This window comes from Mesocricetus auratus, unplaced genomic scaffold, assembly GCF_017639785.1.
Source record: "Mesocricetus auratus isolate SY011 unplaced genomic scaffold, BCM_Maur_2.0 Super-Scaffold_100004, whole genome shotgun sequence".
NCBI lineage: Eukaryota > Metazoa > Chordata > Mammalia > Rodentia > Cricetidae > Mesocricetus > Mesocricetus auratus.
Genome location: NW_024429189.1, coordinates 95,830,445 through 95,974,623, shown reverse-complemented (window position 1 = coordinate 95,974,623; position 144,179 = coordinate 95,830,445). Strand labels below are relative to the sequence as shown.

At 43.6% G+C, this 144,179-nt stretch overlaps 4 protein-coding genes and 1 long non-coding RNA gene across 8 annotated transcripts; 3 read left to right on the top strand and 2 right to left on the bottom strand.

Annotated features, from left to right (window-relative positions):
- Positions 1 to 28,705: 28,705 nt before the first annotated feature.
- LOC121140516 (obg-like ATPase 1) lies at positions 28,706 to 30,372 on the bottom strand. Its single transcript, XM_040746276.1, has one exon. The coding sequence runs from the start codon at positions 30,318 to 30,320 to the stop codon at positions 29,703 to 29,705; it is 618 nt and encodes a 205-aa protein (XP_040602210.1). The 5' UTR covers positions 30,321 to 30,372; the 3' UTR covers positions 28,706 to 29,702.
- Positions 30,373 to 39,602: 9,230 nt separating this feature from the next.
- Positions 39,603 to 45,846, top strand: Il1b (interleukin 1 beta). Its single transcript, XM_005068610.4, has 7 exons — positions 39,603 to 39,686; positions 40,261 to 40,322; positions 40,859 to 40,907; positions 42,432 to 42,633; positions 43,157 to 43,321; positions 44,356 to 44,486; positions 45,265 to 45,846. The coding sequence occupies exons 2-7, from the start codon at positions 40,276 to 40,278 to the stop codon at positions 45,472 to 45,474; spliced, it is 804 nt and encodes a 267-aa protein (XP_005068667.1). The 5' UTR covers positions 39,603 to 39,686; positions 40,261 to 40,275; the 3' UTR covers positions 45,475 to 45,846.
- LOC121140517 lies at positions 40,755 to 100,250 on the bottom strand. Of its 4 annotated transcripts, XR_005877400.1 has the most exons (4): positions 99,333 to 100,178; positions 96,357 to 96,441; positions 94,638 to 94,793; positions 40,755 to 41,288 (listed from the first exon to the last, which is right to left on the bottom strand). It is a non-coding gene; the product is annotated as an uncharacterized LOC121140517 (long non-coding RNA). The 4 variants fall into 4 exon arrangements; XR_005877402.1 differs by lacking the exons at positions 96,357 to 96,441; positions 99,333 to 100,178 and adding an exon at positions 100,185 to 100,250; XR_005877401.1 differs by lacking the exon at positions 96,357 to 96,441.
- On the top strand, positions 88,935 to 98,450 carry Il1a (interleukin 1 alpha). The gene is made up of 7 exons (XM_005068609.4): positions 88,935 to 89,014; positions 89,667 to 89,721; positions 91,013 to 91,061; positions 92,214 to 92,442; positions 94,132 to 94,305; positions 95,145 to 95,266; positions 97,129 to 98,450. The coding sequence occupies exons 2-7, from the start codon at positions 89,675 to 89,677 to the stop codon at positions 97,315 to 97,317; spliced, it is 810 nt and encodes a 269-aa protein (XP_005068666.1). The 5' UTR covers positions 88,935 to 89,014; positions 89,667 to 89,674; the 3' UTR covers positions 97,318 to 98,450.
- Positions 100,251 to 100,347: 97 nt separating the features above from the next.
- Ckap2l (cytoskeleton associated protein 2 like) lies at positions 100,348 to 123,221 on the top strand. The gene is made up of 9 exons (XM_040746275.1): positions 100,348 to 100,476; positions 101,173 to 101,239; positions 103,004 to 103,055; positions 106,839 to 108,076; positions 111,149 to 111,365; positions 115,686 to 115,841; positions 120,154 to 120,214; positions 121,729 to 121,915; positions 122,410 to 123,221. Exons 1-9 carry the CDS (start codon positions 100,440 to 100,442, stop codon positions 122,633 to 122,635), a joined length of 2,241 nt encoding a protein of 746 aa, XP_040602209.1. The 5' UTR covers positions 100,348 to 100,439; the 3' UTR covers positions 122,636 to 123,221.
- Positions 123,222 to 144,179: the final 20,958 nt, after the last annotated feature.

Sequence of the window (144,179 nt, the reverse complement as noted above, 5' to 3'; positions counted from 1 at the left end):
AAGGAGGTATAAAAGGGGGATTGGTTTTTTCCCTACAGATTGTAAGATTGTGGATTTTAGGAAAAAAGAACTTAGATGGAAGAAGTCGAGGAAGAAGCCGGACCTTCAATGAAGAGGAAGAGTGCTGGAGAGAGGACTTTCAAGTCCATGCTTTTTAATTCTAGACCACATCCCATGGGAGCTGAAAAGGACGCTCTTTGTTCCCTGCTGACCCTTATAACAGCACAGAAAATATGTCCAAATACAAGAGTATAAACCATCACATAGTTTGTGCTTTCATTTGTAAGTACAGAGTTGTGATCCTTTTAACACCAACCTCTCAGAAAGTGGAGGAGAGCTCTTGCCCACTCCTCTCCTGTGGCTTCCGAATAGCAGACCAATCCAGTTTTCAGCACACTGAGCCAAAGACACAACTCAGCTTTCTGGTCCCACAATACATTTTTATGCATTATCAAACCCTACATCTTACTCCCTAAAATATGAATCATCCCAAGCTTTATATCAGCCATCTTTTTATAGTCGCAGATAGGGCACATTTAAAAATATGTGTTTCTCTTTTAGAATACTGACTAGCACATACAGGCACTATTTGAGGAAGCAATGGATTGGTGTGGAACTGGAACGCAAATGCCACATTTTTCTTATAACATCTGTTTCCCCCATCTTTATTTAGGTTGGTTTTGCATTGTTAAGTGCCTCAGCTGATTAACTCAGCAGGGCAAGCTCGCTTGAACTGTGGGCATGCTGCCACTAGGTGGAGGACCTGCCCCCTCCAGTCTGAGGTCAATTCCTGGCCCTGACTGCCTGTGTCATTGGCAAGGGAGTTTTCTGAATGACAGTCCGGTAAACATGGGATCTGTTTGCTAACACTGGTAGAACTTGACTATCTAATGACAACAGGAAACCCTTGACTGGAAACAGTTTTAGAGAGATTTCCAACCCAGGACTCTGAATGTGGAGCTTCTCAGAATTCACTATTAGTGCCAGGGAGCCTGACTTTGCTTGCTATCTCGAACCAATCCAGACGGTTGTGATGGCACACACTGGTAGGGTTTGCTTAAACAAATCCAACCAAAAAAACACCTACTGCAATACAAAAGATTGACCTCTTTTGCCTCCAATTTGCTCATTTCTCCATGGCAGAAGTCCATAACCCAGGTCTGGAGCTATGTGTAGGGTACTGGCGGCATGCAGAATTTGAAAATGCAACCAAGCATTCCTGCGTACATGCCCTTACTTACCCATTGCCCACTGAGCCAACATGGACCCACTTATTTTCTTCTGGCATTTCAGACTATTACTCCCTCTCCATATCCAGCCGCCAAAAACTGCTCCAGGAAAAACTGGCCGGTGGACCCAAAAGGAACCAAACAGCAGTGTCAGAGTGCAAAGGGCAAAGGTTTTAGCAGGGGTCCCGATCCCTGTCCGAGTCGTTGTGCTTCTTGATAAAATCAAGCTTCAGCAAGAATTCTGCTCAGCCGAGCTATCTGCTCATCTGATGTCTAATCAGGTTCCTCACCCTGCTTCACCACCCAGGCGAGGTGCAGTGTCCCACCATGTCATCAGCAAGCATCCTGGCAGGTGAGTGTGTCCAGAGCCTTCCTGACTCCCGATATTTCCTGTCAGTCCTGTTCCATCCTCTGCCCCCCCCCATGCTCCCCAGCGGTAGATTCTTCTTTACCCATGCAGCATCCTGAACTCAGCCCAGGTCTACACTGCATCCTCTTTCCCATGTTGCAACAGTCCTAAATGAATCTGCTTTTGCCTCTGTAACAACGCTTCAGCTCTGGTTGTCCTTTAATGTGGGATAATTTTTATCCCATAGGTAATTTTTCTCAGAGAAACTTTCCTTTATTGTGACATTTCCTGACTTTAACCTGTGCTTTTCAGAACTATGGCTTTATGTAAAAGAGTTTGACACGCCTCACCAGTGCCATGAATGGGATGCTCAAACAGGAGGGAGGACACCTGAGGAAGGAATCTGGGAAGAGCTCTGGTGCCCGCTTCTCCTCCTGCTCTGGGATGAGTTCTGGGATAGGAATACATCTAAAACCCAAAGGCATTTAGACACCTGAGGCTCCACTTAGAGCCAGGGAAGCTACAAGCCGTAGAGAGATAGACATGAGGGAAATCCTAGCAAGAAAGTGCTGAATTCTGAGAAAACAGACACACACAGTTTCCTGTGGTCTCAGAGAAGTTCAGAGGACCATCTAACGGTTTCTCTTATTCCACATCGCAACACAGAGGTGACCGCAGACCTGGAAGCTTGGGATTAGGGTGAGGACATATGCTGTCTTTTAGTGGGAATCACAGAGCTCAAGCCTAATGATCTAAGGTCACATAATAGCATTTTCCAGAACCACCGCAGGCCAGTGCCGTTCCACACAACTCTGTGCTACACAGACTCCCTAATTGAAGGCTGGATTGAGTTTCTGCCACAGCACTAGAGGAGAACTGCACCTGATATTAGGTAAATTACATAAAAATGAAGAAATTTCTACTTTTTTCTTAAGACTTATTTAATTTTTATTTATGTATAGAGGGGGCAGTAATGTACCGTGAGTGCAGTACCCTCAGAGGCCAGAAGAGGGTGTCAGATCCCCTAGATCTGGAGCCACAGGACTTGAGAGCCTCCTGGGGCATGTGGTAGGAACTGAACCTGAGTCATCTGGAGGAGCCCTTAATTGCTGTCCTGTCTCTCCAGCCCCAAGGACAGTTCTACCAGAATGAGCATGTGGCCTGTGGAATGGGTTCCTGGCAAGGGAAATGAGAACCTGAGATTTTAACTACATGACTCGGGTGTTGCCTGCTTCTGAAGCTACGCAAAGCTCAGGAGCCGGAGCATCTTGGGGCAGAACCTGAAAAGCCTGGAAGGGAAGAACTCTGTGTTTGCATTTTAATACGTGCACATCTGTGAGACACACACCGAGATCCCCATCCTCTCCAAAGCCGTTTGGCTGATGGGAAGCGAAACCCACATTTTGGGGTCCAGCAATTCTGCACCTAGAGCCAGCTCTCTTTTTATTATACCTCATTTTGGACATATTGGGTTACTGCTTTCATATTTTAAATGCCTAACTTTCTTCAATAGAAAAATGATAATGTAGGCATAACACTATCTCAACTCCTTAAGCACTGACCATAGCTCTGCCACCCAGCAGTCATCCCTCCCGAATACCTTTCCATTTCCATTTGTAGACCTGTATTATTCAGTGTGGCAGGCATTATCACATGTCCTGAGAACTTGAAATGTAACCCTCTGAAGTAGAAAGCACAAAACACACACCAGACTTCATGTGTAAAGCAGAATAGAGGATCTAGGTAGTCTTGTTGATAACTTTTACACTTTTATGTGATTATATATTTAAATGATATTTCAGATATATCAGATTAGATAAAATATATTAAAATTTATTTTACCAAGATCTTTTCATTTCTTTACTTTTAATCTTCCCCATTCTTTCTTCCTTTCTTTCTTTCTTTCCTTCTTTCTTTCTTTCCTTCCTTCTTTCTTTCTTTCTTTCTTTCATTCTTTGAGACAGGATCATTTATAAAGACCTGGTGGGCCTAGAACTCAGTATGTAGATCAGACTGGTCAGGAACTTGCAGAGATCACCCAGCTCTGCCTCGTGAGTTCCGGGGCTACCAGCAAGAGCCTCCTCACTGAGGTTTCTTCTTATTTTTTAATATAGAAGCTAGAAAATATTAAATTACATCTTGGGTTCACATCTGCATTTTATAATTAATTTCTATTAGTCCTGCTCTGCAAAATTAACTTGATTTCTACTTTTATGAAACCCTGTACTGGGTCTTTTTCAAGGCTAGTGACTCCATAGTCCCCAACACCCAGGTTGAGTGTGGAGTCCTCTGCTTATGGGCCTTTTGCTCATGATTCTTTGTCGATGCGTTGTTGCAACTGTTAGTGACAGATGTCCAGTTGGGACATGGCACTTGTTTGATTCTGGCTTCATTCCTTCTAGTACTTCCTATTTGTAGTAACCTTAGCAACCCTACAAAGAAGAGATAATAATAAGATCTGCTATTTCATGGTGCTGTGACGGTGAGATAATAATAAGATCTGCTATTTCATGGTGCTGTGACGGTAAAATGAAATAATACACGTATAGTGGCTGGGTAGCATTCTGGCCACACTAAAGTGCCCGGTCTACACTGGTTGCCGCTATCTGATTACTTTAGAGGTCATGATTAAGGAAGACCCTTATTGTGTGTGTGTGTGTGTGTGTGTGTGTGTGTGTGTGTGTGTGTGTGTGTGGCAGGGGGTGGGGGTGGGAACATGTTCATTAATGTCAGACATAAGTCAAGTGAATGTTAGATGTGTCTGAATAGAATAGAGTGCATATAATATTTCGAAGAGGACTTGCTACACGTTACCCACAGCTGCTATATGCATAGATTGATAAGATCGGGTGTATGAGAGAATTGCTGATGGGAAAGCAATGTGAAAAGTGAGGGGCAGTTGTCAGTAGCAAGTTAGACCCTGTCCCTGACAGTGGTTCCGGGCAAGTCAGTCATCTCTCAGATGCCTTTTCTCATCTGTGGGGATCAGTCTTTGGGGACCTCTAACACTTCACTGTTATTCCCACTATTTTAGAAAGTGCTACATAAAAATGTAAATCAACAAATCAATAATCTTTGGGGCTGGAGAGATGGCTCAGTGGTTAAGAGCACTGGCGGCTCTTCCAGAGGAGCAGGATTCAATTCCCAGCACCCACATGGTAGCTCACAACTGTGTAACTCCAGCTCCAATGGATCTAGCATCCCATGCAGACAAACATGCAGGCAAAACAGTAATGTGCATAAAAATAAAAATAAATAGAAAGCACTACATTTAGGTAAATTAAAACTATGATAATTCTTTTTCCCAATATACAAAGCCAGCTATAAAATTAATTATAGGGATACCTAAATAAAAACTCAATCAATAAACGTTATTGTGGGCTGGTGAGCTAGCCTGGAGGGTAAAGGAGCTTGTCACAAGCCTGATGACTTGAGTTTTCTAATCAGGATCTACATGATTAGAGGAGAGAATGGACCCCCGAAGATTGACCTCTGACTTCAACACACATACATGGAACACATACATGTGTACACACATGTGTACGTGTCAAAGTGTGTTGTAAGTGCTTTGATTGTTGAAACTTCTATCTTAGCCAGGGTAAAGAGGCAAGAGCGAACCAGGCCTTTATTTTTGTGAGGGTGAACAGCTGGGCACCTGGACTGCGCTATGAATGATTTCCAGCTTCTCACAGTGGTTGCTCATGTGGGCCACTCCCGAAAGGTAGGCACCTGCTGAGTGTTCACACTGCCACTTAAATTAGAAAGCAAAACCTAAATACACCTGGACCCCAGTAAACATTAGCAGCAAAGGCTACAATCCTAAGACCCGCACACCAGCAGAGCCAGACAGCCCAGCGCAAAAGTCTCTCCCAGGGACAAAACAGGGGACAACAGGTGCTGGCTTCATTTTTAGTCAGAAAACCTGGTGCTGTGCCTTGACTCGCGTTTCACACAAGCACAGCCCTTCCTAGAGCCCCGGCACCCACGGTCCCTGTGTGCGCCCCTTCCATCCTTTTTAATAGTTCCGGGAAAGGCCCCTGGTGTGTAGCATTAAGTGGTCTGTGTTTGACAAGTCCTGGTGTGTGGTGAGTGTTGGCAAGAATTCTCTCCTCAACAGGCCACAAGCTCCCAAAATAGACAGCCTTCCTCCACCCCCTTTCCCATGTCTTCCCAGTGTAACCATCCTGGCAGGAATGGAGAGATCTAAAGAGACGTGGGTTACCCTCCTTTTGGTACCAGACTATTGAAACAGTGGTCTCTAGAAACCCACAGAAGCAGCTCACCTGAACAAGGTGGAGCTCATGGACCCCAGACTGGTGACTGAGAGGCCAGCATGGGACTGATCCAGACCCCCTGAATGTGGGTGTCAATGGAGAGGCCTCAGCAATCTGTGGGGTCTTGGATAGTGGGTCAGTATTTATTCCTGGTGCACAAATGGATTTTGGGAGCCCATTCTACATGGAGGGATGCTCTCTCAGCCTGGACACATGAGGGAGGGCCTAGGCCTTGCCCGGGAGGATATGATAGACTTTGAAGATCCCCCATGGAAGGTCTTACCCTCTCTAGGGAGCAGAGAGGGGAAGGGGGACTAGGAGGGCTGGTGGGGGTGGGGGAGGAGGGGAGGGAGGAGGAGCTGGGATTGACATGTGAAGCAAGCTTGTTTCTAATTTAAATAAAAAATGTGAGGTAAAAAATAGAAGTGAGAACTGGAAGAGAGAGAGAGAGAGAGAGAGAGAGAGAGAGAGAGAGAGAGAGAGAGAGAGAGAAGAAAGAGAGAAGGAAAGAAGAAAGGCATCCTTTTCACTGTTATGTGTTTTTAAATTGACTTACTGAGATGGGTGCCTTAGCTAGCTAGTGCTGGCCAGAGCCCAGGTTCTAAACCTTCAACTCCAGTAGCATCAACAGTACCGAGCCCACTGGAGCAGTGAGTCCAGACTGACAATGGAGAACTCTCTCTGCCAGAGAAAGGAGGCCTCTACCCTTCCCTGCGGGGAGAAGTCCCAGCTCTTGCATCTGCCTGGTGAGCAAGCACTTCTTGCCTCTTGGGTCCCCTTTGTATAACTGGCGAGCCCTGGGGTCCTGCTGCTTAAGGAGGATCTTCCAAGATTACCCAGAAATGATACGGCTTCCACTGCCCTAGGACCCAGAGGGTCTGTGAGCACGCAGGGGTGACCTGGCATGGGTAACTTGGAATAGAATCCCGGGCAGGGTGAGTACAAGGGAAGGAACTGAAATGATACAACAGTTAATGGACAGGGTCCAGAGAACTCTCTCGGTAGCAGTAGCATGACCTCTCCACCCACACGCCTTAATTAGCACTGCTTTTGTTGGTATTGCTACAACCATCTTAACCCTCAGTTTGAAAAGTTAACCTGGATCTGGACCCTGTCAATTCTCCTTCTATCCTCTCTTTGATCCTGACTTATCCAGGGCCAGACTGACCTCCAAGGACACTGAGACATCTTTGTCAGCACCATTCAGATCTGTTTTATAGTGTTTTAAGAGGATGGTAGACTTGCTGGTTGGCTTGTTTGTCTTAAAACAGACAATTATATCTCATTATTTTCATAGAGGACGTTACCTCACTTGCAATAACAGTTGTCATCCATTAACCAGCAAGTGATGTCTTCAGCGGCAATGGCATCTGTCATGTGAGGGAGCCAGCTATGGGTCTTATCTGATCAAAGGATGCCATTTCCTGGTTCACAGAAAAAGTCTCAGTTCCACAACAAGTGCACAGAGAGCTTTGCCAAGGTGTGCTGCTGTGTTCTGGATGAGCACCACCTCAGGAAGTTTACTGTTGTGGAATATTAGTTTAAGATGTGCTACATTCATTTATGCTGTGGAATATTTAATGATGCAAAAAATGGATTGCATTCTTTTATGTTGCATTTGTTTAACTTTGTGAAGCTGTGTTACTGTGCCTGTCTAAAATACCGGATTGGTCTAATAAAGAGCTGAACGGCCAACAACTAGGTAGGAGAGAGAAATAGGTGGTGCTGGTAGGTAGAGAGAATAAATAGGAGGAGAAATCTAAGGAAGAAAGGAAGAGCAAGAAAAGGAGGAGAGGAGGACACCAGGGACCAGTCACCCAGTCACACAGCCAGCCAAGGGTAAGAAGGAAAGAAAGATATGCAGAATAAAGGGGTTAAAAGCTCAGAGGCAAAAACATAAAGAGAGTCAGAATAATTTGAGTTAGAAAAGCTGTCTAGAAACAAACCAAGCTAAGGCTGGGCATTTATAAGAAAAAGCCTTTGTGTATTTGGGAGTTGGATGTGGACCCCCATGAATAAAAATAAACAACTAGAGGTTACAGCATCAAGAAGCCTCCTCTGTAGGTCTCAGACGAGCCTTCTACCTCAGCAGGGGCAGCTAGAGGCATGCAGAGCTGTGGCTCTAGATTGGCTAGGTAGTTTGTCTTGTCCTGATTTAGCTCAGAGAGGACTAGAGAAAATGCCTCAGCCTTCTCAAGGAATGAACACATCTCTTCTTACCCCCTGATGTGCGACCCAGATATAGATCCTATACTCTGGCCCATGCCTATGACCTTGGAAGATTGCCCCCTTGGAGAAGTGCACCCCAAGAGCAGTGCACCTGAAGAGGAAGGTGTCATGTGGGACTTCCTCATGGAGACCTGTGTCTGAGGAGAAAGGCTATTCTGCCCTGCAAGACACAAGGAGGACCAAAAGGAAACAGGTGAAGGGTGCTGCCCTGGGCTTCTACAGAACCTGGGAGATGAGCCAGGTCCCAGATTACTGCCTCTGACTGGTCACACACTCAGAGAGAGAACCCACCATCAGGCCAACATGTTTAATCTCTATTCCTTGGACCTTTAGGACTACTAGAGTTAATGAGTTGCCTCACAGAGTTGCCTCCAGACATCCTTGTGATCACTTGCAGTAATCTCACTGCAAAGTAGAGGTTCACACAGATTAGTCCACTTCATCCCTACCATAGGCAAAGAGGCATATTTTGTCATGGCTGCCATATGATTTGTCAGCTGGGGATGAGGAAACAATTTCCTGAGGTCACAAAGTGTCAATCACTAATCCTAGATTTGACCTCAGAGTTTTGTTCTTGTGGTCTGAGCCCTAAACTAAACATGCAAAGCCTTGACTTATAGCTCAAGTCAGATGTGCAAATATTACATGTTCCACCTCTTTGACCACTGTAGACTTAATCAAAATGCCTTCTTGCATGACTCCTGTGGATTCCATCGGGTCACAGGTTCGCTAGGCACTGTCTGTCTCGAGGGAGAAGGCATGGCAGCAGGAAAGTGAGGCAGATGTAGTCAGGAAGAGGAGCTGACCACTTATTTTTAATTTGAGTTCCCAGGATTCCTCCAATGGGAATAAATTATATTTACCAAGCACTTACAAGTGAGGCCCTGTATGAGTATCTTAAGTATTTTCCCCATTTATTCCTATCAATGTGTTCCACAAGACCAAGGCTTCTATCCTGATCGCACGGAGAAGACTCACTCTTACTATGGAAAACCACATTCCAAGTATATCCATCCAGTCAAACTCGATGTTTCCTTACTGATGTGCATTTGTGTTGTCTATCAGTTACTGGAAAACACACAACTTCACTTTCTGCCTACTGCTCTCCTATAATCTCACAGGCTTGTCAATTCTCATACTCAAACACAAATTCATTAATTGTTCATATGTTTTACCCTCATCCTGCTCCAAAACAAACTAACAAAGCTAACCCCTGCTTATTTTTCTGGTGTGTTGAATAATGCTACTTCAGTGAGTCAACTGCCCTAACTTGCATAGCTTTGGGATTGACCCAACTGGGAAGACAAGGAAGAAAACAAGAGGCATGGATATTAAAAAGCTGGGATTGGATGGGCTGTGCTCTCTGATGGAATTGCTGCAGAAGCCGCCCAGAAGCCCAGAACATTTATTATATTCAGCAAGAATGAGGAGGAGGCAGGTGAGCTAATCTTGGCAGAGAGTCATTGTAGGGGAGCATTCTTAGGATAGGGGAGCAATCTCAGAATGGGGGCAGTCTCAGGATGGGGGCAGTCTCAGGATGGAGGGGTAGTCTCAGGATGGGGGGCAGTCTCAGGATGGGGGGTCAGTCTCAGGCTTCAGTTGTCTGGAAGGAAGAAGCTATAGATCTTTCTGCATGCACCATTAACATCCATGCGTGTGCTACTGGACAGCCATTCTTCTGAGCCTGACCCAGGGAAGATCTTGTCATCTTGGGTTTAGGGTGCTGGGATCCTTGACAGGGCCATGCTCATGTCAATATACATTCACTCAGAACTTCATCTGCTCCCCACACTCAGCTTTCCTTCCTTGACTCCCTCCTTACCCACATCCAATTAGTTATAGACTGCATTCTGATTCTGCATAAAAATACCACAGTCCCATCCCTTCTATATTCTTCCCATCTGTACTGCCTTATGTCAAGGCCTTGGGCTTTCCCTCTGGACTAGCTCACGGACCTTAGCCTTGACAATTCCAGTATTTTCTCTACTACTGTGAGAAGAAAAGGAACGTATTGCAATTGCAAATCTGACTGTACCATTCAGATTGCCCAATATGCAATGTCCTTCCTTCTCTGGCCACTTCCCCAGTCTACCCTCATCATTTCCTGCAGATACCTGACCTGAAGTACCTTATTTCTGATACTTTGCAAGCCCCCTTGTATACTGCTTTTCCTTTAAGATTTTTTTATAAGCAGGAACTTCTCCCTAATGCACCAAAACACAATTACCTGGCCTTCCTTCCTCTTAGTCCCTCATGTGCACTGCCATTATATTATATGTACAATTCTATGACAGTTGTTACTTTTGTCAATCATTGCAAAAAACTTTTAGGCCTATTGAGACAAGAGACCATGTCTTTTGTTTGTTTTTGGTTTTTTTGTTTTGGTTTTTTGAGACAGGGTTTCTCTGTGGCTTTGGAGCCTGTCCTGGAACTAGCTCTTGTAGGTAGACCAGGCTGATCTCAAACTCACAGACATTTGCCTGCCTCCGCCTTCCAAGTGCTGAAACTAAAGGTGTGTGCCACCACCGCTCGGCTTAAGAGACCATGCTTACTCCACTTTACATTTCCAGTGTTCCAGTCAGTACCCTTTGTGTAGGGGGACCAAAACAAATTTGCATACCTCTTCCAGAAGATCAGTAGTCTGTAGCTCCCCATGCTGTAGATAAGCCAGATTATCTAGCTCAGCTTCATTCTAGAATCTAACCTCCTGTCTCCCTTCTTATGTCTGAACTGACAGGAGAGGGATGAATGTCGGTATTGCCCATCTCCAAATCTGGTCAATTGATCTCTCGGACCCATATCTTTCAGGTAGTGTAAATGGGCTGATATTTCTCACAACTCAACTTTCTTGAATAATTCAGACTATGTTTGCAACCAAATCAAATCTAGCTTTGAAATAAATCAAACCACCAATAGCAACAGCTGGCTGCCCTCAAATTACAGTACTTTCAATCTGTTCAACTAATCTTACCTTGATTGGTAAATTTATATAGTTGACCCTTATTTCACTTTGTCCTCGTGAGTTGGGGTCAGTTGGGAAAGTCTCCTAATAGATGTGTGATTTCTAACAAAGTGAAACAATAACAGTTTTGTTCATCTTTTTATAAATGGCTAATTAATTGCCTAATTTAACTTGGGAGACAAACTAAGTTTATATCCTACTGTTGAAAACAAAAGGATAATTATTTTCCTACACATAGATTTACTATGACAATTCAGCACAGGACTTAATTAACAATAAATGATCATTATATCATTTGCTAGAAATAGCAGCTCCAGAATAACTTTTCTAACGCAACATCACCACTTACAAAGATATCCCAAACATTTGTTCTGCCAGCAGCTAAACTACCTACTAAGATAAATATTAGTCAAAGAAATACAAAACAGAATTCTTCAAAAACTGCATAATGAAAGTTCCCCAAGTAGTGACCTCATTACCAAGAGTTTCCATCAACAAAGTCACCCACCCCAATTGCTTAAGTGGGAAGCAAACTGTCTTTGGGTAAACAACCAGAAATCCCCAACAATTACTTCATGAATGTTCTACATGACGCCAGTCACATTTGTAAATGATGCCCAAAGCAGGTCCTTGTTTATCACAATCTCCTGATTTTTGCCAACACAAAGAAGTTTTCATATGATTCTACTCCCCATTTGATATGGTTCTTGAGTCCCTGGATACACTAGAGATAATATAATATCCCACAGGCCAATTCAACATGGAATATACTCATTTAAATGATGTACAATCTGAATCAATAATCATTTTAGAGTACTCACTGTGCTCTGGGGAACAAACAAAACAAAAAGAAATAATCTAAATCTTCAGGGGCTCTTATGGTCTAGCAAAGAGAAAGGTGAAAGTGATTGCCACCCAAGCCTGATGGTTCAAGTTCAATCCCTGCAACCTATGTCAAGGAGGAAGGAGAGAGCAAGCTCCACAAAGCTGTCCTCTGACTTCTGCACACATAGCACATGCACACTTATAAACAAATATCATATACTACTACTAATGATGATGTAAATAGAATAAATGATCTCAGAAAGTGGAGATAATAAACTAGACATTGTCTCTGAGTATACGAAGTCTTGAGATACGATTTAGCAGGAAAACATATACCAAGGATGGATCTAAGATGAGAATGTAGAATTCATATGAAGAACAGTAAGTATCACAGTATATGTAGCAAAGTATGGTGGGAGATTACTCTAGAAAGTAGAGAAAGGCATGGGAACTTTGAATTTCTCACCCAGGGCTTTCATTGTGTACTACAGCAATTCTAGGCATCTGGTCAACCTTTGTAAGCAGTCCATGTAAACTTGAAATTTGTAGATATTCTATTGTGTTTCTGTATGTATTCGACATATGTTCATTAAATCACATTCATTTAGAGCATATTTAAATTTCAAAATATTTTCTGGTTTGATCTATGTCTAATTGAAATAAATCAGTTGAAACCTTTATACATGGAATTGTATTTGAAACATTTCATGTGTCTTCTCAGTTTTGTCTTATTGTGTTTCTCTGGTAAATTAAGCTTTCATCATTACACACTTAATTCACAATACTGCTTCCTATCTTAGATCCCACCCTAAGACTATTATAGTAGTTATAGTTATTAGTATTCATCTTTGGCTTTTAGTAGTGAGTTTGGTATATTAGTGATATTTCTAAACTTGTTTCTACCCTTTTTCTTCCTTCCCATTTTCTGTCCTTTTTTTCTATGCTGTGAATTTCTTTTCCAAGCATCTTCTTTTCCATTTTATTTTATTATTTTTGTGGTGATGCTGAGATGGAACTCAAGTCCTTGCACTTGCTAACTAAGTGTCCTACCTCTGGTCTCTACCTCTCAAGTGCTGGCATTGCAGACATGTGACACCATACCTGTCTTGTGTTGTTATGGGTATTCAATCCAGGACCTCCTGAATGTCAGGCAGCACTCTGCTAATTGAAGTACATACCAAGCTTTATTTTTTTAGATTGCTTGCAACGTATTTTCATTAGTGTACTTATTCCATATTTTTCCTTGACTATTTCAGAAGCTATTCCCCCTAGGTCTACTATTTTTATGGTTACATCTTATACCTAATAGAGTAAAATAATAACAACAATAATTATATCCTTATTCCTCAAGCAAGAATTTTACAAATTTAGCTTCCAAGGAACTTCTGAATATCTTTCATACTGTGGTTCACTAATGCTTTAATTCTGAACTTTCCTCAATTCTACCATATATTTATTAATGACATCATTGTTGTCATTGTTATTATTAGCTAATTCATTCAGATAATAGGTTTTTAAATTTATCTATAATCATAACAATTTCTTTGCCCATAATTACTTTTTACACCTTAGGCTTTCTTTACTAAATCATCATCCTAGGACACAGAGAAATCAACTAGGACTGACAAGAAGCTCTTCCTCTGCTAGAAGAGGTTATGCAGGCTGCTGGGAGAGAAAAGGCATCAGAGATCTTACCCAGTGCTAGACACTGCATGCTAAAACTCCAGCCTACCAGGAAAGGTGTACTCATAGTACAATAGTGGTGAGACTGTTTATGGAGGTAACAAACCACACTCTTGACTGAATTTGAGATCTGCTCCATGGGAGGGAATTTCATGGCTGATACTGTAAGCATGTGACTAGTAAAGTCATAGGTCCACAAAATGAAAATTTGGTGTTATTTAGTTAGTAGTATTGTCAAAAAGCCTTCTAAAGTCAGGTGGTGGTAATGCACACCTTTAATCCCAGCACTCAAGAGGCAGATGCAGGTACATCTTTGTGAGTTTGAGGACATTCTGATCTACAAAGTGAGTTCCAAGACAGCCATGGATACACAGAGAAACTCTGTCTCAAAAACTAAAAGAAAAAGAGCCTTCTAAATGTTTTTATCTATAGATTTGTGTTAATCTCAATGTTGGGTAGAGAAAGTTCTTGTTACAGTGGGTAGTGGCGAATAACGAGACATACTTTTTTTTTAAATAATAAGTAACCATGAATGCTCACCAATAGAACATCTATATTAACTCCTACACCTAAGATTCGGGGGACATCATAGAAGACAAGCAGAAAGAACAGAAGAATTGGAGGACTGGGAAGAATTGCTGTGAAATGCTATCCTCTGGACCTGGCATGGCTCATAACTGGTAATCTTCACAAAATCAAGCCAATTATATATTCCAGCTTGGAGGTGGGAGGAGCTCCCCAGTGCCCACTTCCAGCTGAGGAGCTATTAATTCTTGATAGCTGCGGAGGGAGAGAGGCCTATTTTCCATTAAGCTGGTGACAGGTTGCCCATACCCCTGTCCATAATCCTACAGCTATGTGCACATGGGCAGCACAAGATTGGACTTGTGGGTTTTTAAAAAGAAACAAAAGTCAGGCTTGAAACTGGAAGGGAGATACATTGGGAATAGAAAGGCAGAGAATGGGGATGTGTATAATCAAGATACATTGTACACATCTATGAAATTTTCAAAAAATAGAAATGTTTAAAAGAGGAAAAACTCAAGTAAAATAAAATTCCCTTCAGCAATGCCTATCAGCAGTATATTCTTCCACCTTGATTCTCTGCATTTTGAAGATTCTATCCCAATGAATGTGGTTTCCATTGTTGCTGTTGGGAAGTTGGGCGCTGCAATTTCTTTCAAACAGTCCTATTCTTTGTCCTCTGACTTAAGATCTTCTCTTAAGAAAGAGGAGGAGAGAGACTACCTAGTTTTACAGTTTCACTACAACTTATTTGTAGGGTATTTGTATATCCTCCCTAGTATACACTCTACTTACTCTATTTATTTCTGGATAATTCTCAGCCATAACTTTAAACATTGCTTTCCCCCATTCTCTTTATTTTCTTGTCCAAACCTCCAATTAGGTCAATGTCAGTTTGCTTTACCATCCTCCCTGTCATTTAACTCTAATTACTTTTGCGAAACTCCAGCTTACTTCCACTTCTGCTGAACTCTTCAGCTGTCCTCTACCATTAATCCTTTATTCAGTTATTCAACCCAGCCATTAAGTTATGCAGCTTAGCAATCCTATTTATTTCACTTTTAGGATGTCATATCACTTTTTTCACCCTGCCTGGCTTTATTTTTCTCTTCTCCATTTATATCTCCACACATTTTCTCCATAGTTCCATGCTGGAGTAACAGATCTCCTAACTAAGTATATGACTTTAGACAAATTATAGCATGTTGCTCCTCTGGACCCTCGTCTGTTAAATGGAGATAGTAACTGTATTTTCTTCATAGACATGTAGGTATTAAATGGATGGATGCGTATACCACAATGAATGGAGATAATAATTGTATCTTCCTCACAGTCATGTAGGTATTAAATGGAAGGATGTATTTATCACAATGTCTCTGTCAGGGCATAGAAATCAGCCTGGATTTTTCCAGTCAGAGAGGAAGTTATTATATACAAGAAACTCAGTAACAAAAACCATTAAAAGAGTACACAAAGCAAGAGGATGCTAGTGTGACGAGAAAGTCAGGGAGTATGGAAAGCTGACGCTGTACGAAGACTCCTCTGAGACCCCTGTGCTCCCAACGGCCAGTCTCTGGTCCAATCAGCTGGCTCCTGTCCCTTCAGCAAGGCATCCCTTGACCCCGTACCTTCAACCCTCACCGCTGGGAGGTCACTGCAAGAAGAGTCATGTAGCTGCGGCATCCACTACTACTGTCATTCCGCTGGTGTGGTCAGACGCAGAGCCAAGAGCAGAAGAGCTGCCACCATCCACTCAGGTGCAAAGTAGAAGGTCACGGTGGGAGAGGGAGGAGGGCGAGTGTGGGGCTTGGTCAGTATTAGGCGAGATATGTAGAGTGTTTATGTAGTAGGAACAAGACAGGTGCCCGCTCCTGTGGTGGTTGCAGTCTAGAATAAGAACACATCCAGTAATTCACTAACAGGTGGACTCCTAAAATGTCCCAACTGCTGTGTGTTCATTCTGATGACTCATACATGTCACCTAGAGTTTGTGGCTCTGGGTGTTTGGTGGCATTCAATAATGAGCTTAGGCACAGCTGGTTTCAACCTTTGGGGACTGTCTTCTCTGGATAAATTGGGAGTCTTGCCTCCAGAAAGTATTTGCTTTGCTTCCTTGCTGGGAAGGCAGCTAATGCCAACACCCTAAAACTTATTTTACAGGTTCCAAAGGGCTCATATTAGCTCCTCCCATGGGGCTCACTGCCCCATACCATTGTCCCATAGTTCAAGGGCTCCATCACTTGCAATGCAGATGTGTTTTCTCTCAGGAAAGAGGCCTGCCTCAAGAGCGTATCTGCCTACAAATCACCACTACTCCATTCAATGTTCTGAGGGAACATTGAGGTAATAGATGCAAAAATAAGCTCAGATGTTTCCTTTCCCTTCTGGGTGTCCAGAAAAGTATTATTTCAAAAATCTATTTTATCTAAGATCAACTTGATTTGAGTCTAAAGGACCCTGCAGAGTCTGTTTCAGTCAAAAGCTGAAATATGTATTTTATTCCATAGAGAGTAGGTGAACTATTTATTAATGGATGCTGGAAATGATGGGACCCAATCTAGGTCTCAGGATGAGAACAGGCAGTAAAACAGTCTGGCTTTTAATTTCCCATTTATCTTAATATTGGAATGGGAACATCTGCAAAGGTATACCAATGGTAATTACATATTCAGATTTAACAGGAAATTTAAATTTTAAGTAGTTAACCTTATGACTATCACACACAGATTTGACAGAACTCAAATTCTAACTTGAACTTGATCCGGTATAATCATTGTAACTGTGGCCTTCATTGTAAGTCTAACACATTTGCAGTCTGGTCTATGTGTGTGAATGGCAGTCTAATAAAAACAAGGAACATCTAGGCCAGTGATACTGTGGTCAAGTGTTCAAATCATGGTGGCTTTATCAAAGGAACAGTCCCCACTATGGTCAGAAAAACTCTGAGAATAACTTAGAGGCCTGCTGGAGTCTCTCTGAGACTGATTCCATGAGTTCTGTTTCATGGGCAGGCTCCAAATTTCTGCCTGTTCTAGAAAAAGCAAGCCCTGTGAAGAAGAACTTCTACATGCAATGATGAAAGCAACTGACGCAGGTGAACAGAACTTAGGCCTGGGGCTTGAGGTGTCTCTTAGCAGCCAAATGGAGAAAAGTGATTTTCTCAACCTAAAACAGTAACGGTTGGAAGGAAGAAAGCTCTGAAAGCTGTGACCCCACCCAACTATATAGACTACACATTTCCTGGTTGTGTTTGTGCACGCGCTTGACTAGACAGGTAGCATGGTGAAGATAATGAGTGAGAGTGTGCTGGGAAGGAAGGAGGGTGGAGCCCTTGTGGGGAAGCTGAAATGAGACTGAGCAGAAAGACAAGGTCCATCTCAGGACCAGTCCAAACACACTGGTAAACAGGGTGGCGATGAGGGGAAAGGGAGGGATCCAGGCCAAGCACTTGGCTTTGCACTTGAGCAACTGGGTAATTAGAGAAACATTTAGTCAGAACCAGGGAACTGGGAGAAGGACAGCCTGGGCAGCAGTATCAGGAGTTCTACTGGGAGCACATTGACCTGAAGATGTTTGTGGGAGAGCCAGACGACTGTGTGAGGTGTGCAGCTGAAGATACGAGCATAGAGCCTAGAGGGCTCTGAGGGGCCTAGAGCATAACTGAGGGGCCTCCTGAACTGACACGGAACTTCCAGGCTGTTCATAACTGAGTTTGCCCAAGTAGTTTGAAACTGCTACAATGACCAATGAATTCGAACAGCAGATTCAGCTTCCCCCAGCACACACACACACACACACACACACACACACACACACACACACACACACACACACACACAGAGTGCAATGTTAAAAGGTTTAGCACTTCAGGAAGTCAGCTAGCCTTGGTCCTCGCATTACCCTCTACCCTGTGTTTTAAAGATTTACTTTTGTGTATGTGGCAGCTGGGTGCAGGTGAGTGCAGTGCCCTTGCAGGCCAGAAGAGGAAGTCAGATCCCTTGGAGGTGGAGTTACAAGTGGTTGTAAGCTGCTCAACATGGGTGCAAGCTGCTCAACAGGGGTGCTGTATGCTGAACACCAGTCCTATGCTCGAGCTGTACATCCTTTTAACCCTGAGCTGTCTCTCCAGCCCTGTCCACTCCATTTTTCTCAGGCAGGACCACACAGCCATCCAAATTCCCTAGAAAGCCTTTGTAATCTTCCTCTCTGTAATCTCTCTCTCTCTCTCTCTCTCTCTCTCTCTCTCTCTCTCTCTCTCTCTCTCTCTCTCTCTCTCTCCTGGTGTGGATGAGCATCAATTCTCAATTCTGCTCTCTCCACCCTCAACTCTCTGCCTGATCTTCCTCCTAATCCTAAGAACTTTTCTAGAGAGAGAAAGAGAAAGGGAGAGAGAGACAGACAGAAAGAGAGAGACAGACAGAAAGAGAGAGAGAGAGAGAGGAGTCTAGAAGACCCCTGCTGAGCAGCTGAAAGGATGGCAGTGTCCCTGAAAACCCTCAAGAAGCCACACCTTTTTCATCCCGGCCACTCATTCATCTTCTGGGAGACTCCTCCCACATGTCCTGATTTGCCACCAGCACTAACTGGTGCATCCTTCTCACGACATACCCTCCCAGCCCCAGCCCCTTTAGTCCTTATATTCTACCCCCTCTCACCAGTCCATCTCTCCCAGTCAACATAGGTATGTGTAACACCATCAAAGTCAGCCTCACGTGAGACCTAGCCTTGAAAATGAGGAAAATAACTTAAAGCACACTTCATTCTAGAAGCTACTTATCTCTCTGACCGTTGCAAGCAGGGTGGATGGATTTTTATCATCCACATTGTTAAGAACACAGGCTCAAGAGGAAATGTAGTGACAAAGCTGAAACTCAAACCCAAATCTGTCAACATCTATGTTCTCAAACATTTCATTTTACCTCAAAACCCACTGCTATCATCCTAACCTCCATTGCTGCCTGCACCACACCTCAGATCAGAGACAGAGAATGTCCTGGATGAAGCCCTCCACAGCACACCTAAGGAGTCTCCGAGTGATCCTAATATGGGGCCAGGACTGGGGACCACTGTCTACTCAATCTCTTCCTTTACCACTGCAAAAACATCTCTTCATAACCCTGAGCTCTCACACAACTTTGCTTCTACCTCCAGCCATTTTGTTTGTTCAGTCATTGGGTCAGCCATTCAGCAGTTCCTCTTTGATCCCCGACGGTGGCTCTAGCTGCGTGAGAAACACTGGGCATCACCACAAATCAAGACAAAAACCAATCCACCATGGAAGAATGCATGCATTTTATCTGAGAGTAGATGCTACAGATGGCTAGTCAACATTTAAGAAGATGATTTACCTCACTAACAATATGAAATATGGAAATTTAGCTACAATAAGATACCATTTTACACCAAATAGACCTTTAATTGAAAGTCTGGCTACATCAGGTATTGCCAAGAGTGTGGTGTGGCTGGGGCTGCTTTGAAACGGCCAGTGGGTAAGTACGTGAGAGATGGACCAGCAGATGACATAGAAACATGTAGAAGGTGGAGCAGGAAAGACTTCCTGAAAGCTGAATCTACAGCAAGGAGGGGTGTTCCAGGCAGAGGGAGGATGGGTGTGAGCTATTCAGTGCCAAAGAGAAGAGAGTCCAAAGGCCATATCAAAGAACTTAACAATCTAAGAACCAGGGTTTGAAATGTAACATTCACTCACTCATTCATTTATTCAGTGTGTGTGTGTTAGAAGCATGTGTGGGTACACTTGCCCATTCAGGTGCATTTAGAAACCAGAGGTTAACTTCAGGTGTCTTTGTTGACCAGTCTCTATATTATTTGTTAAGACAGAGTCTCTAGCTGAATCTGAACTTGCTTTTTCTGCTACAAAGCAAGCCCCCAAGATCTCCTTGTCTCCACCCCCCCCAGTACAGGGATTGAGCACACTGCCACACCTGGCTTACCTGTGGGTGCTGGAGAGCTGAACTCAGGTTCTCATGGCTACCCAGTGAGAACTTTGCACACTGGGCAATCTCACTCACTCATTTAGCAAAAAATCCTCTGCTACCTGCCATGGACCAGACCCAATCTAAGTTTAAGCTCTACATAAGTGAATCTGTTGAGGAATACCACTCTGGCTGTGGGGTTAAGAACAGGTTGAAGAGTCTTACAGCTAGCAGCAGACAGATCATCTGTGAGGTGAACCCAGGGCTGTTTCTCAAGGCAGAGGACATAGATGCAGAGACAGGAAGGGGGTGGTGCAGAAGGAGTCAGATGTGATGATTGATTAGATGTGAAGTTAGAGAGATGAGAGAGAAGACTGGAGGAGCCACAGTCGGATATCCAGGTGGGCGATAAGACATTCAAGGGCATTTTTGCCCCAATTTGTTATAAGACACATGAGACAACCTATCTTATAAAGGAAAGACATTTATTTAACTCACAGTTCTGGCAATTTAATGACAGGGCCAGCATCTACCCAGCTTTGGCAAGAACATCATAACAAATGACATTGTGATGGTAAGGACACATGGAGATGACATTACCAGACAGGACACCAAAACCAACTCAGGACTCAGGCTCAGGCTACATCAAAACATGCTTCCTTCAAAAAACAACTCAAGGGTTCCCAAAGAACAACCTGAAACCCATGTGAGAGCCTGCTTTCAGTGGCCTAAGGACTTTCCCAGCAGACCTCACTGCTTAGCAGCACCACACTAACAGACTGGCTCCTGAGGTGCCTGCCACTGAGATAAAGGGGAAGCACACACTCAAACTAAATCCAAACCAAAGCAGTGAGCTAGGAATTAAAGAGGCGAGCAAGCAAGGCTTGTGCAGTTCAGAACCCTTATAGGGTCAGCAGACGATACTACAGGAGACCAGGAAAGGAATGGCCCACAGAGGAGCAGGGAGGCATTGTAGAGACGGGAGCAGGTGCCGCGCCCGCTGCGCAACCTGTATCCAAGAATGTGCTGAGGGTGTCGGGATTGATGACACAGAGACCAGTCGGTGGTGCAAACTTTAAGCAGGCCCCAAGAAGGCTCAAGAAAACTCCCCAAGAAAGGCTTCCCTCAAGAAAAGCTTCTGCTCCCTTCCTTACCCCTGGCTGGTTCTGCCCCTAAGACCAGAGACAGCGGTGGGTGGGTCAGGAAGAGGTGGTTAGTCTTTGGACTAACCGTGGACGAGCCCTTTTCAGGAACTTATTGCTCTGGTAAACATTTCTTATGGACACCCTATTGTTTTCAGTAAACATGTTTTTAGTAAACATTGTCTTACAGCTGCCTGCTCCCAGGCTGATGGGGAAGTGGGCCTCCGCCAAGGTCTTTTGTTCCCACAGGCAGGAAAGGTTGTGCTATAATCAGAAATGAAAATAGTCGATATGAAACACTGCTGAGGGGTCTGATCTTAAAGCATGCTGAGCATGGAGTGTGGGAACAAGACAGTCATCAGAAGGCTTAGATTAAGTAGTGGCGGGAGCAAAGACATTGAGGGCTGAGACAAGAAAGGAAAAACCAGTGAAGGAATCCTTCCAGACAAACAGCAGTACATGGAAAGGAGGCATTGCCTTCCTGGTGTTTGTTTTGGTTTTGTTTTGTGTAAGTGTGACGTAAATGGGCGTGGTGAGAAAGTGCATGCCAGTAAAGTACAAAGTTAAAATAGAGTAAGAACCAGAAGCAATAAAGACCTTGAGCAGCAATGTTCTGTTTCAGGCCCTGTTGATGTACAGCAATCCAGTTCTGCCATTCAGCCTCCCATAGTTACAATAGGGCAAGCCCCACAAGTAATAAATTGCTGAGTAAGACTCAGAATTCAGGAAGCCTTATGCCTGTCACAAAACTCTTACAAAGGACGCAAATCAGAAGGGCTAGCCCAGTAGCCAGATACAAGAAGAAAGCTCAAGAATAAGCTTCTGTGCTTGCTCATTGCGGATGACAGAGTCCTCACAAAAGTTGTCCCCATCCAAGAAGCACCTGCAGGCTCCAGTGACCTCTGTAAACAGGACAGATGTTGTCTCTGGTCAATGAATGAATGAATTTAGTCTTCTCTGAAGATCTAATGATTACCTGATGTCTGTGGCTCAAGACCACAACCCCACAATCATGTATTTTTTATGGTGTCTTGGCCCCATTTTGAAGCTACCTAGATATCGGAATGTGAAAAAGCTTCCTAGGTAGCGAGTGCAATGACATGTACTTTTTAATGTAATATTTTTATTGATCTTTTTAGAATTTCATACATACACATGTATTTTCATCATAATTGATCGCATTCACTCTGTAATTCACCCCACCTCCTCTCTGTCGGGAGCCATCCTTGTTATTTAGAACGTCTTGTAAATGTTGCCAGCCTTTTTAAAGAATAGTCCATGTGTTAAAAGAATAGCTACCTTCAGTCCCATTCAACCCTCTTCCCCCTCCCCAGCTTCCTAATGAATAGAACTTGGGCTCACAGAAATAGCTGATGGCAAAAAGGGAAATATTCCACAAACAACCCCTCCCTCTGTGACCCTTTCACCTTGCTCACCTTTAGTGGCCTGGTTACTAGGCAACAACCCCTCCCTCACTATCCTGCATTCCTCTGCCCCATCCCCCTACCTCACTTCCCCTATATTAGCCTGTGTGAAATTCTCGTTAAATGCAGCTTGATCAGCCATGTTGTCTTGCTGTCCACTTCTCTTGTCTCCTGTTCCCCTCATTCCAGGTTCCTGTAGGCTAGACCTTTGTTCTACTCTTCTGTCCCTACACCTTCCAAACTTCAGGATCCTCCCTTATTTTTTTTATATAGCTCACTAATTCTAATTTGTGCTACTCTATGCTCATGAGTGTGGGGCCTTCCACTGGAGAATGGTCAACCTAACAGAGACCATATCCTTAAAGAACACTGACTCTCCTTCCCCAAGAAGCTGTCACTCAACTAGGAGTGGGCTTGTAAGCCCCTCCCCGGTTCATGCTGGAGTGCTAAGTGACTTGATCTTGCGTAGGTCTTGTGCAGGCAACCATAGCTTCAAGTTCATGAGTGCAGCAGTCCTGTCATATCCAGAAAACACTGTTTTGGTCCAGTCCTCATAACTTCTGGCTCTTACACTTTTTCCAGCTCTTCTTCTAAGATGGTCGATGATCAGTTGTGAGTTCCTTTGTTAATTGCTGTCCATTGGAGAGTTTTGCTCTTTATCTGACCTCTCTCTGTATGTCTGGTCATTGGGATAGCCCAGAGCAAATTAATTCTCATGTTATCAAAGATACTCCTGGTACTTAGAAAATCCCAAGGGTTTTACAAGTACACATCAGCAACCTAGGACAAAGACCAAATCAATTCTGTATTAGATAGTCATTGAAGATTCAAGACCTGTGTAAGAGGCAGATAGGATACAGAGCTTCTGCCGCTTCAGCAGTAAGACAACAGATGCATGATGGGAAATGCCAAGGGTGACCCTTTTCACTGGTCAGTATAAAAGACAGTGATAATGTCATGATTGCAGGGCAGTAGTGGGTAAAATGACGGCTGTGGACAGGAAGTCCTGCAGGACTAATGAGCAGAGGGAGAGCGGAGGGAGTGGCACCCATTGCTGAGGAGAAGCAGCTTCTTCCAACAGGCCGCAGCAGCCCCGGAGGGGACACAGTGGAGGCAGATCAAACACATATACAACCCAGCCTTGGATTTTGCAGAATGAGTACAATAGGATAAAAATCAAAGGGCTGCTCCTGAGAGTCATACAACTGACGAGGCAGAGCATGGAAATTAAGCTGTGGAGTAAGGAGGGAGAAGCAGGAGGGCAGATAGGGGACGTGGATGTAGATGGCTTGGAGGTTCTAATAAGAGCAAGTGGATGTATTGAGACTGCAGGGTGTGAACTTGGGAAGGCTGGGGACTGTGGTCACAGACGGGAACGTGTGCACATGATTACAAAACTGGGACTGTTCCCAGAGGCTCTGAGGGCAGTAAAAGGGAAAGCCTGTGTGTGGTACCTCATTTTGCTTTTTATACTGAAGATAGTAAGCTCACTAAAGGATACCGTGTGTTTGACTCATCTGCCTTTGCTCTACAGTACAAAATAACGAACTTTGAAGAATAGATGGTGCTCAGCTGCCAGGAAAACCCAGGACACCTCTGAGCAGTGAACCCAAGGAGAGCGCCATTGTCCTCTTGGACAAAAACCCCAGGGACACTGAGGCATCTGCAAATACTCCCCATCCCCACAGCAGCCACAGATGACACTCACTAGTCACACACAGGGTCACACATAATCATGGTACCTGTGGGAGTGCCAGAGATCCAATGGCAATGGTGGAAGCAAGACCATATCCATCAGTGGGGGAGGAATGAGGCAAGGGGGAGGTGACAAAGTACTTCCCCATGTCCACAATCGTTCATCTCTCATAGGTGTTTTCCCTTGTGGGACTTTGTTTATCGTTATAACAGCAAGAATTAGCCTTTCTGTCCATATTGCAAATAAGGACAGCTGGGAAGGAAGTGCTACATCTAATCGCCCCCATTTTCTTTTCAACTTACCAACCAACCATATGTGGTCTAGACAACTTCGCCCCCTGCTTTGAGTGTGTACTACAAGCATGGTGTCACTCAGGAGATGGGCACTTTTGTCTCTGCCCTCTATAGACAGCAGAGAGGGTTAAGTGTGTTCCAGACCTCTCATATCCAAAGCAACTTCTTTTTTTGGATATCAATATAGTTTTTATTGAATTGTAACATCTCAAATGTAAAGTTACTGTGAAAAAATATTATTCTAAATGTCTTGGTGTAGATTCGGGTAACCCAAAGCAACTTCTTGATAACTAATGAGAAGCCTTGTTGCCTGGGGAAGCCTTGTGAAGGTTCCTCATCTGTATATGGAGATAATGGACCATTTTCTTGTTCACAGGATAGTTATAACTTAAAAGAAATAGGAGTAAATGTTGCTGTCCTGGGACAAAGTAAACCCAAAGTAAATCCTATTGAATTATTGATACTTTAAAATAGCATCACCTGTAAAGCCAGCCTCTGGAAGAAGGGATATAAGAAACTGGACTGACTGAAACCCAGTGGCCTAAGGGCAACACTGTTAAAACTATTTGATGACACTTCTTTTCCTTTTTTTAAATTTAAATTAGAAACAAACTTGTTTTACATCTCAGTTTCAGTTCCCTCCCCCTCCCCTGCCCCCCACTGACCCTCTGTCCCATCCCTTTCTTCTCCCCAGGAGGGATGAGGCCTTCCACGGGGGATCTTTACGGTCTGTTATATCATTTGGAGCAGGGCCTAGGCCCTCCCCATGTGTCTAGGCTGAGAGAGTATCCCTCTATGTGGAGTGGGCTCCCAAAGTCCTTTGGTGTACTAGGGATGAATACTGATCCACTACCAGAGGCCCCATAGATTAACCAGACCTCCAAACAGACATCCACATTCAGGGGATCTGGATCAGTCCTATGCTGGTTTCCCAACTATCAGTCTGGAGTCCATGAGCTCCCCCTTGTTCAGGTCAGCTGATTCTGTGGGTTTCCCCAGCCTGGTCTTGACTCCTTTGCTTTGATAACACTTTTTAACATATGGTGAATAAAATGTATTCAAAACCATCATATCAGGTATAGGGACAGCTCCAATGAGATTATGTAAGAGGAGAGAGAGACCAGACATGACTCCAAATGTTACATGAGAAAATGGGAAGCCATGGAGGAGACTGTTAGGATCAAAGCACATGTATACATATATGAAAGTGTCATAATGAGATCCATTGCTGATGGCGTGAATGTTTAATGTTCACGGCCTCATGCTCTGGGCAGCTGATTCCCAGCTGATGATTTGCTTTGTCATGTAGCCTTTCAGGGATGGTTCATGGGAGTCCACCCTTAACTCTTGCCTGTTTTCTGATTCCTGGTTCAAGTAGTTGTAGAAGCCCTTGCTGCACACTCCACCACCACGGAGCTTCACCGCTCTCTCCCTGCCATGACGGACTGTGTCCTAAATAAATCTGTGCACTCTTGCACTTCTTTTGTTAGAAATTTTGTCAGTGATGAGAAAATAACTCTACCACTTTATAAATGTCAGGTAATCAGAACTAAAGAAAAAGGGACGTTCCATGGGCAAAGAACTGAGTGGGGAAGTAAATGAATAAAAAATGAGTAAGCAGAAATGCCAGAAGTCAGTGGGTTCTGGCTCTGCTCAGCAACAGGATCTTTGCTAAACACAGGTCAGGTGGCAGGACAATACCTGAGTAACGGGGCAAAAGGAAGAACCACACTAGATATCAGGACCGATCCGTTGTTGATGGCAGGACATTCTCGCTAAACTAAATGTGATTCTTCTAAAACTAGCTTTCACAGGCCTGGGCCGAGACTCAGGGAACTGCCTAAAACTCTGCCAGTGTAAGACCTAAGTGCTCTGACACACATACTGGAGTAAGCATGACTCCAGAAAGAAGGGGCTACTCTTTTCCATTCCATCTCCATGCATTCCTTTGTCCGTGCTGCCATTTGTAAGATGGGAAAGGGACCAGCTCCTAGTAGTTAAGCAAATTCTGCTGAGATTTGCACCCAGGGTGAACTGTGATTTCAGAGTCCTGGGTTGTGGCAAGAGCAGGGTATAGCACCATGCCTTCCTCTCCCTTTGAATGCCCAATGTGGGCAAGAAGAAATGGAGCTGGGAGTCAGGCAACTGTCCTAGCAAGTCTCATCCGTTGACTATCAGCTGATGTTGGGAGTTTGGTCAGAGGGACAAACAGGTCCTCAGGTGCCTTTAAGCTGCTGTGGAGTAGCACTCTGTTGGAAAATGTCAAAGTCTTAACAAGCAAGCAGTTTCAGAAGGAACTCCCATGTGGAAGTAAGGGAAGGCAGAAAAATGGGCAGTCAGCTAGAGTCACACTGTCTACCAGGCTGGACACAGGGTCTGATCCTCACACTCAGGGACACAGTAATCTCTAGGCTTACATTCTCCAGAGTACAGGAAATAAAACTCAAGACAGGAGTCACCAAGGCCACTAACTGAGGACTTGTATGGAGAATGTTCCTTTTTAAAGTCTCTGTGCAATATTTTAATCACTCACTTCTTTCTCCGGACATAATGAGTAAGTTGGAAGAAGCTTTCTGGGAGAGTACTCTCCGACTCTTCTGCCAAGCCATGCTCCCCACAAGCATGAATGGAAGAAAGAGCAGATGGCCTCTCCCTGAGAGTTGGTCAGGTATACATGTCTTATATAATATGGGTCCTCTTCCCTTATGAATACACACACACATATGCACATATGTGCATGCCTGTGCACATACACATACACACATCAAAAAGTGCTTGGGTGGATGGATGGATGAATGGATGGATGGATGGATGGATGGATGGATGGATGGATGGATGGATGGGTGGGTGGATGGATGACATCATTCCCTTATATTTCATTTACTTGGCATGCCATCAACACCTTGACTTCTAGCTTCCTGATCTTCTCAAAAGTATTTAGAAATTTCCCAAAAGAACTTTGTAAAAGACCCAGCTTTCTCAGTTAAGTAGATGAACACTGCTCCGACTCAAGCTAGGGAAGCAAGATGGTCTCCAATACACCTTTCTTCTCTTTTTGTTCAAGGGGATAAGACTGTTTATCAGAATCAGAGCCACTACTCCACTCTGGGAGTCCCTGGGGTCTGCTCACTACATCCACATCAAGAAACTCTTCGGGATTATATATATATTGAGTTAGACATAGTGTCCCTATGAGTTTCTACTTTTGACTCAAAGGTATTTTTCCCCCTAAGGAAATTCTTGTTTGTCAAGAAACTAGTCCCCCATGAAAGTCAGGAGTGGTGGTAGCAAGATTGCACCTGGTTTTTCTTTATTTGGTCAGTCAACATTCATGAAACATTATCTTGTTCCAGTCATGGTTACAAGCAAGGAAACCCCATCTGGTGTAGTACATGCACAAATAAAGCTTCATGACAGGTTTACTGAGGAACACAGATGGAGAGCATCTGGCTTGATATGGAGAGACAAAACATGAGACGAATCTGGAAGGACCCAAATGACAAGGAAGAGAAAGTTTTAAACAGGGTCATGGGTTGTGCAGAAGCACAGAAGCCAGAAAGAATGTGCATTTATGGAGCTACAAGCGGCTGGGAAAGGCTGAAACATAGGAGAGGAGAGGAGGACCTGGGAGCCCACTGTAGGCTTTGTACACCATGTACATGTTTAGAGCTGATCACACGAGAGATGGGAAACCGAGGTGGATTTTAAGCAAGAGATTAGTGGCCTTGAATCTGCTTGTTTGATATAGCTCTAAGGCTGTGTGGAGAGTAGATGAGGTTTCCATAGCAACCAAGGGATTCAAGTAGCATATGATTTAAATAGCTATGGTGCAAAGGGAGACAACCTTGTAATACAATGCAGTAGTAAGTAGGCATGGGAAGAAGTCTACCTGCACAAAAGAACAGCTTAATCCATGGATGGTAGGTTTGGGATGGATGGGTAAATCCTGGGGGTGGCAGTGATTTGGAGAACAAATTTTCTGGTTGAAATAAGTTTTCCAGTGAAAGAGGATGTGAGGCATGGAGAATGGAGATCTTCCACTTTTTATTCTTAGCATATAAGCTATACTTTCATAGCTACTTAACACTTTTCTATTTTAAATGAAAATGACTGTATATAAACAAAAGCTTAATAAGGGTCATTTTTTTTGGTTTTGTCCAATGTTTTATTGAGTGTAGACATCTGGAGCACTGTAAAACATGCATTATCTGTAGATTCAAAAAGGAGCAAGCCACATTGTCTTCACTGTCAAATGTGAAGGCTTGGCATACATGATGGAGATTAATGAAGTATCATGAGAGCAATATGGTTCTTGAAAAGCTTCTACAATTTCAAGTAGGGTCTTAATCACGTGAAAAGCAAAGCTGTTCACGTTTAGTAACTTGCATTTCATTGAAGGTACACAGTATTTTATAATTTAAAAACAAATAAAAATAATTTGTAGAAGATTCCCACTCCTAACTTTGTCTCTTTAGACTTCAGAAACTTTAATTTAAAAAATGAAACCCCAAAACCCAATAGATACATTTTAGAAGTTGTACATTTATCTGAGAGATAACTAAAATTTATTTCTTTTTTGGTTGCTGAGGTGTATTAAATTTGAAGAAGATAATATCTCCATCTTCAACAATATAATTTCTGCCTTGTTGTCTGTATTTCCCAGCAGCCTTGACTGCATTTTCCGAGCCCTCCTCTTTAAAATCCTCATATTTCATTATTTCAGCCATAATGAATCCCTTTTCAAAGTCTGTGTGAATCTTTCCTGCAGCCTGAGGAGCCTTCGTTCCTTTCCTGATGGTCCACGCACGCACTTCATCTGGGCCTGCAGTGAAAAAGTATTCTAGTTGGAGTGCTGCAAACCCAGCCTTAATGATCTTTGGCAAAGCACTTTGTGTCATGTTCGCTTCCAGATACTTCTGTCTCTCCTCGGCACTCAATTCTTGCAACTTGAGTTCCAAGGCCCCACTAAAAGGAATGACCAAGGCACCTGGGTCATACTTGTCCACCCACTCTTTAATTTTTATCAACTATTTGTTTTTCTTTCTTATATAGTCTTTTTCAGAAAGATTAACCAAGTACACCATTGGTTTTGAAGTCAAAAATAAGTGTTTATTCAACACTTCAATCTCTTTGTCATTCTAATCGTGATAGAAGCGTACAGGTTTCTTCTGATCTATAACCCAGGATTTGACTTTGCACATTATATCATATTCAGGCTTTAGTTTCTTATCTCCTCCTCTCACAGCCACCTTCTCTAGCTTATCTATAATGGGTCCAATCATTTCCTCATCCTTTAGCTGAAGCTCTTCATGAATTATTTCTATATCTCGAATAGGGTCTACACTTCCTTCAACATGCGTGATATCATCATCTTCAAAAGCCCGTGTTAGATGAAAAATCCCATCACAGGCACTAATATGAGATAAAAAGGCATTCCCCAAGCCCTGCCCATTGTGAGCTCCTTTCACAAGACCAGCAATATCCACTACATTTAGGAAAGCAGGAATCTTGCTTGCTGGCTTGTGACACTGGCAAAGGAAGTCAAACCTCTCATCTGGCACAGGCACTCTACTCTCATTAGGGTCGATAGTGCAGAATGGGAAGTTCTCTGCCGAAGCCTGACTATTGGTTAATACATTGAAGAAGGTAGACTTCCCAACATTTGGCAATCCTACAATACCAATCTTCAGTGAGGTTCCAAATCTTCCAATGATTGGGGGTGGTTTAATTCCATCTCCTCCCTTTTTGGGGGGCATCGTGCAAAGGGTCGACGATCGCACCGGGTACAGGGCTGCAAACGCTCAATAAGGGTCATTTTTAATCACTACTAATGTTGATATTTCTTTCCTGGACCATTATGCCAAGCATTACAACATATGAAAAAAGTATGTTTTTAAGAATGGGCCCTAAGAATGGGCCCTGGGTGACTATCTCACTGATGTCCATGAGATATTGGTAGATTGTCTAAACCTCTAATGTTGGGTAAAGAAAAGAACTCCAGTTAAGGGCCTGTTGAATTCTAGGCTCTCTATCCATAATCTTAGAGTCTTGTCTCCACCGGAAGGATTAGCACCTGCCCACCACCAGACTCCTTTATTCCATACTGCTCAGTCATTAGGGACATCAGCCACCCAAAATCTAGTCTTCAACTTCATCAAGACACCTACAAATTCTATGTGTCCTTGATGAAAACTTTCTCTCCTTCGAGCTAGAAAACTCTGTTCCAGCCAAGGAGGAAGGAACTGGAGAAGTGAAATTAACAGTGTCCTGGAGTAAAATGGCCAAATCACTTCCCATGATGTAATAACCAGAGAGATGAAAATAAATAAACCAGATACATTAGAAATATTTTATCACACATGTGAGGGCTGCAGGTCCATACAAAATATTATTCCGAAGACAAAAACTCTAAAGAGATTTTTTAACACAGAAGAGGAAAAACAAAAAGACAAAGGAAATCCATAAACAAGGTTGCCAATCACAGGTAAGGAAGTGAAGCGGAATAAGGAAGAAACTCAGAAAAGGGAAGGAAGACAACTGACAACTAGTTTGGAAAGTCCCAGTGTTGCCCCGAGAGACAAATAAAGAAATGTGAATTCACACAGCATATCATCCACTAAAAGGCAAGGGGGAAAGGCATGGACTGGAGTCCACCCCAGTGTTAAAAACACTATGTAGAAATATGTATACGGAATTTCTGAGCTGTATATATCTACCCAATAATGCTGTTTGGAATATAATTAGATCTTTGAGAAAGGAGTTCAGAGATGGGCCTGTGTAGACAGGAGGAAGGGGCAGTAAGTGAACAGAGCAATTAACAGTGCAGTAGAGCGGTCCTAGACAATATTTAGAAGTCATTATGGAGACTGAGATGATGCAGGCAGAAATGTCTGATACCCTAGGTGCTTCATAAGAGACATTTAAAAAAACCTGTTGTTTTCAGTTTGCATTCAAGAAAAAATGCTACAATATAATAGTATAGACAGAGACTGCAACCTAAAATAAGCAGACAAATCCACTGAAATCCAAGGGGGGCTGCAGGTATCCAGGCAGAGGCGCAAACCACAAAGAGGTGAGAATGAAAATTCAGTTCAGATTGACTTCATCAACCTGGACCAGACTCTGAAGTCTGATGCCAAGTGGTTCATTGCCAGATGTTTAAAACAGTACAATCTGGGGGGAAAGTTTCCTATAATATAATCCCCACTGCACAAGGAGGCATAATTACATCAAAACTCAACTCAGGGTAAATGTCATTTCTTCCAAGAAGGTGGCTTCTAGAGATAGGTTACCTGTACTAGCTTAAGGGCCTAAGGAAGCGCCTGGCCTGATCTTGGTCATACAGATAGCACAGAGGTCATTTGGGCTATTAGCCACCTCTGGGCCTGGCTGTGGGAGCCTCTGGCTATACAGATAATATACAGATCATTAGAAGATTAGGTATGGCCAGTCCTGGTTGTGGGAGCTTGGGGAGCCTCTGGCTACAAGGGTCTTTTAGATTACTAGCCACCTCTGGTTCTGGTAGTAGGGCCTTCATGTGGCATGGCCCAACAGATAACACAGATCACCAGGCTGATAATCACCTCCAATCCCCATGTTTCTGAATGGAAGAAAAGGTTTTACATTCATTCCTTTGAGGAGACAATCCTGTGTGCTTAACATTCCTGGTTTCCCTGGAGATCTGGGGGTTTAAGGAACCTTTGTGCTGTGCTCCCCACAGAAGCCCATTAAATTATGTATAACTTCTGACTGCTTTTCTGAAGCAATAGCAGAACTGAGCCATTGTACCCAAAACAAAACCTATCTGCTCTTTTAGAAAACATTAGCAGGTCCCAGATAGGTGACTGCTCTTGCAGAGGACCCAGATTCATTTCCAGAGCTCACATGGTGGCTCATAACTGTCTGCAACTCCACTCAAAAATCTGATGTTCTCTTCTGACCTACAGAGGTACCAGGAATGTAAGTGGTGTGCATGCATACATGCAGGCAAAACATTCACACACATTGAAAATAAATAAATCTTTTTGTAACAGGTATTTCAGGAACCCTCGAACAAGAAGTAGCATATCCCCTTGTTCATGGCATTTCTCGCCCATAGTAAAAAAGGAAATTGAGCAGAAAGTCATGCATTTACCTACCTAGAGCTCTTTCTGCTAGATATAAAGCGAAACCAAGCTTCCAATGGGCTCTCATAGGTATAATAACAGCTCATTCATCAAGAGAAAGATGTCGGGGACCATATATTACAAGGCTCATGTATTAGCTCCTTTATTTACGTTCTAGATAAGGAGGAAAAGAGCATCTTCACTGGAACCTGTATGCATCTTTTCTGAGATGTTGGGTCCAAAACAGGGAGTAGGCTAACTGGAGAAGATGTCCTGAGAGGAAGGCAGAGGCCTTGAAACTGAAGATCATGGATGGACATGGTGACGCATACCCATAATCCAAGCACTCAAGAGGCTGAGACAAAGGACCTAGAATTCAAGAGCATACTGAGCAGTGAGGCTGCTTCAAAACCACAATACACAAGTGGTGAGACGGCCTCCTGGGTCAAAGGTACTAGCCATGCAGGCCTGGAGACCTGAGTTTAATCCCCCGCACCGTGAAAAGGTGAAAAGAGAAACAACTGCATAGTGTTGTCCTCTGACCTTCACATGCAAAACAGAGTGGAGAGTTGGCTTAGCAGTTAAGAGCATCAACTTTTCTTGCAGAGGACTGTGGTTCAGTTCCCGGTGCCACATGGTGTCTTATCACTACCTATTAACTCCAGTCCCAGGGAGTTCTACAGGCACTGCACAAACATGGTACACAGACATGCATTCAAGCAACATACCCATTCACATAAATAAAATAATAACACTTCTTAAATTAAAAGATAATTGCGAAGCAGACAAGAAAAATTTCCTGAAGATCATAGTGCCTAATCCTAAATTCCCAAGTCCCTTAAGATTAAAAAAGAAAGGTGTATATAATGCAGCGTCCAATGTCTGGGATCCAGTCACCATCTTCTGAACTTTTCAACAGGGCTTGAGTCACTTCTCTGGCTCTGCTTTCTGCAACACACACAGCTTGTCTTCTAGGCTCCAGCTCCACTGTTCTCGGTGGTCATCCTATGGTACTAGCGTTTCCAAAACACTGGAGTCTTCTGCTGCAACTGGATTGCACTGTCACCAATAGCGTCTCCTGGGCCCTCCTCATTGTGACAAGCCTCAACTTCTCTGCATGATCCCTTCAATCCCGAGCCTTCAGCTGCCATTGAGGCTGGACCTTCATCTATGACCTCTCACAGTGTCAAGCCTTAGCTGCTCTCTATGTCCCCTGCATGCCTTCAATACCAGTACCACTCTGGTGGTATACAAGACCAAATTTGGCTGCCAGCATGAGGTACAACCTTGGCCATCTCTGGAACACAGCTTCTGTGTGCTGACTCTCAGGAAATACTTCCCAGAAGATTTTACCTCAGTGATGCTGGTCACTCTTTAATCACTGCTGACATCTCTGCTCCAGGGGATCAGCACTGAGTACCTCAGCAAAGCAAAGGTTTCACTTTAGTAATTCGACTATCTTGTTAATCATAGCTGATTCTTCAGTTCCAGTAAACCAGAACCACAGAATCGTAATTAAAAAATGACTGTGGGCCCAATAGGGCCTTTAAAATTCCCTCTGAAACATCACAAGGCAGACCTCCATTGTCTGCATTCCCCTCAACATTCTCATCTTCCAAGCTCCAACAGAACAGCTCACTAAGCGTTGAACACTCAATGGCATTCTTGCACAAAGTTCCGAAGTCCTTCCACAACCCTCCCCAAGAATGCATGGTCTGTCACAGAAATACCCCCAAATCCCAATACCAAACTAGGTTACTATTGCTATAACGAAACACCATGAGCAAAGAAATTTGAGGAGGAAAGGGTTTATTCAGCTTATGTTTCCACATCCATAGTCTGTCACTGAAAGAAGTCAGGACAGGAACTCAAGCAAGGTAGGAACCTGGAGGCAGGAGCTGATGCAGAGGCCATGGAGGGTGCTGCTTCCTGCTTGATCCTCATGGCTTTTTCAATCTACTTTCTTATAGAATCCAGGACCACCTGCCCAGGGATAGCACTACCCTTAATGTGTTGGGCCCTCGCCTATAAATCTCCAATTGATAAAACGCCCTCCAGTCTTGCCTACAGCTACATCTTATGGAGGCATTTTATCAACTGAGGCTTCCTCCTCGCTTATGACTCCAGCCAGTACAGAGAGGATGAGAGGAAAACAACAGACTCCCAAGAGCTGTGCTAAGACAGCAACTCCCAGAATGAGGCAAGGTCTGGGGAAAGGGCACAGTCACTGCTTAGCTCTATCCTGATCAAAAGGCTAAACAAAGAAAGAAGAATCCCATGTAGAGCACACACATCAATGGGCGTGGGAGTTTATGCCTGTAATCTCAGCCCTTGGAAGACAAAGGCAGGAGGATTGCCATGGCTTTGAGGCCAGACTGGGCTGCAGAGTGTATTCATTCATATTTATTACAGCAATAGAAAAATAACCAGGACAGGTGCCAAGGCACTCGCTGCTTTGAAGAAATGCCTGCCCCCATCTTGGTGGCATGGGATGCCAGGGTAGAGGGAATCTTACAGCTGACAAGGGCTGAGTGAGTCAAAAGCTGAAGAATTCCCCAAAAGCTAGAGCACCCACTGCCGTCCTGGCATTGCCAACTTCTTCTTTTGCTTCGTTCATTTCCTTCTACACTGTCATCGACGCCGTCATCACTATACCACACACCCCCAGTTCAACAATTCCTATAGTGAGTTACTTTCTACTCATTGAAGACCAGAAGGAAGTGTGGCCTGAGAGACAGGGTTTGATACACATATTGTGCAACTTGCCTGCTCTATACGCCAAGGGGAGGAGGCTTGGTGTGCAAGCAGCAAGGCCAGGATGAGGTATGACAGAATAGTAGAGTACCAAAGGCATTGCCCCATGGTTCCACATTTTCCCTGTAGAAGAAAAAGAATCTTCAACCTCTGAATTGCACAGGACAAACCACCACCCGTCTCCTCAGCTCAGTTTCTTCATCTGTTAGTCACTTTTAAATGGCAACCTGTTTTCATCTGTATGGTCCCACTAGATCCTACCAATCACTGGGGCTCCTCTCCGATGTCAGGCTCAAGTTTTGGAATGTTATAACTAGAAGATGGTGGGGAAGATGCTGTAACTAGATAGGGTTCAAGATTCCTAACAAACCACCCAGGGAGCAGGGACTGGGAGCTGATACTCAGGCCCCCGGAAACCTTCTATCCTGTCCTGGCTTCCACCCTCCCCGGCTCTGCCCAGCTCATTATAGCAGACCAAACGTGTCTCTAATAGTCTCTGCCAGAAGAGCCCACAAAATCATCTGACCCTCCAGCCCTGAACAGAGGCTCTGAGGAAAGTAGCAGTCCCTTCAAGCAGGCGTAGTTAATTTCAAATACGGATCCTGTGAAGTCAGAACACACAAATGTACCAGATGACCCACACAGGACCTCTGGACTGTCTATAGGACCAGATTATAAATCTTAATTAAAAAAATTTTTTTCAAAGAAAGGTTTTCCTGTATAGCCCTGGCTATTACTGTAGACTAGGATGACTTCAAACTTACAGAAATCTGCCTGCCTCTGACTCCTAAGTAATGGGATTAAAATCATGTGCCACCTTCATCAGGGAAGCACAACAGAACCAACCCTGTTAGCAGAGGTATGAGTGAGTCAGGCCCAAAGTTGTTCTCATTTGTCTTGTGGCGGCATAGGTGGGGGAGTTGCCCTCTTCCTCTCCCCTACCCAACCCATCAATGCCTGCAGAAGTTGGGAGATCTGGCCCTGTGAACATAATAAAGGGAGAGCTGTCCCTGAGTCCTACCAGCTGCAACACTCAGGAAAGCAGGCCCTGCACCTTCCCTGGGCAGCACAATGGAGTCAGCCCTGTTGCGGGAGGTGTGGGTGAACCAGCTCCAACACTGTAGGCTTGCAGAGCTGCTTCCATTACTGTCATGTGGCAGTGGGGGGGAGGAGAGATGACCTCCTTGCCACTTGCCCCTTACCATCTGCAACAGACAAGAGATCTGACCCTCCCCCTTACCAGCTGCAACACTCAGAAAAGCAAACCCTGTCCCTGGCCTAGGCAGCACAGCATAGCTACCTGGTGATTGGAGATGAGGATGATCCAGTTCCCAATGTTGTGAGCAAGGGACAGCTATCCCTATTACTCATCTGACATGTGGCAGCATGGATGGAGGAAAGATGACCTTCTCCCCATCCCCCACCCATCAACACCTGAGGCCCCATCTCTCCCTCATTGTTACAAGAGGTGGATTAGCCTGGGCAATGCTGGAGAGCTCACCCTGGTGGTGACAACGGGGGAGAAGTGGCTGGTGGAACAACCCTGCAGCTGCCCAGGCCCAGGACCAGGCTTATGACTTGGCCTTCCCCAACATCCACCCATCTGTGATCTGCTGGAGCATGTGAAGGAACTGATCCTGCAGACCCAAAGCTGCAGGGTCTCCACAACACAGGACAAAACAGGATGTCCAAGAAGAACCCCAGTGAGGGCCCAGCACAGACACTGTAGAGGAAACCAGAGGCCTCAAACCAGACCAAAGACGCTTTGCAGTGAACACTCTCAAGGAAAGATGTATGGACAAATGGGTTTACTGTGTGATTCACTGTGGCACACTGCAGCTTCCATGATGAGATTTTTAGTTTTCCCCCTTTTTTCTCTTAAATTTTGTTTTATTGGGGGTGGGTGCGGGGGTGGAGGATGGATATGAAGGGATAGGGAAGTGAATGGGGATCAAGATACGACACACAGAATAAAAAGAAAATTTAAAAACAACATGTACTACAACTACCTGGCAATAGCAGGCTCCTCTCTTTTGGGGGAGTGGGGGTGTTGAGACACGGTTTCTCTGTGTAACAATCCTGGCTGTCCTGGAACTCACTTTGTAGACCAGACTGGCCTTGAACTCACAGAGATCTACCTGACCTTGCCTCCTGAGTGCTGGGATTAAAAGTGTACCACCAAGCCTAGCCAGATTACCAGATAATAAATAAAATAAATAAATGAAAATAAATCTTGTAAGATCCCAGTGCTGGGAGCTGATTATTTCTCACCAAACTCAGATGAAACTGGGACCTTAAACTTCCTTCATATTTCAAATCAAACATAGTTGATCAAAGATGGGATTCTTCTGTTTGCTTTCCTGAAATCAAGATACTGGGAACCAAATTGGTCAAAAGAAGGCTGCTTGGTGAGCAAACTTTGTTCTATAGTAGAGCCTGGTGTCTCCCTGCTCCCAATTCTCTCTGCACATTTTCCTTGAGTGCTGAAGAACAAGCTCGGTACCCAGAACACAGTAGGGACAAACTCATTCAAATGAACACACTGTCAAATTCCCGCACCCCCAGGGTTGCCCCTCCTGCCTGAATTCCTGTGCCAGACACTGTGCTAGACTTGGCTCTACTAGAGTTCACAGACTCTTATCCGAGAATAAGTTAGGCTTCCACTGAGGACTCTAATGACGATTGTACCATAGCTGTGCCCAAGGGACTGTGTGCACCATTCATATAACCTGGTTATTCATTCAGTCCAAGCAGGAAGAATAGCCCTGGGCAAGCTCTTTGCTGTTAACAGTGGAGTAATGTTGGTGTTATCAAACTCCCCAGGATCTTAAAGAAACAAGAATTTGCCAGGTTTTTGTTTGTTTGGATGGTTCTTTTTTGTTTGTTTGTCTTACTTCTTGAGGGCCCACCACCCAGCTCCCAAATAAATACATGGAGACTTATTCATACTTATGAATGTCCAGCCTTAGCTTGGCTTGTTTCTAAACAGCTTTTCTAACTTAAATTACCCCGTCTCTCTTTAGCTATGCTTTGCCTCTGGGCTTTTCACCTTTATTTATTCTATATTTCTTTCTTCCTTACTTCAAGCCGGCTGTGTGGCTGGTCCTTGGTATCCTCTCCTTCTCTCCTTCTCTTTTCCCTCCTCCCTCTGCGCTCTTCCCTCAAGCCTAGATTTCTCCTCCAATTTATTCTCTCTGCCTTGCAGCTCTGCCTATCCCTCCCTCCTGCCTACCTATTGGCCATTCAGCTCTATTAGGCTAATCAGGTGTTTTATATAAAGAAACACAGCTTTACAAAATTAAACAAATGCAACGTAAAAGAATGCAATAGCGTAAACGAATGGAACATGTCTTAAACTAATATTCCACATCATTTGTCAAAACATTTTTTAGACAATGAATCTCTCTGTATTTTCCAAGCTGAACTGTGAGCATGAGCCTCATATGCCTCTCTCACCTCCTTTGCATGATGCAGCTTAATCCAGGCTCATTTGTACTGACCACCACGCACTGAAATGATTTCAACATGAGACTGGTTAGGGCACCTGGCTCCCTGACATTATTAAACTGCATAAACATGCCTCCAGTGTTCCCATACCCTATGGCCAGCCTACACAGACACCTGCATGCTGCATTTCCCATGCCCCATGCAAGGAAGGGTAAATGTCTCTCCAACCGTCCCTGTCAACACAAGTGATGGAGAATTCCTGCAGTAGAGCACAGGACTCTCGAGCCAGACCAGGAGGACTATTGGCAGAGCATCACACACGGTTGCACACTCCAACAGGGAAGCCTCGTAAACACAAGGAGGCGAGAGAGGATGCATTCGTGGGTGTGCATCTGCGTGGCCTTCTTTGTTCCAGACACCCTAACCAAAAAACGTTCAGCTAACCCAGGAAAATCCAGTATTTTAATATTGACACCATCTGCACAGTAGTTCAGAGAAAAGTAATACCTGATTCCACAATGACACACTTGCAGATGTGTCATGGTTTGCCACCCCTTGAACTTCCAGGGATTAGAAATTATTTCTTTAGGGTAACAGCAGCCTCTTCCCCTGGGAGTTCCCATCAGCCTTCTCCCCCTCCCTGCACTGTTGACTTGGTTGTGAAATCAATTACCCAAGGGAAACTTTCTCAGCTCTGCACTTCTGCTTTTGAAGACTATAAAACAGTGAGGGAGACCTAGTGGACAACAAAGCTCGTGGTGGCTCGAGGCTGAACAGGCTGATTGAGAATCCTCTCTAGCCAGACTTCCTGTGCAAGTAAGGTTTACCTCTCACAGCTAAGTCCTCGGAGAATGGCTCTTTCTCTCTCTCTCTCTCTCTCTCTCTCTCTCTCTCTCTCTCTCTCTCTCTCTCCCTCCCTCCCTCTTTCTCTGTACTTTTTTTATTTAAAAAATACAGTTGTAAGGCTATGACTTGTGAAACATTCTGGAAATGAATGCTGTTTATATAGCAGCTGACTTTTAAGAGTTAACTGTCTCCTCAAAAAGTTTTTCTGTTTGGGGTTTTGCTCAACTCTTGTTTTCTTCTAGACCAGTGGTTCTCAGCCTTCCTAATGCTGTGACCCTTCAATACAGTCCCTCATGTTGAGGTGACCTCCAACCATAAAAGTATCTTCATTGCTCCTTCCTAACTGTAATTTTGCTACAGTTATGAATCATAATGTAAATATCTATGCTTTCCCATGGTCTTAGGTGACTCCTGGGAAAGGTTGAGAACTACTGTTCTAGACCCATACAGCAGCTCCTCAATTCATTCACTGCGCTGAGAGAAATACAAATGAAGGTAGCCCTGAGGGAACTAAGGTAGCCACTCACTTTCTCTTTTCACACAGGTGTCTGAAGCAGCCATGGCAACTGTTCCTGAACTCGACAGTGAAATGATAGCTTTCCACAGGTCAGTGGGGAGCCGGAGAGGGGTCATGTGTTCAGGGTTCTGCTTTCAGGAATGGAGGGCTACCTATGCTCAGAGGTCAGATTGTCCCCAGCTCACCTCCCTTGGTGGCTATCAGAATTCAAATCAACCCCCACTAAAGGCTGATTGCCTTCATTTGTCTACCAAGTTCAGCCTTGAGATCTAGGTGTTGTCACCACAGGGACTCCTACAAATGCAGCTTCCACATGGACAGTACAGGAGCCCCGTTTGCAAAGTCTGGCTTGGAAGCAAGGGATTAGTGCTCAGCTTTTAGCTATCTCTGCTGGCCTAGAATTTACATGTCAGAATCCAACAGAGAGCACCAAGAGTACCCACATACCTGACCCAGAATCTGCTTCTAGACTCTTGCTTGCACAACACTATGGAACTTGCCAGAAGTCAGAAAGCTTTGAGTATCGTTCTATGCATGGCTTTATTAACAGTGAAGATTTGTAAGCACATTATTGCACTGTATTGATAAGGAGACATAGCTTAACCAACATCTGTTTTCATTACAGCGATGAGAATGACCTGTTCTTTGAGGTTGACGGGCTCCAAAAGATGAAGGTGAGACTCGGGTCTTAGCTCCCAGCCTGTGGCAGGGCTCCGGAGTGGGAAAAGCTCCAAGCGGGGTGAGGGATACTGAACAGCCTTGCTCCAGGTGTATTTTGTGATGGCGTTATTTTGCCTCTTCCAGTGAAACAGACACAGACAGCCTAGCTTCCACACAGCTCCCACTACACCGTAGTCACTCACCAAGACTTGCTGATAGTGATCATGGTGTTTTATGCTAGGAAGACAGTCAAGTCTACAGCACACATTTAGTCCTCCCTTCGGATGGATGAGGCCTGCTCTGATCACTTGTGTCAAACTCCATGTAAGCTGGAGAGGGCGACCCTTAGGATTAGCATATCTTCCTTCTCTGCTGTAGAATAGTGTCATGTGCTCCTAGGGAAGAGATTAAGACAGTAAGAAGCAGTAAACAAAGCAAACAAAGAGACTAATTGGGATTTATTAAAAATAACTGGTGACCTTAGACAAGACTTTTAATTACTGTGTGGCCTTAGACAAGTCACTGTGCCCTTTTGGCTCTCATCTCAGAAACACAGGGTCTGAGCCAGAAGCTCCCCTACAACAACCTTCAGTTCTGAAATGCTTTCAGTGCTGGCCAAGTCCATCCTAGCACATGGGTATTCTCAGATTCACTCCCATAAAAAGCCATGTTGACGTCCCAGATGTCCCTTCCCCTTTCCACGATGATAACTCTCTAATGTAGCATGGCATCCACCCAGCCAGATCAGGAGGCAGCTGCTTTTCTCAGACCCTTTTTAAAGTTCATGACCTCCTCAACCTGCTACAAAATCCAGTCCTCAGTCTTAAATGAGTGTCTTTTAAAGAGCATTATAGCTGGATAACTCAGCCCTGAATGGAGCCCCTGACCTTCTCAGCCAGGCTGTGGCCTCCACTGCCTGCTCTAGAGCCTGACTCTCACTAGGAGCCTCTGCTCTGGAAAGGGACTTCTCTCCCAATCAGCTTTCCCTTCATGTCATTAAACTATCCACCACTGTCCTTCAAGCTTTGAAACTATTACCATGCCTCCAGGCAACTTTGGTTAGGCATCAATGTGGTGTTTCTCTGAAGAGCAGGAAAGTAGTAGCATGTTTCACAAGCAGAAACCCTGCTTATAGTAGTGTCTGCCAAATGTCTTTGAGGAAAGGGGTGTGTGGGAAATACTGAGAGTTTGCTGAGTGATCCCAGGTAAATAGAAGACAGCATGAACATGTTGTCATGAGAAATTAAATGTGTGGTGTTAGAGCCATGAGGACTCCAAAAGATGAAAGGTTTAAGTGGCTGTAGTTATATGGTGAGAGAGGTTTGTACAAGAAAGATAAAGTGTCAAGGGGGTTTAGGATAGAGATGCCAGGAAGCTTGTGTCTGGTTGCCATGTGCCCCCGGGTAAACCACTTAAGTCCTCTGGGCTCCAGAGATGCAGGAATTGTGGTTAAGAGCTTAGTTATCTCCCAGGCCCCTGGAGTTCTCTGGGACTAATGAAGGATGACCTAATGTGCTCTCCTCCTGGTTTCTCCACAGAGCTGTTTCCAAAGCCTTGACCTGAGCTATCCAGATGAGAGCATCCAGCTTCAAATCTCCAAGCAGGACCTCAACAAGAGCTTCCGGCAGGTGGTGTCAGTCATTGTGGCTGTGGAGAAGCTGTGGAACACCCCTGTCCCTTGCCCGTGGACCTTCCAGGATGAGGACCTGAGAACCTTCTTTTCCTTCATCTTTGAAGAAGGTATTTGATGAGCACTAATGGCTGACAGTAGACCTTCTCTCTGTTCCTTCTCTGTCCACCTCTTAGCAGTCACTTTCCTCCTTAAGTGGAAGTCCCTTAATGGTAGCCATTTCAACCCTTTGAAGGAAGCAAAGAAACCTCCAAAATGAATTAGTTAGATCTTGAGCTGATTAGCTTAAAAGAAGGTTTTAATGATGCTCACATTCGCAACTGGACCATTCATTCTCCAAAAACTTTGAAGCTTGAAGTCGCACAATGTCCCTGGTGAGCTAATCTTATTACTGGCAACATTTTCTGTAAGTACCACTACTGCTAGTCCATAGCAAATGGTGATAACACTGAAGGTTGTCTCATGATGCCAGATCACCCCACTTCCAATTTCTTTATACCCCACAAAAAATAGACTAGAACCTTGACTCTGGATGCTTAGATGCCACTCAATAGGCCAAATTCTGCTGCTTTGCTTCGCTGGACTTGCTCTTCTAATTGTCTACCTAAACAACATCCTTTCTTTCACTTTCAGAGCCCATCTTCTGTGACTCCTGGGATGGTGAGCTGATCGTGGCTGATGCTCCCATTCGACAGCTGCACTGCAGGCTCCGAGATGAACAACAGAAATGCCTCGTGCTGTCTGACCCCTGTGAGCTGAAAGCTCTCCATCTCAACGGACAGAACATAAACCAACAAGGTAACTAGGCACACTTGGTTTCCCTTCCTGGCCTCCTGGAGGCTTACTAGACCTTTGTGTTTTAAGATGGAACACTACTGCAACTATACATACATATATATACATACATACATACATACATACATACATACATACATACATAATATAGGGTATCACATTGCCAATGCTCCATTAGTGTGGAGTCATTTGATGGGCATGCCACAACTGCCTGTGGGCTCTTTTCCCCTCATTTTGAGGCTGAAATGTGGTTGGTAGAGAACTGATATGTCCATTTTTGTTCGCAATGCTGTCCCTTGCCCTGACATCCTTCCCACCCAATACCACAGGGTTTCTACAGGGAGATTTACAGACCATCAGGAACTTACATCTCTCCTTGATAGTAACAAGTGTTTCAAGTGTGGCGAGGGTGTCTTTAGACGTAGGGATGGACCTGGCCCCACGCCACTGTGGCCAAAAGGGCAACAGCTGACAGCAGCAGCAGTGCTTCTCCTTGGCTTCTCATCTTAGAAGCCTTGAAAGGAGCTGTCTGCTCTTTATAACTGAGCCGTGACAGTGGCCAGGAGCCTCTGATTGAGATTGCTGTGACTAAGATCAAAATGGGTGTCTCTTTTTGAAGCCACTGTCCCCAGCTAAGCCAGTTGTTCCCACTTGCTGTTGCGAATGCCTCAAAAAGTGCCATCCCCTGAGTCCTTCTAGGAGCATATAGCTTTACCTGGTTTCATAGTGACCAATTGTGCTTCTCAAGCTAATGGGCACACAGCCCACCAGTGACATAAGAGCTTTATCCCTTAGAGCTTAGATGAGACCCCTTTCATTCTTCGTTGCTGCTACTAAGAGGTTCTGAGTGGATCCTGACTCAGTTGCCCGACCTCAGTACTGTCTATGAGAGGCCCTGCTAGCCCATTCTGTGCCTGTGGAAGCTCCTTCTGGGCTCCCACAGAGTACTGACTATGTGGGCTTTGCCTGTCAAGTCCCGAGTTTGAGTCCGCCCAGCACTGCTGTATCCCTGACCCAGTTTGCTCTCCTTCTTCCAGTGGTGTTCTCCATGAGCTTTGTACAGGGAGAAACAAGCAACAACAAGATACCTGTGGCCCTGGGCCTAAAGGGAAAGAACCTGTACCTGTCCTGTGTCATGAAAGGTGACACGCCCACCCTGCAGCTGGAGGTGAGTGACAGCTGAGAAGCCATCCCCTTGTCCTCTTAAGACTCTCAGCTAATCCGTACTTCCCAGACATCCTCCTGCCCTGCCCTCCAGAAAATGTCAGAGGTCTTAATATAGAATAAAACTAGCATAACTTTTAAATGCATGTAAGCCTCACTCCCTCCATGGGAGAAATTAATATAGAATAAAACTAGCATAACTTTTAAATGCATGTAACCTCACTCCCTCCATGGGAGAAATTAAGCCATTTTGCTGTTCTTATCATGCCCTGCCATAGTTATAGGCAACAATATATCATACAGTGTTAAGGATGAAAGGATTGCATATGACTACAGCTTTTTCCTCATTTGGCGGAGGACAGTTTGGAGAACTACCCAATCAAAGTGATTCGCCAGCAGTCCCAAGGGAATTAATGCCCATCTCTTGTAACATTTCTACCAAAAGTTTCATTCTCAAGCTGATGCCATTCAGGGTTTAGGGAAAAAATGTGACAAAAATACCCAGAAACTAGTTATTCTTAGAAGATTTATTATAATTTTCATTTTTAAAAATATTTCTACCCATATGATCCTCCCCTCAAGCTTAGGATTCAGAGAAAACAAATGGCTCCTTCAATTAGTTAGAAAGATGGGGTCCAGCCCCTAGTTAGAAAGAATGCAGCCCCTAGCCCCCCAACCTGCTCACCAATCTCCTCTCCAGCAGCCTGAGAACATGACTACTGTGGTAGCTTTATCCTTTCTGTCTCACACACATAAAACTCTTCTTTCTATTTTTTCTGCAGAGTGTGGACCCCAAACAATACCCAAAGAAGAAGATGGAAAAGCGGTTTGTCTTCAACAAAATAGAAGTCAAAACCAAGGTGGAGTTTGAGTCTGCGCAGTTCCCCAACTGGTACATCAGCACCTCTCAAGCAGAACACAAGCCTGTCTTCCTGGGGAACAACAGCGGCCAGGATTTAGTTGACTTCACCATGGAATCCGTTTCTTCCTAGGAGGCCCATGTGTGAAGCTTCAGGCCCTAATGCTGACACACGAAGAATAGGCTGAACTACTTCTAATGCCCTCCCCAGAACATGTTAAGGAACTCCATTGTCACCAATGAGGGGACAGCTCTGTGTCCAGGGGAATCATTAGTCCTCTGCCAAGCCAGGACTCCACACTTCCTGTGTTTTCAGAGACACCTTGACAGAAACCATGGCACATTCTGTTCTGTCTCTTCTTCCTGGTCTCTGATGGACAACCACTTATCTGTTTATTTATGTATTTATTGATTGATCTATTTAACTTAATTGAGGGGAATATGAGGCATGCCTACAGAAGATTCCAGTTTTCAATGTTTATGGAATAAATTGAATTTGAATCCAGTGCATGGCCTGAACTGAGTTCTTTCATTGAAGCTGAGAATAAATAGGCTTGTATTATGCAGATGAGAATATTTATGAATGAAACATTAGTGCATTACTTTGATGAGTATGAAATAAATTTCACTAAAACAAAAAATCTTTCAGCCTGATTATTGAGTTCTATTGGAGTTTACACAGAAAGAGAAAAGTAAACTGGTCCATGGGAATTTTCACTGGAGGTCAAGAAGCCCATTCCTCACAGCTGAGGGACACATCCTTGACCACAAATATAAACCTTCTCACCCTCTCAGCTTCTTCCTTTCCTGCCTTCTTTCCTTCCTTCCTTCTTTTCTTTTTTATTTTCTTTCTTTCTTTCTAAAGTCTATTCAAAGGCTGGGGAGATGGCTCAATGAGTAAAATGTTTTACCATGCAAGCATGAGGGTGTGAATAAGATCTCCAACATCCATATAAAACCCTGACATGGTGGCACACGCTTATAATCTGGAGATGTTGGAACAGGAGGATCCCTGGGGCTTCTAGCCAGTTAGTCTAGTGGGTTCCACATTCAGTGAGGGGCTCTGTCTCAAAACTCAAGGTGGGAAGCAATTGAGGAAGATAACTGATTTTGATCTTTAGTCTCCACCCCCACACCTTAGCGCACGTACACGAGCATACACACACACACACACACACACACACACACAGGATTTTCATTGCACATAACTGATCAGAAAAATAAGTTCAGCTGAGACTTTAAAGAGACTAAGGGTTAGTGGTAGCAGCTGACTTGTCTAGTTATTTAATCCAGACATCTGTTAAACAAATGCTTGAACTCCTAGTAGAGAGATGAATAAGCTAAGTATTACTACTTACACAGGAGATAGGTGGGTAGAAGAATGGAAGGATGAATAGATAGACAGACAGATGTAAAATTAAGGCAAGAAAGAGAGAAGATGAAGTATAAAGGAGTAGCTGGGAAGGAGCTACATGGTCTGGCAGGAGAGATGACAAGTCAAGGAGAGTGACTTTTGCACCGTATCTAAAGGAACAAGGACAAGTAGAAAATGAGAAAAAAAGACACATCAGGTACAGGGCCCCAAGTGAACAAAGACGCTGGGATATGAGAATGAATGATGTGCAAATAAAATCGAGAATAACCAAAAGCAAAGTCAAAACACAAAACAAACTATAGAAAGAGAAAAGTGTACTTCATCCCAAATAAAGGGATAGTTTCCTGAACATACAAAGAGCTTCTTCAAAACATTAGAGGACGAATATAATGAGTATCCAACAAAACAATAAACTCAGAGGGTTATTACAAAAAAGGGAAATGTCATCAGAGCCTGAGCAGAGCAAGGGTTACTCAACGTTACTCATTAGAAGAAAGTCAACCTAAAAGTACCTCGAGATACTCATATGTTCCTATCTGGGAGACAAAAATCAAAGGTTTCACACGCCCTGTTGTCGAAACTGCAGGGAAACTCCACTGTTAAATATTATACATGAAAGTATGACATCTATGGGAGGGAATGTGATGATGACTGACAGCCACAAATGTACTTCGCTTTGTCCCAGAAATCTTACTACTGAGGACGCAGCCCATGAATTTATATGGCCTATATGAAATGATACAGAATCAGAGTTGTCCATTTCAAGAGATCACTTGTAATAATTGCAACTAACTCGGTATCAACCAAAGACCGGTTAAAGACTCTGAGACATGGGGCTGGAGAGATGACTCAGAGGGTAAGAACGCTGGCTGATATTCTGGAGGTCCTGAGTTCAATTCCTGGCAACCACATGGTGGCTCACAACCATCTGTAATGAGATCTGGTGCCCTCTTCTGGCATGCAGGCATACATGGAGTGTTGTATACATAATAAATAAATAAAATCTTTTTTAAAAAAAGGACTCTGAGACAGAACTGAAGAGTGGGGAAAGACCTGGCTCTCTGCACCAATGTGGAACTCCCTCTAAAACGTGCAGAAAAGCCAGGCCTGAAGCGGCAGATAACAGAGAGAAAAGGGGGGAAAAGCAAAACCACCTATTGTGCTCATATTTTTCTGAAATTTCTAGAGGATATTTAAGAAACCAATAAAATCACTGAGAAGATCCAGGAAATAAGACATACCCGAGCAGGCATAGGAATAAAAGCCTCTCTATTCTTTCTATATGGTTTAATCTTTTTGGTCATGTGAATGAATCAAGCTATCAGATACAAGATAACAGTAACTAAAGCACTGAGATGCCAGTGCTCAGAAGCTTGCTTCCAACACCCATTTTCCTTATCTCCAGCCCCTGAAGCATAGACAGAGAAAGGAGGGCAGCTCTCACATCTCCTAGTTTCAGAATATCAGTGCAAAAATGGAACCATTGTTAGGAGCAGGCACCCAAATGCCACCTATTGTATAACAGAGAGCTGTTGTGAGTGACATAGAGGTGACTCCATAGCCCAAGAACAACCCCCCATTTCTTGGTTCAGTGACACAATCCATCTGCCCTTTTCAGGTCCAGTGGTCACCTGTAATGACATTTCACCTTATGAGGAAGCCAGATTCCGAATAATCTATGTGTGTGGCTCTTCCAAGAAAAGCACTGGCAGTGCCTAGCTTTGTTAAATGACCAGTAGTTCAGAATTCCACTCACTATTTGCTGTTCCTTCAAGAACACTCTTAGATGTGTTGTCTATAAATACTTAACAAAAGCAACTGGAAGCAAGATGCAGACACATCATTGGTAGAAAAGGGCAAATCACACAAAGACAGAGAAAGAGTGTTTACATGGAATGGAAGGCCCAGCACATCTGCAGCATTAACCACGTGCTTCTAAAGCAGAGCTGGAAGGGTATTGACTGGGCTGAAATGGTAGTTGCTGGGGGAGAGGCAGAACAAGGAGGGCTGTCAAGGGGGACTTTAAGTTTAGAATATGTGACTCTTTGACAGGGAGAATTTATTTTATGTAACACACACACACAGACACACACACACACACACACTTGTTTAATTCTCTGCATTAAAATGTGCAAATGGCTTGAGTTCCAGTTCCTAGATCTGAGACAATGACTAAACTGATCCTCCAAAAGATACTCTATTTCTGATGTGGAGCCAAGTTCTCTCTATATCTCTGTACTAAGTGTCCTTGGCCTGGAAGAAAGAAATTACTTCCTGCTACATCAAAAAGCTCAAATGATCTGAGGAGGGGTCAGAATGCTCCTTGAACTCTACTCAATACACGAAATGTAGGTCAGTGGGAAGTCAGTCTGTTTGACTTTGGCAGGAAACACACCACCCCACATCAGCTCCTACCAGCTTTCATGCTGGAAAGTGGGAACCAGGTGCTTCTAACTTTAACTTGATGTCTGAGAGTCAGTAACAAGCACTCCCTAAGGGCAGACAATGGCCGATTTTATGGGACTGAGCTGCAGTTGATCACTGACTGGGGAAGGAAAAGAATCCAATGATATCTGGGAAAAGAATCCAATGATATATGGAGCGGATGAGGTCTTCGAGACTAGGAAGTTGGTAGCTGCTAACACCTACGCCAGAGGTGGAGGGATAAGTCAGTGTGTTTTCTATCCCAGCCTCTCCTTATTTTCTTTCTACCATGAACCACAGGGCTTTAGGATTGACGTAATTAGAACAGCAATGAAGAAATGATAGACATATGTACATAAAAGCTGGGATCGTGTGGGCTATGTGCTCTGACTTAGACACACTGGGTGCCCTGAAACTTGGTGAGTTTACTGTATGCAGTTTAAGGAGAGCGCAGGCTAGCTAACCTCAGTAGGGAGCAGTCTCAGGAGTCAGTCATCTGGAAGGAGGAAGTTGATTGATAACTTTCTATACACTGTCAACATCCCTACCCTGACCAGGGAAATCCTGGCCATTCCTGTAAGTCTGAGGCACTGGGATCCTTGACACGACCGTGTCCATGTGTCAGCAATACACATTCACTCGGGAATCCATCTGCCCCTCACATTGTTGCGTACTCTTCACTCCCCCCACACACACACACACCAGTACAACCTTGCTGAGCACCAACAGACATGTAGTTCTCCTGTAGGCTAAGGTGAGGGTGAGCCGGGGTGTGAGGTAATGATGCCCAAGGATGAACAAGTCAGAGCTTCCTCCCAGTTCTTCAGACTTATCTTACCCATATCCTGGGTCCCAAACTGGCAGTGAAGAAGCAAGCCAAATAATAAGATTTTTTCTTCCAGGGAAGCCCAGAAACATTGTTTCTCTTATCTAGGTAAGCATAACTACTCACTTACATAACATGACAGTCCAGTTCCCTACAAGAAAGTCACAAAACCATGAAACACAGACACATTGGATCCCTGGGAGTAGAGACAAGGAATGTCATGTGGGGGAAGTGAAAAGTGTCCCAGGGTCCCTGGCTATTCTCCCAAATCAAAAGTCTTATCGTCTCTAAGAACGCTACATCTTCTGGCAAATAGAGTATCTGGAGACAGAGATATAAAGGTAAGCTCTATGCCTGAACAAGAGGGGTCCTCTGGAGACTGGGGAAAGATCTATGAGTGTTATGCAACCACTTTCTTTCAGGCTTTAAGCTTCCTCACAAGCTGCCTGAAAGAACCAATACTTCTCTCTCCCTCCAGCCTCTCAACTCTACCAACTACACCCAACAAGATCAGCCCTCCAAGTGCAAAATCCTCCACCTTCCTATTGCGTGGACTCAGGGATCAGGGATGGGAGAGGGCAGAGTACCAGCCACCAACTGAGCATCCTGATGCTATATCACCTGACCAGTAGGGGCCACATAATTTGTATATGACTGCTCGATTTGAGTGAAACTTTAGAACAAAAGCATGTCTGGGATCTAGATACATGTAAGAGTCTTTACACCTGCTGTAGTCTGCCTTTAAAATAAAATATATATGGATCCTAAATGTAACTAGACAAGCCAAGCCTGGGAGCTGCTAGGATGTTCCCCATCAGGAATCTGAAAAGCAGTGAGGTTGAGCTCACATGTCTCTATAGGCCTTTAAATTGAGAACTTCGTCTCAAAGAAACAATGTTTTCTGGGTATACCATTTGCCATGGGTCTTATCACACATTTTCAATAACCTCCCAGGAGGCAACTCTGGGGCCCTAACCCTCTGACCTTTCAAATTTTTATATAAAACAGCATCGAGGAATTTTTTTTAAAACATGGATCCTTCTGCCTCACTACACAAGACTTTTGTAGGTTAATGTCAAATTGTTTTGATCATCATCTTAAAGAGTCAGTTTCAAGTGTTTTTGCTTCTGGGATATTATAAGTACAATTGATCCTCAATAGCCCCATGCTCTACATTTGAAAAATCAACCATTCATAGGTTGTGGCGATTTGAATATGTCCCCCATAGTCTGGGGCATTAGAATACTTGGTCCCCAGTTAGTAGAACTTTCTGTGTAGGTTTAGGAAGTGTGATCTTGCTAGAGGAGATGTGTCACTCGGGGCAGGCTATGTTTTGTGTTTGCAGTTCAAGGTATGAGTCCTCCAGTTGTCCCTATCCCCTCCTCCATCAGCTGCAACACTCGGGAGAGCAGGCCCTGTACTTCCCTGGGCAGCACAATAGAGCAACCCTGTTGGTGGAGGTGTGGGTAAACCAGCCCCAAGTAGTGAGCAAGGGAAAGCTTTCCCCATTACTCATCTGTCTCCAGGTGGCATGGGCGGGGGAGAGTTGCCCTCCTCCCCCTACCCATCAACACCTGAGGCAGGTATGAAAACTGGCCCTGAGGTCACAAAAACAGGAGAGCTGTCCCTGCCCCATCAGCTGCAACACTTGGGAGAGCAGGCCCTGCACCTCACCCGGGTAACACAATACAGCCAATTTGTTGTCGGTGGGTGATCCAGCTACAAAGTTGTAACCATGGGAAAGCTGTCTTCACTACTTGTCTGTCACGCAGCAGTGTGGGAGAGGAGAGATGCCCCCTTGCCCCTTGCCCCTTACCTCCTGCAATAGATAAGACATCTGACCCTTCCCTTACCAGCTGCAGCACTCAGGGAATCAAGCTCTGTCCCTTGCCTAGATGTCGCAGCTGCCTGGTGGTCGGAGGTGAGGGTAAACAAGGACAAGCTGTCCCCATTACCCCACTACTCATCTGACATGTGGCAGGCAGCAAGGGTGGAGGAGAGATGCCCTCCTCCCCACCCATCAACACCTGAGGCAGGTAAAGGAACTGGCCCTGGGGCCACAGAAGCTGGAGGGCTGTCTCTGCCCCTCACCAGCTGCTGCACAGGAGTGTGGCCCCTGAACCTTGCCTAGGCAACACAATGGAGCTGGCCTTGATGGTGGGAGAGAGGACCCTAGGGGTGTAAAAGCGGGAGAGCCGGCCCTATCCCTCCCTCATAGCTACAAGAGATGAATTAGCTGAGGCAATGCTGGAGAGCTCACCCTGGTGTGGCTGGTGGAACAACCCTGCAGCTGCCCAGGCCCAGAGCCAGGGTTATGAGTTGGTCTACCCCATCATTCACCCCATCTATGATCTGCTGGAGCACGTGAAGAGACCTGCCCCAAAGACCCAAAGCTGCAGGATCTCCACAACACAGGACAAAGCAGGATATCCAGGAGGAGTCCTAGTGAGGGCCGAGTATTGATAGTGTAGTAGAAACCAGACCAATCGCTCTTTGCAACGAACACTTGCAAGTAATGATATATGGACAAAGGGGTTACTGAGTGACTAATTACGTCACACCGCAGCTTCCATGGTGAGATTTTAAATTTTTCCTCCCCCTTTTTTTTTCTTAAATGTTGTTTTATTGGAGGGGGGTGCGGGGGTGGAGAGAGTGTGAAGGGACAGGGAAATTAATGGGATCAAGATACATGATATATAAGACACATAGAAGAAGTTAAAAGAAACCTTTAAAAAGATGAGTCCTCAGCTTCCTGCTACGTCGCTGTGTCCACCTGCTGTCATGCCCCCTGGGATGGTGATAGACTCGTATGCCTCTTCAACTCTAGGCCAAAATAAACTCTTCCTTCTGTAAGTTGCCTTCGTGTTTTATCGTAGCAAAAAAAAAGGTAACTAATATACATGTGGAAAGTAACTTTGTGACTGAATCCGTACTTAAAATATAGAGAATATATACAGGTTAATGATAAACCACCCTGCCTCCATCTTAGACTTACAAACCATCTTCTAGTAAAGACAAACTAGGTTTGTTCCTGTTCATGATTAAATCTGTTTCTCAAGGTTTGGGCTATGCCCCACCTGTAACCTTAACCACAAATAGTTCTGCACTCCCTGTTCTGAGAAACAGCAACCATGCCTTTGTTTGAAAAGATTATTATGACTACCTGTTGTATGACCACCCTGTTATGAACACCTTGCAACCATGTCTTTGTTTCAGGAGGTTGTTATGAGCAATTTATTATCCTTACGTTCTATTTTTGTGACCCTACCTATTTGGCTGTCAAATCCCCCATTTGGAAACCCCCCACTCCTGAACTATAAAAAACATTATCTTACCCATGTCCAATGTCGATCTTGTGAACCTTGCCTTAAGGGAGAGACAACCCATGCACACCAATTTAAAAAAAATTTAAACATTCTTTAATTCATTTGTCCATGATGATTTGGATCGAAGGTCTTTCTCCTCAAATCTGTGGTATTGATAATTAACTTTTCTTATCTTTATTCTCTGAATATTGCAATAAAATTATCTATGTAAAATGTACAGTGTATTAAGTATTAAAAACTAAAAGATATTAAAGATCATTGCTTCCTATTGCCATACATCTAAAAATTACACAAAAAACCCAATAGTGAGAAAACTTAATATATTCTGTCTTTGAACTAATATTTCTATTTATTTCCTTCCTTCATGAAGTATATTACTATTATACATATATAATATTATTAAGAGCATTTTATTGATTATCCTATATTCTTTGTGACAACAGAATAATTTTATATGAAGTTATATATTTATGTAATCATAAAATACATTTATTATCTTTATCTATATATTACGCCTATATAAATCATATTATTTTCATATATTGCTTATGTACTTTGCTACATTTTTACATAAGCATAAAATTCTATTTTTAAAATGTTCTCAAGATTGAGGTATTCTTTTTCTTTAAAAAAAAATCAACCTGTGCCCTTAATAGAACAATTTGAAGTTTTCAAAAATCCTTGTCTTCTAATTTTCTAATCTTTACAATAGTTTTGTAAGATAACCAATGCAGATAGGCCATTCCCACTTACTCAGTTAAATAAACTATCTCAAGTAGGTTTATTGGCTTGTAAGAAACAGCATTAGTTATTAAATTTGTATTTTATTTTCTTTAATTCCAACCAGCTTTCTTTTAAAAATGTATTCCTCTTTCATATAATACATCCCAACCATGGTTTCCCCTCCCTCCACTAATCCCAGTCCCTCCCCACCTCCTTTCTCCCCCAGATTCACTCCTCTTCCTCCATTTCCCTTCAGAAAAAGGCAGGCCTCCCAGGGATATCAACCCACATGGCATAACAAGGTGCAGTAAGACTAGGCACAAACCCTCATATCAAAGCTGTACAAGGCAACCCGGGAGGAGGAAAAGGGTCCCAAGCACAGACAAAAGCATCAGAGACACCCCACTCCCACTGTTGGAAGCCCCACAGAAATGCCAAGCTGTACAACCATAACACATATGCAGAGGGCCTAGGGCAGACCCATGCAGCCTGTGTGAACCCCTGTGGGCCCTACTTAGTTAATTCTGTGGGCCCTGTTCTCCTGGTGTTGACCCCACTGGCTCCTCGAATCCTTCCTCGTCCTCTCCTGTGGATTTCTCCAAGCTCCACCTAATGTTTGGCTGTGGGTCTGTGCATCTGCCCCCATCAGCTGTGGGACGAAGCCTTTCTGGTGACAGCTGGGCTAGGCACACCCGTCTATGAGTATAGCAAAATATCATTAGGAATCACTTCATTGACTTTTTATTTATTACCTTCTTTTTTGTTTTTTGGCCAGTCACATTTGTTTCTAACACCATTTTTACCATTCTATTAAACAATTAAAGCCAATAGCAATCTACAAGTGTTTATTCTATCTCAAGTTATCTTCACAAGATGAGACTTATAAAGTTCTGTTTAATAAAGGTTAGAGAGGCAGCTCAGTGAACAAAAGCGCCTGTCACACAAGCCTCACAGGCTGAGTTCAATCCCAGAGCGAGCTTGAACTAAAAAGACAGATAAAGCAGATGCAGCGGTGCATGTCTGCCATGCCAGCACTTCCAAGTCAAAGTGAGAAGCAGGGACAGGCAGCACAGCAACAGAAACAAGAAGAGAAAAGACAAACTCTACTGGGAGACCTAACTCCTAAAAAGCAGTCCTCTGGCATGCCAACAACGCACTCCCCGCTTCACTCACACAGAAATAAATAAGCCTCTTTTAAAAGTTGGTGTATGCATGCATGGATGCGTGTTGTGTGTATCTTAATTAGGATGGGAATTCAGTATTCATCCTATTCTTGCTTGGGTTTTATTTAACGCAAATGCTAAGAAAACCTGTGCATATAAACAATAAATAACCAGGAGTGAAAGGAACTTTATTTTAACATGTTACTTGATTCTTTGAAAACCTATCTGAATTTGCAGTTCTGAGGAAAAAGAGCAATGCCGGAGGAATCATCATACCGGATTTCAAGATATACTATAGAGCTTGGAAAATAATCTAAATAACTGACATACGGGGTCTCATGGAATTAAAAGGTTTCTGAAACTCAAAATTAAGTAATTGAGTGAGGAGGCAATGGAACGAGAGAAAATCTACTGGTTATACATCTGACTGGATATCCAGAATATATAAAGAACTCAAAAAACTATATGTTAAAACCCAAACAACCCACACAAAACGGGTTTCAAAAGCTGAAGTACAGTCAATAAACAAATGAAAAATAAAATGTTCCAAGATCCTCAGCTATCAGGAAAATTCTAATTAAAACTAAACTGAGTGGGCTGAAGAGATAGATAGCGGTTAACAGCACTGCTGCTCTCACAGAACCTGCCATCCGGTTCCCAGCATTCAATTGGGCAGCTCACAAATGTCTATACATTCAGGGAATCTGATACCCTCTTCTGGCCTCTAACAGCACTTACACACCCATAAATTTTAAAAAAAGCTACATTGAGATGGGTTGAAGAAATACACTATGGGTAACAGCACTTGATCTGCTAACAGGAGGACCTGACTTTGAATCCCTAGCACCCACATAAAAAATCGGGAGTGTGACTGCAAGTGTCTATTATAACCCCAGCATCAGGGGGAAGAGACAGGCAGACCCTAGGAGCTCAGTGTCCAGCCACCCTAGTTGAAACTACAAGCCTCAAAGCAATGAGTGACAGAGGGAGACACCACCCGACATCCCGCTCTGGCCTGCGGGCATGTGCACTGTACCCACACGCTCACATTCATGCAACACACACACACAATACTACACTGAGATACCATTTCACCCCTCACAGGCGTGAGGGTGACCTGCCTGCGACATCTGCACCTCGTTGATTGCCAGCTGATCTGGCTGTCTAGGCGGGTGTCCCCTTCCTCCCTCACTGTTCCATGTGCACCCCTTCCGAAGCTGTGAGCTCCTCGAATAGAGGAGGACCGGCTTCGATCAAGGGTAGCTTGCCCTCCCCTGCCAGAATCTCCAAACAAGCTCACCCCTGTCAGAACAGTTGTCATAAAAAATGCTGGTAAGGATGGAAGGAGGAATCATTATATAATGCTGATTATGGAAACATAAATTAGTATTGCCACCACGTAAGTCAGCATGAAGGTCCTCAAAAAAAATGCCACATGATCTTTTTATTTATTTACTTTTGGCTGTATTCTCCAAGGATTCTGACAGCACACCACAGAAATGGCAGAATATCCATGTTGATTGCATATGTTTATCCATGTACTGTTCAAAGAAGATAAGTTATGGAATCATCCTGGGTACCTGGCAAACCAACAAGTGAACAGTTTTATCGAGCCATAAAAAAGAATGAGATTTCTTGGAAAATGGATCCACCTGGAGATCATCATCTTAAGTGAAATAAGTCAGCCTCAGAGAGACAAATATTGCAGGTTTTATTTCATTTTGGATCCTAAATATATTTTATGTATATTTGTGTGTGTGTGTGTGAATGAAAATTCCTGAAAAGAAGAAAGAAACTGTGTCTGACTGTGAACAAAAAACTCCTGGAAGAGTCTGTATCTGCAGAGGCATAGACCAATCAGAATCTCAGCACTGTGGAGAGACTGGAATTTTGTAGGTACAGAGGTTAATTATCTTTGGTAAGTTCTAGCCTTCTGGAACAGTTATTCCCTGTCCTACTCTGTATCTGAACTAACACCACATGATAGTAAATAAAATCCTCTTAGAAGTTGTTATCTTAGCAGAACACTAACTTCCCCCAGTCTCAGAGGTAATGTCACCAGATAGCATTTTGGGCCTATAGAATAGTTTCATTTTGTTGTACCCACCTCTCTGATACACTCACTGATGTATTTTATACTTTCCTTGTTTATGATTTTCTTTGTTCTGTAAAACTATAAAAACTTCATGAGACAACTTCCTGACTAGAACACCAGTAGCACAGATACTAAGATTTGACAAGTAATAAATGGAACCTTGTGAAACTGAGAAGCTTCTGTAAAGCAAAGGACACAGTCAACAATACAAAATGGCAGCCTACAGAATGAGAAAAAATCTTCACCAACCCCACATCCGACAGAGGGTTGATCTCCAAAAATATATAAAGAACTCAAGAAGCTAGACAAAAAAAAATCCGATTTAAAAATGGGATACAGACCTAAACAGAGAATTCTCAGCAGAAGAATCTCAAATGGCCCAGATACACTTAAAGAATTGTTCAACATCCTTAGTCATCAGGGAAATGCAAATCAAAACGACTCTGAGATACCATATAACACCTGTCAGAGTGGCTAAGATCAAAAACTCTGATGACAGCTCATGCTGGAGAGAATGTGGAATAAGAAGAACACTCCATTGCTGGTAGGAGTGCAACCTTGTACAGCCACTTTGGAAATCAATATAGCAGTTTCTCAGAAAATGGGAAATCAATCTATCTCAAGAGCCGACCCCACAATACCACTCTTGGGCATACGCCCAAAGGATGCTCGGTCATACTATTAGGACACCTGCTCAACTATATTTATAGCAGCTTTATTTGTAATAGCCAGAATCTGGAAGCAACCTAGATGTCCATCAACCAAAGAATGGATAAAGAAAATGTTGTGCATTTATACAATGGAAGGTTATTCAGCTATTAAAAACAAAGACAGCATGAAATTTGAAGGCAAATGGATGAAATTAGAAAAAAATCATCCTGAGTGAGATAATCCAGACCCAGAAAGACAAACATGGTATGTACTCACTCATAAGTGGACATTAGCTGTAAAGGATAACCAGGTTACAATCCACAGACCCAGAGAGCTAGGTAACAAGGTTCCAGGAGGGGATGAATGGATCTCCCTGGGAAGGGAAAGTAGAAGAGATCTCTTGGGTGGACGGGCTGGGTGGGGATGGGAACGTGGGGGCTTGGGTTGGAGGTGGATGAAGGGGAGAATTCTGAGAAAGATTACTGGAAAGGGGGCTCTTCTGGATCAGGTAGAAGCCTGATGCAAGGATGGCCCCAGTAAGATCCCTGCATAGCCTGAACTGGAAATCTCCTGTGATCAGATTGGTGACTGCCCCATTTGTCTTTGGAGAGCCTTTGCCCAGTGACTGATGGAGGCAGATTCAGAGACCCATAGCCAAACACTGGACCAGGCTCAGGGAGTCCTGCTGAGGAGAAGGAGGAGGGATTGTAGGAGCCAAGAGGGTCAGAGACATGGCAGGAAAACCCACAAAAACAGCTAGCCTGGTCCATGAGAACTCACGGAGTCTGAACCAACAACCAGAGAGCCTGCATGGGACAAACCTAGGCCCTCTGCACATGTGACAGTTGTGTAGTTTGTTCTATTTGTGGAAATCCTTAGCAATGGGAGCAGGGGCTGACTCTGGCACTTTGGCCGGCTCTTGAGAACCTATTCCTCATGCTGGATTGCCTTGCCCAGCCTGAGTACAGGGAGAGGTTCTTGCTCTTATGGCAGCTTGATGTGCCATGCTTTGCTGATGCCCACGGGAGGCCTGCCCCTTTCTGAGTAGAAACAGAAGAGGAGCAGGTGGGAGAGGGGCAGAGGAGAGAATGGAAGGGAGGCTGTGGTTGGGATGTAAAATAAATCAATTAAATTTTTAAAAAGCTTCATGAAACTGATTCCACACTGAAACATGGAATTTGGGGTAACCTAAATCTGTGTTCCTGGGCCACAGTCACTCAAAATAGCTCTAGAATAAACTACCTCTTAACGATAAGAGCTATAATTCATACGTATGAATGAGAGCAGAAGAGAGACTGGAGCACAGAAAGAGAATGGTGAGAGCAGACAAAGATGAAGGAGAGAAATCGAAAGGTACAAAGATGGATAAGGACAAAATACATAAAATAGTTCAAAGAATGTGTTTGTGAGACCTAACATACACAATGGATATACACCAATAAAAGCAAAAGAAATTCTTCCGAATTATTTGACAAAAGTCACATAGCCTCAGGTTCCACACAGTGTTGAGAGGAGAACTAAGCCAACTTCTGAAAGTTACCCTCTGACCTCCACATGAGCTTGTGTATACACACACACACACACACACACACACACACACACACACACACGCACAATAAATAAATGTGATTATAAATGTTTAAATTATTTCTAGGACTGGATATGTAACTCAGGGAGTCAGGGATGGAATTCTTGCCTACCAAACACAACACCCTGAGCTTGACACACACACACACACACACACACACACACACACACACACACACACCATTTAATAGCTTATTAAACAGCCTGTTCAGGGCTTCCATCAGTTGTGTTAGAAGAAAAGGAGGCCAACATGGCTCTAGGAAGTGTGTGACTGCCTTGCTGGCCTCTGGATGCTGGGATAGTCCCTCTGTTACGTCCCAGGAGTTAGTTCTGGGTGTCTTGGGCAATGGAACTTCCTATGGTCCCAGGACATGCAGGAAACTCCTTTAGTAAGTGAAGCCAGCATACCACAGGGGATGAAGACCATCAGCGCTTCACCTCCACAGATGGCTGCCTGTTCATCCTCAGGGTGTGTTTGCTGACTTGCATGACAGCCAAGAGTGATCACAGTGGATGTCAGGGCTGTGACTTCAGTCGTGCCAACTAATGGAAAAGACTCTGCAGTAGAAGCCTAGCCCACCTTCCCTCTGACCTCATTTCCCCTCTGTCATAATGTGGGGGTGGATCAATGTCCGGTCATCAGCTCTAGCACTCTGTGGTTTAGATCCATGCCAATGGTAGAAAAATAGCCAAGCAGAAGAACATGACAGAGAACTACTGGGCAACGCAAATGCGTGGCACTATTTGCATAAAATTACCCATCACACAAAGAACTGGGGAAACAGCCTGCCAAGAAGAGAAATCTGGAGTGCAAAGAACCAAGGCTGGATGTGGGTTGGGCACACCCTCGGAGCACGCACAGCAAGATCAATGAGTCTGGATAGATCTCAGGCCTGAACCACAAGGACAGCCCCCGTAACCTGAGTGAGGCAATGCCTCCTTCAACTCTAGGGACAGAGAATAAGGCAGGAGTCTCTGCTGTAATTGGATAGCTTTCAATTTATGATGTCTTGTTCCTCCACACCCTGTCACATGCACTATGTTGAACTAAATCACATGATGTAAAATTTCCCACCGTCTCCAAAAGGTTATAAAAAGTCAGACCTTCCCTTTGTTCAGGAGATTTAGCCAGAGGGACTCTTCAGGGTGATTCTGGGAGACTGTTCTAACAGTGGCTCTTGAGAGAGCCTCTCTAACCTCTTCCTGCTATCCCTCTCAAGCTCCTTTCCAGGCTATAATGGGAAGCCTCTTTTTCCCTTTAAGGCCCATCTTCCCATTATGTTCAGATCTATAAATATCCTATTGTCTGTCTAATGCTATCCTTCAACCACAAGGCACCACAGGAGCCTTGAAGACCCTTTTTCCTAATAGACTCCTGTAGCTAGAAGTCCCACAGCCACGTATGAAATAATCACTCTGAGGCTTAATATTAATTATAATTCTTTGGCCAATGGCTCAGACATATTACTGACTAGCTCTCACAATTAAATTAAATTAACCCATTTCTAATATTCTGTGTTTTACCACAAGGTTCATGGCTTGTTACCTCACATCTTACTTCCCTGGTGACTATATGGCACCTCCATGACTCTGCCTTCCTTCTCTCCAAATCTTTGGATTTCCCGCCTGGCTCTATTCTGCCTGGCCATTGACCAAATCAGCTTTATTTATCAACCATTAAAAGAAACATTTATTCACAGCACACAGAAAGACATCCCATATCAGACTCCATTCTCCTAAAGGTAACCATATGTGTCAGCTCTCATTCTGGACCTACTGATACTGTTCTTGTTTTATCCGACAAAGCTGAGGCAGAGCAAACAAGGGACAAAGGACAGTTTGTTTGAGAGTGGACAGAGAGGCAGGCAGGGATCAGATGGATAGAGTTTGGGATTAGAGCTTTTTCCAAGTTACCGGAGATTCTTAAGTATGGAAAAGGATGACCTCATTGTTTAGTTTGTAAGTACCACGCTTGCTATTTTGTGAAGAATGGATCTAGGACAAATGTCAAGAGTGCAGTGAACTAGGCAGGAAAGAATGAATCTGGGCCCAGGGTAACAGAGTGGTGCTGAGGAATCTATTCTGGGCCTAATTGCAACAGAACTGGCTGATGAGTAACACTGAAGATTAAGGAGAGAGAGGAAGCAAGGGGGAGTGATACTTACTGGAGAGGTGAGTGGATACTTAGTTAACAGACACAGAGCAGCCTGGAGGACAGTAGGGATTGTGGGAGTGAGATTAAAAGCTCTGCATTTTGATCAAGTTATAAACTGATTATATATGTGTGTGTATGTATATAAAATTGCTGTATATCCTCATGAAGATGTCTAACAATCAGTTGCATATAAAAATCCAAATCTCCTTTGATAATCAGAGCCAACTGTAACTGACATGTAGAAGTACATGACACCACGGGTCACTTTAGACCACACGAGAGAAAGATCTAGGAAAGCCAGCATGGCCAGAAACAGCAATGTGCACACCGGTATGGGGCGTTTGGAAGGAGAAATGGAGCCATCAAAAGAGACTGAACAAGGGCAGCTAGTGAATCGAGAGAAACATGGGAACAGAGTAGATACCTAGAAATGAATGGCAGAAGGACATGTGTCCACCAGGTAAAGGTAGAGCAAGGCCCTGGCCACAGGATTCCAGCAAAAGGAATTAAATGATTACCCTAAAACCAAAGCAAGGAAAAATTTGATGACCAAAGAACCTAATTGGAATGAGCTAAGAAAGAGGCTGAATAATCTCTGAGTTCAAGGTCAGCCTGGTCTACATAGCAAGTTCCAGGATAGCCAGGGGTACGCAGAGAGACTTTGGTCCTCCCAACCCCCACCAAAAAATAGTTAGGAAAGATGGATTCCAGGTAAAATTCATATTTATATGTATAAAACTTAACCCACTAGAAAAGAAAGGAGTAAAAAGCCCGTGTGGAGCCAGTGAATGAAGGCCCTGAAGACGGGCCATGGTGGTGAAACTTAATCAGTAAAACTAGAGTTTTGGGTTACCCTGGGCTACACAGCAGGACTCTCTTTCAAAAAAAGAGTCCTTTGAGTAATTTTTTTTGTAAGATGAAAACACATTCAGAGAGGGATGGAATGTCAAGAAAGGGCAGTAGGTAGCTGGATGTTGTTGAATGCATTCAAATTTGTTATATCTAAAATGGAGTTGCTAGGGCCCATTAGTAAATGAAGATGAATCATATAATTAGGAAGGAGAAATCTGGAGTGAGGGAGAGAAAAGAAACCAACCTCATAAGAAACCTGTGGGGAAAAGAGGAAAGGCGGCACAGACCCTAGGTACAGATGCACATAGGTTGGTGGTCGCTAGAGTAGTAGTGCCTGGCAGCTCCTGCCTGTCCTCTCTGAATAAGATAGCTCACAGTGCCAACAGGAGAGACACGTGGTCATTATGCCCTTTCTTCAGTGCCACCTACCCAATACCCATGCTGAAATCTATGTTAAAACCTTTCTTAATGCACTCCAACCTTGTTTAAAACACTGACTTACCGTGGTATTCTTTACAGTAGAGTCAAGAATCCCAACTTCAAGCCAAGTGTGGTGATATGCCTTTGTCATGTCAGCATCCAGAGAGCTAAGGCAGGAGTATTACTGTGAGTTCAAGTCCATCCTGAGCTACATAGAGAGACCCAAAGAGACAAAGATGGTTGAGGGAGGAGGGATGAAGACTTGAGTATGCTAGAAAAGAGAGTTGAATATTCAGAAGGGTTAAGACAGCAAGCAACGATATAGCTGAGTATGGATTTTTAAGAACAAAGTGTTTTTCCTCTTTGCTACTCAAAATAAAATGGATTTATAAATTCAAGATTTTCCAGCACTCAGGGAGGCAGAGGCAGGCAGATCTCTGTGAGTTTGAGGTCAGCCTGGTCTGTAGAGTGAGGTCTAGGACAGCCAGAGCCACACAAAGAAATCCTGTCTTGAAAAAAAAAAACAACAGATAAATTCAAGATTTATAAGTCAAACCTAAACTTCTAAGAAATTGCGGATGTTACAAACTACAATTATAATACATTCAATGGTATATTGTACTAACTTTCAAGTAACTGCATATGCCTTGAACTTCAAAGGAAAATTAGGACAATCAGTCAGACACCAGAGGAAGCCAGTGCTCCTTTGCAGCTCCTGACGTCAGAAGCTAGGGTGATGAGTGTCATGCCAAAGCTCTGCCATCCTCTCCTCCCAACACACAGGATGCCTGGTCCTCTTGGGTCCCTTTATGATCCCAATTGTGCTTCTGGGGCTCAGAGTTGAGACCCCCTCTAGAAAATTCCACCCACTCACCAGGGATGATACACACACACACAGTGTCTATATGATTACTAGTTACAAACTCCACAGTCTGATGTCACCTTGCAAAGAGATTGACTAGTGGCACGGCGTTGTTGCCCAATATGACCAATTATTCCAGTCGAGTAAAAGAGCAAAGCCAACTGCCATGTGATTATTCCATTTCTCTGCTTGGTTGATGGGCTGATGTAGGGTTTAGGTTTTTTGAGATGGGGTCTCAGGTATCCTAGGCTAGATTTGAATTCCTGATCTTCCTGTCTCTAGCTCCCAAGTACTGCCACTGCAGGCCTGTGCCACCACACCCTGCTGTCCTGATTTGTATCTAACTTTACAATTTTCTTCCAGCACTTTTTACTCTACTGGTGCCATGAATACCTATGCCAGTATCTATCTGTGAAAACATAGATTCTAGTCTTGCTCCTTTAATCAGCTGTGCCATGTGCTGGTTCTGCCAATAACTAGCTGAATATATCTTTGACAGTCTATGTATTAGTAAGAAAGCTATAGTTTTAAGCGGTAAATGTTGTACTTTGACAACTTTTTCTCTTCTGTCCCTTTGGAACTAAAATCACTTGGATTGCTCTGGATCACACAATACCACCCATTCCCCAGTCTTGGACTCTGTAGCCCCTTCTTCCAGCCCCACCTCCTCCCAAATGCCAGGGCTGCTAGAGCTAAAACTGGATGGAGATGGCAAGGCTCCAGGGAAGAAAAGGAAGTAAAGGAAGCAAGACTTGCTGGGGCAGTGCCCAATCTTACCTGTCCTGACTATGACTTTGCCCAAGGAGGTCTGGAAAGGCAAGCAGAGAACCACACCCCACCACCACCTGCTCCTCTGCAAACTGAGTCATGCTGAACACTGTAAATTCAGAACGGAAGGATTTAATCTAGCAGTAGACACCTGAAATATTCAAATGCTTCTGCTTTGGCCCAAATTCAGCTTATAAGAAATACTTTTTAATTCCATTATCTGATAACCAGAGATGTGCAACAAACAATTTTTATGTATTTTGTCAGTGTTTCTTGGATTGTTATTCAAAATAGTAAAATAAAACATGAAATAAACCAGGAATCAATTAATTAATATTTAGTATGCTGATTGTGCAACTGTTAAAAATTTCTTAGAAAGAGAATAGAATACCTTATGTCAAATGTAAGTATTTTTTTGGAATGTTTGACAAAAGTAAGAGCACAGTTTAAACACATAATTTTATTCCAATACTGATGACCATCTATATCATATATAATATATATAATTCCATATACTTATATGTAAAATATCCATATGTTTGCATGCTAAAGCTACATACACATGTAAATAATTGCATGTGTGATGTGGATAAGTATATATACAGTCATATTCTACTAGCCTTCCCTATATGTATTCAATCAATGTAAATCAAGTTTGTATGGAAAAAATGTCTCTACACTAAAAAATTACAAGCTTTCTTTTCTTATTATTAGCAGCTAATTACAGCATGCCAACTCTTCACATAGCATTACATTGCAGTAGGTGCTAAGTCCCCCAGAACTGACTAAAAGTCTGTGGGAGAATGTGCCCAGACTATAGGCAAGTAATATACCATTTCATATAGGGGACTTAGGCATCCTCATTCTAGAGACAGCAGAAAGAGATTAACAAATCAGAGGAAAGGTTGGGACCTAAAGATAAGATGTCTCTTTAGGAGTCTCCAGCAACACATTAGTGGAAGGCTACTCCCCACTCATGCTACACAATGAGGAGCCCAAGAAAGCCATGTGCAGAAGAAAGGGAGTGAAAACGTGTGTGATCTTGGCCCTGAGCTCATGATTCAAGAAGTTCCTGAGTCAGAGAAAGACTCTGGAGTAAGGCAGGGGCCCTAGCAGGTCTGGGGAGGAACCCACATACCAGAGGTGTTCATTTGCTCAGGCAGGTGAGGTCCAAGTTAAGCATCATGAGAAACGTGAAGACACAGCCCCTTGGCTACAAAAAGAAAGAAACTCTGATCTGAGGGAAGGTGGGAGTAAGGGGGGGGGTTGCAGGAGTTTTCAGAGAAAAAGTAGGAGCATAAGTTTAGGACCTCAAAAGGAGGTTCTCCCACCAGACACACGGAGATCAATAAGCAGGGGAGAGGGAACTGAGGCAGAGGCTGAGCCAGCTGTGCCCAGAGTGGGAAAGAAGATGTGACAGGTGTTTGGAAAATCTACAGTGTCACAGTTCAGAGACAAAGCTGTGGGTCATCTCGGTCCTCCTATGACGTTACTCTAAACAACAGGTGTGTTTTGAGTGTCTGCCTTCACCCCACCACTCCCTTCCTTTTGAGAGTAAAATAAAAACAGGGCCTGGGAAAAGACCACGGTTTGTTATAATCAAAACAAAGACAAAGCAAACTCAGTCCTCCTCGAAAACACTGACTTGGGGACTGGGAAGTTAAACACCTACTGGGCCAGCAGGAGGACGTGATTTTGGATGCCAGGCAACCAAATAAAAGCCCAGTGTTGTCATGCCAGTTTCTTACCCTAAAGAAGGAGTGGGTAGACAGACAGGTGAATCCAAGAGCTCACTGGTCAGCCAGTCTAGCCAAACAAGATCTGGGTTCTGTGGGAGACTAGGTCTCGAAAGATAAGGAGTAAAGTAATAGTGAAAACACCCAACATCAAACTCTGGCCTCCACATGCACACACATGTGTATGCATACTCGTTGGGTGTATAAACATACTTATTATACACACACACACACACACACACACACACACACACACACACACTGAATTAGCCTCTGTCCCTGACTACTACCCCTTTGTCTGGCTTTAGCCACTGCAGACTAGCTCACAGGTGACATACACCAGTATCAACGCTTCCATTCTGACTCTGCAGGAAACATCTGAATTTAGTCTTGAGGTTCAGGGGAAAGTCCACTATGCTAGGAACCCAACCTTTACGTAGGCTGTTCTGGACGTCTTCTCTTACTTTTCCCACCTGTAAAATTGACAGTATCAAAGAGCCTTCCAAGCATATTTTTTGAAAAAGCTGCAGGTGCCCTGGTTGGCATCTAACTTGCCACTGCACAGAGGCATGGGCTCTGCACATCCCATTTATCTAGTCCCCAGCCATTCCCAGGAGGAAACAGTGCTGACCTCCATTCCTCTCCTCACGGAGAGCTTTTGTCTCCTTGGTTAGTGAAGTGATAAGATCATAGACCTACTATGGCCTAGAAACAACAAAAGTACTGTACTGTACCTTATGCATAAATCACATGTTAGCCTCAGAACAATTTATAGGGATGAATTTGATCTTCAGTCCAGGACCTGGGCTTAGTGCCTAGGGAGAAAGCTTAATAAACGTCCCACGAATGTGTGGTGTTATTTCTGGATGAGGAAATCGAGACCCAGAGAGAACTGACAATATAACCTCTCCCTCCTGGCTAACTATCTCCCTTTTACCTCAGGAATGTGATAATCCTCTGTGACTGAACTTTGCCCTCCTTTTCTTGGGAGACTGCTTCCTTTGACCCCATGCTGACTCACCACTGTACATCTCTTGGGTAAGATAACTATGTTTTAAAAACAGCGTGTGGAAATAATATAGTAGTTACCCCATCCCCCAAAATGTCTCCTAACAGGAACAATCCAGGCTGGTTGAGGAATTCTGTTCCAACAAAATTTCCTTGGCCTTCAACCTCATAGCACAGCTATTGACATGTACAGATCATGAGTAACATCTGGGAATAAGCACACAGCCCTTCTGGTCTCATGAACCAATGTATGGGACTGTGACAGTCTTTGGAATGTCTGCACACTTGGCAGTCATCTCTATTTGTCGTGACAATGGCATGTAGTAGACCCATTCACTCCCTTTTCCCACACACAGAGAGCTCCAAGGACATCTCAAGAGAGACAGGCTTCTGGGTATACAATGGTGGGTGGAGGCCTGTGTCTGAACTCTTTTGCCCACCGCTATTTTTTCCCATCCACTGAAATAATAGATACTGAGTTGACAAATATGCATGGAAATTCTGGTCTCTGCTATTGCTACTACAAACTGCTTCTGAGTAATCACTCTGAATTCACATTGGGCCCACAAAATTTGGCCTCTACTTCCTTGGGAATTCCCCAGCATACAGAGTTTTCAATGCCTTGATACTTTGCTATTTTTAAGGCTGGAAATGGAATGTTTATAGAACTTCCTCTGCAAGAGGAAATGGTGTCCTGTAAACATTCATCGAAAGAGACAGAAATAGACACTACTGTAAAGTTCCTTTCATTGGTACTATCCAACAGAGCTAAGAGCCTCCTACCATTGGTGTGACCTCAGTAAAGCCTCCAAAAGAAAGCTAGGCAGCAGCTCTGGGGGTACACTGGGACATAGTGCCATCCAAGTTTATCCTTCTACCTACCCTTCTCCATTTTTCAGGGACCTTTATCCTCCATTTTCCAAGATCAGGAATGAAAAAAGTCAGAGATAAGAAATTGGGGGTCTCCACCTGAACCTGGTTCTCAAACACTCTAGGAATATCTCTCCATGTCCTGTGAATGTCTCTCCATGCCCTAGGAATATCTCTCCATGTCCTGGTTCGTTGACCACTGAACCTCCACTGAGCCTTTTTCCATAAGGAAAAAAACTTTGTGCCCAGACACTAAAAAAGTTCTCTCTAGACTTGAGGTTTCCCTTTATCTGAGCTCTGCCAGACTCTGGAATCCCAACGCTTGGCAACTCATCTCTGCCTCCCTTGCATTTCCCTTCCTCTCCTCCCTGCCAGGACAGCATATTCTAACAGACACCAGAGATATCACGGCTGACCTTCATACAATCCTAAATCGAGCTGCCCAGTTTCTGTTCTCTCTACAAAGCATCACCGTCAGCCTTGAGCTGGCCTAGTCCCCTCTTTCCAAGGCAGGAAAGAAGGCAGAGGGAAGATAGAGAAATGGAGAGAGGGAGGAAGGGAGAGAATGGAGTGCCACAATCATAACCATAATTGTACTTTCAGATGCCAGGACATCTTAGTCTCTTGCAGAACTTTCTGATAAGCACTCTTCCTATCAAAATCAAGGCATAAATGTGCGTTCCTGCATCTAATGCTGTTCCTTTTCCCCACCCCCAACTAAGAGAACATAAAGACTTGTGATGCGTTTCACTTAGCTTTCAGGGATGCTGAGAATAAGAAAGAAGATCTCAAGAAGAGGGAGCAGAGAGTGGGAACGTGAGCTAGTTCCACCAGGCAGTTCTTTACTGAGTGCACACTTAGAATGGCAACTCAAGAGCTCCCAGCCTCACACCGGAGTTTTGTAAAACAAAACAAAAAACAAGCAAGTCAAGAAAAAACCTTGTTTTTGAGGGGTGGTGACATAATGTTTATTGTCAAGCATGATGCCTTGAGTTTGATTCCCCAGGACTCACACAGTAAGAGGATAGAACTGATTTACATGGTCGTGTTTTTGTTTGTTCGCTTGCTTGCTTGCTTGGATTTTATTGCTTGTTTGTTTTTTGTTTTGGTTTTGGATTTTTGGTTTTTCAAGACAAGGTTTCTCTGTATAGCTTTGCTAGCTCTTGCAGACCAGGCTGGTCTTGAACTCACAGAGATCTACCTGCCTCTGCCTCCCAAGTGCTGGGATTAAAGGTATGCACCACCACCCGGCTACATGGTAGTTTTTTTTTAAGCCCAAAACTAGTTTGGGTGACCCCCAAATGACCGTGAAATGGTACTTACTGCCAAAAATAATGCCCTGAGTTTGATCCCCAGAACCCAAATGGTAGAATAAATCAGCTCTGTAAATTTTCTTCTAACTTCCACATGTATGACTCACAGACACACACAATAAAGAAATAAAGTAATAAAACTGGAACAACAAATATACATGAATTGGTTTTGAAGATGAAAAGCAGATGGACGAGTAGAGACTGAACCTAAGTGGGCAGGAGAAAGGTGGAGAACCAGTCAGAATCTTGCATCTTTGGGTATGAGATGATGCATAAGTAAGACTGTTTGCTCAGTGATTAAGAACAATACGCTCTGACCCCCACAAAAGAGTGAATCACATAGGATTCCATTCATATAAAACTGTAGAAAACATGAAGTAATATTTAGGGACAAAAAAAAAACAGATCTGAGTTTGCTTGGGGGAAAGGAGAGAAGGGAAAGAATTGCAGAGAACTCCAGAGAAACCTCAGAGGAGATATGTATGTCCTCAATGGTTGGCAGTGATGGTTTGATAGGCATATGTCAAAACACATAAATTAAATAATTTAGATGTGAATGATTATCATCTGCCAGTTTTACTTTGACAAAGCTGTCTTTTAAAATTGTTAATGCAGAGTCTCAGGGCTAGTCAAGGTGCTAAGAACAAATGACCATCGAGTGCTTAACCTTAAATGGGTCAATCATATCACTCACTCCGAGGCTCACAACACATCAAGGAAGATGGAAAGAATGTAAGAGCCAGAGGATGGGTAGGGGAGCCCTGAAATACTGTCTTTGGACAGGATAAGACTTGGTTCTCACAAATCCATAGCAGTTACGGTCACCTGTATAAGATCTGCACAAAACTGAGCCTACAAGCATGCAGGCACAGCTTCGGGAGGGGCTCGTGAGACCCAGCCCTGTCCAGGGAGCCATTGATTATCCAGAACTGGAGGAAGAGGAAGTTATTGTCCTCAGTGATGTAGGCACTGGTGAGTTACTCATGCCTCCTGCAGTAGCTCCACACCCATGCCCACACAGGCAGCCCTGGTTAAACCCAGTGGGTCCCAAAGCAAACCAAAAGACATGAAAGTGTAATGGGAATGGAGAGGAGGGGTTTATGGGAGTGGGAGAGAACTGAGAGAGGATGATGGCAGAATGAATGTGACCAGAATGTATTAGATACATATATGAAATTGCCAAAGAATAAGTTAATACAAGAAAGCTCTAGCTTAAAATGCTGAGGGGCTGCAGAAACAGCTTGAATGGGTAAGAGTGAAAGCAAGAGAACCCAAGTTCAAATCCCCAACACCCATGTTAAAAGCTAGGCATGGAAAAGTGTGTCCCATCATTGAGAGTCAGAAACAAATTAATCCTAGGAACTCTCTGGCTAGCCAATCTAGCTGAAACAGAAAGCTCCGGGTTCAGTGAGAGGCCTATCCAAAAAACAAATAAGGTAGAGCATAATGGAGGAAGATACCTGATGCCTCCCCTGCCTTTATAAACATATGCATGGGCATGCACACATGCACACACACACACACTGTAGGCTGCTAGTTGGTTTTGTTATCTTTGGAAACAGTGTGATAATAATTTAACTATGTTGGAAAAATAAAAATGAAATAATCGGGAAAAATGAATGATTAGATTCCCAGCACAGCTCCTGTCAAACTACCAGGAATCATATTCTGCAAAACTAGAAAATGAAGTGCTTGGGGGATTGGAGCCTGCCTGGAGTATTTTAAGATAAGAAGAGAGTCCTGAAAACAGGATGGTTAATGAAGGCAGAAAGCCTTCTGTGGAGAATCCCCGCCTTCCCCCACACCTAATGCAGGCTGGTCATTAGCCCCCATGAGCACACATATTTTAACTTGCCATCCCCAGTTGGTGGAACTACTTAGAAAAGATTAGGAGGTGTGTTGATAGTGGCAGGCTTTGAGGTTTTAAAAGACTCATGCCATTTCCAGCGTCCCTTCTCTCTGCCTCATGCTGATGGATTAAGATGTGAACTCCCAGCTGCATAGCTGCCTGCCCACTGCCATGCTCTCTGCCATGATGGACTCACCCTCTGAAACTGTAAGCCCCGAAAAACGTCTTTCTTCAATAAGTTACCTTGGTCATGGTGTCTTATCACAGAAATATTAAAATAACTAAGACAGAAGGCCTTTTCCCTCCAGGCAGGAGATTAAAAGAGACCTTCCTGGGAACCAAGCCAAAACTACTATTAAGGGCCGCTTCACCCAACATCCCTGGTAAGATATAAATCAATGATCTGTGTAGCTAACAAACCTCACCATGTACTCAGATGTTCCAGCCAACTCTAGTGACACACATTCTAAAAATGTAAGATTATCGAACACCTGCAGATTTCTCATAAGGACATCAAATAAACCAACTCATAAGTGCTTAGGGAAAAAAGACCATGCAAAGAGAATAAGAACTTGAAAAGCAAACAAAAGCCCATATGAATCAGGCGCAGCCACCGTGACATGTTCCTGTAGTCCTAGATGTTCAGGAGACTGAGGCTGGAAAGGTGCTTGAGTTTCAGGAGCTCAAGACTAGCCTGCACAACCATAAAAGGTCCTATCTCCATTTTTTAAGTTTAAAATTATTATGAATATATACTAAATAGGTAAGTATCTCAGTGTATAACAAAATACTTTATGCTAGTAAGAATTAGTAGAACTGTGAAACAATAATAAAATCTTTGATGTTCAACAGGTAGAATATTCAAGCAATAAAACATATTAAAATGTCAGAGAAATGAAAACTCAATAAATGTGCTGAGAAATAATGGTTAAGTAAACCTCCCAGGAAGTAGAGAAAAATATAAAGACCTAAAAATAGAATAAGGTGCTAAATGTAGGGCTAGAGTGGGTGGCTCAGTTGGTAAAGTAGTTGCCTTGCAAGCACAAGGTCCTGAGTTCAACCCCAGAGGTCCCATAGAAATGGCAGGTATGGTGGCCCTGTTTGTAATCCCATCACTGGAGAGGAGGAGACAGAAGGATTCCTGGGACTTACTAGCCAGCTACCCCAGCCTAATCCATGATGAAGCCAGTAAATGACTTTGTCTCAAAGGTGGTGGATAGCATTCCTGAGAATGACACCCAACGTTGTCCTTTACACTACACGCAAGCACGAGCACACACACACACATACACACACACACACAACTTTTAGATTAAAGGTAAGAAAAAACAACAACAAGAAATAATCCGTAGTTTTAAAACTTAAAGAATTGTGGGTGTCTGCCTCTGCTTCCTTCAGCCACTGGATGAAGGCTCTAGGATGGCACACAAGGAAGTCGTCAATCACATTATCAGGGAAGGGCATTTAAGGTAGCCTCTCCACTATTGGTTGGATTGCTAGTTGGTGTCATCCTTGTTGACCTCTGGACATCTATCTCACTAGTGCCAGATCTCTCCTCAAACCTATAATGGCTCCCTCTATTATGGTATCTCTCATCCTGCTCTCCTCTATTCTTCCCCCACTCAACTTTCCTGCTCCCCCATGTCCTCATCTCCCCTCCTCTTCACCCCATCTCTTTCTCCCAGCTTCCTCTCCCCCACCCCCTTATCCCCGTGCTCCCAACTCCCAATCCCCTCAGAAAATTCTGTCCTGTTCCCCTTCTCTGGACACATGGGGGAGGGTCTAGGCCCTGCCCCGGCTCATATGACAGACTTTCGAAATCCCCCATGAAGGGCTTCACCCTCCTTGGAGAGTGGAGTGGGGATTGGGGGAGGGGTTGGGAGAGGGTTGAAGAAGGACAGGAGAGGAAGGGAGGGAGAGGGAGCTGGGATTGATGTGTGAAGCAAACTTGTTTCTAATTTAAATTAAATTAAAAAAAGGAAAAAAACTTAAAGAACACAGGTTTTCAGATTCAATGGTCCATTAAATGCTTCACAGAATGAATGAAAATGTACCTATATCATAAACTTCAGAATACTGAGACTAAGAGGATATATCTACGTCTTTCCAGAAAGAAAACAACAGTCACATGAAAAGAACTAGACATTTGCATTAAGTCAGACCTCTTCACATCAATATTGGAAGCTAGAATGAAACGTAGCCATACTTTCAAAGTCAGGAAGCAAAAGCAACTCCGGCCTAGAATTATATACCCAGATGTACTATCAGGCAAGTGTCAAGAGCAGAGTAGAGATACTGCCACACAGGCAAACTACTAAAGAAATGTCTACACTTACACACCTTTCCCCAAGGGAGAAGCAAGGTCCAAGTCAAGCGAAAAACCAAGGGAGAGAGCAGAATAATCATCAAACAGCAACAAATAACCACAGTCCAAACAAAAGCAGATCACAGAGCTCTAGAAATTTCCCTATAAGGCAGAAACAAGCTGCCTAATATATCTGAATCTAAGAGAAGACAAATAATTACAATACAATTAATGGTAGTTTTAGATGAATCTTCAGTGAAGCTAATCAAACTTAAATGTTAGGATATTTTATTTCCAAGTGTCTGGTCTGGTTAGAAGATCCTTTATAATTCTCTCTCTCTCTCTCTCTCTCTCTCTCTCTCTCTCTCTCTCTCTCTCTCTCTCTCTCTGTGTGTGTGTGTGTGTGTGTGTGTGCGTGTGTGTGTGTGTGTTCTCTGTTTATCTGTCTCTGTCTCGATCTGTATAACACTGAAGTTGAACTGGAACCCTACTTATGCTAGGCAAACACTCCACCACCGAGGTACAGCTTTCTTTCATTTTTTTGAGATGGGATGTCACTCAGTTGTCTAGGCAGGACTTGAACATGCAATCCTTCTGCCTCAGCCTCCTGAGTAGCTGAATTGCATCCCTATGACAACAGGCCCAGCATGTATTTCTTTTTTTAACCATGTCTGCCAACAGAAATTATAGAACATTCTACTGATAACTACATAGAAAACTAAGAACAAGAAAAGTTATTAAGGCAAGGCAAAATGCTAATTGGACAAAAGAATGCCTAACTTACTAAGGATATCATGTCTGAGTGTATTTATATAATAATAATAACATCAGTTACTGATCTAAGAAAATTAAGGTTAACCATATTAGGAGAATCAGCAGGTAGGAAAGGCAGATATGCCAGTTGGAAACTGGAACAAAACAAAGAATTTGTTTCATTTTCCAAAGAGGGAGTATTGTGCAAGCCTCCCTCCCTTCCTCTCTCTCTTCCTCTCTCTCTTTCTCTCTTTGTCTCTCTCTTTCTTTTTTCTTTCTCTCTTTCTTTCCAGGGTGTGCACATGTATGGAGGTCAGAAGTCCAAGTTAGTTATTTTCCTCAATTTCTCACCACCTTATTTTGTCATGACGAGAGGGGGGGGGGGGTGAGAGGATAAGAGAACACATATACACAAGCCACCCAGCCAGTCAGCCCTACCTCCACTCCCAGCTCTGGGCAGAGACTACTCTTTCCCCACCCCCTTACCCTTCCTCCTCTGGCTCTCCCCTCCTCCTCCAATCCTAGAAATGGAAAGTCTTCAGATTATGGAGTTTACCAGTGCAGGTGACCGCTCCACCCCAACTTCCGCAGCACGTGAGGAGGGAATTCCCGCTGAGGTCTAAGTCATTAGCCAGGGATGCAATATGCCCAGGCACATCCTGTGACCTGAAGGGGCACTGAGGCACACGCAACTGGAATTCCTGTCCTGGCATGAGCTGACTTGCATGCTGGGTGTGCAAAGTCTGTGGAGGAGGCGCCCCTGAACAAACAGCTTTCTTGAGCAGGTTTCTCTGCTCTGCCACAAGAAATCATAGAGGAAGGTATTTAAAGAAGGAATGTGACTAAAGTCTGTGAGGAGCACATGTGAATGAGTGCCCAGGATACAAGCCTGAAAAGACCTAGATCTCCCTCCTGCATGGTGCAGAGGAACCTGAGCAACCACCACAGGTCCTCAGACCAGAGGTTTGCAAGACAGCCATGCGGGTGAGTGATGACAGTCAGGGAGACAGGAGTCACTACTACAAACTATTTGTGTTTCCCAAAAACCTGTGAGACCCAGGAGTGAGCACTTAAGTGTTTATCCTTAGATATATTCTCTTAATGGCTTTTTTTTGGTGGGATCATTAACAAAACATATGCAAATTTAGGGACAAGGGAAATAGATGGGTTCAATTGGGCAAAAAGCATTCGCTGCCAAGCCTGAAGACCTGAGTTTGATCTCCTGGCCTCACATGGTGGAAAGAGAGAATGGAATCCTATGGGTTGGCCTCTGACCTCCATGTGCATGCTTGAATGCATACTCACACACACACACACACACACTCACACACACTCACACACACACTCACACTCACACACACAAAATAACTTTTTTTAATTTTGAAAGTCTTTTGTTGTAAAAAAAAAAGAATAATTTTAAATACAATTTGGTCTTTTAAAACCTGCAAATTTAAAATATACATTTCAATACTTTTACAAAAGTATATATACAATGAAATCAAGTGACATAACCAAGTACTGAACACATCTATTATTTGTAGCCCAAATAATATAAACCCAAGGACAGACAGTGGGGTTCAAGCTGAAGATCAGAGAAGCAAAGCAGCCAAGCCACCAGAGAGCTCTTACCTCTACCAAGGCTGGGGAGATCCTGTCTTCAACGTGACTGGAGACTAATTCCGTAGTCAGTTATTCCCCTGAAGTTTCCTCCTGCCACTCACTCAGTGAACCCTTTGTCGTCACTCCATCCTCACTCCCATCACCACACAAGTGTCAGTGCATTCTCTCCCCGTGGACTTGTTCACACTTTCTTGAATTTGGTATAAATGGAGCGTGTAGTGTATACACTCCTTCTGCATGGCATGTTGCACCATATTTAGTGTGAGACTCACACAGGTTGTTCCATGTGCCACTAGTTCATTACATTTATTGCTGAGTGGTAGTGTTCCATTATATGGCTTAGCCACTGTTTACTTATCCAGTCACTTGTTGAAGACTTAGAGTTGTTTCCATTTTAGCGATGACAAAGAATATTGTTATGAGCATTCCCATTAAAACATTTACATAAGGATATACTTTCTCTCGGGTAAATGAAGACCTGTGACTGGAAGGGTGGAGCCTCATGTTAGATATATAGTTTTTAAAAAAAACTATGAATTGCTTTTCAAAGTGACTACGTCACTTTACATTCCAACCAGCAGCATGTGAAAATTCCAATCCTTTCTCAGCCTTTTTAATTTGTAATACACTGATAACTGTGTGATTATTTCTAGAGCCTTGAATTACATTTACTTCTCTTCATCATTTAAAACTTTGCCAAGCTTGGAGGAAATACTTGGAGGGTTGGTCTCTGTCATAGTAAGTGGCATTCATTACTGTTATGCCAGGCTAATTTGTGCCAGTGCCAACACAGAGTGGGGTGTGGTTCAAGACAAAGCAAAAGTCTGATTCTCCAGTTTTAGCCCTCAACTTGTAAAGTATTACCCAAGTGTCCATGGTCAACTCACCTACCTTCCCAGATCCTCTGTTTCCTGTCTAGACAATGGAAACCATGAAATCATTATTTTTCAAAATTGCATATGTTAGTGATATTTCTACAATAACAGCAACTTTCCAAGTATTCTAAGGTTACATGAGAAAAGAAACAAATATTGCCAAGTCTTTCTTATTTTTATCAAGAAATGCACATTTTGTTTTTTTGGGGTTTTTTTTGTTTGTTTGTTTGTTTGTTTTACAGCTGTCTTACAAAGATGGAGCTATACCCATTCGGGATGATAGAAACTCTCATCTGCCCTCCACCAAAGCCCAGGTTCTTCTTTCTCGAATGAGAAATGAAACAACTAGTTTCCATCAGGGCCACACATGTGAGCTCTGCCTCAAACCAAAACTTTTTTTTCTTTTTTGGTTTGGTTGGTTAAATAGCTGGATTCGGGGAGGGGAGCAAGAGGCAGGGTCTTGCTATACAGTCCAGGCTAACCTCAAAGCTAGAGAGTCTCCTTCCTCAGTCTCTCAGATACTGTAATTTCAGGCACACACCACTGTTCTCAGCATGCATTATAGTTTTGCAATAATCTCACTTATTCTTGAGCCAATTCACAACAATAATTACCCAGCCAGACCTTGCTTCTAGAGATAACATTGTTGAGAATGTCAAGAAAGAACAATATAGCACATTGTGAAAACAAACTCTGTTGCATGGAAGCATGACTAAAAGCTGTGACTTGACAAGTAGAAAGACCACCCCACTCCATCTTTCACATTTGAATATTCAGGAGTCAACCTTATTTCATAGGGAACCTGGCAAACTGAACCTCATAGAACATTCAACTCCAAGAGGATTAAACAGACAAGTTCTGTGAGGACCAGTTAGAAGGGACTCTGGGGGCACAAAGAAACACCATAGGATCCTAAGGGCTCCCTTGAGGTAACAAGCCTTCTGTGCATCTTTCAGGAAACACCTAAGATAAATAGATGGGAGCTAGGATCCACAGGTACTGATTGTACCAGAAAGAAGAGCATCTTTGTATCAGAGCTATGCAGTTTCTCAGTGGGCTGTGAGGTGTTTCCCAGATCTTTAGACAAGCCCATGTTCACAGGAATACAATAAATAAGACGTACTCTTCTGAGAAAGAGGTTGGGTTAGAGGAAAAACTTCAAAGACCCAAAAAGAAGCAACTCAATATTGCCCCAATTTAATTTCTGTTGCTGGGCTAAAACAACCTGACAAAAAGAAATTTACAAGAAAGTTTTTATTTGGCTTTAAAAATATAGGTTACAGACCCTCGTTGAAGCAGGGACTTCAAAGAGCCAGTTATGTCACCCACAGTCAAGAACAGGGATCGATCAGTGCACGTGAACTCGCTTGCTTGCTTGTACTCATTTCATCTCTTCACTCTTATACAATTCAGAATGCCCTGTCTAGAGAATGATGCCCCTTCAGTGGGATGGCTCTTCCCATATCAATTAACTTAATTAAGACAGTCACCCACAGGCCACCCAGATGTAGGCAATCCCTCATCTTCTCAGGTGATCTTAGGTTGTGTCTGGTTGGCAATTAATGCCATCAAATGTATGTACTAGTTATTTTCTCAAGTCTTTGTTCAATTAGATTGAATGTAGGATGAGTGGGACCAAATTGTACGGGCAAATTATAGTAGCAAGATCCTGCCTCAAAGCACCAGATAGCCAAGGAACCAAAGACAGTAACAATCTCATTTTAATTTGGGTGACAATTCCTGTGTGAGATTCTGGTAGTTACTGCCTCTGTAGGGTATGTAGCATTTGAACTTCCACTTGTGATCAATGAAGAATTCCTGGTAATAGAGAGGTTGAGCAGAAACATATATTGTAACACAAAAGGTTCTGACAGTGACAAACACGATTGATGAGCACAAGAAGTGAGTGAAAGCAGTAACTCGTCCTCCGAGGCCACAGTGAGGAAAGAGTGGGTGAGGGAAATCCATAATGAGACTACCCACTGGTGGGGGGGAGAAATGGAAGGAAGAGGTGGTCAGAGGAAAGGAGGAACTGATGAGGGGTCACCTGGGTATACAGGACAGCAGAAAAGGTCTCTATGATGGCATCAAGATCTTGAGTCTGGACTAGGAAAATGGAGAAGTCTGGAGGAAGAATGATGCTGTCTCTGGACAATCTGAGTCACCACACAGGGTAAGTTTCACAAATACAGAAGCATTACCCAGATTTCCCCACTGGTTAGTTCTGCTTTGCCAGCAGCCTGTGGGAATTTCTAGAGAACTGAAGTAGTGGACTTTGCAGTGTGGAAAGAAAGAATTCGTAGAAGCAAAGTGGAGAGAGGGGAAGTGATAGTCATATCCCTCTAAGGAAGGAAGTAGAGGCTTCTCACTCCTTGGTCTCCGATTTCCTCAAAAGTTGTCTAAGAGACGGAAAGTATACTTCAATGCCAAACTTCCAGGATTTCCAGTCATACCTAACTAAACTCCAAATAAATTAAAGGCTTAAACACAAAACACCACATTATAAGCTACCAAGAGAAATCAAAGGCAAAGTTTTAGGTAATCCTGGGAATGAATTTTTTAAGAAGAATATCTAAAAGTAGAATACAGAGTTCAAAGGGCTTTCCTAAAAGGATTTTGGTATCCTATGACAAGCTGCCCTTCCTGCCCCCTCCCTCCATCCCAACTCTTATGCCTCATGCATCCTCACTCTCAGAGCTTCTGCACTGTCTTGCTCTCTGTCTCTCTAATACTCAAGATCTTCCAGCTTCAGGGTTCTGCATGGGCCATACATGTTAGCTGGAATATGACTCTCTCCCTATGTCTCTTCCTTCCCTACCTAGACATTATGCTGATTTTTCAAGGGGACTTTCAGGGGGTCAAGGTCTCCCCACACATATCTTCATAGCATCCCACACTTTCTCTTCCTTAATGATTACCAGCTATAGACTGAAATGGTTGTATGCCAGCTCCCCCAAAATTAATGTGTGGAATCCAAATCCCAAATGTAAAGACATTGGGAGATGAGGCACTGGGAGAGGCGATCTCTTTTCTGAGGACACTACCTGGTAATCTTGTAAAAGAGATCTTCTGGAGCTCTCCGTTGCCCTTTTCTACCATGCAAGGCTTGAAGAAAAGTGTGATCTATGAACCAGAAAGTGAACCTCACCAGAATTAGCGAGCACCTATCTCGGAGGCTCGAGAATTTCTGTTGCTCTTAGCTGTGCTAGTAGACTAAGACAACACCATACCTAGGGTAAGCAGTGTGACCTCTCTGCTGACAGAAGCACTCCTTGAAGTGAAAACACTGTGTCTGTCTTACCGCTCGGTCCTTAGCTCTCAGTATGCTCCCACATCAAAGACCCCATCTTCTATGAGTGAAGTGTGTGTGAGTGAATGAATGAGGAGATAACCTTTAATAATTATCCCAGCCTGGTATGCCTAATGTAGACAAGTTTGTGTTATACTTAGAATCCTTTTGACTGTAGCTTAACTTTTTTGTTTATTAATTTGTTTGTTTTGCCTAGCCACATTTGGCATTCCTTACTCTCAGAAATCTGTGTTTCCATCCTGTGTCAAGAACGGACCTCGATAATGAGTAAAGAAGTCACCTCAGTTCCATGGGTGGAAGGAAAATAAATTCCAAAGAAAGAATAAGCTTCACCAAGGAGTAAAACTGGGGAAAATGTGGCCTCTAGAGAGAAGGGAAAGGCAGCCAACACTAACTTGGACACTCAGAAGCACAGTCTAATGTGATGATTCCAAAACCCTGTGAGGAATTACCAGAGCAGTTTGCAAGTGAGGCAACCCAAGCTCTGAAGGATGAGCAGCTTACCCATTACCACACAGTAGGAGATACAACACAAGCCTTAATTAAGCCTTACTCACCCAGTTTCCTCAGCCTGGAATAGCCATTCTCCGCTATGCAAATCCAAGTTCCCAAGCTAAAAGGCAGCTTAAGGTAGCTTCCCTGAAGGCTTGCCTGAGCTTCCTCCCACTCCGTGAGCTTCCGGGCGGGCGGAGGGCGCTCCCTCCCTCTGTGCGCTCCCCTGACTGCCTGCTTCTGTCTGTGCTACTGCTATTCTCCTTGCATTCGCTCACCTTGCCTTGTTTCCAGAAGTTAGGAAAAAAAAAAACTTAAAAACGGTGGGCCTCTTTGCTGTTCCTTTTCCCACAGCTCTCCTCCAGTACTTCACTGTTGACTGAACCATGAAGCAAGCCAGCTACCAGACTCCCACAGTGCTTCTGAGGAACACCTGCCCAGGGCTCGCAGGGCTCCACTCCAGAGCCCAAGCTCAGTAAGTGGCTCTGCTCCTCTTCCAAGAGACTCACAGTACCTCTGAGGATGAAATATGCCCCCATAGGCACTAAAACCCACAAAAGAAAGCAAAAAAGAGAGTTAAAAGCATATTCCCCCTCCCTTCGATTTGTTTTATTAAAACTGGTCAAGATTTTCTGTCTTGGAAACAAAAACTTCTTTTCCTTAAAGGCTATAAAGGGCCCTGAATGTCTTTCACATATTCCAGGCTTTCTTGAAAGCAAGACTGAGTAACCAATGACCCTTTCACAGTCATGGTAGAAAAACAGTTCCTTCTAACTTGTCACATATGCCTATTCTAAGAAAGGATTTATTTCTGTTAGGGTCAAAATATCAAGTTTGCCATTGAAATTGGGAAGGAAAAAAGTGAAGAGAATTTAGCCCGCATCTGTGAATTACTGTGCATGAGACAACTAAAGATTTACAAGAGGAGGGTAAGGAGTGAGTCTGGAAAGGGACATTATGCCACCAGATTCAGTGCTTCAGGAACACAAGGGAGCCATTGCAGAACATGGTCATGTTCAGGGTCATTATGAAATCTGGAATGGATAACCAGCAGAATACCCCAAGTAATTATCTGGTCCAATCTTCCACCTCATACATAAGGGAAGCCCCGAGAAGTGTGAGAACTAAGGTCCTGCAGTGGCCAAGATCGAAATCAGATGAAGATCTGCCTGGCTGGCCACACTGTGTCCCACCTGTTGATCCCACCCTGTACCCTAGCTGCTTCAGTTGGAGGTTCATCGTCTTCAGCCAACAGTTCACATTAAAAACAGGAAGGAGAGAACCACACACTGGTCATAGGACTGATGGCATGCATAAAAAGTCAGCCTCACCAGTCGTTGGTGGTACATGCTTTTAATCCCAGCAATTGAGAGGCAGAGACAGGTGGATCTCTGTGAGTTCGAGGCCAACCTGGTCTACCGAGCGAGTTCCAGGACAGCCTCCAAAACAATATGGAGAAACCCTGTCTCCAAAAACTAAAAATAAATAAATAAATAAGTCAGCCTCACATCATGTTAAGTTCTTATATGTCTCTTTATTAAAAAACATCATGAGGTCTGGGGAAATGGCTCAGTAGATAAATTCACATGTCACTCTAGCATAAGGACCTGTGTTTAAACCCCCGGGACTCATATAAGGTTGGCTGTGGTTGTGCATGTGTATAATGTCAGCACTCCTACAGCAAGATGAGAGGATACAGATAAATCTTTGGAAGCTCCCAGACCAGCTATCCTGGAGGACACAGGGTCAAAACAAGAAAGAGACCCTATCTCAAAGTAGGTGAAAGGAGAGGACCCTTACAGGCATGCAGTGGCACTCACATGCATGCATGTGTGCACATGTGAACCCACACACATGAATGCATTATACACACATAAAAATGTTTAAGCACTTTGGAAGACTGGGGAACACTACATAAGCACTCAGTTATTTTATCATTTGTCTGACCTATTATCTCAATATTACCAACTTTATTATCATCCACTTTGTTCTCACAGCCAGTTTATCTTGACATCTGAAATCCAAACTTAGCTCCACTGCAAGCATCTAGTTAAGATGTTGACTTGTCTTACTGGAAAATCCCTCTCCCAGAGGGCAGATAGAACAATGAGAAGAATGCTTTTGTAGACACCATGCTGTCCAAGATGAAGTTGACTGTGTGAGAGAGGAGTTTTGAGAGAATATATGTCATCCTGGTCTGTGGTAAAGAAGGGAGCAAGACACACACACAGCATTAGTCAGAACAGGTCTGGTTTTACCACAGAAACAAACTGAAATCTCAGTGATTTGCCAAAACTAAAGCTGTGTTTCTCACGAACACAAAGCCAAGCGCAGGTGTTCTAGCCTTTGCCACAGCAGCATCTGGAACACGTGACTTCCAAGGTTGCTGCATCAAGGGAAGTGACGAAGGCCCATGCCTCGTTGCATCAGCAGAATATCAATCATTTCCTGCTCACCGTTTGGTGGCCAGAGTTTGCCATGTGTCCTCAGTCTAACCGCAAAGGAGACCAGGAAGGCAGACATTCATCAGGCATGCCCACATATGAGCAGATGGATATTAGTGACCACACATTAATTCCAGGAAAGCAAGCATCAAAGGACTTTAGAGTATTCCAATTACCTAAAAAAGAATTTACATAGGCCTTAAAGACATGAAGGCTTGAAGAAATAACATAAAAATAAATAGTAGTAATTACTCCTAGTTATTACATTTCTTGTGGGCTTTATTTTAATCTTTTTATATATTTCTCCAACACAGCATTATTTAATAATAAACATTTTAATCACACTATTTTTTTTATTAAGAAACAAATTCAAAGTGGAGATAATACTGACTCCAATGAGAAAAAGACTCAAAAGGGAAGAAATGACCTTTTGATCAGAAGATCACAATTAGTCCAGAAGAAGAAAAGGAAGAGACAAGATGGGTCCAGGCACAAGGGTTGCCACACAGGAAGCCTGCTAATGAGCTCATTTCTGAACGGCAACCAGTACAAAGGCAAGGAAGAGACAAGGCCTCATTACTCAGCATTTCAAGAGGTGAGAGAAAGGGAATTCAGAAACAGAAAGCACCCATAAGGGAAGGAACGGACCAAAGCAGAGAGAAGGGGTCTCAGATCCCCAGTGACTGCATGACTGAACTTCATCTGTGTGTGTCCCTCCTGCTGCTGCAGACTTCTGAATCTCTCATCGCCTCCAAGCCAGGGCTGTCCCTCTGCTCCTGGGCTCCCAGAACATCTTAATCACACACATTTGAGATCAGATAGAAAGACCGCTTTTGATACCTTTATGGATGCATTGCCATCTCTCTGTGTACTGTTTTACAGTCTAGAAATAGTTCTCAAACTCAAATTGTTATCCTATGAAAGGACGAAGCAAGCTGGGGATGCAGCTCAATGGTAGCGTAGAACTTGACACTTTATAGAGATAGAACTTGAATTCATACCTTTATTACAATTAAGTTCAATGCGTAATTAAGTATGTGGTGTCAGGGGTCATCATTGGCTTCATTGTCAGCTTTGAGAAGATCAGAGACCATAGTTGGCTGTACTCGCTTGATATAAAGTAAATGACAGGAAAAAAAGTTCAGAAGTATTATAGATTTCCTTCATTCTTTGTAACTCCTTTAAAGTGTGTTAAAGTGTGTGTGTGTGTGTGTGTGTGTGTGTGTGTGTGTGTGTGTGTGTGTGTGTGTGTGTGTTATGCATGTGGGTGCCCGGGGTGGCCAGAAGAGGTTAGATTCCCTGGAGCTGGAGTTACATATGGGTGGAGTTACAGGTAGTTGTGAGCCACCCCACATGGGTGCTGGGAACTGAACTTGGAAGAGCAGCCAGTGCTCTTAAGCACTGAGCCATGTCACCAGCCCCTATAACTACTTTTTACGAGTGAGAAGTCACAGGAGAATTTACTTCTTGTCTTTCCCCACTTCACTGAAAAGCCTCGGTCCTTCAGAAGTAGGATAGTGTAGGGCAGAATCAAGAGCTGAGTTTTAATTTTATTTCCTGCTCTCATATGTAGTCTCCAACTAAGCCTAAGCTCTTTTCTGAGAGTTTAAAGTAGATGGTCTCCAAAGTGTACCTTCTGTAGCTTGTAACTGTAGGACTCCCTGTAGACAAGACAAAATAGAAAGAGTAAAACCCCATTTAAAAGAGAACCAGAAAACAGAGTGGAGGGTGGTTGAGAGACTACATTAAGACATAGAGACAGCCTTGTGGTTGAATGTAGGCTCGTGTCTGAGTCCTATTTCCGCAACCTGCTGACCCTGGCAACCTCGGGCTGGTTACTTAATTTTGTTAGAACTTTACTTCCTCCTCTGTAAAATGTGATGGGGATTACCTACCTTTCTGGTCTAATGAGAAGATTAGATGAGATAATATATTGTAAAACCTGGAAGCTAACAGGGTGTTATGAACATCATTTCCTCTGGCCTAACTGTCATAGAATTAAAAAGTAGATTAAAACTAAGAAGGGCATGAATGGAGACTATAAAACTCACTTGCCTCTTCAGGTGTTACTCCTCTGAACTGGCAGCATATCACCCAAAGAGAAACACACCCTCCGGTGAGGTCCACAAGTAGTTCATTCCAGGATCCCTACGTCCTCACGAATGACAAACCCTGTAAATGCTCATATCCCAGATAGAACACAGCTTTGCCCTCACATAACCTATACATTGTCCCCATATGCCTTGAATCATTTCTGTATCTCTTATAACACCTAATGTAGTATTTATTCTCTGTAAAAAGCTGTTATACTGTATTGCTTACAGAATGATGCTAAAACAGATACAACATAGTAACAGTATCTACATTGTTCAATACAGATACTTCTCCTTCCCACTGTCCCCAAGTATTTCTGCCTACAGTTTGTTGAATCTATGAATACAGAGCCCAGGGACACAGAGGGCCAAGTTCTTACCCCAGAAAAATTCAGAGATATGCTTCTCTTTGTATTCAAGGTATCTAGGCACCATGTGCTAATTTTAAAGTGAATTCTGAAGGTGTTTGCCTATGCTTCCCACCTTCATGGTACATTGGCAGACCATGCCTAAGTTCACAGCCATACTCCACTGCCAATTGTTACTCAATCATACTGGAAGCCTTCCTTCTGTTTTCAGAGAACCACAGAATAAAAGGAGATCTCACTAGAGGAGAGCAAGGAGAAAATCTTCCTGATCCTTGGGGTTTGTTTTGTGTTGGGGAGTGTGTTTGTGTGAGCACATGTGCATATACTCTATGTGTGTGTGTGTGTGAGTACTGAGGCTGGGGCTTGATATGAGAAACCTTCCTCAGTCACCCCGAGCTTGCAGATATAATCAGTCCAGCTAGCCGGATTGCTCCAGATTTCCTTGCTCTGTTTTCTGATGCTGGAGTTACAAAATGGCTGCCAAGCATTTACATGGGTTATGGATATCTGAACTCTGGTCCTCCTGTTCTTCCAACAATCACTTTTAACTTCTGAGCCATCCCCCTAGACCATCTTTTATTTTTGTATAAAATCTTAGAATCACTAAAGACAATGCATTTCAGCCCTGTCACTTGACAGTGATGGTGATAAAGCCTTCTAGGGTTCAGACTGCAAATGAGATCTGACCTGGAATCAGAATCCTGGGTTTCAAGTACAGGCTGTGTCTGTGTCTCAGTTTTATGACCTTCATTTGGTCATTTCCTTCTTCTTCCAAGGTCTTCAGCCACATAAGGGGATAGAAATGGCCACTGAATGTGTGTGGTTGGAGGATGAAGTGTGAGCACTTTGAGAGCCATAAGGCAATTGTCAAAAGTGTCACCAAGGTTCTTTGGATCTTTATGATAAGTATACATGGCTGTGCCTATAATCCCAGCACTCAGGAAGCTGAGGCAGGATGAGCAAGAGTTCGAGATCAGACTCAGAGATATAGTGAGACCCTGTCAAGAACAAAAGACAGAGGGAGAGAAGGGATGAGATAGAAGGATGAAAGGAAGGGCAAAGAGACAGACAGACAGACAGACAGACAGACAGACAGGCAGGCAGGCAGGCAGGCAGGCAGGCAGGCAGGCAGGCAGGCAGGCAGGCAGGCAGATCCTTCAGAGTTATAGCATCTGGGTTTAGGAAGCACATTCACCTACCAACACCCATCACTTCATCTTGCGTGCTTAGTTTGGTGGCTGCTGAAAAGAAAACGCTAATGTCCAGCAGCACCTATGGCACAGAACAAGTGCACAATATTTTCCCCGAATTACTTAGAAGCTCCGAACCAAATACACCATTAAAGCCCTACCCAACGCATCCCCCTCTCCCTTCCCTAGAAGAGTTGGTTTAGACACACTTGGTGTACATTCTCACGAAGGTAAGCTCCCCACCAAACAAGTTCACTCTCTGAACCTCTTGCACTGTCTTTTTCCCTTAAAACCACTTTCCAAGAAGATCATGTGAAATGGTAAATTGAGAGAGACACTGACCCAAATGGGCTGTTTCTCAACCCAACTCTCATCTGGGGAATTCTCCACAACGCAGGAATGAAGATGGAGCTGGACTGGGTGTTGCCACAGATGGTAGACCCAAAGGTGCTTTCCCAGATTGCCAAAGAGGCGCCATGCATTGTTCTCAGAAACCAAATAGCTTCGATGCCTCAGTAGTGGCCCTCACTTGAAAATGTCTTCCCTGTTGAAGTCTTTAAAGCCCTATTTTCATAGGAAGTCTATTCCCTCTGTGAACTAAGGCATCACGGTGATGACTCTACAGACTCTCAAGTGACTAGAGCCATCATTAATGTCATTATTTGTGTTTAGTTGCATCTCCATAGCAGCCCACATTCACAATGCACCTTGCATTTGTTTCGTAGTGATTGTCCTCACATGATGTCCAACAGGCAGAAGATGACAAGATTAACATTTCTGTGTTGCCTAAAGGGGAACTACGGTACGCAGAGATATGGGGGTAGCTGGCTGCTATCGCTGCTCATATAAGACATGTTTAGAGACACCCACACTTTGACTCCAGTCTGCTTCAGCATCCTTTCTGCCCTCATTTAGGATATCACTCATCTTTGACTCCTGTTTATAAAAACAACACGAGAAGGGGCAGGCTGGGCAGCAGAGCTGGAATTGGAGAATCTCCATATGCAATAGAACCAATGAATGTTTAAACTGCTCCATTATCTATGGTTAAGCAGGACCAGATGGGATACTTCATCCAACACATATAAGCTACTGTACTCCTAGTCCCATGCTTCTTTTTATCCTGTGTTTCAGTGGCTTGCCTTTCTCTCTCTGCCATTTTTTCTTTCCTCGTCTACCACTCACTTCCTTTATTTAAAATGTGTGTGGCTTTAATGCCAACTAGGAAAGGCGAAACCCTGATTTACTGAAAGTCAGGTGCTCTACCACCTGAACTGGACCAACCTTAGGTACTGAAAATGTCTCTAATAAAAATGACCAGGCAATGCTGATTCCACATCATATATAAGAATCCATATCTTCCTTTCCCACAGCCTCCATTCCTGAGCTGAGCCACTGTCCCGGCTGGACTTTTGTCCCTGTCTGCCTAAGTGGGTAGCTACCCTTGCCCACCTCTGATCCATCCTTGTCTTTAGGTAGTGGGACAGGGTCACTTTACAATGACATGGCTGAGGCTGAGCGTTCTCCCCTGAAGCTGTCATCTCTGTGGGAAATGTGTTGACATTACTCAAAGGAGTAAGAGGGCCCAGATCTTCATGGTCAATGTCACTTTTATCACCTCTGCCCTCTAACCATAAGGCTGTCATTCCATACTCAGATTCCTGACTTACTCAAGCAAACCTTTATCTTCAGAGGGGATGGGTAAACCTCATTTTCTGCTCAAATGTCATGCCTTAGCTGCCAATTATCCTGCCCAGATTCAATCCTGGAGCACAATAAACAAATTAGACCAAACACAAAGTATACCCCCGAAGCGCCCATCTTACTCAGTCTAACCCTCTGATTTGAGGATTTCTGCTTTCCTCTTCCACCAAATGCTCTGAGTGTCTTGGTGAACTTCCTGCTACTCTTCCTCTTTTTGCAAGACTACATGTTTATAATCATATGGAACAAGCAATAAATAGATGAATCAAGCCAACAGCCGGTGGAATCTTTGCAAACAACATCATTACCAAAGTGTATGAGCTGCATTTTGGCCAGTATCAAGCTGAGTGAACATAGAAAGATACAAAGCAGAATTATTTCCTGTAAATTCCCAGTGACACACTGGTGGCCACACCTACTTGAGGGAGATGATTATAAAAGACCGACAAGCCTGACTCAGGCATAAGTCTCCAGGGCAGAGAGGGAGTCACCTCATTGGAGCTTGAGTCGGCAAAGGTATTGTCCTTTATCATATCTGAGGCTATAAAGATTGTCTTTGTTTGCTCCTCGACTGTCTTCTCTCGAGGCACCTTCTGTAAGGATATGGTCTGTTCTCTTTTCCTTTCTTGTTGTTCCTGATTTGGTGTGGGAACTGGAATCACAGATTTCAGAGAACTCTCTTTCTGGTGATAAGGACCTGGGGAGGCAGCTGAACAGGATTCCTGGGAGAGAATCCATCAGTACAGCTGAATCTTTTCCTGGAGATAGGAAATCTCTACTGACAAAAATGAGAGAGATATGCTGGTTCCCATTCTGTATCTCCCTCACCTCTATACAGGCAGATACCTCACGCAGGTGGTTTTCCTTTTTTTTTTTTTTTCTTATTCTATCCACCATTGATTGAATGCCTATTATGTGTGATGGAATGAGCTGGACACAAAGAATACCAAGATAGAAACCATTCTAAAACAAATGTACAAACTAGTAGAGGTGACCAAAGCATATACAAATAATGTAAGGGAGTGTGAAGAAGAATAGAGGAAATGCTGGGCCTGTGATAAGTCAGCCACTCATTGTCGTTTCTCAAGAAGAACAAAGCAGGGTCACTGCCCTTGCAAGCACCGGGTTCAGAGATGGAGAGCTGACCACCACTGGTGTTCTTTTGCAGAAGTCAAGATGGCCAAAGTCCCTGACTTGTTTGAAGACCTGAAGAACTGTTACAGGTAAGAAACACATTCTACTTTTTGTGATTCAATGACTCCAACTAGGTGTTAAAGACCTGAGAGAGGCAGCTGAAGAGTCAGGTGCCATGTTGTCAGAGACTCTGTAGATATATGCTAGCTCTGAAGTTCAGGCAAGACCAGAGAAGAACTAGAAGGACAAGGCATCCAACATGCTAAAGTGATATTTCCCTAACAAAAATGGGAATTTAGAAAAATATTTTTGAGGTATACTGACTCCTACATAATCTTATATCAACATCAACTTAGGCACTCAAAAGAGTTTGTGTGCTCCGTACGGCAGCAGCTTTTAATGAACTTAATGAACTATTTGAGAGAGAATTCATTCTTGAGAGAATCTGCTCCCAGTCAAGAGGAGGAAACAGCTCTTGGGCACATGAACTCACACCCACAGTCAAACTTCACCCTGATACAGAAGATAAATGAGCAGAGCTGAATGTAGTTAGACAACAAATCTTTAGCAAGAGGACCTGAAAAAAATTTATCAGACACTGTAAGAAAATTTGTTATTTTGTATTATAAAAAGGACTGTTAAATATCAAATGTCACATAAATGAAGTAAGAAAGATAATTTAAACTAAGTATTTTCTTAAAGACTTCCTGACAGAAAAAAAAAATGAGCAGAGCTGAAATTCTAGAACATTCTTAACTAACAGGATGTTCTTGTTTACAATTAATGTAATGCTAATGAGGCTACAAACTAGTGCTTGAACTGTTAAACATGGAATCTGTTTTAGTGAGTATATGAAAACAGTGTATGACAACGTGTGTCTGACGTGCTTCAAAAGTTTCTCTTTTCTTTTAGCAGCTTCAGCCTTTCCTGAAGCCCAATTAGGCTCTTTGATTTATTAGTCATGCCTAATTCTTACAGATAAAGTACAAAGCTGTTCTAATAATTACTAATTCCAAATTAGTGACAGATGAATTACTATGTGTGTAGACATGAATATGTAGAAATATTTAACTTTTCAAAGAGTAATGGTGTGTGTGTGTGTGTTTGTGTGTGCGTGCATGTTCATATGCCCAAATTACTGTAGAGCTGACTCTCATCCTGACTGGGATCAAGTTCTCCTAAGAATAGAGTAACTCTTAAACAGCCACTAAAACCCATTGCTGTGTTAGAGCATTCAGACTCAATAGTGCCTATGTCTAAATCAGTATTCAGGAATGTTGTCTGTACTACCCAAAGTTAATGTGGTCATTAAGATATGATGCCTACAGACCTCAGTGAAATGATGAACAAAAATACAGTATCCTTATATGTTTTTGACAGTGAAAATGAGGAATACAATTCAGCCATTGACCATCTCTCTCTGAGTCAGGTAAGCATATGATTATCATTCTTATAGATCTGGGTTTTCTTTTTTTTTTCTTTTTACACACTAGTTCCTCTACCAGAAAAGCACAATGAAGGTCAAGTATTATACACTTTTGTTAAAGGTCTAAAATATTTATTTTTAGGGAGTTCACTTGCCTCTCTATACTATCAGTTAACTGGCATTCTTCATGCTCATTGATTCTTCTATAACAGAGAAGAGCTAACAGAAGCCCTAAGAACTTCTGGGTCAGGCTCCTTCAAATTGTTAGTTTTGTCATCTTTAGCCAGTTGCTTCAATCCACCTCTTATCTCCTAACATTCTATGTTGATGTCATTATCAAACACTAATGGCAGAGGTTAGAGATAGCCTGATAGCCCACAGAGCTGAGATAGAGAAAGCTCAGCAAATTATTTTGTGTATCTGTGATACCTGTTTTAAAAGCTGCTTCCAGGAAAACAGCCATACTAATGGTATCCATGGGTGCTTGACTGCAAGGCCCCCAGGGAGATCACCTCCTGCAGATGTCCAAGTCCTTTATATTAAGTGACCTTCTGTTTGTATAAAATATACATGTATTTCAAATGACTTTAAATCGTATCTAGTTGACGTAACCACACCTGGCACAATGTGAACACTATAAAAAATTGTTATACTTATGAATCAGTGATTATATTATTTAGGAAGTAATGACAAAAAATTCACATGTTTAGTACAGATGTCATTTAGTTTTAAAAAATATTTTGAACCTTAAGGTTGGTTTAATTTGAGCAGGCAATATAGAGGGTCAAAAGTATTTTTTTTAATATTTTGAGCACTCTGGAGTAGATGTCAGACCTCTTGATGGAAGGATCTCACTCACCAGGATCACATGTTAACCTGTTTCATTAAAATGTTTTCTTTTTGAGCCTAAAGACAGGTGAAAAGACCTCCCTCACCCCAGCCATGTGGTTTCAGGGAAATTCAAGAAGGGAAACCAGAAGGAATGGAGCAGAGGGGAAGGAAGGGCAGAGGAGGGCCAGAGGGAGGGATGAAGCACAGTTCCCTACACCCAGAATGGAGATCCCTCTCACTAAGTCTGTGGGATACAGACCCTACTAAAAAGTCTCATCATGAGGCCAAAGATAAGCTCTCAGGTGCCCCTTCCCTTCCTTACAGAAATCCTTCTACGATGCAAGCTATGGGTCACTCCATGAGAACTGCACAGATAAATTTGTATCTCTGAGAACCTCTGAAACCTCAAAGATGTCCAGCTTAACCTTTGAAGAGAGCCTAGTGATGGTGGCAGCAACATCCGACAAAGGGAAGATTCTGAAGAAGAGACGACTGGGTTTCAATCAGGCCTTTGCCGAAGATGACCTGGAGACCATAACCCGCAATTTAGAAGGTAAGGGATAAAACGTAACAAAATCCAGTTTTTCAGTTTTGAGCAAATGATGATAATGGAGTAGAAAGAAAATAAATCTTGGAACCAAAATAATAGGAAGCAAGCAGACATTAGGTCAATAACTATAACAAAGAAAAATGAAATGCTACTCTTCTCCAGAGGGGGGAGATCAATAGTAACCTGCATCTAGAACAGTTGCTCAAGGGCTCCTTTCCCGGCTCTATTATAAAGGTCATGCAAAGGTCTTTGGTTGGAGGGAAAGCAGTCATAGTCCATTAGCTCATGACCTCCGCTAGGTGTCACCTCCTTAGTCATGTTCCTCAATCTCTCTGGGCTTCAGTTCCCCATACTGTGAATAGAGATGACCAAGTCTTACACCTCACTGGGTTCCTGTAAAGATTAAAGAAGCCAATGCCTCAAAACATTTAGACTAGAAGAATGTCCAATGTGAAGTCACCACCCAAGAAATGTCAGCCATTGTGATTACTCCCAATGCCTTTGTAAATGATGCAACACTACTAATTTATTGATGGCTGCACTCTCTGTAGACTCCAAAACAACCTTCCCCTCTCCATTTACATATGAGGAAATGAGGCTCTGCCTCTATGTGGGAAACCCTGGCAGCTAATTCAGTCCACTATGACTATGAGAACCCTGAGTTTGTCTTTCATGTCTTTGCTATTCATTCCTCCATAGGAAACATAAACCAAGTACTCATTTTAATATAAAACCTAGACAACAATACCTCTCCACCTAGAAAGTTTTAAAATAAAACAAAGTAGAAGAAAGAACATTAACATTCACTCATTTTTGCCACCAAGATTTTAACCCTACCAACACCAGGGAATGGTTCCTAAAAGACTTTTGTGCATACAGATACACACTAGAGCAAACATGTCCAACATCATCACTGGTATACTACACACAATCTCATATCCAGCTTTTTCATTTAATATATTACAGACATTTTACAGGCAAATTTTTCAACTCAGAAGTGGCAATAAACATCTATGCCAATTTCCATCACCATTCATTTTCTTAGAATAGCATCCTATAAGTGAAATAGTCAGAACCTGGAGATTCATGAAGCTACTCATACATACAATTTCCAGGAAGATTTTTATATGTGTTATAGATAATGGGGACATATCATTATGGTATACGATTTTTAACACAATTACTTTTATCTTAGCATACGCTCATCTGAAAAATATAGATTGGGAAGACTGGTAGTCTTCCTTGACTTTTTGGAAACCTGCTAACAGAACCAGGCATGGTGGCTAACACTTTTAATCCCAGTGGGCGGCAGAGACAGGAGAATCTCTATGAGTTTGAGACTATTCTTGTCTGTAGAGTAAATTCCAAGCCAGCCAGGGCTCCATACTGAGAGAAAGAAAAGCAAATAGCTAACAAAAATGCAAAAGTTTCTCAAGAACTCTTTCAAAAGGTAAAATAAAATTATCATCTAATGAATTGGTTTACAAAAAAAAACAAAATTAAGAAATAACCGTAATAGAAACCCTAACCGGAATTAAGCCTTCTGCTGATTGATTTCAACTCTGGCTGTTCCACCTGGATTGGTGACCCCTACAGTCCCTCTCAGAGCTACATCTGATGCTTGTATTAGCATGTGTACATCACCTATATTTGTAACTAGGCAATAACCTGAACTTGTGGTAATGATCCTAGAGACCATCCAATCAGATTCAGCACCTTACGTCTTCCAGAGCAATATGAGATACAAACTGATAAGGCGAGTCATGCAGGAGTTCGTCCTGAATGATTCCCTCAATCAAAATATCTACCTGGATGCAGACCAAGTGCATCTCAAAGCAGCTTCGTTAAATGACCTGCAACATGAAGGTAAATGGCTACCTTGTCACTCCTCCCCTCCTTGGGTTTCTTTGCTTCTTTCTGCTTTCAAAGCACAAACTTATCTACCTCCCGGGCTTTGCACAATTCTTCTAGAACAGAATGGCACACCCCACCCCCACCAAGAATCCCTGGAAAGGACAGACTGTCATCCAAATCTCTGAGTTCCACCAGAGAGCAGTTTCCTACCTGAGTCCACAACATGGGACAGAGAGCTTTCTGATGTAGCACCTCTTGGGTGCTTATAGACACTCTCAACACGACCTCCCTATTCTGATTTTAAAGAAGAGAAAACTGAATGCCACAAATATTTAATGACTTACCCAGAAGCTAACAAGGTGCAGACAGTCACTTTCTGTTCAGCTAGGAAGAGCTTGCTAATATGAAGGGAAAGCCAAACAGCCCCAACTGCAACAGGGTCTGAAGGACGAAATTCAGGGTCCAAACTTTCTTGTACAAATCCAGCTTTCATAATAAACCTGTTTTAGATTCAGAATACATCATCAACATACAGAATTACTTTTAAAGAGCCACAGTAGCAACTTTATAATAAGCAGGCATGGTCCTTTCTGATCTGAGACACTGCGCACACTTCAGTTACCATGTTCAGTTCCGACACCCAGCGGTTTGTGAGCACTCAAGGTCAAGGCCATAGTTTGTACCCTATGACTTTTGCAAATTGTTGTGTATCCTATTTCCTACTTACCACAGTTTCCCCACATATTGACTTAGTCTACATGTGTTCTACACACACACACACCTATCTAAACACCTGTTTTTATATTTAAAAAATAGTGGATTTACTTTCTTTCTGGCTTTTTCTTTGACAGTAAAATTTGACATGTATGTCTACTCGTCAGAAGACGACTCTAAATATCCTGTTACTCTAAAAATCTCGAATACTCAGCTGTTTGTGAGTGCTCAGGGTGAAGACCAGCCCGTGTTGCTGAAGGTCAGTTGACTTCCATCTTAACCTTGCCCTCATTTGCCTCCCTCATTTGTTTGTAAGCAGTCTAAGCAGGCGTCCCCTTTGTGACAGTCAGTACATACTCACCATTCCCTCCCTGACTGTATTTCCTTCCCATCCCAGAGCATCCATTGTTCTGTTGACCTTTACTGACATCTACCATCTGACTTGAATGAGAGCAGGACAAACCTCAAAAACAAACTCAAATGAGTCCACTGAGATCAGAGAGGATTAACTTGCTAACACATGTGAAGCCAAAAACTAAGAGCCACAACACTCAAGCCTTTGCTTTCTCACTCCAGTGGTCTATTGGTGATACTGCTGTCTCTTATCACATCTCTATGGTCTCTACAGCCACCCCACACACACACACATTTAAGCATTAGTCATTTTTCCCATGGAGAAGAATATGACTCTCATTCAGTAAATGTACAATTTAGTGCCTTCAATTTCCACAGAAATTTTTGTGGACACCTGTATTTCTGTCTAAATCAAATAAAATGAAAGTGTTACCTACTAAGTAGGGCAGGCGCTTCACTCATGAATTCATTCAAGGAGCCATTAATTACGAAGAGCCTTCTCTTTTTCAAGTACAGCATTAAAAACTATGGAGAATGGCAAGCCAAAATCCCTAAACTTATGGGACATAGTATTCTCATACACAGACAATAGATAAGTCAAATAGAAAACAATAAAAAGAGGAAAATGTCAGAAAATGTGCAAGGTACTAAGAGAAAACGACAGAGTGTTGTTTAGAGAAAGGGACAAGAGCGGAGCTCCCAGAGAAACAAGACAGGCTAGTAAGAGGTAGGGATGGGCCATCCTATGCCTATACGGATCTGCGTTCCCCAGTACTTCATGAGCCCATAGGCCAGCAGCAAGGGTCAGCAGGCATTTGATAGACAACTGAAAGCCACTAAGGGGTTTCAGACAGTGCAGGGTGCTGGTATCAGTTACATCTCTTAAGTAGACAACAGTCTAGAAGGAAAGCACTAGTGAAAGCAGAGAACTCAGCTGGGAAGTTATGGGTGAAATGTGGCAGGAGGATAAGGTGAACACGTACAAGGGAACAGACCTGTATAGTCATCTGGAGGCACGACAAGGAAAGGGTAAAAGCAGGAGATGAGCAGGTCTGGACGGACAATGTGATGTTGAAACCCCTAGGAAGATGATCAAGTTATTTACTTATAGAGTCCAAAAGGGATTCTTAACAAACACAGAATTTGAAATGTATTTTTCAATGAAGGTTATTGTCAGAGTTTATTCATACTCAGATGAAGAGGATAATCTAAAAAGGTTGTGTTCAAAGGCCTCAGCAACCAATCCATCAGGGAAGCATTGTGGGGTTTCAGGGTTTTGTGTGTATGGGTATGGTTAACTTTCAGATTTTGACTGAAACGCAGAGCTAACATCATCTCAACATTCTACTGTTTCCAGAAAGGTATAATGTGTATGCTTGGGGGCTCAGAATGTTTAGAGGTCTTTGAATCATCAGTGCTCAGATTTGGGGAGAGTACCTGGTGTCAGCATTTAAAACAGGATACACATGTGCGGTGTTTTGCCTCATTTGTCTGGATACAGGGAGATGCTGATATCATTGACAGTCTGCATGATTCATTTAGATTTCTCTCCAATCAACTAAGGAAATTAAGTCATGAATAGTCTGGACCATACATTGAATAGGCATGAGATAAATGTTGAGTGAACAAATGAAGGAACCTGGCTCATATCTGAGTCAGGCTTCTAGAGTGCTGCCTTTCATGAAGGCCAGATGCCAGAGGGTGACACTTCAGTTTTTTTCCAGCACCTTCTTGGGCACTAACAGAATTTTGTTTTGCTTATCACAGGAGATGCCTGAAATACCAAAAGTCATCACAGGGAGTGAGACCGACCTCATTTTCTTCTGGAAAACAGTCAACTCAAAGAACTACTTCACATCAGCTGCCTATCCAGAGCTGTTTATTGCCACAAAAGAACAAAGCCAGGTGCACCTGGCAATGGGACTGCCCTCGATGACAGACTTCCAGATCTCCTAAGTGGGGTCCACTTACTTGAGAAGTGCTAACAATCTGTATGTACCGTGTACAGAAGGTTCTACACCCTGAGTCACTTGCATGGCATGTGCTGAGCCTTTGTAATTCTAAATGAATGTTTACCCTCTTTGTGAGAGAAGAGCAAAGCCTAATGGAATCAACCTCGACACATAATGTTATTTGTTATTTAAAGAGCACCCTATATTTTGCACAGTACTAATCACTTTAATTATTATTCATGACATTCTTAGGAGGAACAGAGCTGTGGTGATCAAAAAGACTCTACCCATGTTACAGATGGGCTAACTACAGCATAAGAAAACTAAAATGTACACTCAACGGCAGTTGGAAAGAGAATCCACAGACCCACTAAGTCAATCAAACTGTGTACCTTCTGCTTCCAAATTGCTGACTGAGTAGGATAAAGTTATAAGAACTTAATTCTATCATTTTTAAAGGGAAGGGGACAACAGCTACATCTTTCCTACCTCAGTGGGTTTTATTCCAAGGAGAGCATTTGGATGAAATCCTCCTGTAACAAACCTCAAGAAGACAGAATGTTGAATGCTATTTTTAAGTTATTTTATATATGTATTTATAAATATATTTATGATAATTTTATTATTTATGGCACATCCTTAAGTCCTCAACTGCAGGGCATTCTAGATGGAGTTAGTTAGATGTAGCTACTCCATAGCAGGGCTTTCTAGGTGGAGTTAGTTAGATGTAGCTACTCTATAGCTCCATGTTGCAGACGTTATGCTTTTTCCACAGCCATGAAGCTCTCTACATTCTCTTACTTGGGAATCCTGTAATTATGGCCATGAATCTGTATTGTTTACTTTGTTCATTTAAGATGATAATTGGACCACTCTTCCACCCTTCTGTCCCTAAAGTTATCTGGGTATTCTTACATCATTCAACCTCACCTGCAATTAAATCCAACAATTCAAAGATGGAAAGATCTTAATTGTGACTACCACATCACTGTTACCTGAAGTTTCCTTTCTAGAATGTAATCAGTGTTTCCTCTGGGTTCCAAATTTGTTCTCACACCACAGCGTCACATGAGTACCAATAATAATAATCAGTGCATTATTGTTGGTTATTAATTAAATAAAACAAGTTTGAGCTGACATATATTTATTTGCTATCTTTTTTGCTTGGGTTTTGCAATAGATGGTTGCTTGTTGTCAGACTTCCTTTGGACTGCCAGATCCCAAATAATGACCTGAGACTTATTCTGAGATCTTGGCCTTAGCTTAGGCTTCTTCCCAACTAGCTCATATAACTTAACCCGTTTATATTGACCTACATTCTGCCACGTGGCTCCTTCCCTCTCCTTCATACTGTACATCCATCTTCCCATGTCTAGATGGTGAATTCCTATCTCTTCTTCTCAGAGTTTCTATCTCTTCCTAGAAGTGCGCCTATCCTCTCCTGCCTACCTATTGGCCATTCTGCTCTTTATTAAACCAATCAGAAGGTGCCATGGCAGAGACACATCTTCACAGTGTACAAAGAGATTATTCCACAACAGTTGTTTTGCGTTTTGTTGTTGTTGTTGTTGTTGTTGTTGTTAATATGTGAAGGGGTTGTTTTGTATTTGTTGTCTTCATTACCTCACTGTTGGGAACAACTGGTTAGGCATTCACATAATTCACTACAGTTAGTGTCATTTCACAAAACCAGGTCCCTACACAGCTCTAGACAAGATGTTTCCACCAAACCCATCCCCTCAGAGTTCAGTGAGCCCCACTGAAGTGGAGGCAGGAGTTGAGGAGACAGAGTGGGTGGAGGACATCAGGAGAACAACTAACAAAGCTAATATAAATTCAGGGTGTAAGACCCTATGGAACCAGAGTTACCTGATGTGAATACTGGGAACCAATTCTGACACCTGCAAAAGCAGTATACACTCTTAACCCAAGACATCGCATCCCTTTGTATCATATTAAAAACAACAACAGCAAAACTTTTGTGATCCTGTTTTGTTTTATTGCTCTTCAAACACTCACCTAATTATGCTTATGTATGCTGCTGGTTCTGTTTTTTTCTTTCTTCTCTCTCTCTTTTCTCCTTGATTCTTTTTTCTTTCTAGTGGTCTTCTGTTAGCATTTTAACTTTACCTTCTTGATGTTATTCTGTTTAAATAAGCTATTATGTTTCCATGTTTTACTTCCATTCTTGGATTCATGTAATTTTGTTCTAATTTTCTCATTATTGGGAAATCTTTTTTTGTTCTTTTGTTTTGTTTTAATTTTTCTGACCCCTTGCTCTTCTAGCCCTCCATAACATTCTTCTCCACTCCTGGATGGTTTTCCTCTCTTTTCTTTAATCTCTGGATGTGTTTCTCAGAACATTTTTCCAGAAACAATTTGATCATGGCCTCATCAATGGAGTGATCCCTCAATGATTTTGTAATATGATGGACATGTTGGGAGCTGGCGAATGAGCTAGGTCATTAGAAGGCTACATCACTAGGGGCTCTGTCTTGCCCTGGCGTCTTCCTATCCTCCTTCCTCTGCTTCCTGTCCGTAAAGAGGTAAAAAAACAGCCTCAGCCACATATCCCCTCTGCCAGAATGCTCTGCCCAAGTGAAGAGACCAAGTAACCCTGGCTTGAACCCTCTGAAACCATAAGCCAGAGTAAGTCTTTCTGAACGTGTTTCGTTCAGGTGTTTGGCCACAGAATGAAAACAGTAACTACTACGGACTACTTTCATTTGGCATGCTATTATTTGCGGCCAACGCCAGCCTGGTTGATACAGAGCATTGTTTCTCCCTGTCTAACCGTCACAACTGCCCTTATCTGGCTACAGTAAGCTCTACTTCTTTGCGCGCCTGCCTGTCAGCTCTAGCCTCACCCACCGGCTCCAGCCCAGAGACACCACGGAAGTGACCCGGCCACTGGGCCGACCTCCTCGGAGATTTTCTCCAATCGCAGAGCCTCGAGGAGGCCCCGGGGCCAACCGTAAGGCGCCCATTTCCTGTTATCCCGCCCTCTCTGCCTTCTGGTTGGCGAATTTCAAAGTCGCGGAACCAATGGGAGCGTCCGGACGCGCCCGGGGTCTCGTTTCAGAACAGGGCGCTCCCTTTGAAGACAGAAACTGACACGGTCGAGTCATGGTGGGACCGGGCCCCGCTGCCAGCGCAGCCGCGGGTAAGTGTGGTCGCCAGCCTCCTGCAGAAGCTGCCGGGCCGCCCCCTGCCTGCTTCAGCCTGCCCCGGGCTCAGATAGGTTCAGGACGCTGGACCCGGGTCACACAGAGAGGAGCGATGGCCGCGTGTGGACACCGGGCATTGCTGGTTATGGCCGGAGTCAGGAGGCCGGCTCTGCCTCAGTCCGAGTCCCTGCTCCTCTGCAGGTCGACTGATAAAATGTGCACTGTCTGGAGGATGAGTGATAGAATGTGGGCTGAGGCTTAAGGTGCTGTGGACCCTGATATCTGTGACAGGCCTGGAGCCCTTCCTAGCTCCTCAGAATGCCCCACCCCCATGTCGCCTTCAAGATGCATACGGTGTCCCCTGTCCTACTTACTCAAGGGTTTAAAAAAAGCATGCTTTCAAATCCTGACTTTGCTGCTTATTAGTGGGTAAATTTAAGCATGTCATTTACCCTCCCAAACGGCAAAATACCTCATAGCATTATTGTGTTATTGTAAGCAGCTTAGTAAAGAGCTTGGCATCAAACTGATACCATTGGTGTTGATATTAGTTTGAAAGCAAGCATAGCAGGACTGGTGACTTTATCAAAGCCCAAATGGCTACAGGAAGGTATCGTATTTTAGGGCTATAAAGGGACTGGTTAAAACCTCAAACTACGTTTCTGTTGTTTGTTTATGTCCACATTCTGCAGAAGAGCGATGGAGAAAGCTCCAGGAGTACCTGGCAGCCAAGGGAAAGCTAAAGGACCCGAACACCAAGTGAGTTTACCTCCCTATACTTTTGTTTGGTTGCCCTGGTTGCTAATAGCAAAACAGTTACCACCCTTTTGTTTCTGGTCTGTTTAACATGCCTGGTGATCCTGTAATAACAAAAGGGATATTTCAGCCCAGGCATGATTAAAAAAAAAAAAAAAAAAAAAACTCACCCCTGAGCCTGAGGATGGTGACGCACGCCTTTAATCCCAGCAATTGGGAGGCAGTAGCAGGTGGATCTCAATGAGTTCAAGGCCAGCCTGGTCTACAAAGTGAATTCCAGGAACATGAAGAAACCCTGTCTCTTAAAAAAAAACAAAAACAAAAACAAAGAAACTTGGGCAGTGGCCTGTCTGTTGGCAGAGATGTAAGCTTTGTTCTTTCCTAACAGCAAAGGAAGAAAGGATCTACAGTATTATCTACCACACTGGAAGCTTTTCTGGTTCCTTCTTTTTTTCTGGAAAAATTGGTACCCAGCAAAGCAGTTTTTGGTCAGAGGAAACTAGTTCCGGTGTTTGCTTACTAAAGCAGGAGCGTTGGTTATAGTTGGTCCACAATAGTGGTGCTCCAACATCCTCCAACTTAGTGATGTCCTCTTGGCCTATATTTGAGGTGGACAGAACATAACCCCTTTACCCTTTCCTCTTGTTGGCATGTATCATTTAGTCCTATTATTTCTCTCTCTTGCTTAGCGTAGGTGTATTTTCCTCTATTTAAGTGACTCCTCTGTGTGTGCGCGCGCACATGCACGTGCACATACCGGAAGGGGGTGTCTGCTCTATCGCTCTTCCCCTATTCCCTCAAGACAGGCTCTCCCACTGTCTCCCAGGCCTGTCACATGCTATACAACAAGCACTCCATCACTGACATACATTCCCCAGGCCTGTCAATCACTCAAGGAAGAAAGATGCAGAACTTACTAAGGCAATCCCTGCCCTCCATGGCTCATGCTCGTCAGCCTCTGTTCGTCTTGGGTTTGGTCCATGGAATTTGAGTCCTTCTCAGTTCCTCTCTGTTCTATCTTTTGTTTCACTGGCCAGACTTCAACTTCCTGTACCATCCTCACAAGTACCTGAATCTGAAGATGTTCCACTCCCTTACATGAAATGCTGTAATGTTTATTTGTAACCTATGCATATCCTTTTATAGACTTGAAATCATCTGCGAGTTATTTTTGATTCCCAGTACAATGGAAATAGTTTGGTTTAGAGAATAATAAGAAGGGAAAGTCTACATGTTCGGTATGAATGCAGTTTTGTCTTTCACATTTTTTTAATCAAAAATTAGTTAAAATCATAAATGTGAAACCCATGATGTGGAGACTTGATTATATACAAATCCCTTTCCCCTCTGAAAAACACTAAAGGTATATAGAGCAAGGAAGTTTTTTAATAAAATAGTTGACCATCTTCTTTCTCATGTTGACCCTCAATATTCAAGAACTGATGCTCGCATAAGACTGTAACTATGAAGAGGCTACATATATTTCATTAATGTTATTGGAATGCTACATTTGTACGTGGGATAACCTTTAAAAGTAAAGTCACAAAAGAAATTGGTAAGAGCGGTTGTGGTCCTTGGGGAGGGGAATACAGGACCAAAAAGGGAAAGTAAGGATATGTCTTACTAAATAGTAATTTTGATTGATTTTTACCCTATACAGAAATTCTATTGTTTAAAAACTTAGTCATAGTGTTCTGATCACTGTTCTTTCCTAGCTTTCCTGATTCTTCTGTACCAAGGATTAATTTTATTTTTCATCTTTCATAGGCCTTATCTAAAAGCCAAGTATAACTGCCCCAAACCACCATCTTCCAAATATGTAAGTAAATAACCTATGAGGAGTTTACTTGTGTAATTTAACATTCAACCCAGAACCCTTTCTCTCTCTTGCTTAGCGTAGGTTTATTCTCCTCTATTTAGGTGACTCGTGTGTGTGTGTGTGTGTCTGTGTGTGTGTGTGTGTGTGTGTGTGTGCTGGACCAAGAAGCCTAAGTCAAAATATCTTGTGAAACTCAAGGATATAGGATACCCATCTGTCTTAATTAGGATTTTTATTGCTGTGAAGAGATAATGACCGTGGCAACTCTTATAAAGGAAAACATTTAATTGGGGTAGCTTGCATTTTCAGAAGTTTAGTCTATTATCATCTTGGTGTGACATGGCATGTGGGCAGATGTGGTCCTGGAGAAGCAGCTGAGCATCCTACATGTTGACTTGCAGGCAACAGGAAGTGACCTGAGACACTGTTGTGGTTTGAGTATATATAAGACCGCACAGCCCACCTCCACAGTGACACACTACCTCCAACAAGGCCATACCTACTAATAGTGTCACTCTCTTTGGGGGTCATTTTCTTTCAAACCACTACCCTGTCCTAGAAAAACTTGATATGACTGCTAATGTTACTGTTGTGCATTTATATGTGAGAAATGGGATTCAAAGAGATTATATCATGGCCAAATTATACACCCAGTAAGAGTCAAATCCTATTTTATTCTGGTAATAAATTATATTGAGTACATGGGCTACTTAAAGAATATACTCAGTTTTTAGAAATTATTCTGGGAATGTATAAAACCACTGAAAGATATGCTTTAATGTCTTTTCCAGCCCTATCATGGCCCCTGTTCAATGTATCATTGTTTTTATGTGCTTGTCTTTTCCGCTAAGGGTCCTCAGAATCAAGTGTGATCCCATCTTTACATCTCCTAGCATAGTTTAGCACGGTGTCTTTTCTAGTAAACTTTGAATAAATCTCTCTTGATTCAAGCCTTTCTTACATCCTCTGTGAGTTTTCTCCCATTTCAGATGCACAGAGTGAGTGAAAGTAAATTTAGCGTAAAGCAATTATTCCTTCTTGTACATGCATTGTTTTGTTTTTCACCTTTATCTGTCAGTTCTGAGATGGTTTAAAGGAATCTAGAGTCAGAAACAGAAATTCCAACCCTAACCCAGCTTCCAGCACCCTCTCTGTGCCTAGCCTTGGACAGCTCACTTTCTCTACCAGATGACGGAGTTGGATTTATCTCTAAGATCTCTCTCTCGATTCTAATGTCCTATTCTGAGTAAAGAATTTCTCTCTCACTGGAGGACTTGAAACCAAGTGACCAGTTCTACAACTTGTAATAGTTTAGTCAGGTCTGGTCAATCTAAAGTTAAAATCTGAAAAATGTCCAAAAGAAACATTTGCAAGTCACATATCTTAAGAAGATCTAGTATCCAGGATCTGTGACTCTTACAGTTCAAACAATTAAAAGACAAATGACTCAATTTTGAAATGAGCAGAGTCTGAGTAGACATTTCTCAAAGATGTTGAGGATAAGAAGAAATATTCAGTATCGTTAGCCATCAGGAAAATGCAAATCAAAATGATAGTGAGGGTCAGGCCTGGTAGGACTGGCTGATAATCCCAGATCTAAGGAGGCTAAAAGCAGGAGATTTAAAATTCAAGGCCAGACTGAGCAATTCAGTAAGACTGCCTCAAAATAAAAAGTAAAAATAGCCGGGCGTTGGTGGTGCACGCCTTTAATCCCAGCACTCGGGAGGCAGAGGCAGGCGGATCTCTGTGAGTTCGAGGCCAGCCTGGTCTACAGAGCGAGTTCCAGGACAGCCTCCAAAGCCACAGAGAAACCCTGTCTCAAAAAACCAAAAAAAAAAAAAAAAAAAAAAAAGGTAAAAATAAGTTTGAGGATACAGATTAATAAAAAAATGCCTACCTAGTGTGCTTCAGGCTCTGGGTTCAATCCCCAGTAAAACATGAACACATGCATGCCCCAAAAACAGTGAGGTATTGCATCATACTTACTAGAGTAGCTACATTTAAATCAGATAGTTTTGGGGGATGTGGAAAAACTGGAACCTTCATACATTGTAGATACAAACATAACCCAATGTAACTATTTTAGAGAAAGCTTTTACAGTTTCCTAAAACATAAGCATAGATTTACCAAATGACTCTGGAATTCTGTAGATAAATTGAAAATATATGCTCATACAAAAACTGTATACAAATATTCATAATAACAGTGTTTATAACCCCCAAATGGGGAAGCAACCCAAACAGTCATTAACTAATGAATGAATATATATAACCACACAATGTAGTGTTATTCAACTCTAAGCAAGTAATGAAGGGCATATTTGAAAACAAGATTGAGGAGAACCATCTGTCCTTCATGCTCATTTTTTTTTCTAAGAGCATAAAACTTCTCTAAAAAGAAGCTTTTTGTGTTTTTTTATTTTAACAGGGATGGAGGAATGGCTCAGTTGGTGGATTGCCTGCTCAGCATGCATGAAGCTTGTAGTTTGACTCCAGCATCAAATAAGTTAGGTCTGATAGCACATGCCTGTAATCCTAACACTCTGGAGGAGGTGGGAGGATTAATGGTGTAAACTCATCCTTGACTACATATCAAGTTCAAGGGTAGCCTGGGCTACACAAGACTCTTTCAGAACAAAAGTAGTAAAGTGCTAATATGTGGTACAACATGAGTGAATCTTGAAACTGTTATTTAAGGAGGGAAAGATAGAATTTTTTTCTCCTATTGAAAATAGTTTTTTTCAAACAATATATTCTGATTACAATTTTTCTACCTCAACTCCTACCAGATCTTCCAATCCAAATCTTTACCCTTTCTCTCACTCTAAAAATATTAACAAAATAAGGCAAAACTGAACTAACTAGCTGGGCAGTAGTGGCACATGCCTTTAATCCCAGCACTTGGGAACCAGAGGCAGGCAGATTTCTGTGAGTTCGAGGCCAGCCTGGTCTACAGAGCTAATTCCAAGACAATAGCCAGAGCTGTTACACAGAGAAACCCTGTTTCAAAAAAACCAAAATAAGACAAATAATGGCATGGAAACTTCTTACTAATTATGAAAGCTTGGCCTATAAGCTTAGACGTGTTCCTACGTAGCTCTTATAACTTTTGTATTAATCTACATTTGTCACTTGGCATCACCTCTTTTCCATCTCCCGCCTCCTGTCTCTTCTCCATGTCGCCTGCCGCCTGGCTATTGGCCACTCAACTTTTTATTACACCAGTCACAGCAATACTTCTTCACCTTGTACAAACATCCCACGACACTAACCTACCACAAGTTGTTGTGTTACAATTCGATGGTATATCTGTCGGGGCAGGTTAGGCATATTCTTTTTTTTTTTTTTTTTTTTTTTTTTTTTTTTGGTTTTTCGAGACAGGGTTTCTCTGTGGCTTTGGAGGCTGTTCTGGAACTAGCTCTGTAGACCAGGCTGGCCTCGAACTCACAGAGATCCGCCTGCCTCTGCCTCTCGAGTGCTGGGATTAAAGGCATGCGCCACCACCACCCGGCTCTTTATTGAAACATAATAGGCATTAAAAAAATACTGATTGGCCGGGCGTTGGTGGCGCACGCCTTTAATCCCAGCACTTGGGAGGCAGAGGCAGGTGGATCTCTGTGAGTTGGAGGCTAGCCTGGTCTACAGAGTGAGTCCCAGGACAACCAGGCTACACAGTGAAGCCCTGTCTCAAAAAGCAAAAATAAAAAGATTAATGAATTAATTGATGATTAGTATAAAAATAAAAAGTAAGTTTTTAAATATATTTTTTCTTTGTGTTTTCAGACTCCTGGGCCCAAAAAAGATGTTTCCAGTCATGTTGTTTTGCCTATCAAAACTACAAGGCCCATCAATGTTAAACTCCAGAGTAAACCAGCTAATATCACAGCATCCCAGAAACCAGAGCTGGAGCCACCAAAACTTCAAGGCAAAGGGCTCACTTCAAGATGTTTTTCTTCTAACTCAGACTGTAAACAGTCCAGCAAGAGTCTGCAGCAGTACAGAGCTGCGTCATCCACTACAGGACTGTCAAGAAAACCCAGGCAGTCCCCTGGTACACAGAAATTGGATTCCAAAAAGCAGCAGCAAACACATCAAGGAAATGCTGAGCGCACCAATCCTGTGGCTGGGACCCATGTCGGAAACCAATCTTTGAAGGGCTTTCTACACGAGGTCAACAAAGAGAACTTGCCCCAAACCTTGCTAGAACCTGGGAAGCCGGTTCCTGACTTATGCCCCATAAGTAAGCCAAACACTGGCTCCTATAACCAAACCCAGAAAAGTCTGGCTCCTAAACAAATCTTGAGCAAAAGTTCAGTTAACCGTACTGTTCTGAAAGACAGAGCTAACAAACAGTTTGTTAGAAACACACAAGTCAGCACTCAACCAGTGAAGTCGCAGCACCTCTCTACAGACACAGATTCAGCACGACCCAGAGAAAAACCCCCGCAAAGAGTTCCCTCTCACTTCATTCCTGCCCATAGTAAGACTCAGACATCAAAGAAACCAGTGGTCAATGACACACAGGACATAAAGGTTGACAGGATTAAATGTGGAAGACCAAATGAAACTACGATACAGTCACACCCTGCCACTGAACAGAAAGTAAAACATACTAAATCTGGCTCCCACCCCAGCTGTTGTCAGGGAGGACAGAGCAACAGAAATCCAGCCTTCAAGCAGGATCAAAAGACTGTGCAGCCCTGTCTTGGACCCCGGACATCACACATTCTGCACAATTCAAGAGCTGTAAGCCAGAGGCCTAACTTGACAGCTGGCAAGGTTATTCTAAGCACCCCTAGCATAAGAGCAAGTAAAACCCAGAACAATAAAAGCAGTAACATCTTCCAACAAAAAGCACAGACTCTGGACTTCAAGTTCAAAAAGCTTCTTCCCCAGAGCCAGTTTCTGAACAAGACTGCTCCCAAAACTCAAGCTGGCACAGCAACCATGAGAAGGAAAGGAGCCCCAAGTGCTAGCCAGACTCATCCACGTGTTAAAAAGACAGACGTAGAGGATCGGAGGTACTTTGCTTTAAATCCAAGATTCTGTAACTTAAGATTTCTAGGCAAACTGATAATGGCTGGGGTTGGGACTGTAGCTCAGTGATAAAGCACTTACCTAGCATGTATGAGGCCCTAAATTTAAGCCCCAGCACCACCAACAGATAGACACATTTTTATATGTACATATATGTATACACTTATTTGAGAAATAGCTCCTATGGGATATCTAGCTGGAGCCTGAAAAGATATGATGCTATAGTAAACATAACACTTAACAAAACTAGGTGATCCACAAATATTTTATAAATCCTTCTCTGTAATTGTCTATAAAGTTGTTTTGTAAAGTGGAAGTGGAGCTGCTGATAGAGATTAGTTACCCAAGAAGTGTCCTGCAGAGCCTAAAGACAGGCTGAAAGGGGCCAGAGCAATAAGTTCACACAGCTAGGAAGGAAACAATCAGTGACTAAGTTTGGCAGTTAGCAGAGAAGAAACGGAAGCTTCTATGAACATTAGTAGCCCAGGCTGGGGAAGGTAAGCTGAACCAGGAGCCCTGGTCAGATGCGGTGTGCAAGTGTTAAAAATTGGGGCCCCAGGCTGCCAGAGCTCAGTGTTGTACATGGTACTTGAAGGTGAGCCAAAGGGTTTTGTCTGCCCAAGACCAGTCCCCGTCCCAGAATGCAAATGAGCCTCCTTAGAATGCACTTGTGTGTACCTGGTGGAGTAGAACATAGGCTGCTGACAAGAGTGAAAGAGACAGGTAAAATTAGACAGTGCTAAAAGTCGCCACAGAGTGGGAGCAAGTACGGGATTTGGTCTGGGAACAGCCTTCCTTCTTCTTACAAAGAAAGTTAATGTTTGGTGGTGTGGTTGAGAGGGTAGGGCCAGGGTGGTTGATTAAGTAGGAGGCTTGAGGAAGTACTTCTGTCATTGACGTCTCAGGTGAAAAAAGACTGCAGAAACAGAGTGGTGAGTGACAGGTTGGCGTCTGCTCTAGAACTCCCAGCCTGGGTCACATCTTTGCCGCATTGACAGTGTGTGGCATGTTGAGAGTGTCTGGTTACAGGAGGAATAGAGTCTGTGGAAAGGGTCCGATCCATCCACTAATGATGTGTGTTTCCCCCATCGCCTGCATTGTGCCAGGCTCAGGTGGGGAAGGAAGGCCGCCACCGCCTCTACCCTTAGAGAACTTACAGTGTGGAGTATATATGGGACCTTGAGAGAAGCTGACCATGGCATTGAAGTCCTGGGAGTACAGGAAGTTCTCTTCATTATGACTAGAAGGAGACTATGGAGATAGGAAGAATGGTAGGGACTGGATGAAACACATATCATGTGTCAGCTTTGTCAGCATGGAACAGATTGTAAGATCGCTTCTAGATAGAGTCAGAGGAAAATGACAGTAACTTGCATTTATTTATAATTATTGAATTCTGAAAAAGATAAAGCCATAGAGACAAAAAGCAGGTCAGTGGTCCTCAGGGACTGGAAAGTTGAAGTAAGCTTCACTCTGAAGAGATTTGGACCTGTGTTATATCTTGATTATAAGTACAGTCAAGTGGTCTTGTGTATTTATACCCACATAATCACACACTTCAAAAAGGTGAGTTTTACTGTACTGTCATTGAAATCTTGTGTGTGCTAGGCACTGGACATTCAGTTCTGCCTTCAGAGAGTTTGTGTCCTAGTGGAGAAGACAGTATGAGCAGGCTGATTAAATAAAACAAGATAATTGTAGATCATTACTCTTCAAGTAAGGATCATTTGAACAGAGTACAGAAGATGCAAACCCTGAGCCTGGATCAGGAAACTGAAAGAGCCAGAGCTCCCTGAGGGTAGTGAGGAGAGGGCTGTGATGTGGAATTGGAAAGGGTGGCAGGACAGACATAGAAAACATGGCTAATTTTATTTCAAGAGCAATGGGAAGTTGGCACAGTCTACTTTACATTCTACTGATGGATATTATGGGCAGAGAGTTAGCAAGGGTTAGAGCAGTTGCTTCACATTTCACAGAAGGTGGCGTGGGTGTGTGTGGGTTGGCATGGTGGTCATGTGGACAGAGCCAATACTGAATCTGTACAGTGAAGCGGCAGACATAAGGAAAAGCAACTCCTCAAAGGTGTCTCCTGAGTTGAGGGCCTACTGTTTATCAAAGTAAGGGGAATTAGGAAGGGATCTGGAGGTAAATACCATATTGAGCTGAAATGCCTGCTAGACAATAAATAAAGGACCAAATGAGTCAGTGGGCTTTACATGGTGTGGGCTCCATGGCGTGATCTGAAATCTGAAATGGGCATTTTCTGGTCATTGATACACAGTTGTGATGTAACAAAGCTAGCCAGCCTATGTCTAAGCACTTGGTGTCCACATCCATCCGCTGCCCTCCAAAACGATAGTCTTTTTGCTTAGAAGTAGGAGTGGAGAGAGTATGAGCAGTGGTAGAAAGCCAGCACTGGGCCTGGCACTGTCAGAGACCAATTACTTAAGGAGAAGAGAACCTGGGATTAGTGATTAGTGAAGAAAGGGACTGGGGTGTGGTCAGAGCACTGAGGAAGGGACTGGGGTGAAGTGAGTGGGTTGCTATGAGCACTAAGATGCTGTTGAAGACAGAATGAAGGTTTGGTGGGTCAGGGTGGCCAGAAGCTTCGGGTAGAGTGCTGAGGTCTTAAGGACAGGTGACATCCAAGACAGCACACCAGGAAATGAAGACTTAGAGAAAAATAGTGAAACGTAATCAGAAGTCAAGTACTTAAAAACCAAAGTGCCAGTCAGTCCTCTGTAATCCTACCAGTTCTAAGTGGCGTAGTCAGCCCTGTGTGGTATTGTTCATTGTAGATTGTTCTTCATTCTGTCCTCCTGACCTTGTCTACGGTGGAAGGTTTTCGTTATACCCAGTCTCTGCCAGCCAGTCCTCTGTAATCCTACCAGTTCTAAGTGGCATTGCCCATAGTAGATTGTTCTTCATTCTGTCCTCCTGACCTTGTCTACGGTAAAAAGTTTAGCTACACCCAGTCTTTGCTTGTCATCTGTTTTAGAAACAGATAGGTTAAGAAGGAAAGAGGGAAAGGACTAACCCCTCCCATCACATTGCAGGAAACAACTGGAAGAATGGCAGAAATCTAAAGGGAAAACCTATAAGCGTCCTCCCATGAAATTGAAAGCGAAAAGAAAAATCATAGAGGAAATGAACATTTCATTCTGGAAGAGCATTGAGAGAGAAGAGGAAGAACAGGAAGAGAAGAAAGCTCAGCTAGAGCTGTCCAGTAAAATCAACAACACTCTGACCGAGTGTCTGAGGCTCATTGAAGAGGTGAGTGACAGGACAAAACTACCCAACTCTGACCTGCAATCCATCCTAGTGCTTAAAAATTTCTCCTAGAGCGGAGGAAATAGCCTTCACCTCAGCAGAAATCCAGCCACTCTTCCAGATGTAGAAGAATAGCGATAGCAGCAGCAGTAAGACTGATGAATGCACGTAAACGGCAGCTCAGAAATGGTAGGAAACTAACCAGGCATTGGTGGCGCACGCCTTTAATCCCAGCACTCGGGAGGCAGAGGCAGGCAGATCTCTGTGAGTTCGAGGTCAGCCTGGTCTACAGAGTGAGTTCCAGGACAGCCTCCAAAACAATACAGAGAAACCATGTCTCGAAAAACCAAAAAAGAAAAAAAAGAAAGAAATGGTAGAAAACCAACCTAAACCATTTGGCTCCAAAGGGAGCTTTCCCCAGATGGCAGGGTCCAAAGAGTACACAACATTCATATTGAAATCTTAAGTCAACATGCAAGGCTTTTTTCAAATTGAAATTTCCTAAATAGTTTTAGTTGGGAGCTAGTTTAAGATGTGTTTTTATTTTATTTGTGTGGGTGCTTTGCATGTATAGCTGCATCCCATGCATGCACTGTCCATGGAGGCCAGGAGAGGGCATCAAATCCCCTGGAACTGGAATCACAAATGGTTGCCAAACACCATATGGGTGCTGGGAATCAAACCCTGGTCCTCTAGAAAAGCAGCTAGTTCTGTTAACCACTGAACCATCTCTCCAGCACCCCTAGGTACTTTTGGTAGCTAAAAATAGTATCTGAATTGTGTGTTGGAGTCTACAGATCAGGATAAAGTAGACAAAGGGTCAGAGATTTAAGCAATTGCCTTAATGAAAATGCATTAATAAAAATTGATATGTTTAATCTCTTGGTAGAGAGTGAAAAAGTAAAAGTCAGTGTGTTCTGGTGGTGTTAGACTTGGGGGAACAGCAGGGGAACCATTGTTTTAATATTTCTCACTGCAGTAAACATTAGCTGTTTCTCCTTTATGGAATTAAAATTCAGGGGTCTTTGTTTACTTGATTTGCTCTCTTATTTTCATTAAAATATACATGGATGCATTATTTTATGTGTGGGATGGGGGTAGGTACACTTATGTACACATTCATGTGAAAACCGAAGGACAGTCTCATTATTATTCCTCAGGCACCGTCTTCCCTGTTTTGAGGGTAGGAATTGTTTTGGTTTGGTGTGGGTTTGTTGTAGAACTCCACAGTAGGCCAGGCTGGAGGCTGACTGGCGAGTGAGCCCCAGGGATCTGCTTGTATCCACCTCCCTGGTGCTGGGATTGCAAGCATGGACTACCGGTCCTAGCCTTTGGTAGATTTCTGGCTGTTGGGCAATGTCCTTCTATGTGCAGCACAACACTTAACTACTGAACCCTACCTCCTGTGTCCCCACCTGTAAACAAGCTTTGAATAAACATAGGAATTCATAGCCAGTCTCAAATACATAAGGAACCCTATCAAAAAGCTAAAGGGGGGAGCCCAGACTGCTGAAGATTTCTTTGATCTATTTAAAGGTTGCAAAAATCTTTTGGAGTCCAGTAATTGTTTTTATCATTTGTCAGTATCTATACCTATCCTGTCAATTGTTATTCTTACCTTCTAGTTAAAAGCTTAGACAGCTTAATCAATCTTAGTTTCCTACAAATATGATAAATGCTATAAATTTGCCTCCTAACTTTTACCTTCTAATATCTGTCATATTTAATGCTCTTATCATCCAAGGTCATATCACAGTAACAGAATGCCTTTCTACAGTACACGACCTTACAGAAATCCTCATTTGTTCTATCCAGAATTTTCCTGAGCTCTGTCTGGTTTTGGATTTTATAGAGACTTCATTACACATGCATCATTGACTACCTTGCCCTATATTAGGCCATTAGTGATCAGCTTGCGCTTCAATCCCTCTGCAGAGGCTGGGGATAGGACTGAAGCCCCCACCCCTGTGATTCTGTTTGCCTCCTGTCCTGGGACCAGCCACCATCCTGAGGCTACCTAGGAACTGCCAGTCATTGATTAATTCATTTCCGTGCAAAAGACTTTGGAGAGTCCAAGGATTTCAGGAGTTAAATGCCAGAAAATGGAGGAAGTCTCCATATGTAATTCACAGTATCACACTGGAAGAGGTGAACTTGGGAGAAAACTTCCCAACTTCCACTAGGGTGTACCAACCAACAATTGCTAGTGTTTTAAGGACAAGAGGAGGAAGCCTGTAGGCCTGGGGCTCAACCTTGAGGAATGACTACTACCCCATGGTGCTCCTACCTCTGAAGGAGCTCAGTGGAATAAAAGTGGACATAAGGAGTGGGGAGTGGCTGGAACCAGCTGCTGTCCTGGTGAGGGACTAGGGTGACAGAAGCAAATGGAAAGACTCCATCCTCCACTTGGCAGTCTCCCTCTATTCTCCTATGTAGCAGGGCCCAGCAAGAGCCACTGTCAGGCAGAAAGTTCTACAGGGTTCCAGCCCCGCATCAAGACACAGCACAAAAGTAGTTCACTGAGTAGCTGGCTGACACCCCATGTGTTTGCATTGCTTTTCATTTGTTCCGAAATACTGAGAGTTCTATTTGGAGTTCTTTAACTCAAAACGTATCTTAGAAGTTATCTTTGCATTTCATACTCGCAATGGCTTTTTCTTGTTAGTTTCTAACTGTACTGTGGTTGGTAAAGTGGCCATCTCTGGATTGTACTTAATGTAATTTATTGAAAGTCTCTTGGCTGTTTTAATGACTGATCATTTTTGGTAAACATTTCAAAAGTGTTTAAAATAATGTTCTCTATTTGTTACCCACTGTGTTCCTTTCTGAAAGAATTTTCCAGAGTTGTTCTAGAATGACTAGTTACTGACAGTTTCTACTTACATTTGTCACCTTTGCTGTCTTTATTTTTCTATTTGTTGTTACATAGATTCATGACCTGCTTTGATTCTCTGATATTAGTTTTGCCAAATCCGGGTTGTTTGGGGTTTTTTTCATTGTTGTTGTTGTTGTTGTTAGAGTTCTGTGAGCTCTTTTTTCATCTCTAGTTTTAAGTCCCTTGGCTGGCATATTTTAGGGACATATCACAGATGAATACAAACTGAAACACTGCTCTAAACAGCCAATCTTACCTTCCACAGTTAGTGATCACTTGTGTATTCAAACTTACTCCAGACACTTGACTTTATAATTCTACTTACAGGATTCTCCTGTGTTCATGTTCTTTCATTTCTGTATTTAATATCATTTTCATGTTTCATAAAGAAAGCTATAAATTAGTGAAACAAAATAACATAGCAGACTTAAATTCAAACATGTTTGCTAATGACACTTGCAAACCTTGAGCTGTCATGCTTAGAAAAGTGCCATTATTTTGCCCTCATACTTTGTTCATAGTTTGGGGAGAATTTCTAACTACAAATTATTTTCTCTAAAAATGTTGAAGTTCCTGCTTTATTTTCTTCCTTGCATCTGGTAATTATTAAGTTATTGAGTCTTGTCCATCTGAGCCTCATTCCTCATAAGTAATCCCTTATTTCTCCATCCTCTCTAGATGCTTTTCAAGTTATATTTTTATCCTTGCTTTTCTACATACATGTACATACATGCTTACATATATGCACAGATGCCAATTAGTTCTCCAAGAACCTTCAGGGTAAAAGTTATGAATCTGTCTATTAATTTTTTTTCTTGAGTGTGTGTTCAACTTTGTTCTCAACCTTCAAGAAATTCTTTTATATTGATGTTGAAATTAGTAAGCAATAGACGTGACCTTTGTGTGGGATCTACCAGCATGAATCCCCAGTACACCCACACGCACACATACATACTCTGCTGCTCTTCATGAATGTTGAGGTTAGTCACATGCAAAGTCAAGCCTTGACTCACTGTTCACACTACTGTGAAGATGTGTATTTTGAATATTTTTAGTTTGTAAGAAGTACTTATTACTCTACGTCTCGATTCTGTTTGGGTCTTTCATCCCCTAAAAATATTGAACCTATTCTTTACCTTATGCTGTGGTAAATGTTTTTCTATCTATTCTGCCTTAAATGTAAAAGTTAGTGTTAATAGTTATTAGCTGGGCAGTGGTAGCACACACCTTTATTCACAGTACTTGGGAGGCAGAGACAGGGGGATCTCTGTGAGTTCAAGGCCAGCCTGGTCTACAAAGCTACATGGAGAGACCATGTCTCAAAAAGACAAACAAAAAAAAAGTTATTGAAATGTATACTTAAAATGTGGATTAGTGATCATACCTTCAAAGATACGTTAACAATGGACTAAAGTCATAATAATTATATCTTATATTTCCTTTTCCAGGGTGTATTTCCTAATGAAATATTTAATATCCTGTCCAGCATTCCGGAGGCTGAAAAATTTTCCAAGTTCTGGGTCTGCAAAGCAAAGTTACTGGCAAGTAAAGGCACCTTTGATGCTATTGGACTTTATGAAGAGGCCATTAAAAATGGGGCAGCAGTAAGTATCTGTCCTGGCGGGGGTGACTTAAAATTCTCTTTCATGTGGTTCTTTTGTTATTTGCAATAAGATGATTCCATAATGCAGTGTTAAGCTTCCATTCATAGGGGTGAGAGAGAGTAATAGGGTAAATATGATCGAGGTACATTATATGCACATGTGGTGATGTCACAGTGAAACCTGAAACCCATTGTTTTGTATAATTAATACATATTGATAAAAACCTACTTCTCATCATAAGGCAGTCACAAAGTCTGAAGTAGAATGTTATCTCAATGTACACATTAAATTATTTCTTAGACTGTAGGGTTATACTTACACCCATAGAATTTTGGTTTTCTTGTCAAGTACCATATCTCATTTAACACTAAGTAGAGAAATAAACAGTTTTGGGAAGTAACAATGAAAAGTTAGAATGGTATCAAGATGGACTGGAGAGATGGCTCAGCAGTTAAGAGCCACTGGCTGCTTTTCCAGAGGTCCTGAGCACAATTCCTAGAAACCACATGGTGGCTCACAACCATCTGTAATGAGATCTGGTGCCCTCTTGTGTCCTGCAAGGATACATGCAGGCAGAACACTGTATACATAATAAATAAATAAATCTTAAAAAAATAAAGAATAGTATCAAGATCAAATAGCTAGAAAGAACTTAAATTACATTAAGTTCAATATCCAGAGTCCTTACATAAGGTAGCTTACTAATTCTAAAAGCAAACAGAAACTACCACTGGCAAATGCATATAACAAAGACTATATCAAATAACCTCATATAACTCTTTTCACTTAAATGTCATTCTCCTCCCTTACTCCCATCCTGTAGTGCCCATTTCCACGACTGTTCACAGAGTTGTACATCTACACAGTTTGGTCAGTTTCACCCAGTCTTTTCCTCCCCCCTTCCCCCTTCATATTTTCTATTTCCCAAAGCAAACTGATTCCATTTTTACCTCTGTGATTTCAGAAAACATGCTTATGTTGCTGATTTCACTTTTAGCCATAATTTGTGAACTTGCAGATGAGGACATAGCTTTAACCTTCTTTTACACAGTTCGTCCCATGTCCCCTGCCTTTTACGCTCATGTCAACAGCCCTGTCTGTCCTTGTGGACCTTTGCCATATGCTATGCTTTCACTAGCGCCATATGGAAATTTAGCATCCATATTGTCTATTTAGTGTCCATATTGTTTCTCATATGTAAGAAATATATGGCAGGGCTGAAGAGATGGCTCATCCATTAAGAGCCCTGACTGCTCTTCCATAGGACCGGGGTTCAATTCCCAGCCACCACATGGCAGCTCCCAACTGTCTATAATTTCAAAATTGAACACATACAAACATGCAGTATTTATTATGTAACTAATTTTCATAATTTTGAATTTTCTGAACAATGTCAAGGCTTCAGATAATATATTGGTTTATTTTTCTTAGAGCCCCTCTAGTTTATTCCAGGTTGGTCAGGTAACTCTCAGTTCCTGTCTGCACCAGCTGTCCTTCTGGGTTTGTTCTCCATCACTAACAGACACTCTTCCTGAGTTGTTATAGAACTCTTTCCTGCCAGTCCAGCCCCACAACCACGTTAGCCCCAAATGAACACTCAGAGACTTATATTAATGATAATACTGTTAGCCATTGACTAGGGCTTCTTATTGGCTAACTCTGTCTTATTTACTAACCCATTTCTATTAATCTAAGTATTTCCCCGTGGTCTTATCTTACCGGAGAAAGGTCTGGGGATCTGTTACTTCTCTGGTGTCCTACATGGTGTCTGCTCTCTACCTGCACATCCCAGAATCCTCCTCATCTCCTAGACCTGCTTATCTTGTTGCCCTGTTGGCCACAGTGTTTTATTCATTGACCAATAAGAGAAGCATATGTACAGAAGACATCCCCATCACTGAGTAGGGTATATCCCTTCTTTCCTGCATTGTTTGTTTCTTCTTCTCTAGTGCTCTTCCCTAGTCTTACTGTTGTTTTATTCTCCATTACTCACTGAAGGACTTATTCAGATACTGGTGAAATTGGTGTGTGTGTGTGTGTACACAGGTAGATTTGAAACGTGTATTAAAAGCTGTGGAGGCCGGGCGTTGGTGGCGCACGCCTTTAATCCCAGCACTCGGGAGGCAGAGACAGGCGGATCTCTGTGAGTTCGAGGCCATCCTGGTCTACAAAGCAAGTTCCAGGAAAGCCTCCAAAACAATACAGAGAAACCCTGCCTCGAAAAACCAAAAAAAAAAAAAAAAAAAAAGCTGTGGAGACTGGGGAGATACCTCATTCTATAAAGTACCTGCTGAACAAGCGTAAAGAACTAAGCTTGATCCCTAGCACACACATACAGTAGCCAGTCATGGTGGCACACGCTTATACTCCCAGCATGGGTGAGGCAGAGGCAGGTGGATCCCTAGAACTTTCTGACTGGCTAGCCTAGCCTAACAGGTGACTCCCAGATCTTAGTGAAAGATGCCGTCTCAGAAAACATGGTGGATGGTTCTTGAGGAATGACAGAGGCTGTAACACATACATGTGCACACATATACATACATACTGAATGTGCATGCACACATATACACACAAACTCTGGCCACATGTGTGGGCTTCACAGTAGGGTGACCTGGCTGGCTGCACTGGTCGGTTAGAGAACCCTCGGTATCGATATCTTCAGGTCTTTCCCCTTCAGCTGTCAAATTATCTAGGGAGGTTCTACCATTTTTAACAGAAGTCTATATAAATGCAAAATGCTTCATGAAGTGGGGCTTACCCCTGTAATGCCAACAGTTGGGAGACTGAGGCAGGAAAATTGCCATGAGTTTAAGACTAGCCTGGTCTACATAACCTGACTTAGGTTAGACTACAGAGTAATACCTTGTCTTTAAAAAAGTTAATAACAAAATATGCTTGATCTAAGTATTTTATAGTGCAGATTCATTACAGCATGTATGTGTAGTCCGCACTTCAGAAACTTTTCAGCGTAACTTGGTTGGTTGGCTTTGTTCTTTGCTTTGGGTTTTGTTTGTTTGTTGTTTTGTTGAAGTGGGTTTGTTTTGTTTTGTTGAGACAAATGTATGGTCTCACTATGTATACCAGGCTGGCCTGGAACTTACTGTGTAGACCAGGCTGGTCTGGAACTCAAAGATGTGCCTGCTTTTACCTCCAGAGTGCTAGAATTAAAGGTGTATGCTACCATGCTTGGTCAGTTCCTTCTCTCTGTCTCTGTCTCTGTCTCTCTCTCTGTTTTCTCTCTCTCTGTCTCTGTCTCTGTCTCTCTCTCTGTTTTCTCTCTCTCTCTCTCTCTCTCTCTCTCTCTCTCTCTCTCTCTCTCTCTCTCTCTCTCCCCCTCCCTCCCTCTCTCTCTTTTTCTCTCTGTCTCTGTCTCTCCTCCCTCTTTCTCCCCCCCTCTAGTGTATTATTAATTTGATACAGAGTATGAAGTCAGGAAAAAAATTCCAAATAAAATATTCCCAGGAACAAACAGCAGTTAACTTTGTAGTATACTCTGTGATGTGGTTTGCATGCTTTTCTGTGCAATGGAGTTTTTTTCTTTTCCTTTGCTTGGTTAATTTGTCCTCCTGTTTAAGATATGTTGCCTAGGGCCGGGCGTTGGTGGCGCACACCTTTATTCCCAGCACTCAGGAGGCCGAGGCAGGCGGATCTCTGTGAGTTCGAGGACAGCCTGGTCTACAGAGTGAGTTCCAGGACAGCCTCCAAAACAATACAGAGAAACCCTGTCTCAAAAAAAAAAAAAAAAAAAAAAAAAGATATGTTGCCTAAAAAAAGGAGAAAAAGAAGAGGACAGGGAAAGATACAGAAAAGGCTAAAAGAAGACTGCATGATGGGACTTTGGGTAATAGTCTTCGTTGAGTTTAACCTATGGTTCAAGCTTTCTGAAATCTACTACACACCTTTTATCTTGAAAACAAGAATTAAACTGACAGCAACAGTACAGGATGCACTTTCTATCTCTATAGTTAGCTTTATATCTTTAAGCCAGAATCTTTATGTAGGAACACATCTTTAATGATATGATATAAATTAATGGGAAAAGAGAATTTGATTTAGAGAAATTTATTATAAGCCACGTTGAACACATCTCTTAATGAAATTGGGTATGCCAGCTAATCAGCATTTTCTGTTTCTTCATTTTGCTCATGAATCTTTAAAACCGAATCATTTTAAGCATGTTTATATCTGAATATGAAATTTAAAAAGAAAACATTTTTATTGCAGAAAGTTAATTTGGTGCTAAGCAAAATTCCTTAGCTCAGTTTTTTCCGTAAATACTTTCAATACAAGTTGTTTATTTTGTTGCTCCCAGCCAACACAAGAACTGCTGGAGGCTCTGAACATTCCGCAAGATCCAAGCAGAAGCTCAGAGGGTATGGTTATTTTGTATTTGAATTTGTTCCCTTAAGATAGGCAAGTAAAAATCACTGTAGACATGTAAGAGATTGGTGGAATGAGTCCCTGAAACACGTCCCACCTCTTGGTCTTCATGGCCTGGCTTTTTTAGCTATAATCATCCACTGATTTATTTCTATAATTACAAGTAAATAAATGCCCAATGCTGAACAAAAGTTTTGTCCACCACAACAGCCTGGACTAGTGTGCCCTGCTTTCCTGGAGTCCTCTGAGGGAAAACACAAATGACTATTGATCAAGAGAGACAGAGATAAAAGAAAGAGATACCATGGTCTAAGTTGTGTGTTTAATCATCCCCAAGTTAGCGTCATTCATCTAAACTTATATTCTTTCAAGAGTCTCTCCCCTTGCTTAGCTGTCACTGTCACTATTCAGAACCTTTAAAGAAAGTATCTATGGGAGTAATTGTGACAAGCTCAGTGACATTATATGAGTGAAAAGGGAAAATGTTCTATATCTTTAGAAAACAAAATGGGCTGTTATTATCCTAGATGTAAAATATTTTTCCTTTAAGAATAGATTTAAGGTAGCCATGATGGCTTATGCCTGTAATCCTGGCTGAGGATTGCCTTGATTCAAGGCCAACCTGGATCAGAGACAGAGACAGAGACAGAGAGAGGCAGAGGAAAAAGAGGAGGAGATTTAACTAAGGACCATGAAGTCATGGAGTAACAGCTAAGTAGCTAGTAATTTGAGGAACAGAGTGGTAGGCTCAGAAGAAGACTGTAGCTCAGATATTTGCTCTCATGAGAGTGAATAAGTGATCAGAATGTGGTCAACGGTAAAAGGGGATCAAGGATTCATCTTCAATTGGTAAAATTGCCCAGAAGGTGTCTGGAGGGTTACTCAGTGAGATGCCTGATGTCATAGGGCATTGCAGTGGAGCTTGGCAGGAAAGGGGGGCACTAGGAAGAACTGGAGGACAGTAGCCATTGGTGGATGTGATCGATACACGTTTTATAAATGCATGAAAGTTTCAAAGAATAAAAACTTTTTTTTTTTGGGCTGGAGAGGTGCTCAGAGATTAAGAGCACTGACTGCTCTTCCAGAGGTCCTGAGTTCAATTCCCAGCAACCACATGGTGGCTCACAACCATCCATAATAAGATCTGGTGCCCTCTCCTGGAGTGCAGACATACATAGAGGCAGGGTGTTGTATTCATAGTAAATAAATAAATCTTTAAAAAAAAGATTGTTTTTTAAAAAAATATTTTTTTCACTTTTTCAAATCTTTTTTTACTTTATTTATTAATTTATTTTTTACACACCAATCACAGAAAAATTTTTAAGATACAGCAAGAAAAAAAAGAACATATAAATGCCAGTTGGAGTCATACCTCTTCATTTACTGTACAGACTCCATGGGGATCACTGGAAAGTCACTGTATGTGTTACCTTCTTATTTCATTGATTTTTAGTTTAATTATTAAATTGCTCAACTTTTACTTCCCTTCCTGGCCTTGTGTACACAGCTGTCACCTCAGACTCATCAGCTACTGGAACTGATGTCACATCTGTGGAAGAGCTGGCCAAGAAGGAGGACTCTGGGCAGCCATGCCTTCCTCCAACAGAAAGGGAACAGATTATAGCAGTACCACAGATAACTGCAGCAGAATGGGATAACCCTGGTATCAAACTACAGATCGCCCCAGTCCCGAGGTAAGCAAACCCTAGCAGGCTTTTGATGACAGACCTAGCCTAGTTGAGCTCTTGGTTTCCTTTGTACCCATCCAGAGAAATAGTAGTTTATAGATACCTCTGCCTTAGATCAGGGGCCCCATGATGTGGTGAAGACATTAATTAAGTCAGTGATTAGTCTCACAGAGCTCTCATGACACTGAAAAGGAGATGAGGATCAGTGCTGCAAAGAGATCCAGGATCCATCTTCAACTGGCAAAGACGCCCAAGTCACAGCCTTGGACATTCAGAAAGGGAAGGAGGATAATAGATGTTAGAACCATCGACAGACAAGGCTGGGTCTTTCCTGCATGCACACCCCCCCTCCTCCCGTCCTAGGAAGACATAACTGCCGTGAAGTCAGTGCTGTAGGGTCAGGCCGGTGCTGGCTTTATTATGGACTAAGAAACAAGGAATAAAAACAGAATGTTGCCATAGCTGAGAAGGCTTAGAATGCATCATTTGATCTCTTTTAGAATATGTGGTGTGCCGGAAGTGCAAGACATGAAGCTTATCACTCCTGTGAGGCGCTCAGCAAGGATCGAGCGAGCAGTGGCCCGATACCCAGAAATGCTGCAGGAGCATGACGTTGTCGTGGCTTCTCTTAACGAGCTACTGGAAGTGGACAAAACAGAGTATTTTGTCTTCCGGGAAAATGAAGCTTTACCTGTGACACTAGGCTTTGAAACCCTTGAATCATGATCTTTTGATTTTTTTAATGTTTTTAAATGAAAGTTTCTTCAGGGCTTGCAAGAGATAAGAAATGCCCTTATCAAGATGGCCTGAAATAAATGTACACTGAGACACCATGATACAGAAGAGAGACTCTTACATCTGAGGAAGGAATGCATGGGGTTTACTCTCAGACTGTATATCCCACAAGAAAACCTTTGGTTCGTGTGTTTTGTTCTATACTCTGTGATAGTTTTACAGCAAATAAAAGTTTCAGAGTGAAGAACAATCCAGAATTGACATGGCCACCCAGGTTTTTATTGTGTACAACCCTCATTTGTACTTGTTCAGAAATGCTTCAAATAAAAACAAAAGTTGTGGGGAAAGCACTCCCTGCATCCATTGGTCTCTCTTTCATGGGGCTCTAGCCTGAAGAAGATGTGAGCCCGGGAGACAATGGCAGGGCTTCTTCTTTTCCTTGGGCAACTGTGCTTAGAGCAGAAAACCAGAGTTGTTTTGTAAATGTAATGTATAGAAAACCTAGTCAGCACATTTTAAATTTCAGCTTTGTTACTATTATTACTAAATATTATTGAAAATAAAAACCCTCTAAATACTTGTTCATTCCTGCCTGTTTATTCACCTTATTATACTGGTGGCTTGGCAAGAGATGTAGGGATTTCTCCGGGGAAATACTGAACCTTGTGGGGTGCATCCTGGATAAAGGATCTGACCACAAGGCTCATGAGGAACTGGATTTTTGCTGTGAGGGAAACAGGTCCATCTCTCAAGAACAGACTTATAACACCCTAAAACTGCCCTAGAAATAAACGTCCATCACCAGTATGCAGGAAATCATGCTGCCAGCTTGGAGAGTTGTGTAGTGGCCACAGGACCCGAAGAAGCATTAGAATCAGCAAGCTAGCCTCTGGAGCTGGCCCTCCAGGGAGAAAGGAACTTGCCTCAAACCTCAGACTCCAGCGTCAGTCCTCTCACGTGTTCAGAATGGAGCCTGCAGTGTCCCATCTGCTAGAATGGCTCACTTACCTGAGCCCTCTCCTCTCCAGGCCTGAGAATCAGCTTACTGGCTTCACTTCTCCAAACCATTGTTTGCTGCTGGCTCAGTTTTTGCCTTCTTCATCACCAGCTCCTTGTAGGGTGTCTGGCGGTCCCTCCCTGACACTGGCAATACAGTGTGGGTTGAACTGGCAGTGTCTGATAATGTTTAGTTTCAAAAGGACTAATTGAGGGTTTTCAAAGTCTGATCAGACTAAATGGAGCCTTCCGGTCATGAAACAATAGAGGTTGCTACATCTGCAGAAAACCACCTTAATTCTGAGGCACTTTATAGATTCTTATTAAAGCTCTCATTTACTGATGGGGGCAGAAGAGAGCAGGAGGAAAGGACACAGCCCCTAACAATCTGGGAGGCAGGTCTACAGGCAATTGTAACAAATGTGGGTCTTTGTGTGGATGCAGCTCCAGGGGTTTAGTGGTGGCTTTTTAGAGGGAATTATTATAAAGTGACTCTTGAAAGCTAAGGAAGATTGTATGCCATCACTTTATCACCATACAGAATGACTGAACCAGAGGACACGGGAAAGACGCACTTACTAGTCCTTGCTGCTAAGGCCCTTGCTGAGTCTTCCACATATACAAGGAAACTCTGAATGTGTTATTTCTACAAAAAGCCTTTCCCGCCCCCCAATCTAAATGGTTTAAGAGGAATGGACTCTACTGGGGGTGTACATGTGACCCACGCCTGAGCAACTAGAGCCCAGCATCACCATGGTGAGGAACATTGACTGGAAGATGGGATCATACCAGACTTATTTGGAAAGAGATAGCCTGATGGAGTTGTTGAAAATGTAAGACACAAATTTAAGGTCTAAGTTTAGCTATCTTACCTTGTCAACAAAACCTTCTGGAAAACAGTAGCAACACAAAATAAATCACATCCTATCAGTGTCACAAATAGCTAATGCCATGCATGCAGCTGTCCTGACCCTGGGCTTTCAGCTTTACGAGCTAATAAATTCCTTTTCTGCTCAAGCTCACATTGTGGGTCTCATCAGTTGCTAATAAAAAAAAAAAAACCTGACTATCTACATACACAAGGACCTGAACCAGTGCTTGCTCCCAACAATGCCTTCTCAGTAACCGTGACAGCATAGGAAAACAATAGACAATGTGATGGTTTGAATAAGAAAGGCCTGGGCTGGAGAGAGATAGCTTGGGGTTAAGACACTGGCTGCTCTTCCAAGGGACTTGGGTTCAATTCCCAACACCCACAAGGTAGCTAACCACTGTCTGTAACTCTTAATTCCAAGAGGATCCAACACCTTCTTCTGGCACCTCTGTGGGCACATACACAGGGGAACACCCATACACATAAATAAATAAAATTTTTTTAAAAAGCCCCCATAGATTCATGTGTCTGAATCTTGTTCTGCAGTTGGTGGAACTGTTTGGGAAGGATTAGGAGGTGTGGCCTTGCTAGAGGAGGCGTGACCCTAGGGGTGGGCTTTGAGGTTTCAAAAGTCAATGCCATTCTTAGTCTCTTTCTGCCTGCCAGCTGCCATGACCACAACCATGGTGGTCATGAACTCACCATCCGAAACCATAAGCCTTTGTTAAATGTCCTCTTCTATAAGCAACAGAACAGTGACCACACAGTAAGTGACAAGGAAGAATCTCTATCTCAGAGCCATCTGGTTTTGATACCTGGCTTACATAAAGCAGTGACAGAATGATGGTGGGAAATAGCAAATCTGAGGACGTCTGAACTGTTCCTAGTTTAGCAAGTGAGAGCCATCTGGCTGAGAGGACACCACAGTGTGAACACACTTGCTGCATAAACATAAGAACTTGCTTTTAGATTCTCAACACCTACACAAAAGGTTGAGCATACAACATCCTTAATTATCAGGGAAACGCAAATCAAAACAACTCTGAGATACCATCTTACGCCAATCAGAATTGCTAAGATGAAAAACACTAATGACCCCTTATGTTGGAAAAGATGTGGTAGTAATGCAAATTTGTTCAGCCACTGTGGAAATCAGTATGGCAATTTTCCAGAAAATTAGGGATCAATCTACCTGAAGACCCTGCAATACCACTTTTGGGCATATACCTAAAGGAGGCACACTCACACCACAAAGACATTTGCTCAACTCTGTTCATAGCAACATTATTTGTAATAGCCAGAACTTGGAAACAACCTAGATGCCCCTCAACGGAAGAATGGATAAAGAAAAGGGGGTATATTTAACCCAATAGAGTACTACTCAGTGGTAAAAAAAAAAAAAAAACAATGACATCTTTAAATTTGCAGGCACATAGAAGCAACTTGAAAGAAAAAAAAAAAAAAACATCCTGAGTGAGGTAACCCAGACCCAGAAAGATAAATACAATATGTACTCACTCATTAGTGGATACCAGACATAAAGCAAAGGATAACCAGCCTACAGTCTACAACCTCAGAGAAGCTTGATGCAGAGATCTACAACTAACCACTGGGCCAAACTCCTGGAGTTCAATCGAAGTGAGAAGGGAGTGATAATATGAGCAAAGGAGTCAAAACCATGATGGGGAAACTCACAGAATCAGCTGACCCGAGCTAGTGGGAGATCACTGACTCTGTACTGACAACTGGGGAACCTGCATAGGACCGAACTAAAACTCCCTTAATACAGGTGACAATGGTGTGACTGGGACAATATATGAGGCCACTGGCAGTAGCACTGAAATCTAACACTAATGCATGAAATGACTTTGTGGGGCCCATTCTCTATGGAGAGACACCTTGCTCAGCCTAGGCATGAGATGGGGAGGGGGACATATTGGTCCTGCCTCAACGAAGTGATGTAACAGACTTAGTTGACTTCCCAGGGGAGGCCTTACCCTCTCTAAGGAGCAAATGGGAGGTGGGGTGGGGAAAGGTGGGGGGAGTGGGAGGAGAGGAGGAAGGGGGAACTGGGATTAGAATGTAAAAAACTGAATTAGTTTTAATTATTTTTAAAAGGTTGAGTGTAGTTATTTTTAGAAACACTCTTGTCTACATATCCATCCCCCATTCCCTCACCCTCCCCCATCCTCCCATGCTTCCCACCAACTCCCCAATCTACCCACCACCCACTCCCCAGGAATAGTGAGACCCTCCACAGGGGATCATCAAAGTCCTCCTTTCCATATCTGGGCTGCAACAATATCCCTCCATAGGGAAAGGGCTCCCAAAATCCATTTGTAACTTAAGAATAAACCCTGGCTCCACTGTTAGAGGTTCCATAGACTGTCTTGGCCTCCTAGCTGGTACCCACATTCAGAGGGCTTGGTTTGGTCCAATGCTGGTTCCCCCACTTTACAACTAGGGTCTGTGTGCTCTCATTAGGTCAGGTCAACTATTTCTGCAGGTATCTCCAGCACCATCTTGGCTCATTTGTCCATCTCTCCTCCCTCTCTGCAACTGGATTCCAGGAGTATGGCTCAGTGCTCAGCTGTGGGTGTCTGTCTCTGCTTTGATCAGCTACTGGGTCAAGGCTCTAGGAATGGTAACCAAGGTAATCATCAATCTCATTATAGGGGAAGGGCATCAAAGGCAGCCTCTCCACTACTGCCTAGATTCTTAGTTGATGATATCCATGTGGATCCCTACCATTATCTCTATACCAGAACTCTCTCAGAACCTGTGCTGTCTCCCTTTATCAAGGCGTCTCCTTTCTTGCCCTCTTCTATTCCTCCCCTGTCTCAGTCCTCCTGTTCTCCTCCCCCTTCTCCCCTTTCCATGCTCCCAATTTGCTCAGGGGCTCTTGTCCCCCCTCCCCTTCTTCGGGGGACCATGAGTTTTTCTCTTGGGGTCCTCCTTGTTTCCTAGTTTCTCTGGTGGTGTGGATTGTAGACTAGTAATCCTTTTCTTTATGCCTAAAAACCATATATGAGTGAGTACATACCATGTTTGTCTTTTGTGACTGGGTTACCTCACTCAGGATGGTTTCTTCTAGTTCTATCCATTTGCCTGCAAATTTCAAGATTCCATTGTTTTTTTTTCCTGCTGAGTAGTACTCCATTGTATAAACGTACCACATTTTCTCTATCCACTCTTCAGTTGAAGGGCATCTAGGTTGCTTCCAGGTTCTGGCTATTACAAATAATGCTGCTATGAACATAGTGGAACATATGTCCTTGTTGTATGAATGTGCATTCTTTGTGTATATGCCCAGGAGAGGAATTGCTGGATCTTGAGGTAGACTCATTCCCATTTTCCTGAGAAACCACCACACTGATTTCCAGAGTGGTCGTACAAGTTTGCACTCCCACCAGCAATGGAGGAGTGTTCCTCTTTCTCCGCATCCTCTCCAGCATAGACTGTCATTGGTGTTTTTGATTTCAGCCATTCTGGCCGGTGTAAGATGGTATCTCGGAGTTGTTTTGAGTTGCATTTCCCTGATTGCTAAGGATGTTGAGCACTTTCTCAAGTGTCTTTTTAAAAGACACATTTAGAGCCAGGTGGTGGTGGCACACACCTTTAATCCCAGCACTCGGGAGGCAGAGGCAGGCGGATCTCTGTGAGTTCGAGGCTGGGCTGGACCGATAGCCTCCAAAACCGATACAGAGAAACCCTGTCTCGAAAAACCAAAAAAAAAAAAAAAAAAAAAAAAAAAAAAGACATTTAGAAATAAAAGTATATGTGAACATGACACAACCCTGGGAGAACAAGTTAAATATCTCCATTTCCATTTGTTGCACACATCTTCAAAAGGCTCAATAGCCATCAAGGATGCCTTCTAAGGTAACAGCAGCACTGCCCCCCAAAAGAATTCTCAGGCTCCAAATTAGTTCAGTAAGAGTTTTCAATGCGGCCAGATATAGTGGCACACGCCTTTAATTCCAGCACTTGAGAAGCAGACACAGGCAGATCTCTGTGAGTTCAAGGTCCACCTAGTCTACAGAGTGAATTCCAGGACAGCCAGAGCTACATAAAGAGACCCTCTCTCTCAAAAAAAAAAAAAAAAAAAAAGCAAAACAAAACAAATTCTCGATACATTTGTCTTTTCCTTTTTTCATACATTTCCAGTTACCTAAGAGTATCTCAAGCAGATGACAAGCCATGATGTCAGCCCATGTCCAGGACTGAGTCAGCTTCGATGCCACTAGCCTTGTCCTCAGCTGTCTTTGCTCTGAGCCTCATAAGAAACAAAGAAAGTAGTATGGGAAGTGACTGCCCAGTGGGACTAAAACATGTCAAAATGCCTTATTCAGGACGGCGATAAAAGCAGGAACCAAAGGCACGTTTTCAGGGAGAATCCATGGTACTGATGAAAGTGGTCCCCTGCTGGTGGCCTGAGAGGAAAAAGATACCCAAAGCCCAAGTGCAAGATTCTGAGTGCCCTGGCCTCCTGGGTGTCTCCTGAACAGGACTAGTTTATAGTTCTCCTTTCCTGCTCTGTACTGCCCCAGGCAGGAGGCAGCAGGCATGCAGAAGACAAACACTGCATGTGCTCACACCCAAGGGAGGGACATTTTCACAAGCAAGCCCCCAAGGTGTCAGGTGGAAATAAGGTCCCTCATGACAGTGGAGTCTCAGCCCTGACCTCAAAGGATCACCTCCTCGTTGATGTCCAAAGACTCCAGCTCCTGAGAGCGCATGCCCTACGCTTCCCTCCGGAGCAGAGTGGATGGGTTTGAGTGCTGGACTAGCCAACAGTTATCTGAGAAGGTTGACTGCAGGGCACCAGCCGGTAGCTGTTGAGCAGATACTGTGGCCCTGAAAAACCTAGTGTCCCTCATTTTGAAAGCAAAATCTCAAGACTAACCTGAATTGGAATTCACAAACAATATCATTTTCTCCATATTTTTAAAAATAAATAGAACTCTCTAATCAAAATAAATGGGAAAATTAAAAATGAAAGAATTTATAACTATGAATTTTCTACATAAATACAAATTACTAAACTAGATAACAAAAGGTCTCTGTGTTGGCCTCTGTGTTGGCCTCTGTGTTGGCCTCTACTGCTCTATCCCATAGTAGCCACAAGCCCCAGAGCTCTCAGCCACAGTGAAATGACTCCTCCCAGCTCTGGAGAGAGCAAAGCCTACAGCCTTCCAGTCATTCACCTTCTGTTAAGAGAAGCTTTTTCCTTGAGAAGGAGCCGTTTTGTCCGCCTGGTTTTAGATCCGCATCAGTCCCAAATAAACACACAGGAGGCTATATTAATTATGAAGCTGTTGGCCTTGCTTGTCTCTTACTGGCTAGCTCTGCTTAAGTAATTACCCCATAATTGTTAATCTAAGTATGTCTCTTACCGGAGAGGTTTCCGGGCTTCCTACCCCAATGGTGTTACATCTCGACTCTCTTGTGTTTCTCCTTCCCAGAATCCTCCTGGACTCCTAGCCCCACCTATCTAGATTTCTTTTGGCCAGCAGTAATTTATTGACATATACACAGGACTTCCCCAACAACCTTCTGACTACAGGAGAGGAACTCAGGAGGCAGAGTCCAGGCTAGCCCATTCTTACTCCACAACCAACTCATGAGACTTCTGTTGGGATGAACATGGATGAAGATGAACCCCCAAGACTTGGGAGATGCACATAGTCTCCCCAGCCACAGAACCTGCAGGAGCCCACAGAGTACAGAGCAAGGAAGTTCTGGTAGCTAATCTTTTCTTCCTCAAAATCCCCAGGCCAAGAGGTCGACTTTCTTCCAATGTTTTCCCCTTGTCCCTCAGACCTGTCTTTTCCTCCCCTGCTTTATGTCTACTTAGCAATGACACCTAACTGCACGAATGGCTGTGCCTGGGACTCTCAGTCTTGAAAAGAACTCTTGGCAGCAGCTCATCTAAGAGTGTGATAGAAGCAGAGCTTACCTTGCAGCCCTGAAACCCCAGCTCTGTGTGCTACTGGCTGAGGAACAGAAAACAACTTGGATTATCTGAACGGCCATTTCAGTCATGGTAAAGGAAGGGGTTGAAATTTGGCTGAATCCCATTAAGCATTTAATGGAATCTGTGAAAACTGTCCCACCCAATGAAGGAAACAGGATACTCAATAGCCAATCCCCTCTCACGCATCTGAGAATGTGAGATGGCATGTGAGAATGGAAGAAAGAGCAGGGAAAACACACACACACACACATACACACACACACAAACACACACACACACACACACACACACACACCACCATCACCACCACCACCATCACCACCACCACCATCACCACCACCACGAATATACTTGGAAGTTCAGATCCTTAACACAGCTTTCTATCTTACAGAATAAAATAGGGGGATTCATTGAATTGTCCAACAAGCTCCAGAAAGCTCCTCACATATTGTCTCCCATGAAGCCTTGCTTGTGTGATCCCAACTATCCTCACTTCCCCGAGCTTAACCCAGGAGCTTAACCAGCTGCAGCCTTTCCTGAACCATCTCCTGCTTGGCCCCCAGAAGCCACCGCATGCCTGCTGAGAGAAGGGCTGTGCTCCTTCCCTTTCAACAAATGGGCATCATTTCCCCTGGGAGGAGTGAGACAGCAGAGCTCACTCTAAAGCAGGGGATAGGGTTAGACATGAAGAACTTTCTCAGCAGCAGCATCTTCCCGTAAAATCCTAGCTCCTGTTTTGTTGGTTTGTTTTGTGTTTGTTTTGAAGAGTTGTGAGCCAGTTTCTGAAAGGTTCTGACTCCACGGTGTCTACAGGCTGGTTAATAGGCCTGAGGACCCTGCGAAGGCCTGAAGGGGTGGGAACCAGTGAGTCCTTCTAGGGTGGAGAGTCGGGGATGCTCAGGGAGATGATCAGAGACTCAGCAGCTGTGGACGGTGGAGTGGGAAGCCTGGGAAGCTGAGGCGGTGGTACAGGGCACTGCTTAGCTGGCTGGGAATTGTGTAAGGGAAGTCACAGGGGAACAGGCTGCCCTCGGTGCTGCCTCACAGGTCCAGCTCCCAGGCTGGGAAACATGTTGAATCCGGGTCCCAGCTAGCCTCCTTCTGCACCACCCTTGGCACTAGCGTGCACCCTGAGTGCGACCCCTGAAGGGGCCAGGTCAGCTAGCCCTGGCCATGTCCAAACCCTCTGGGGACTTAGGCTTGTGCCCATCCACAGGAAAGGGGCTACACACAAGTCATTTGGGTATTTGGGCTTGGTGGAGTAGTTGGTTGGTTGTTTTGTTTCTTTGGGTGTTTGTTTTAAGACAGGATCTAGATTATGTAGCTCAGGATAGCTTAGAACTTGCAATTCTCCTGCCTCAGCACTCCGAGTGATAAAATTAGGGGCATGTGCCATCACAGCCAGTGTTCATTCTATAGGGTTTTTATTTTCAGTGCTGGGCTGGTACCTGGGCCCTCATGCATGCTAGACAAGCACCCTGAACAGAGCTGTGCCCCCAACTTTTGGAGACAGGACATTTTCCCACTTTGCCAGGAACCTGCTCCTGCCTTCCCCCAGTGGAACCTACCTGGCCCAAAATAGTGATCGGTCAGGTCTGAACACAGCAGAGGATGAGGCAAGACCCACACACCCACCCTACAGTCACTATATGAGGTCCACAACTCTCCTCAGGGTCCTGTTTTTAGACTATGAAGAACTAGCTGCAACTGGTTTTCCTACCTCTGGACCTCTGCCTCCTTAACTGCAAAAACATGAGTCCCTGCCAGCCTCCCTGACCAGCCAAGGGGACACCCAGACGTGCCAGCCTACCTGACCAAGGGGACATTCTAGGTGCTTTAAACTTCATAACCTGTAGATGGCTCTGCCATCATTCTTCATTACTGGTGTGGTTGAGCCTAGGAGTTCCTGGAATTTTAGATTCTCTGGAACCCTTCTACCTGAGTGGTCAATGGGAGTCCTCCAGCTTCACTGTTTAGTAATGCCACAGGGGAATGGTCTCCTTTCTTCTTTTTTCCCAAGACACATCAGCTCACTGACCCAGAGCTCCAGTTTCTCAGGCTTCCTCTCTAATGGCCCAGACATCCATCCCAGCTACACAGACAGCCGTAAGAGGCCCAGCCCAGAGGTCAGGCCCGCCTGAGGAGGGTGAAGACGGAGGGGTCGTAGAGAGAGGCAAGCCCCAGAAACGGGCGATTGTAACCCACTAGAGCTTGCTATGGTCATTCAGAATCATAGCCAGCAGAGGGCACTGTAAGACAAGCTCAGGAGACACTTAGGCAAAGCTGGGGAAATCAAGTAGCTGGTCATAACTTACAGAGACAAGTTAGACCTAGACAGGCAAAGGGAAGCTCACGCATCTCCTCTTGGGTTTATCTCTCCTCGCTCACCACATAGCACTTCCCTGAATCTCCCTTCCATGAACCTGGTCCAAAAGTAACAACACGCTCCAGGAGAGGAGAGGAATGTGACCTTCCTCTGCCCCATTTGGGAAAGGGCACAGAACATTAGAGGGTATACAGCACAAGGACTGAGAGTCAGAAGGGGGAGGGGAGACAGGGGAACACCCATGGGCTGTGTGTGCACATGCGTGAAAGGCCCGGCCCCTGAGTCTGTGTCTGGTGGGTTAGAAGGAAAGGCTTAGAGGGGAGCACAGAAGAGCGTGACCCCTGGGGGCTCAGTGGGGTCACTATGGAAACCCGATCCAAAATACATCCTCTTGCAGCACACTTACTGGTGCAGATCTGCAGGCGTGTGTCTAGTCTCTCCAGATGCTCTCATGGCTCTGAAGAACAGGGACAGGGCATGCAAGGGTAAGTAACAGCCTAGGGTCACCTACTGTCCTCGGGCACTTTTGTCTGTCAGCTCCCAGCCAAAGGGGGAACATCCATCACCCCCTTAAGTTAGATAAGACGGAGCAAAGAAGAAGCAACACAACCATGTATGACGTGTGACAAAAGCACTCAGGGAGTCAGGTGGCCAGCCTTCCAAAAGTCACAAGGCAATGACTCAAATGCAACAGTGCTTACAGCACACCTGAAATTGTTTGAGCTCAGGGAAACAAGCCAGCCCTGATCTCTCATGGGTGAAAAAGTGAACCTTTCCCACACACTAAGTCCTCAGGGAAGGTGGGAAAAGCGAGAGAAAGTCTGCCCTGGAATTATCTCAGAGACCTCAAGTCAGAAAATGGGGACCTTAGTTCCAGCTTGACCCCTGTGTGATTTTTGGACAAACTTCTTAAAGGTCTCTGCTTCTGCTGAGTGGTGGTGGTGCCTGCCTTTAATCCCAGCACACGAGAGGCAGAGGCAGACTGATCTCTGTGAGTTCGAGACCAGCCTGGTAAGTTCCAGGACAGGCTTCAAAACAATACAGAGAAACCTGTCTCAACATGGATCTGCCTAGGAAAAAGACAAGATCTGAGAACTGGGAGCCTGGGGGGCATGGGGAAGGGTGAAAGGGAGAGGGGGAAAGGGAAGGGGGGTAGAGGAAAATGTATAGTTCAATTAAGAGAGAGAGAGAGAGAGAGAGAGAGAGAGAGAGAGAGAGAGAGAGAGAGAGAGAGAAACAGAGAAACCCTGCCTCGAAAAACCAAAACAAGAAGAAAAGGAAGGAAAGAAGGGAAGGAGGGAGGGAGGGAGGAAGAAAAGGAAAGAAAGAAAGAAAGAAAGAAAGAAAGAAAGAAAGAAAGAAAGAAAGAAAAGAGAGAAAGAAAGCAGCTCTCCTCCCGTAAATCGCACAGTAGATGAGAATCCTTTCACAGAAGACAGGGATATAGCAGCCCTCCTGGGTCACCCTTCTCTCTCACCCAGATGCTCAGCTCCCAGGGAAACTCAGAAACTCCCAGGCAAGAACACCCAGCCCTGCCACTTCTTACATTTGACAATATCCCCAAAGATGTGGTCTCTGATGTACAGGACACCCATCTCCCCACTCAGAAAATCTCATATACCGCGTCTGATGAGCCTGCTGCAGCAAAGAAAGGCAAATGCTTGCTCACCATTCCACCCTGGAGTGGAAGCTACGGGGTGTCGCTGGCATAGGAGGAGGGAGCTGGAGCTGGTACCCTGAATGGACAGCACAGGCTGGTGGGGACCAGTGTAGATAGATACCCACACAAAGCCTCCCAGGGTCCTGGAGGGCCAAGGGAGCCCTGAGCCGAGAGAACCGTGCCACCCCTGGTCAGAGAGGGCTTGGGAGATCTGTATGGCAGAACTACTATGGCAGTGATGGAGTAAGAATGTCAGCAGGCCCTGAAGTAGTCTCCTGGGTTCCTGTCTCCAGGGACAGGCAAGCCAGCAGAGCCAGCAGCAGCCACAGGGAAGGTAAATTCTAAGGTCAGAGGCCTCCCCTCCACAAAACACAAGGCGTCTGCAACTGCCATTACTGTTTTGACCTGCCTCAAGACCATCCCTTCTGAAAAAAAAAAAAAGGTGGGGTTTTTGTGTGTCTACCACAATCAGGTCAAAGTAGGCCTTCCAGGTTCTAGGTGAGGCCTCAGCCTGTAAAACATGGACATACACAAGGGCGTGCACAGTCCTAGAAGTGTGACCTTGCAGTGATCTGCCCCTTGCCCACCAGCCTCCAGGTCTAAGGAGACATCCCTGGGCCCAGGAACTAGCCAAGCCAGACAGTAAACGACCATTGGTGATTGCATGGGCGGTGGGGTTACACTCATATGAACTCTTGGGCAAGCCTCCAAAGCTGCTCACAGTGAAGAAGAGCCCTAGGCCATGGAACAGGACCACAGTTACCACCCACCCAGAAATACTTGATCAGAACTCAAGCCCTGTCCCTTGATCTCCTGGACCTGCCAGACACTTAGTTCACCCCACTTAAGTCCTCCCCAGATATCCTACTTTCCCTTAAGAAACCTCGGAGGAGGACATAAGCGGCCCCGGCCCGCCCATTCAGAGACCTCAGGGAGACCCATCCATGGAAAAAGACCACTCACATTCCTCCTCTTCCTCCTCCTCAGAGAGAGCTTAGACTAGGAGAGGCTGGCCTCTTGCCCTTTCTGCATACATGCCCCTCTACCCCAACCCCTCAAACCCAAGACATTTGCCTCGCTGACAGCAAACAGGTAAGTCACGATGGCTTGATAGGGACAGGGCAGGGAATCCAGGGTCAGACCTAGCGGGGTCAGAGGGCACCCAGCCTCGGCCTTCACTTCATCTTCCCCTATTCTTGCCCTCAGGCATGAGATGGTAGGAAAATTGGGGTTGAAAGGCCAAGCAATTAGAACCCAAGATGTAGACAGGGTGATGGGGGTAAGAAGGCCTTTGTTCCTCCCCTCCGCTGTCTTGGTGTCCCCTAGGCCCATAAAGAAAACCAGAGGTCACTCCCCACCCACCCCCAGGCACACATTCCTATCAGTGTAATTGTATCACTGTTGGTGACCAAAAAACCTTTCTTTCCCAACCTCATTCCCCAGTAGGATGGAGACTCATACCTGGGGCAAAGAAGTGATTCTCCAACCCCCCAGCACTGGGCCTCCCTGTTGGGACCCACAAGCACAGGCTCCGCACCTCCCAGAGCTGAGCCTTTATGGGTTTCAAGCCCTGGGTGCCACCCACAACCTAGGTGCCATAGTGGAGAGTCAGAGGCGGATATAAACCTTGAGGGAGATGAGCAGGGAAGAGGCTTCCTGTCACCCAGGTACAAGCCAGTCAGGAGCTGAGACCTGTGGCCACCCACATCCTTCTCCACGCATTTCTCTTAAGTCCTCCAGAGTCTGTCCTTTTGAGACAGCCCTGCAGGAGGGAGCCGCTGTGTCCCTGCATGCACATACGTGTGCACACATGTACATGCATGTATGACCACACCTACCAACATGTCTATGTCCAAGACAGTGGGTGTTGGCCAAGGAAGCAGGGGCCCAAGTCTTCAACAGAAAAATGGGGTAAGGTCTATAGGAACCGGAGGTCTGGGGGTTGCTCAGGAACACCAAGGACAGACAGATGAGAGATCCCAGGGGTCCAGGCACTCGCTGATGGGTGGGCGTGTCATCAGTCACATCCTAGAAGAGGCTTCAGAAGGACACAAGGAGTTCCCATGATGATAGCCAGTGTCACAATAGGACGGACCATGAGAGACAGCATAGACTGACAGGAGGACTGAAGTGGCCACCATCCCTGGAACCTATACCAGAGTGACCCTCTCACCTCACTGGGGCAGCCTGGGCTTATGCTCCAGACATCTGGGGAAGGAAGTCACCCTATGCTGAGAGGCACCCTTGGGGTCAGCAAGGTTACAGGTAAACCTGCAATGGAAACCTTCCTCCTGAGCCCCTGGAGCCCCTCCAGCTCAGGATGAGGGACCTCTGCCCCTTGATGGGGCCTCCATTTGGGGGTTTGGTCCATGAACAACAGCATCCTATTTGTCACCCCAGGCTTGACAAGGTGGGGAACACTTGATGTAATGGAACAGCTGGAGAGGGTGTCCCCCAGACACGCATAGAGGTAGGCTTCTGGGAGAGAGAGGCTGGACAGTCAGTGGTCCACCAGGCCAGTCAGGCCCCTGAGGACTGCCTTCCCACCCTCTGGCTGCCCTCACCTGGTGGGTTGAAGGACATTGAGGACATGGAAGCGAGGAAAGTTGGCCCCTCTGAATGAATTTGCAGGGGTAGAAGCCTTCCCACCACCACCACTCCTCTGTCCTGTCTGGCTAGCATTTGGTTTGGGTATCTGTACAGTCGGCCAGAGACACTCCTCTCCCTCATCAGAGTCCATCCTTCCTCCATCTGCCTCCCTTCCTCTCGCCCCTCTGTCTCTCGACCCTAACTCTGACAGGAAGGTGAAGCCAAGGACATCCAGCAGCACATTTCTATGGGAGTCCACCTTCAGCAGGTGCCCAAGGGTGAGTCAAACAGCAGCCCTCTGGGGAAAGAGTGTGGGAGCTGAGGATGAGGACTCCAGAGCAGCCGTGGCCTTCCCCTCAGCCAAGCTCCCGCACCTGATGAGGCCATATGTATAGGATCTCCTGAAGATACCTGGTGCAGGCCAGCCATTCCAACAGCAACTTGAAAGGCCAGAGTCTCACAGGCTAGGGAATTGTATGCTGCAGAAGCACCAAGTGGACCAACACTGGTAAATATCTGTTTGCCTTTCCCTTGATCCTCCTCATCCCCAAATGTCCTGGCTTCAGTCCTCTCTACCAACCAGAATGTAGTACTTGTGCAAACTGAAGCAGCAAATCTTCTCCAGAACCAGAGTGCAGTTGACAAAACTCCGGGGGACGGAGAGAAGTTAGGATGTTGCTGCTGACCCAGCATCCAAGACCCTGCTGGTATGGATCCAGGGGCAGAATTCCCTCATAACTGCAAAAACGATGGAGAGTAAGGTCAGCCCATGGCCTCAGCGGCCCCCAGTGTCTCTCCACATGCATTCCAGTGCGTGTGATCGCACATGTCTTAGCATGCGAAGTAGATGCTTGTGACTGGATGTGAATGTAGGTGCGCAGAGTGGGCGTATATGTCTAAGCATGCATGTAAGAGTGAAAATGGGTACTTGTGACAATATGTGCATGCAAAGGCATAGATTGGGTGCGTGTGTCAGAGCATACATGTGAGTGTGCTGAATGGGTACACGTGTCTGAGAAAACATGAACATACAGAGAGGGTGTTCATGAGAGTGTACAGATTAGTTACATGTGTCTAGCTATGTGTGTAAGGGTGCAGAATAGGTGTGTTTGTCTGGCCTGCAGAACTGGTTTACATGTGAGCATGTATTGTGGATGCATGTGCTCTAATGGGCATACACAATCAATAGCATCTCACAATCTCATTGGAAAACATATTAGGAGCATTTGTTTCTGGAATGAGAGATGTGATTGTCAGTGTAAGGGGTTGTCAGTTTCTGAATGGGGTCAGTGTGTCCAAGCTCAGAAATGTGCTTGTCACAATTGAGTAGTACATGTCCCTAGGATGAAGGGCACAGATCTTTGGGGGAATCATAAAGGGGATTCCCTCCCAATGTGTCCTGTCAGTATTTCACCTGATAAGTCACTGTCATCTACAGAAAGGTATCCCTATGATGCGCATGCCTGGCTATGATCTAAGAAGAGTCATTTGGGCATTGCTGTGACATATGGGACATTTAAAGGCTTATCCACCCCATCCCAACTGTCCATTTCACCTCTAGTGCCAGTCATACATCAGGCTTTGAGAGGAAACCAGGCTCTCCAGGTCCTGGCTGGACATCCTACGGGGCTCCTGATGAGCTCCTGTGGCTCAGGCACATCGGCCATCACCCAGAGTCAAGAGAGGGCAACAACCCCTTCCCCAGTCCCACTCACACTACGGGTGTGGCCCAGCTGCCCCCTGTTCCTCTGCAATTTGTGATCACTCTGACGCAGCTGGCCACACCCTGTGTTCCTACCTCCTGCCCTCTCTTGAGGGTGGAGTCAATAAAGATGGTTTGCCGTCTCCTCCCTTCTTCAGGACAGACAACAGTAAGAATCAAGGAAGAACAATTAATCTACCTTGGCCCAGTTCTAGGACGTAGGCAGCCAAGGACCTCCTAAATTGAGGCAGTTTGGAAACCAAGCAAACATAGGAGTTACAAGGTGAGGACTCTGTGCTTAACAATAAGCAATAAAACTATAAAAGAGTCTTTTGTAAATACCTAAAGAATTTGAGCTCTTCTTTATACATGAGTCTAGTACCGGTTAATAAATTTCCCAGTTCGAGAACACTAGAGAAGAAATTGCCTGGGGTGGGGGTGGAGGTGATAAGAGCGGAATCGTAGACTCTCTGGGTAAGGCACCGCAAGGAGACAACAGAAGCAAAGCAATTGGGACCACCTAGTGTAGAGAGTGACTAGCCCTGATGCCACTCCCAACGGCTCTTTCATCAAGAACAGTGCCTGGATCATCCAGGAAGACTTAGATGACCGGCATGGGCTCTTTTTTAAAAGGAAAGTAAGTCTGGGACAGCGGAGATGCCTCAGTAGTTAAGCGCATTGATGATCCTTCCAGATGGCCCAGGTTCAGTTCCCAACATCTCATGTGGTACCTCACAGCATCTACAACTCCAGTTCCAGGGCATCCAAAGCCCTTTTCTGGCCTCTATAGGCACCAGTTACACAGACATATTCCCAGGAAAAACACCTGTATGCAAAAAGTAAAATCTTAAATAGAAAAAAGTTAAGGAGGCCAAGTTTATAATTTATTTTAGAAAAAAAATTTCTCTCCAAAACAACTAAAGTAAATGAACTTATGCATTTTAAAATAAAGAAACATTTAAAAACTGATCTGGGCAAAAGGTTATGGTAAAGTGCTTGTCTAGGATGCATGAGGCTCTGGGTTCCAGCCCAGGCCTGCATAGTTGGGCATGGTAATGCACACCTGCCAACCCAGCACTCAGGAGGTGAAGGCAGGAAGACAGAAGTTCAAGGCCATCCTCTGCTGCACAGGGCCTTGGAGGCCAGCTTGAGCTAAATGAAACTATGTAGCTCAAAACAATAGGGCTGGAGAGGTGGCTCAGTGGTTAAGAGTGCTTGCTGCACAAGCCTGAGAACTAGAATTTGGATCCTATGTAATATCCCTTGTCTGCCTGTAACGTCAGCTCTGAGGGGACAGAGACAGAAAGACCAGAAGGCCCAGGTTTAGGGAGAAACCTTCTCACAAAGGAATAGGTAGAATATAATAGAGGAGGACACAACGCCTTCTAAAGCAATCAGGCACACACTCCAAAAGGAAAAGAAAGAAACAAAAAAGAAAAAGCTTGTCTATGGAATGGCTCCTGCGTTGACAATGTCGGATGAACAAGTAATCGGTGAGGCAGAGTCTACAGATGCTAGGCCCGGTTGAATGGCTGCAGAGGTCCATGGATGAGTGAGGAGTTGGCAGGCCATATATGGCAGCCTGAATTGATGACATCAGAGGAAAACCAAGCTTCAGAAACGGAGATTGCCGGAGTTCCTTCCACACATGACTTCGTGCTACCCACTGACCTCACAGCTCTCTTCATGAACTCTTTCCCACATTGGACACTTCTCCACCAGAGCAGAAAAGAGGAGGACCACCTGCTTACGGGAAGTCATGGGACAGTCCAAAAATGTCACAGCAGGGCTGACAATGCCCCCCAAGAGCCAGAGAATATCTAACAAAAACTGCAACACTAGGCATGAAAAGCCCTGCTTTGAGTTGTCCAAGACTCCCAAAACATAGGCTATTGCTCTTGGTTCCTCACAGAAAGTAAGTCCTTATTGTTGAAGATGCCATGCACTTCAGACACAGGACTCACAGGTCACCTGAACTAGACTTGACCTGAATGTTTCCATCCTGAGGACTAACTAGCTTTCATGATACCAGAAGACACATGCAAACTTCCAAAGGAGAGAGGCAAACAACAGTCTTTCCCAGCTATGATGCCTGTGAACCACAACAATGACTAGCATGGAGTAATAGCCCTAAGAGTATAATAGTAGCACACCTTTGTGGTAACCAGAAGCTCTCTAATTAGACTTAAGATTGGCTCAACAAGAGGGAACTCATGCCTGCTACTGGAAACCTAGCCAGCTACCTAGGGCAAGTGAAGTCATGGATCTTGGAGGAGAACCTACAACCATTATGTTACTAAACTAGCACAATCCCTAACTGCACTCTAAATATTTGTCCTTATACCCACAGGTAGGCATATTCCTCACCCCTCATCCAGGAAACTTCTCCTTGCAGCAGACAGAGACCATTACAGAAAACCCATAACCAATCAAAATGCAGAGTTGTGGGAGCCCAGTCCCATTGGATACATCTACAATACAACTCCTGCTGCTCAGGCTCAGGAAACATTTGGAAGACTACGAGAAAAGACTATAAGAGGCAGAGAATCAGGGAGTTTGCTGTGAGGTTGTGTCTTCTAGGATTGTCATAGAAACTATACCCATAAAGCCTCACCAACATGACTGACTAAACAGGGGTTAAACAAAGACAATAGACATGCCAAAGAGGATGGTGGAGGGGGGGGGATGTTTGAAGGATTGGAACCCACAAGGCATCAACTCTTCACAAAGAACTGCCGGCAACTAAGGAATGGTCAGAGTGAGAGAAATAATTTCCCCCAAGGAGAGCACACCAATTGGTTAGTCACTACCAAATGGTCAGCCCTGAAAACACACAGACAACTATCATTATACAGACTGAGCAGGTTGTTTAGAAATAAGTGTGGATATATATGCATGCTACAAAAATCAGTTTGAAAAGAGAAGTCATGAAGGAGACCAAGGAGGGGCATATGGGAGGACTTAGAGGGAGGAAGGAGAAGTGAGAAATGATGTTTATATTATAATCTCAAAAATTAAAAAAAGGCGACCTTTTTTCTGTGGTTGAACTTGGGTTTGTCTGGAACTCCCCTTGTGTCTAAGGGCAAAAACACCGTCCACTGATGCTCAGGCAGTGTACAGCTTCAGTGTTTCCCAGGCCACTTCTCCAGGTACACCCCAACCATGCACAGTTAGCCACAACTCTAATTAGTAAGTGTACCATTTTGTGGGTACAAGTTGCTCTCCACTGCCGCAGTTGGGGTGACTGGAACTTCCTTGTCTTCAAACTTATTGCACTGGCCGGGCGTTGGTGGCGCACGCCTTTAATCCCAGCACTCGGGAGGCAGAGACAGGCGGATCACTGTGAGTTCGAGACCAGCCTGGTCTACCGAGTGAGTTCCAGGACAGGCTCCAAAACAACACAGAGAAACCCTGTCTCGAAAAACCAAAAAAAAAAAAAAAAGTATCAAACTTATTGCACTGACATGTCCCTACTGTGCCCTCAGCTGCTCCTAACTCCAGATATGTCTGTTTGTCCCTCAAACAACTGAAGAGCCAGTAAGGTGGACCATGAACTGCTATCATAAGTCCCTATTTGGCCTTGACCTTGAGTCATGACTGCAAGTGCAGGGACTCACTGCACTTCAAGCCACTTCATGAATGGATTTTGCCATGAATCAGGCCTCATAGCTGCCCCTCCAGGTGGGCCCATCGTTTGCAGAATTTAAATGTGATCAGCTATGACATAAAGAGCTAGAACAAACTTGCTACTCTTACAAAGCTAATGAGTGGCTGAGCGGGGCTAGGTCCAGACAACTGGACAGCAAAGTCTTTATTCTAAAGCAGTAGGCAAAACCTCCTATGGCCAAGGTCCTCACAAAAGTCCTTTGACTTTTCAATGTCCTAAAAGGTCAAGGAAGACTGGGGAAAGATTGTAGCCTAAAGGAGGCTAAAGAACTACTACAATTGACAATTACAATCGAGTTCTACTTCAGGGACATAATACAGCGCTGAGAACATTGTTAGATCTACAAATATAATTGGAATAAGGGTGGTAGATTAAAGGAAAGTGCTGCCTTGATGTAAACCTAAGACACAGATGACTTTACTGCAGTAATATAAGAAAATATCCCCAGTCTTGGGAAATACTGACTGAAGGATTTAGGATGAGTGTCGCAATGTGGCCACTAACCTTCATATGTTTCAGAAAAATCACTCAAGTACCTAGACATAGTTATACACAAACAGGCAAACGTGCCCCCCCCGCAGTGGTAAACACATGGAACAAAATGTTAGCAATAAAAGTCGTAGAGATGGCTCAGTGGGTAAAGAGTGGATTGCCACCAAGACTAGCAATCTGAGTGCGCTCACAGGGACCCACATGGTAGAAAGAAAGAACCAGAACCAACTCCTGCAAGTTTTCATCTGACCTACACATATGCACTATGGAGTGTGTGTGCACACCCCCAAAGGCACTCATGCACACACACACACACACACACACACACACAAAGAAATATAATAAAATTAAACAGTTTTTAATGTTAACAATAGATCAATCTTGGTGAAAAAAGTTATGTATAAAGTTATGATTTTATAACTTTTCACAAACTTCAAATTATTTCCAAGCTACAAATGTTTTTAGGCACAGACCCCGGCTCTCACCAAGGCTCTGCAGCTCTTCTCTGCCTGCCTTCTGAGCTCCCTGCTTAGTTACTCTGCTCTGCTGATACAGGAAATGGAAACAGGACCAACCTTCTCAGGGTCCCCTTGAATCTCCTACCTAGAAGTGAATCATAAATGTCTTTTTACATCTGTCTGAGAAGTGTCAAGGTTGGGGCTAGAAAGATGGCTCAGCAGTTTAGAGTACTGACTGATCTTCTGGAGGACCCAGCACCCACAGGGTGACTCACAACCGGCTGAAACTCTTGTCCCAGGGGACCCAAAGCCCTCTTTTGGCCTCTGCCAGTACTGCAGACACATGGTGCACATAATACATACAGATAACACACCTACACATATAAAGTAAAATAAAGACTTAAGAAAAAGATAATTTTGCCGGGCGTTGGTGGCGCATGCCTTTAATCCCAGCACTCGGGAGGCAGAGGTAGGTGGATCTCTGTGAGTTCAAGGCCAGCCTGGTCTACAGAGCGAGTGCCAGGACAGCCTCCAAAATAATACAGAGAAACCCTATCTCAAAAAAAACCAAAAAAAAAAAAAAAGAAAAAGATAATTTTAAAGTTCTAAAAAGCAAGTATCAAGGTTGGAACTGGAGTGATGACTCAGTCAGTAAAGAGCTCACCGGCAAGCATGAGGACCTGAGTTCAGATCCCCAGTACCCATGTAAAAGGCTAGGCAGCCAGCAGCTCCAGCACTGCAGTTCAAGAGGGCAGCACAAAAACAGGAGGGTCCCTGAAACTTGCTGGGCAGCT

Coding starts and splice junctions, on each gene's coding strand:
- LOC121140516 (XM_040746276.1), bottom strand. CDS start 30,320: ATGCCCCCCAAAAAGGGAGGAGATGGAATTAAACCACCCCCAATCATT.
- Il1b (XM_005068610.4), top strand. CDS start 40,276: ATGGCAACTGTTCCTGAACTCGACAGTGAAATGATAGCTTTCCACAG. Junction 42,634..43,156: donor TTCCTTCATCTTTGAAGAAG/GTATTTGATGAG, acceptor TTTCACTTTCAG/AGCCCATCTTCTGTGACTCC. Junction 44,487..45,264: donor CGCCCACCCTGCAGCTGGAG/GTGAGTGACAGC, acceptor TTTTTTCTGCAG/AGTGTGGACCCCAAACAATA.
- Il1a (XM_005068609.4), top strand. CDS start 89,675: ATGGCCAAAGTCCCTGACTTGTTTGAAGACCTGAAGAACTGTTACAG. Junction 91,062..92,213: donor ACCATCTCTCTCTGAGTCAG/GTAAGCATATGA, acceptor CCTTCCTTACAG/AAATCCTTCTACGATGCAAG. Junction 94,306..95,144: donor AAATGACCTGCAACATGAAG/GTAAATGGCTAC, acceptor TTTCTTTGACAG/TAAAATTTGACATGTATGTC.
- Ckap2l (XM_040746275.1), top strand. CDS start 100,440: ATGGTGGGACCGGGCCCCGCTGCCAGCGCAGCCGCGG. Junction 108,077..111,148: donor ACAGACGTAGAGGATCGGAG/GTACTTTGCTTT, acceptor ATCACATTGCAG/GAAACAACTGGAAGAATGGC. Junction 120,215..121,728: donor TCCAAGCAGAAGCTCAGAGG/GTATGGTTATTT, acceptor TTGTGTACACAG/CTGTCACCTCAGACTCATCA.